The sequence below is a fragment of the Macaca mulatta genome, chromosome 11, assembly GCF_049350105.2.
Source record: "Macaca mulatta isolate MMU2019108-1 chromosome 11, T2T-MMU8v2.0, whole genome shotgun sequence".
In the NCBI taxonomy this organism is placed as follows: domain Eukaryota; kingdom Metazoa; phylum Chordata; class Mammalia; order Primates; family Cercopithecidae; genus Macaca; species Macaca mulatta.
Window position 1 is genome coordinate 63,905,555 of NC_133416.1, and position 144,179 is coordinate 64,049,733.

General features: G+C 43.1%; 3 protein-coding genes across 11 annotated transcripts in view; 1 reads left to right on the plus strand and 2 right to left on the minus strand.

The window, feature by feature from the left end:
- Positions 1-300: 300 nt before the first annotated feature.
- On the minus strand, positions 301-23,450 carry PRIM1 (DNA primase subunit 1). The gene is made up of 13 exons (XM_015152038.3): positions 23,273-23,450; positions 22,139-22,296; positions 17,333-17,439; positions 17,190-17,263; positions 16,504-16,640; positions 14,796-14,854; positions 13,416-13,525; positions 11,541-11,632; positions 10,981-11,122; positions 8,477-8,546; positions 7,617-7,708; positions 2,824-2,922; positions 301-426 (listed from the first exon to the last, which is right to left on the minus strand). Exons 1-13 carry the CDS (start codon positions 23,373-23,375, stop codon positions 407-409), a joined length of 1,263 nt encoding a protein of 420 aa, XP_015007524.1. The 5' UTR covers positions 23,376-23,450; the 3' UTR covers positions 301-406.
- Positions 23,451-23,565: 115 nt separating this feature from the next.
- On the plus strand, positions 23,566-61,304 carry HSD17B6 (hydroxysteroid 17-beta dehydrogenase 6). 9 transcript variants are annotated; one of them, XM_077952935.1, is made up of 6 exons: positions 23,566-23,695; positions 28,340-28,521; positions 45,652-45,983; positions 54,027-54,285; positions 58,335-58,498; positions 60,628-61,297. In XM_077952935.1, exons 3-6 carry the CDS (start codon positions 45,671-45,673, stop codon positions 60,843-60,845), a joined length of 954 nt encoding a protein of 317 aa, XP_077809061.1. In that variant the 5' UTR covers positions 23,566-23,695; positions 28,340-28,521; positions 45,652-45,670; the 3' UTR covers positions 60,846-61,297.
- Positions 61,305-141,356: 80,052 nt separating this feature from the next.
- SDR9C7 (short chain dehydrogenase/reductase family 9C member 7) overlaps positions 141,357-144,179 on the minus strand; it is an 11,314-nt gene continuing 8,491 nt past the window's right edge. The window contains exon 4 of the mRNA XM_015152157.3: positions 141,357-142,267. Within this exon, the coding sequence (XP_015007643.1) occupies positions 142,050-142,267 (218 nt within the window). The 3' untranslated portion in view covers positions 141,357-142,049. The remainder of the gene's footprint in view (positions 142,268-144,179) is intronic.

The window sequence follows — 144,179 nt, forward strand, 5'->3', positions numbered from 1 at the left end:
TTGGCTGCGATCTCGGCTCACTGCAACCTCTCCCTCCTGGGTTCAAGCAATTCTCCTGCCTCGGCCTCCCGAGTAGCTAGGATTACTGTATGCACCACCACACCCGACTAATTTTTGTAGTTTTTGTAGAGATGGGGGTTTCGCCATGTTGGCCAGGCTAGTCTTGAACTACTGACCTCAGGTGATCCGCCTGCCTCAGCCTCCCAAAGTGCTGGGATTACAGGTGTGAGCCACTGCGCCCGGCCAGGAAATCTTTTCAACATAAATTATTTCTCAAGTAAAGGAAAATGTACTTTGAGGTTTAAGACACATACATAGTTCTGCTGTATTTATTAAATGGCTTTTGAAGTATTTGATCTGTTGTTGAAGGCAGAAGATATCCACATTGGTTTGAGGAGCTCTGTCTTCAGAAATCTTTTTGTAAATCTAAAATAGAATAGATAATATATGGAAGAACAGCAAAGGAAAACAAAACAAAGCCCATTTATTTTTACATTCTTTTTTGCCTAATGCTTCTATTTAACTCACATCGTGCACAAAGATTTGCTTACACATTTGCTGAAGTCCACATTATAGGCTGAGCTAATACGGAATAGTGTGGATACAAAGGACTTAATACGGCCAGTTGCAATGGCAGTTTCAACCGGGCTTTCCAAGCTTAGAGTCGTTCATTCAATAATTACACATGTAAGTGTCTACTGAGTAGAGCATTATCTTAGGCACTACTGCTTAAACTATCACATACTGAAATAAAAAATGAAGTGGCAAGATAATTTGTATTGCTATAACATTGCCACAGTTTTCTAGAGTATCCTCTTGAATAATATTCAATCTGCTGGTTTTTTTCCTATTGGTTTATACATATACTCAGATGTCTCCCATTCAGAGTACTCTTCATTTGGCACTGCTATCCTCTTTGCGTTTCCTTCCAGCTATTACATGCAGCAAGATTTTATTAGTTTCCTACTGTACCTGACACTTGATAATCTTGCACTTTTCTTTTCCCTGGCTTCTATAACATTTTCCCTTCCATCTTTCATCTCTTCACTTCTAAATCATTAGCAAGTCTCAAGGATGGTTCCAGTATTTGCACCTTTTGGAGATCTTCAGTGCTAATGTTTTAGTGGCAATAGCTCAGTTGGCCTCTTGGGCTCTATTCTAGTCCCTGCCTTGCCCAGATTTATCTGTCTGGATAAAAACTACAAATCATGGCATTCCCTTCCTCAGAACCTTTAAAAGCTTCCTATTAAGCCCAAAACGAAGCCCAAACACCTAAGCTTGGAATTCAAGGCCATTCAGCTTGCTTCTTTGGATTTATAGCCCATCACTCCTGGACACACCGTTTACTAGATTAGCTGTACTACTTGATGGCTTCCAGAGTGACTGGATGCTTTCCTTTGCTCTTGCTGTTCCTTCAAGAATGAACAACCCTTGGCCTTTTTCCACCTCCATACCCTTATCTCATCAAATTTCTGCTTGTGGAAATCCTTCTCATACCTGATGGTACAGTATATTGGCATTAGGGATTAGATCTTTTTTTTTTTTTTGGGATGGAGTCTTGCTCTGTCACCCAGGCTGGAGTACAATAGTGTGATCTTGGTTCACTGCAACCTCCACCTCCCGGCTTCAAGCGATTCTCCTGCCTCAGCCTCCCAAGTAGCTGGGATTACAGGCACGCAATAACGCGCCTGGCTAATTTTTGTATTTTTAGTAGAGACGGGGTTTCACCATGTTGGCCAGGCTGGTCTTGAATTCCTGACCTCAAGTGATCTGCCCGCTTCGGTCTCCCAAAATGCTGGGATTATAGGTGTGAGCTGCCATGTCCGGCCTAGGGATTTTTTTTTTTTTTTTTTGAGACAGAGTTTTGCTCTTGTTGCCCAGGCTGGAGTGCAATGGCATGATCTCCGCTCACTGCAACCTCCACCTCCTGGGTTCAAGCGATTCTCCTGCCTCAGCTTCCCTAGTAGCTGGGATTATAGGTGCCCGCCACCACACCCAGCTAATTTTTTGTATTTTTAGTAGAGATGGGGTTTTACTATGTTGGCCAGGCTGGTTTTGAACTCCTGACCTCAGGCGATCCACCTGCCTCAGCATCCCAAAGTGCTGGGATTACAGGTGTGAGCCACTGCACCCGGCTAGGGATTAGAATTCTTACAGCAGCTCACTGAAAGGAGTTCAGATACCACTATTTTCATATGAAATCTCAGAGTCCGTCAGATAAAATCTCTTTCTTAGCATTTTGTACATTTTTGTTTTGTACTAAGTTAGTACTTCTTTTTTTTTTTGAGATGCAGTCTCGCTCTGTTGCCCATGCTGGAGTGCAATGGTGCGATTTCAGCTCATTGCAATCTCCGCCTCCCTGGTTCAAGCGATTCTCATGTCTCCACCTCCTGAATAGCTGGGATTACAGGTGGCTACCCCCACGCCCAGCTAATTTTTTGTATTTTTAGTAGAAAAGGGTTTCATCATGTTGGCCAGGCTGGTCTCAAACTCCTGACCTCAAGTGATCCAACTGCCTTGGTCTCCCAAAGTGCTGGGATTACAGGCGTGAGCCACCGTGCCCAGCCAAGTTAGTACTTCTTAAGGGCAAGGGGGCATGATATTAATTCATCTTTGTCTCCCTTGTAGACCTGATACTTAGAATGTGTTTAATAACTATGTGTTAAATTGAATTAAGGAACCTCAATTTCCAAAACATTAAGGATAGTAAGATAAATCAGTAAATTTTGGGAGGAGGGCAAAGAAATACTAGAACTCAAAAATTGCCCTTTTCTACTAATACTAAGATCTAACTAGATAGAAGGGAAAGGTATAGAGTCTTACCACTCTTCTTAAGAAGTTCTCCTTTTCGAGATTTATCCAGGTTTTCAAGAAAATGTTCAAAAACTTTTACATAAGGTGCTAGACTGGTCTTCTTATAATCTAAATTATGAAGAATGTACATTATAATTAGCATAGTGGCAGCAATAACATGAAAATGCAACTAAGTTTCTTTTCTTTTTTTTTTTTTTTTTTTGGAGATGGAGTCTCACTCTGTCCCCCAGGTTGAAGTGCAGTGGTGCGATCTCGGCTCACTGCAAGCTCCGTCTCCCCAGTTCATGCCATTCTCCTGCCTCAGCCTCCTGAGTAGCTGGGACTACAGGCGCCCGCTACCGCGCCTGGCTAATTTTTTGTATTTTTAGTAGAGATGGGGTTTCACCGTGGTCTCGATCTCCTGACCTTGTGATCTGCCCGCCTCAGCCTCCCAAAGTGCTGGGATTACAGGTGTGAGCCACCGCGCTTGGCACAACTAAGTTTCTTATAAGAATTCTCTAGAATAGTGCTGCCCAATGGAAATATGAGAGAAACATATATACTTTTTTTTTTGAGATGGAGCCTTGCTCTGTCACCAGGCTGGAGTGCTGTGGCGCGACCTCGGCTCACTGCAAGCTCCGCCTCCCGGGTTCCTGCCGTTCTGCCTCAGCCTCCCGAGTAGCTGGACTACAGGCGCCCACCACCACACCCGGCTAATTTTTTTTTTTTGTATTTTTAGTAGAGATGGGGTTTCACCATGTTAGCCAGGATGGTCTTGATCTCTTGACCTTGTGGTCCACCTGCCTTGGCCTCCCAAAGTGCTGGGATTACAGGCGTGAGCACCCACCACGCCCGGCCACATATATACTTTTGAATACTATATTAGTCACATTAAAAAAGTTGAAATTATTATTATTGAGATAAGATTTCACTCTGTCACACAGGGTGAAGTTCAGGGATGCCGTCTTGGCCCACGGCAGCCTCGACCTCCTGGGTTCAAGGGATCCTCCCATCTCTGCTTCCTGAGTAGCTGTAACTACAGGCATGTACCACCATGCCCAACTAATTTTTTTTTTTTTTTTTTTGAGAGGGGGTCTCGCTCTGTCGCCCAGGCTGGAGTGCAGTGGCCGGATCTCAGCTCACTGCAAGCTCCGCCTCCCAGGTTTACGCCATTCTCCTGCCTCAGCCTCCCGAGTAGCTGGGACTACAGACGCCCGCCACCTCGCCCGGCTAGTTTTTCGTATTTTTAGTAGAGACAGGGTTTCACCGTGTTAGCCAGGATGGTCTCGATCTCCTGACCTCGTGATCTGCCTGTCTCGGCCTCCCAAAGTGCTGGGATTACAGGGTTGAGCCACCACGCCCGGCCTTTTTGTTTTTGTTTTTTGTATCTGTAGAGACGAGGTCTCACTCTGTTGCCCGGGCTGGTCTCGAACTCCTGAGCTCAAGTGATCTCCCAGCCTTAGCCTCTGAAAGTGCTGAGATTACAGACACATGCCACCATGCCCAACTAAAATATTATTTTTGCATGTAATAAAAATTGAGATATATGACACTCTCTTTCATAAAAGTCTTTTAGTGAGAGAGAGAGATATATATATGTATATATTTTTTTTTTTTGGAGATAGAGTCTGACTCTGTTGCCCAGGCTGGAGTGCAGTGGCACGATCTTGGCTTACTGCAACTTCCGCCTCCCGGGTTCAAGTGATTCTCCTACCTCAGCCTCCCAGCTTATTGGGATTACAGGTGCCCGCCACCACGCCAAGCTAATCTTTTGTATTTTTAGTAGAGACGGGGTTTCACCATGTTGGTCAGGCTGGTTGCGAACTCCTGACCTCGTGATTTACCCGCTTCGGCCTCCCAAAGTGCTGGGATCACAGGTGTTAGCCATTGCACCCGGCCCATGCCTTAAATGATCCTCCACCTCAGCCTCCCAAGTGGCTGGGACCACAGGGGGTGCCACCACAGCTGGCTAATTTTTTATTTTTAGTAGAGACAAGGTCTCACTGTGTTGCTCAGGCTCGGGTCATGCCTTTTGGAGATTCAGAAGTTTTTACATTGAGTATGCTTTGTTTGTTTTTTTTTGAGATGGAGTCTTGCTCTGTCTCCCAGGCTGGAGTGCAGTGGGGCAATTGCGGCTCATTGCAACCTCTACCTCCCAGGTTCAAGCGATTCTTCTGCCTCAGCCTCCCGAGTAGCTGGGATTATAGGTGCCCACCATCACGCCCGGCTAATTTTTGTATTTTTAGTAAAGACAGGGTTTCACCATGTGGCCAGGCTGGTCTTGGAACTCCTGACCTCAGGTGACCCACCCGCCTCAGCCTCCCAAAGTGCTGGGATTACAGGCATGAGCCACTATGCCTGGCCTGCATTAAGTATTCTTTGATTTATAAAATAGTTTAAAAAATGTACATAACAAAAATTTGAATATAGGCAGGGTGCAGTGGCTCATGCCTGTAATCCCAAAACTTAGGGAGGCCGAGGCAGGTGGATTACCTGAGGTCGTGAGTTCGAGACCAGCCTGACCAACATGGAGAAACCCCATCTCTACTAAAAATACAAAAATTAGCTGGACGTGGTGGCAGGCACCTGTAACTCCACCTACTTGGGAGGCTGAGGCAGGAGAATCGCTTGAACTCAGGAGGCAGAGGTTGCAATGAGCCAAGATTGCACCACTGCACTCCAGCCTGGGTGACAGAGTAAGACTCTTTCTCTAAAAAAAAAAAAGGAAGAATGTACAATTTTATTCATCCATTTAATTACATAACCTATGATACCCAACGGGAAAATATGACTAAGAAAGGAGTTTCACGTAAAATTTGGATTTTAGTAGTATCCTATGTTTGCATGGAATTAAGAATCCTCATAATAGTTCTTTAAAAAGAGTAAGAAAGAAATTATACTTTTTTTTTTTGAGACGAAGTCTCACTCTGTTGCCCAGGATGGAGTGCAGTGGCGTGACCTCAGCTCACTGCAACCTCTGCCTCCTGGGCTCAAGTGATTCTTGTGCCTCAGCCTCCTGAATAGCTGGGATTACAGGTATGCGCCACCATGCCTGGCTAATTTTTGTATTTTTAGTAGAGATGGGGTTTAACCATGTTGGCCAGGCTGGTCTCGAACTCCTGACCTCAGGTGATCCACCCACCTTGACTTCCCAGAGTGCTGGGATTACAGGCGTGAGCCACCGTGCCCGGCCATATAATTTTTATTTTGAGACAAGGTCTCTCTCTGACACCCAGGCTGGAGTACAGTGGTGTGATCAAGGCTTACTGCAGCCTTAACCTCCTGGCTCGAACAGCCTCTTGAGTAGCTGAGACCACAGGTGTATGCCAGCATGTCTAGCTAATTTTTTTTTGGAGACAGGGTCTCTCTGTGTTGCCCAGGGTGGTCTCAAACCCCTGGGCTCAAGTCATCCTCTTGCCTCAGCCTCCCAAAGTGCTGGGATTACAGATGTGAGGTGAATGGTTAGCAAGCATTACTCTCTGAGCTCTGCCTTATGTTAGATCAGCAGAAGCACTAAATTCTCATAGGAGCATGAACCCTATTGTGAACTGCGCATGTGAGGGATCTAGGTTGTGCACTCCTTATCAGAATCTAATGCCTGATGATTTGAGGTAAAAAAGTTTCATCCTGGAACCATCCCCAACTCCTCCCCATCTCTTTGAAGTCCGTGCAAAAATTGTCTTCCACAAAACCAGTCCCTGATGCCAAAAAGGTTGGGAAGTGCTGCTATGCAGCATCTCTCTCTCTCTCTTTTTTTTTTTTTTGAGACGGAGTTTCACTCTTGTTGCCCAGGCTGGAATGCAATGGCGCGATCTTGGCTCACCACAACCTCCACCTCCCGGGTTCAAGCAATTCTCCTGCCTCTGCCTTCCAAGCAGCTGGGATTATAGGCATGTGCCACCACACCTGGCTAATTTTGTATTTTTTGGATAGACGGGGTTTCTCCATGTTGGTCAGGCTGGTCTTGAACTCATGACCTCAGGTGATCTGCCCACCTGGGCCTCCCAAAGTGCTGGGATTACAGGTGTGAGCCACCGTGCCTGGCCTGCAGTATCTCTTAGGTGTTAGATTTGCCTTCCATTAGCAAGAAGATATAGAAATTCCTTAGCTTCTTCAAATTCTTGTCTTTTTTTTTTTGAGACAGTCTCCCTCTGTTGCCCAGGATGGAGTGCAGTGGCACAATCTTGGCTCACTGCAACCTCTGCCTCCTGGGTTCAACCGATTCTTCTGCCTCAACTTCCTGGCTAGCTGGGATTACAGGCGCCTTCCACTACACCTGGTTAATTTTTGTATATTTAGCAGAGACGGGGTTTCACCATGTTGCCAGGCTGGTCTTGAACTCCTGAGCTCAAGTGATCCGCCTGCCTCGGCCTCCCAAAATGCTGGGATTATAGGCATGAACCACTGCGCCCAGCCAGCTTCTTCAAATTCTTGAATATACAACTCGGTAAACAGTTTAGACATGTTTACCATAAAACCCACCTATATGCATCAGAAACAAAGAGCAAAAGTACTGCATATATAATAGTTGTTAAATAAATAGGTGGTGAATCTCAGAGACTGATTATTCATACTTATTGATAGTTTAATCTTACAGTATAGATCCTAGCATTTAGAAGTTGTTTAGGAAATATGTGTTGAATCAGACTGGATTCAGTAACACCACTTGGGTAACTGCTGAAGAAAGGACACAAACATTGTATGCAGTTCCAGGACAAATGCTGATCCATTCTGGCTGAATCAGAGAATTAATTATTGGAGTGACAGATGGATATCTATATAAAAACCCTGTATTAAAGTGAAGCTTCAATATATTATCTTACCTCTGGTTCTATGTTTGACATCAGATTCAGCTTCATTCTCCTCTTTTTCCTCTTCATTAATGGAAATGGCATCCAATTCACGGCAGATGAAGCTGCAAGTAACAGAACAAGATAATTTTTTTTTTTTTTTTTTGAGATGGAATCTCGCTCTGTTGCCAGGCTGGACTGCAGTGGTGCAATCTTGGCTCACTGCAACCTCTGCCTCCCAGGTTCAAGCGATTCTCCTGCCTCAGCCTCCCGAGTAGCTGGGACTACAGGCATGTGCCACCAAGCCCAGATAATTTTTGTATTTTTAGTAGAGATGGGGTTTTACAATGTTGGCCAGGATGGTCTCGATCTCTTGACCTTGTGATCCGCCCACCCTGCCCTCCCAAAGTGTTGGGATTATAGGCATGAGCCACCGTGCCTGGCCACGAACAAGAGAAGTTTAATGTTGGTTTCTGGTCAGCATTATCCAGTGTATAATAGCATGTGAATCCCATAAAATTTACTGTAAAAAAATTATGTGGTCAACTTAAATTTGGGATATTCTAAACAGCATGATCTCTTCTTGGAGTTTTTCATGCATATTATCATATGAAAGACTGTGAAATACTGTAGTAAAAGATACTTTTAATCTGTTTAAGTCAGAATTTCCTAAATTTATTTGACCTTAAAATCTTTTTCTTATGTAACAGCAGGTGAAAAGCTTGTATTGTTCTATTAGGGCATCATCATCTAACCTTTGAACCTTATTTGGTTTCCCTAACCAAATATACCATTCCCATGCAACTAATTCTCTAAGAAGGAGGCTAATCCAATTTATTTAAAATTCAGAACAACAATTACAAACAAGGAGTGATCAATGATTTGAAACATACCTTATGGTTGGAACAGTAAATGGATCAAACTGGTCCACTTTCTGCAAATCAATAGGCACAGATATGCGACCTGTAAGAAGCAAAAGTTATAAACTGATGATTGTGGACTATAAATCATTATAGGCTCTCCTATAAGTTATTTTTCGTCAAATTTTTTTTTTTTTTTTTTTTTTTTTTTTTTTTTTTTGAGGCAGAGTTTCACTCTTGTTGCCCAGGCTGGAGTGCAATGGCAAGATCTCGGCTCACCACAACCTCCACCTCCCAGGTTCAAGCAATTCTTCTGCCTCAGCTTCCCTAGTAGCTGGGATTATAGGCATGTGCCACCAGGCCCAGCTAATTTTTTGTATTTTTAGTAGAGACGAGGTTTCTCCATGTTGGTCAGGCTGGTCTCGAACTCCCGACCTCAGGTGATCCACTCGCTTTGGCCTCCCAAAGTGCTGGGATTACAGGCGTGAGCCACTGTGCCCAGCCTAAAATTTTTTATCTAAGGCTTAGACAAAGGGTTAAACTTATCTGTTAAGAACCGTATTTAGAAATATAAATTAAAGTACTTTCACATTAGCTGTGCCCTTACTTTTTTTTAGAGTTAAGGTCTCACTTTGTCACCTATGCTGGAGTATAGTAGCATGGTCATAGCTCACTGCAGGCTTGAAGTCCTGGGCTCAAGTGATCCTCCCACCTCAGTTGTCTCCCAAAGTGCTGGAATTATAGATGTGAGCTACTGCACCTGGCCTGGCCAGTTTTTCAATTTTTGTTGAGTTGGGGTCTCACTGTGTTGCCCAGGCTGGCCTTGAACTTCTGGCCTCAAATAATCCTCTTGCCTCAGCCTCCTGAGTTGCTAGGATTACAGGTGTGAACCACCATGTCCAGCATGCCTTTTACTTCTCTTTAGAAAACAACTGGCCAGGTGCAGCGGCTCACACCTGTAATCCCAGCACTTTGGGAGGCCGAGGAGGGTGGATCACGAGGTCAGGAGGTCAGGACCAGCCTGGCCAAGATGGTGAAACCCCGTCTCTACTAAAAATACAAAAATTAGCCAGGCGTGATGGCGGGTGCCTATAATCCCAGCTACTTGGGAGGGAGAGGCAGAGAATTGCTTCAACCTGGGAGGCGGTGGTTGCAGTGAGCCAAGATCACGCCACTGCATTCCAGCCTGGGTGACAGAGCGAGACTCTGTCTCGAAAAAAAAAAAAACCAAAAACACCAAAAAGCAAATGTGAAGACTGTTTCAATAAGAGCTATTTCCCAGTTGCTCTTATCCCTACTTTTATTTCTATATTTAGAAATAAAGTATATTTAAATATTCCATATTTAAGTTCAGGACAATCTCAGATTTAATAAGTCCTGAAAATAGAACAAAATAGATGGAAATATTATATTTACATTAGCTTAGTTTTTTTTAATTGAGATCAATACAGATGCCCACATGTCAGATACCTTTAAAAAGCATTCTGGAAATAAAATAGAAATTATTCTACTCTTTTAACCCCTCCTAGGATACCATACAGAATTTAACATATCTCAAAAATGACATGAGGCTGGGTGCAGTGGCTCATGTCTGTAATCTCAGCACTTTGGGAGACTGGGGCAGGTGAATTGCTTGACCTCAAGAGTTCAAGACCATCCTGGGCAATATGGCAAAACCCTGTCTACAAAATATTAGCTGGCTGTGGTAGCATGTGCCTGTAGTACCAGCTACTCAGGAGGGTGAGGCAGAAGGATTGCTTGAGTTTGGGTGATTGAGCCTTCAGTGAGCCGAGACTGCATCAGTGTACTCCAGCCTGGGTGACAGAGTGAGATTCTGTCTCGAAAAAAAAATTTTTTGTTTTTGTCAGTGCTAGGGAGTAGAGTTCATTGCATTTCTTTCTTTTTTTCTTTTTTTTGTGAGACAAGGTCTCACTCTGTCGCCCAGACTGGAATGCAGTGGCACCATCACAGCTCACTGCAGCCTTAACTTTCCAGGCTCAAGTGATCCTCCTGCCTTAGCCTCTTGAGTAGCTGGAACTACAGGCATGCACCACCATGTCTAGCTACTTTGTGTATTTTTTGTAGAAAGGGGGTTTAGACATGTTGTCTATACTGGTGTCAGACTCTGGGGCACAAGTGATTTGCCCACCTTGCCCTCCTCAAGTGCTGGGATTACAGGAGCAAGCCACCACATATGGCCACACGCAATTTATTTTTTATGTCCTTGGATAAGTTACATCTTGGACCACCGTTTTCTCATCTGTACAATGAGAGTTGTTGTCCTAAGATTTTGACGGTCCTCTCCAAATCTAATATGGAGCCTCAGAAACCCAACTGAAAAACAGTTACATAGTAGAAACTAATCTGGTAGCTACTTAACTGACAATATAAAAAACTAATTTAGGTATTAGGTGACAGAGCAATTCTTCTACCTTTAAATCATAGACATTATATATATTCAGACCTAATGCCATGCTTACTAAAGCAAATAGTAACTCATTTTTCTTTTAGTTTCCCTTAGTTCCCTTGTGTAGTACCTGTTTTAGGATGAACACTAAAAGGGCTCTTCAGTAGATGATTGATTCCTTTGCTGACATTGATATCCAGCCGTGGAAAACAGTACTGGAGCATAATCTCCCACTCCAGCCAGGGTCCATATTTGTCATTTTTGATGTTATTCTAAAAGCAGATAGAAGGCCAACATGAGGATCAGCAGGAACTGTTGAGGATTTCTTTAAAGAAAGTTAAAAAAATGATCTTCAGGCCAGGCGCAGTGGCTCAAACCTGTAATCCCAGCACTTTGGGAGGCCGAGACGGGTGGATCATGAGGTCAGGAGATCGAGACCATCCTGGCTAACACGGTGAAACCCCGTCTCTACTAAAAAATACAAAAAACTAGCCGGGTGAGGTGGCGGGTGGAGGCAGAGCTTGCAGTGAGCTGAGATCCGGCCACTGCACTCTAGCCTGGGCGACAGAGTGACACTCCCTCTCAAAAAAAAAAAAGATCTTCAACCATCTTTAACTGACTAGGCAAAACAATCAATTTAATTAAGAATTGCATTATTATATCTGTAATACAGATTTCAGTGGAACATACCTGACATCTGCTGGCTACTTTCTTCAAGTGCTCCCAACGCTGAAGTGAATTGTGAGACTTTTGGAAGCCTTGTTGAAGTTCATCATGAATTAGTGATGGGTCATTAAGGAACAGACTCATTTAGGGGACATCAATGAATAACTTAGTTTTAAGTATGTATTACCACAAGGGTATCTTTTTTTTTTTTTTTTTTGAGACGGAGTCTCGCTCTGTCGCCCGGGCTGGAGTGCAGTGGCCGGACCTCAGCTCACTGCAAGCTCCGCCTCCCGGGTTCCCGCCATTCTCCTGCCTCAGCCTCCCGAGTATCTGGGACCACAGGCGCCCGCCACCTCGCCCGGCTAGTTTTTTGTATTTTTAGTAGAGACGGGGTTTCACCGTATTAGCCAGGATGGTCTCGATCTCCTGACCTCGTGATCCGCCCGTCTTGGCCTCCCAAAGTGCTGGGATTACAGGCTTGAGCCACCGCGCCCGGCCAACCACAAGGGTATCTTATAAATACTTAGAAAGCAGTTATTAATGTTCCTTAAAATGTAAATGTTGGCCGGGCATGGTGGCTCAAGCCTGTAATCCCAGCACTTTGGGAGGCTGAGGTGGGTGGATCACGTGAGGTCAGGAGTTTGAGACCAGCCTGGTGAACATGGTGAAACCCCATCTCTACTAAAAATAGAAAAATCAGCAGGGCATGATGGCTCACATCTGTAATCGTACCTACTCTGGAGGCTGAGGCAGGAAAATTGCTTAAACCCGCAAGGTGAAGGTTGCAGTGAGCGGAGATTGTGCCACTGCACTACAGCCTGGGTGACAGAGTGAGACTCCATCTCAACAAACAACCCACCCACCCCACAAATGTTAAACTCAATAGCTGTATTCGGCTGGGCACAGTGGCTCATGCCTGTATTCCCAACACTTTGGGAGGCCAAGGTGGGTGGATCATTTGAGGTCAGGAGTTTGAGACCAGCCTGGCCGACATGGTGAGACCCTGTCTCTACTAAAAATACAAAAATTAGCTGGGCATGGTGGCGCACGCCTGTAGTCCCAGTTACTTGGGAGGCTGAGGCAGGAGAATCGTTTGAACCTGGGAGGCAGAGGTTGCAGTAAGCCAAGATCTCACCACTGCACATTCCAGCCTGGGCAACAGAGTGAGACTCTGTCTCAACAAACAAACAAACAAACAAAAAACCCAAAAACAAACCAACACCAGTTGTATCACTGAAATCTTCCACGGTAAAAATACAGTGATGATATAACAAAAAGAATGCCAAAATAACTATAAGGTATGGTGTAAAGTTTTCCCTGGTCTGCATGTGTTTTGACTACGTGATTCACCATTCTTTTTTTTTTTTTTTTTTTTGAGACGGAGTCTGGCTCTGTTGCCCAGGCTGGAGTGCAGTGGCTGGATCTCAGCTCACTGCAAGCCCCGCCTCCCGGGTTCACGCCATTCTCCTGCCTCAGCCTCCCGAGTAGCTGGGAGTACAGGCGCCCGCCACCTCGCCCGGCTAATTTTTTTTGTATTTTAGTAGAGACGGGGTTTCACCGTGTTAGCCAGGATGGTCTCGATCTCCTGAACTCGTGATCCGCCCGTCTCGGCCTCCCAAAGTGCTGGGATTACAGGCTTGAGCCACCGCGCCCGGCCAATTCACCATTCTTTAGCCATTAATTCTAGGACCAACTTCCAAAATGAGAAAACTGATTTGCAACATGGCCCCATTTTTTATTGTGTTCCAATAATACTAAAATCCAGAAATACAAGAGATATTTTGTATAAAAAAGATTAAACTCATAAGTATATGAGAACTTACAAGCAGACATATCTAACATTTATAATATCACAGATCAAAACAACTAGCTCACAGAAATGATCACGGGAAAGGATATTTTCAGGAACAAGGGCTAAAATCTTATCCCAGCTTTCTTTATTTTTGAGAATATCTTGATTAACCAAGGCATATTCTTCAAAGTATTTTTTTATTATGTTAATAGATTTTCTGTAGGAACAACAATAACAACGGAGTCCCAACACTATTAGTAACACATATGCCACATAGGTATTGCTGCCATTGTAGGGAAGACTACTGCTTATTTTCATGACATTTTTAGAACTTAATTAGGTAAAATGGGAATACCAAACTTTGCAGGATTATAATTAAATGAGACACTTTAAGGGAAAATAACCTGGCATAGAACCTGGCACAGAATATGTATACAAGAAATGTTTACTTTTTAAACCTCACAACTTAGAAGGTTAATATATGCAATAAGGGTAGAAAGTAACCAACCCAGGACACCATAATACATCAATAGTAGAATGTGGGATGCAGCCTACACTTTCCACTGTGAATTGCTTGTATTAATATCTCAACAATCATATAATGTTTGCAGTTCACAAATATGCATCACATTTAACTCTTTCACTTAATCATTGATACAACTGCGAGACAGGTAGAGTGGATGTTGTTCTTCCCATCATAGAGATAAGGAAATGGAGGCAGCAATATTTTATCAAGATCATAGTACATGGCAGAATAGGAATTTTTACTCCTAATATAAGGTTTTTTCCACTATCCTAGAGAAGTAGTGAATTCACTGGAAAAAGCATGGGCTTTGGAGTCAGGCAGACCAGGGCATGAATCCTAAATTTAACAACTGACTTGTTAGGCTGGGCGTGGTGGCTCAAGCCTGTAATCCCAGCACTTTGGGAGGCCGAGATGGGCGGATCACGAGGGCAGGAGATCGAGACCATCCTGGCTAACACGGTGAAACCCCGTCTCTACTAAAAAATACAAAAAAAACTAACCGGGCGAGGTGGCGGGCGCCTGCAGTCCCAGCTACTCGGGAGGCTGAGGCAGGAGAATGGCGTAAACCCGGGAGGCAGAGCTTGCAGTGAGCTGAGATCCGGCCACTGCACTCCAGCCCGGGCCACAGAGCAAGACTCTGTCTCAAAAAAAAAAAAAAACAAAAAAAACAACTAACTTGTTGTGTGATGCCAAGCTTATTATAAAATCTCTCTAAAACTCACTTTCCTTATCTATAAATGGAGATACCATCAAGTCTCTTGTGGGGTTTTTGTGAAGAACAATGAGAACATCTGTAAAGCACCTATTAGGAATACTGCAGCATAAAATAGGCACTCAATTAACCATAGCTATTATTATTATAAAACGCTACCCAGCAGTGAAAATTGATAGCAAGTTAACTCTAAAGGCACATGCCAATAAATGAGACACCTTAAAGTGTATGGAGACTTTTCCAACAGACCTGATAAAAGGGTGAATTTTTTCACTTAGGTGAACTTTCTTTTTAACATCTTGACCACCCTGAAAAATAAATCATTAAAAAAGAACTTCATGTACACAATATAAATACAGTCATGTTCAGCATAATGACATTTTAGTCAATGATGGACAGCATATAAGATGGTGGGCGCAGTGGCTCACACCTGTAATCCCAGCACTTTGGGAGGCTGAGGTGGGTGGATCACCTGAGGTCAGGAGGTCCAGACCAGCCTGACCAATATGATGAAACCCTGTTTCCACTTGACACCACGCCTGGTTAAATATAAAAATTAGCCAGGCATGGTGACAAGTGCCTGTAATCCCAGCTACTTGGGAGGCTGAGACAGAAGAATTGCTTGAACCCGGGACACGGAGGTTGCAGTGAGCAGAGATCGCGCCACTGCACTCCAGCCTGGGCGACAGAGTGAGACTGTCTCAAAAAAAAAAAAAAGAATTTCGTAGGCTGGATGCGGTGGCTCACACCCATAATCTCAGCATTTTGGGAGGCAGAGGTGGGAGGATAGTTTGAATTTAGGAGTTCAAGAACACCCTGGACAATATAGTGAGATCTTGTTTTTGCAAAAAATTTAAAAATTAGCTGGGCATGGTGGCGCATCCTTTAGTCCCAGCTATTCAGGGGGCTGAGGTAGAAGGATCACTTGAGACCAGGAGGTCAAGACTGCAGTAAGCTGTGGTCACGTCACTGTACTCCAGCCTGGGTGACAGGGTGAGACTGTGTCTCAAAAACAACAACAACAACAACAACAACAACAAAACAAAATCAAAACCAAACTTTAACATGTTCTATTATTTTATATACGATAAATCTATTTTATCTATTATTATTATTATTATTTTTTAAGATGGAGTTTTGCTCTTGTTGCCTAGGCTGGAGTGCAATGGTGCAATCTTGGCTCACCACAACCTCTGCCTCCCAGGTTCAAGCGATTCTCCTGCCTCAGCCTCCTAGTAGCTGGGATTATAGGCATGTACAACCACGCCTGGCTAATTTTGTATTTTTAGTAGAGTCGGGGTTTCTCCATGTTGGTCAGCCTGGTCTCGAACTCCCGACCTCAGATGATCCGCCCGCCTTGGCCTCCCAAAGTGCTGGGATTACAGGCATGAGCCACTGTGTCCGGCCTTATCTATTATTTTATATATGCCACCAAAGGAAGATTTTTATAGCAAAATAAAATGAAATATCTTAATACACGTAGCTACTATGACTTTAAATGATCTGTTGGTAAGATCATCTTTAATGCAATGTGAATGCCATTAAAGATAGTTTCAAGTCAGCACGGTGGCTCATGCCTGTAATCCCAGCACTTTGGGAGGCTGAGGTGGGTGAATCACCAGAGGCCAGAAGTTCTAGACCAGCCTGGCCAACATGGTGAAACCCAGTCTTTACTAAAAATACAAAATTTAGCTGGGCATGGTGGCGGGTGCCTGTAGTGTCCCAGCTACTCTGGAGGCTGAGGTGGGAGAATTGCTTGGACCCAGGAGATGGAGCTGGCAGTGAGCCAAGATTGTGACATTACAGTCCAGCTTGGGCAAGAGAGTGAGACTCCATCTCAAAAAAAAAAAAAAAAAAGAAAAAAAAAGATAGTCTCATTTTTGTTGATAGTAAACATATCAGGCTTGGTAACATCTAGAAACTAAAGCAATGCAAATTAGAATTAAGAGGACCTTACCTTTACAAGGCTCAAATACTCAACTATCCCAGAACGTACTGCAGAAGACAATTTTCTAACTGATTCATCGCAGACCCAACAATGAACACCTCTCCTTCCAGAATATACCCAGAGACGATGCTTAAACCCAAAGTCCTCTGAGGAGGAGAGAAATAATAGGTTTTAAAACAAATCTATAAACTCCTTAATTAATATATATTAAATTACTTGTTGTTTCCTGTGCTCCCCATGTTCTTGCTTCATCTCTTTACCCATCCTAGTCTCTCTGCTAGGAATTTCTTTCTTTTTTAAAAAATTATTTTATTAGGCTGGGCGTGGTGGCTCACACCTGTAATCCCAGCACTTTGGGAGGCCAAGGCAGGCGGATCACGAGGTCAGGAGTTCGAGACCAGCCTGACCAACATGGTGAAATGCCACCTCTACTAAAAATACAAAAATTAGCTGGGCGTGGTGGCACACACCTGTAGTCCCAGCTACTCAGGGGGCTGAGACAGGAGAATCACTTGAACCCAAGGGGCGGAGGTTGCAGTGAGTCGAAATCTCACTTCGTCTGGCTGACAAAGTGAGACTCCGTCTCAAAAAAAAAAGAAATTAATGAGATTTGATCACATAATACAGAGAATAATAGTAGTCAGAGGAAAACCAGTTCTCACACTTGACCCCATTCAGAAACTGCTGATACTTGCCCTTCAATGCTCTGTCAATGATGCGTATGGCCATTGTCATGAGGGTCCAGCACTTAGGACATATGTCTGCAGAACTAGAGCAGAGTCATCATTACTCATTGTCAGTGGTATCACCCACCCTAATAGCAAGACACAGTGCTCACCTACAACATCTCCTCACATCGTCATAGTCTGTCATGTCAATGTCAAATACCAGTTCTTTTTCCTGAGCCTGGAAAGCTCCCAGCTTCACCGTATTGTGTTGATTGGGCTACAAATACAAAATATTGATCAGTTTCTATAAGAGCTGCCACATTGCTAAATCTGCTTATTTTCTACACATATGGAAAAAGATACCAAAGAGAAACAAAGAGACCGTATAATGCCAACTTTATGGCAGTGAAAGTTCATTATTTTGGATCTCACACATACACAATTGATGAGAACCTTAACTTTCTCCAACTTAAAGCAGGGTTTAATGAATACATATCCATCATAAATGTTTGTTGGATAATAATAAATTATCCAATTTTTATCCAATAAGGATAATAATAAAGCTGTTTTTAGATTTCTCACAAGGGAACGTATACAGATAATGGCCTATTGCAAGGTGTTTTAAGAACCTTTACTTGTATGTACTATACATACAAGTATTTAAAAATTTTCAGTAATTCAAAAAGATCTCCCCAATTAGTTTGAATTGAGACTTTATTATAAAGAGGCTATGAGAGGCTGGGCGTGGTGGCTCATGCCTGTAATCCCAGCACTTTGGGAGGCTGAGGCGGGCAGATCACTTGAGGTCAGGAGTTCGAAACCAGCCTGGCCAATATGGTGAAACTTTGTCTCCCTACCAAAGATATAAAAATTAGCCAGGTATGGTGGCATACGCCTGTAGTCCCAGCTATTTGGGAGGCTGAGGCAGGAGAATCATTTGAACCTAGGAGGCGGAAGTTGCTGTGGGCCAAGATCACGCCACTGCACTCCAGCCTGGGTGACTACAGTGAGACTCTGTCTCAAAAAAAAAAGAACCCGAGAGGGTAATGCCACCATAAGTTTTTATAACTGTAAGTCAAAAGGGAGTGACAACTGAGGAGATTCATAAGAACTAAATCTTAGCCTGTTGGTAAGGAAAGACAAGAGGCACAACCCAATTTATACCTCAGAACTCCCAAAAGGCTCAGGGATAGGTGATACCAGGTATTGCTGGAATGAGTAAGTACGTTTAGTGGTGAAGCTGAGATGAAAAACAGGAAGATTTTTCAAGGCCACCCTTGACTGAAGGAAAAAAAAAAGGAGGATTGGTTCAAAGCCTAGTTAAGAAAGTTAGCTCCCCAGATTGGTACACTTAGCTTGCAGAGCTAGGTGAGTGCTCTTTCATTTCCCTGGCAGAAGACACCTGAATTATTCTCCAGAGAGCATAAAACAGAAGGTCTCTGGACTTGGACAACAAGTACAATTGAAGAGTGTGTTGTACTGATACTATGAATTGATATTAGGGGAATAATTAGACATTTATATGTGGAATGTTAAGACCCAGCCCTTTCTACCCACTTCTGTACTCTTCCACTACCAACTCAGGCAGGAGGCTGGAAGATTCCTCTCTAAATAATCTGATCAGGGCTGGGCGCAGTGGCTCACACCTGTAATCCCAGCACTTTGGGAGGCCGAGGCGGGCGGGTCACGAGGTACGGAGATCGAGACTAACCTGGCTCACATGGTGAAACCCCATCTCTACTAAAAATACAAAAAATTAGCCGGGTGTGGTGGCACATGTCTGTAATCCCAGCTACTCGGGAGGCTGAGGCAGGAGAATTGCTTGAACCCGGGAGGTGGAGGTTGCAGTGAGCCAAGATCGCGCCACTGCACTCCAGCCTAGGCGACAGAATAAGACTCTGTCTCAAAAAAAAAAAAAAAAAAAAAAAAAAAAGACTTAGCTAAAAGAAAGTGGTTACTTCTGGGTCCGGGTGCGGTAGCTCATGCCTGTAATCCCAGCACTTTGGGAGGCCAAGGCGGGTCGGTCACTTGAGGTCAGGAATTCGCGACCAGCCTGGCCAACATGGCAAAACCCCATCTCCACTGAAAAATACAAAAATTAGACAAGTGTGGTGGTGTGCGCCTATAATCCCAGCTACCCGGGAAGCTGAGGTGGGAGAATCGCTTGAGAGGCGGAAATTGCAGTGAGTGGAGATGAGCCATTGCACTTCAGCCTGGGCAAGAGAGCTAGACTCCGTCTCAAAAAAAAGATTAAAAAAAAATAAAAAAATAAAAAAAAAAGAAAGTGGTTGCTTCTGGGTAGCCAAAAATGAGGGGGAAGGGTAGCAGAATTTTTTTTAGACAGGGTCTCACTCTGTCACCCAGGATGGAGTGCAGTGGCGTGATCTTGACCTACTGCAACCTCTGCCTACTGGGTTCAAGCAATTCTCCTGTCTCAGCCTCCTGAGTAGCTGGGACTATAGGTGTGTGCCACCAAGTCCGGCTGTTTTGTATTTTTTGGTAGAGTTGGGGTTTCACTATGTTGGCCAGGCTGATCTTGAACTCCTGACCTCAAGTTATCTGCCTGCCTCAGCCTCTCAAAGTGCTGGAGTTACAGGCATGAACCACCGGCCCAGCCTGGTAGATTTTTTTTAAAGCTGAATAGAAGTACCTGATTTTGTAAACCACGTGCATACATAACTGATAAAAATCACAAAACAAAACACAAAAAGTAAATAAAGGTCTATAGATGTTTCTGTCTTGGCCCAAGAAAAAAATGAGACGTTTTCTCCCTTTAGTAATTAAGGAGAAGGAAGTAGAGTGGCACCCTAACCCTTCTTAGAAGTTCATTTTCAGTTTTATTCTCAACCTATAAAGGGAAAGTAAAACAACTCCAAAGTATTTTTTCCACCTGCCTTTTATTACCTCTTCTCCCCTTACTTTGATGATGACAGACAGGTCTGGGATTTAGAGTCAGAAATCCTGGGTTTAAGTCCTAGCTCTATCATTTAGAAATTGTGTATGAGCTTGGGCAAACTATTCAAGTTCTCTGGACCTGTTTCCTCTTTTATAAAAAGAATGAGGATTGATACAAGAAACAAGTTATATAACATATGAAAAACTCCACATAAAAGCTATTATGCTATGTATGTATTCCCTCCACCCACTAGTGTGTATATTTGAGAAGGGGAAGAAGGGCAATTTTGGTTTGTTCATTCACTCAACAAATATTTATAGTGTACTCTCTCTTGCCAGACACTCTTCTAGGCACTTAGAATATACCAGTGGCAGGGGATGGAAGGAGTGGCAGGCTGTAGTAGACCTCACTGAGAAGGTGCTATTTGAGCAAAGATTTGAAGGAGGTGAGGGGATGAACAAAGTATAGAAATGGGTTTTAGGCAGTGGAAACAGCTTGAGCAAGGGTCAGTGTGGCAGGAATGAAGAAGGGGGAGAGAAGGACTTTTAGTCAGTGAAATGAGCAGCCACCAGATAATGTTTTGAGCAGAGGAATCACAGATTCTGAGTTGTTTTAAAAGGATCACTCTAGGTTCCGTATTGAGAATGGACTCTAGATTCTACAAGGGCAAACTGTTAGGAGGTTTTTACAGTAATTCAGATGAGATGATAATGTTGGTAGCACTGGTAGTAGTGGCTGGATTTTAGATATACTTATGGTAGAGCCAAAGGGATTTCCTAATAGAATGGGTATGGGAGTGTGAGAAAGAGAGGAATCCAGAATAACTCCAGGGGTATGAAGGAAAAATAATACAAATATTTATTATGACTGAACTGTACACTTAAACGTGGTAAAGATAATTTTATATGTATATTTTACCTCAATAAAAATAAACAATTAAAAGAAAAAAAGAGGCCGGGTGTGGTGGCTCACGCCTGTAATCCCAGTACTTTGGCAGGCCGAGATGGGTGGATCATGAGGTCAGGAGATCGAGACCATCCTGGCTAACACGGTTAAACCCAGTCTCTACTAAAAAATAGAAACAATTGGCCGGGTGTGGTGGCGGGCGCCTGTAGTCTCAGCTACTCGGGAGGCTGAGGCAGGAGAATGGCATGAACCTGGGAGGCGGAGCTTGCAGTGAGCAGAGATTGTGCCACTGCACTTCAGCTTGGGTGACAGAGCGAGGCTCAGTATCAAAAAAAAAAGAAAAAAAAGAAAAAAAAAAAAAAAAAAAAGGGAGTAACTTCCAAGGTGGGAGAGAATGTAATTCTCTTTTATTTCCCTCTTTTTTTTTTTCGTTGATGCCAAGTCTCGCTCTGTCCCCCAGACTGGAGTGCAATGGCGCGATCTCGGCTCACTGCGACCTCTGCTTCCCGGGTTCAAGCGATTCTCCTGCCTCAGCCTCCTGAGTTGCTGGGATTACAGGCGCGTACCACCACACCTGGCTAATTATTTCCCTTTCTTTTTTTTTTTTTTTTTGAGACGGAGTCTCGCTCTGTCGCCCAGGCTGGAGTGCAGTGGCCGGATCTCAGCTCACTGCAAGCTCCGCCTCCCGGGTTCATGCCATTCTCCTGCCTCAGCCTCCCGAGTAGCTGGGACTACAGGCGCCCGCCACCTCGCCCGGCTAATTTTTTGTATTTTTTTAGTAGAGACAGGGTTTCACCGTGTTAGCCAGCATGGTCTCCATCTCCTGACCTTGTGATCCGCCCATCTCGGCCTCCCAAAGTGCTGGGATTACAGGCTTGAGCCACCGCGCCCGGCCTATTTCCCTTTCTTAAATCATGTCGACTTCCTCTTCCTAGTAGCCAGTTACTCAATTTTTTTGTCCTAGTAAGAATGCAACCAATTCACTCCCAAATGATTTCATCAGTAATGTAGAATGTCAAAGAACAAAAAAGGATTAATCACTTGCCAAACAATTAAAAAGTGGCTTTTCATCTAGAATAAACTCTAAAACTTTAATCTCAAAACGCAAGCGGAATCAACCCATTCTTGGTATACAAAATACAACAACAAAATACATCAAAAAAAGATTTCTTACTCTGTGGGAATATACTGCGCCTATATCAATCTTGTATGGATTCATTTTCTGCATCTCCTTTTCCAGATCACTCTGGTTGTTGAAGGATTGGTAGCGAATATAAATATCATCTTTCAATGTGAATGAAAATTCACGGTGTTGAAAGTAATTCTTTATCACTGCAAAATAAATGTACATTTTAAAGTTAATTTGCTACTGTATTTGGCTCAAGACATTATAACTTTAGCCAATGAGAAGTTTTTTTTTTTCGGAAAGGGTATCTCGCTTCCTGCACTATCGCCCAGACTGGAGTGCAGGGGCTCGATATAGGCTCACTGCAACCTCCGCCTCCCGGGTTCAAGGGATCCTACCACCTCAGCCTCTGGAGGCTGTAGCTAGGACTACAGGCACGCGAGCCACCACGCCCAGATAATTTTTGTAGAGACCGGGTTTCACCATGTTGGCCAGGTTGGTCTCGAACTCCTGACCTCAGGTAATCCGTCCTCCTCGGCTTTCCAAAGTGCTGGATTACAGGCGTGAGCCGCGGCACTCGGCCCGAGAAGATGTTTTTAATGAGCCCCCTATGCTCAACACCATGGTAGATGTAAAAGAAAAACAAAACAAAATCCCCAAGAACTAGTCTCTAATTTGAAAGCAGTTACCATTCCATATTTGCTAGGAAAAGGTACAAAAGACGAAACAGATGCATAACTATTTTAAATATGTAACGCCACCCCTCCCTCCTGATTCGCACTAATAAATTCAGCTGCAAGGAAGAAAGTATTTCTCTTCTGCAGGAGGCTCTTCCGCTCCTGATGCAAACTATGTCTCTGCAGCTTCACGCTACACCCCAGTAACCCCCTGGGCACCGCGGCAGGTAAACGGGGCACCTAATGTGAGCTTGACCACGCAGAGGTAGGAGCGGTGGCTCTGTTTTTTTTTTTTTTTTTTTTACCGTGTGGCCGCAGGCTGGCTATTATATCCTCTTTCAGCCCATTTACACCTAGGAAGTGGTGGGGCGGGCTCCAGAGAGCAAATGAAGGCGCGCCGCACAAAGCCTGGCGCACAGAAGGCGCTTCATATTGTCATTCTAAGGACACCCCGCCTCAAACCTCCTCACACTCCGCTCCCGACCCCATTCCTCGCCTCCATCACCTCCGCCGTAGTTGAGCCAGCGATAGTACTGAGAGTAGGGAAAGAGCCTCCGGTAATAAAGTTTAAGCAGCTCGGGCAGCTCGGTGGGGTCAAACGTCTCCATTGAGCGCTGAACTCGACAGTCAGGACTACCACAGGAATTGGCGGGAACATCGCGGCCGTGCGGCTCCGCTACTGCGCAGGCGCTTAGGGCGGAGGCCAGCTGCCAGCCCGGGTTGCGGCCCGCCGTCTGCCGGGGCCGCCGGGAATTGTAGTTTCCACTTGGTGCGGGCGGGGACTGCGGGAGACGCAGCAGTTGACGCTCTGCACACGCGCTCGGGCACCAGGGCCATCGCTCTTGTGGGCAGAAGGCCGCGTCCATTCCAGGAAGAAGATCTTCTTCGGAAATGCGAGACCTATAGCATGCTGATTTAGGTTATTAAGGTGAAGTAAAAAGGATGTTCCACGCGAACTTTTTGGATGTTTTAGAAATAGCACCAGTATCTTTTAAAAACGTTTGGAGGCCGGCGCGGTGACTCATGCCTGTAACCTCAGCACTTTGGGAGGCCAAGGCAGGAGGATCGCTTGAGGCTAGGAGTTCGATACCGGTCGGGGCAACTTTGTGAGATCTGTCTCTACACACACACACACACACACACACACACACATACACACCCCTACACACACACACACACACACACACCCCTAGCCAGATGTAGTTGCGTGCGCCTGTAGTGCCAGCTGCCCCAGAGGCTGGGGCGGGCGGGCTGGGAGCGGCGGGGGGGCGGCGGGGCGGGGGGGCGGCGGGGCGGGGGGGCGGCGGGGCGGGGCGGGGCGGGGCGGGGGGCGATCAATCGCTTGAGCCTGGGAGGTCAAGGCTGTTGGGAGCCGTGATAGTGCCGCTGCACTCCAGTCTGGGCAACAGAGGGAGACCGTGTCTAAAAAAAAAAGTTTTGGAAATTAGTTCTGCATGGAATTTCGTGAATTACTAGATCCAATATGTGGAAATAAGCAAATATCAACCAAATGAGAAAAGCATAGGCTATTTATTCAGAGCTTACTATAGCAAGGGAGTCAGCCATCATCACTTGCATTTGGTAGGGACTCAAAGGCAGGCAGAGGAGTAGGAAAGCTTTATCAAAAAGGGAAGCCGTCAAGGTGTTCTTTGATTGGAGGGTGTTGGCATGGAGAAGCTGTACCTGGGCTAACGAGTAGTAGGATGCGGAATGTGATTGGTTTAGGGGTGGATGTTTGGCTTTCTTTGGTTGGACCTATGTTAGAAGCTGTGACAAAATTAAGGAAGCTGTAAGATACTAGTTAAGGCATTTGGGCCCATTGCTACAGGGGTTGTTGTTTGGCCTCCAGTATCATCATTAGAAATAGCAGTTCGATTTTCTACAAGTCTGACTTGTAGCAAGCTTGCTTCCTGTGCTGTTTATTATAGATAAGGGGGTTGGTTTCTGCTGTTCATATATTCAGTCTCTCAAATAGAGCGCCCAGGTATAAGAAAATATGAATTATAGGAGGCTTGCAGAATCATGGAGAGCTTTACAAGAATGAAGGGAACCCATTTGCTATTGATGTGCAGATCTGCCAATCACTCTTTTTTTTTTTTTTTTTTTTTTTTTTTGAGTCGAAGTCTCCTCTGTGGCCCAGGCTGGAGTGCAGTGGTGCCATCTCGGCTCACTGCAAGCTCCGCCTCCCAGGTACAGGCCATTCTCCTGCCTTAGCCTCCCGACTAGCTGGGACTACAGGCGCTGGCCACCATGCCCGGCTAATTTTTTGTATATTTAGTAGAGACGGGGTTTCACCGTGTTAGCCAGGATGGTCTCGATCTCCTGACCTCGTGATCTGCCCGCTTCGGCCTCCCAAAGTGCTGGGATTACAGGCATGAGCTACTGCGCCGGGCCAAGATCTGCCCATCACTCTTACTATGTAATGATACCTATGGCAATTGTGGGCTAGAGTGGGCAGTCACGTGAATTAACATGTCACATGAAAACCATAGTTTTATTTTATTTTACTTATTTTTTTGAGACGGAGTCTCGCTCTGTCGCCCAGGTTGGAATGCACTGGTGCAATCATGGCTCACTGCAACCTCGGTCACCCAGGCTCAAGCAATTCTCATGCCTCAGCCTCCCAAAGGGCTAGTATTACAGGTGTGTGCTGCCACGCCCAGCTAATTTTTGTATTTTTAGTAGAGACAGGGTTTCACTAGGTTGGGCAGGCTGGTCTGAAACTCCTGGCCTCAAGTGATCCACCTGCCTTGGCCTCCTAAAGTGTTGGGATTACTGGTGTGAGCCACTGCGTCTAGCTTTGCCTTGCACTTTTATCTTATGGAGATGGTTTTTCTCCTTAAACCTCATGAACCAACTTCTGCTGGCTTCAAACTTCTGCAGCTTTCTCACCTGTCTCAGCTTTCATATAATTAAAGAGGGTAGCCTTGCTGTGGGTGAGGCTTTGGCTTAAGGGAAGTTATGGCTGGTTTGATCTTCTATTCAGCCTACTAAAAGTTTCTCCGTATCAGCAATAAGGCTGTTTCACCTTCTTATCATTTGTGTGTTCCCTGAAGTAGCACTTTTAATTTTCTTCGGGAACTTTTCCAGGAAGGAACTTTTCCAGGCCAGGCCTGATACCTCACACCTGTAATCCCAGCTCTTTGGGAGGCCAAGGTGGGTGGATCGCTTGAGTCAGGGAGTTCAAGACCAGCTTGGGCAACATGGCAAAACCCTGTCTCTACCAACCAAACCAAAGAAACAAAAAAGTCCAGAAAAATTAACAGGGTGTGGTGGCATGCATCTGTGGCCTCAGCTGTTCAGCAGGCTGAGGTGGGAGGATCGCTTGAGTCAGACAGGCAGAGGTTGCAGTGAGCCAATATCGTGCCATTGCACTCCAGCCTGGGTGACAGAGTAAGACCCTGTCTCAAATTTAAGGCCGAGTGCAGTGGCTCACGCCTGTAATGCGTGAGGCCAAGGTGGGAGGACTGCCTGAGTCCAGGAGTTTGAGACCAGCCTGGGCAACATAGCGAGACTTCATCTCTATAAAAACTACAAAAATTAGGTGTGGTGGTGCAGGCCTGTGGTGCCAGCTACTTGGGAGGCTGGGGTGGGAGGATCACTTGAGCCCAGGAGGCGGAGGGTGCAGTGAGCCAGGATTGGGACACTGTACTCCAAGCTGGGCAACAGACTGAGACCCTGTCTCAAAAAAAGAGAACTTTTCCTTCATATTTACAACTTGGCTAACTGCTTGGTGTAAGGGGCCTAGGTTTTGGTCTGTCTCAGCTTTCAACATTGCTTTCTCACTAAGCTTAATCATGTCTACCTTTTGATTTAAAGAGGTGTGGGGCTCTTTTCTTCACTTGAGTACTTAGAGGTCATTGTAGGGTTGTTAATGGGCTTAGTTTCAATATTGTTGGGTCTCAGGGAATAGGGAGGCCTGAGGCGAGGGAGAGAGAGAGGAGAACAGCAGACTGGTGGAACGGTCAGAACACACACAACATTTATTGATTAAGTTTGTCTTCTTATATGGGCACAGTTCGTTGTACCCCCAAACAATTACAATAGTACATCAAAGATCACTGATCACGGATCACTGTAACAGGTACAATAATAATGAAAAAGTTTGAAATATTGCAAGGATTACCAAAATGTGACATAGAGACATGAAGCAAACACATGCTATTGGAAAAATTGCACTAATAGACTCACTCTATGTAGGGTTGCCACAAAGCTTCAATGTGTAAAAATGCAATATCTCTGGAGCATAATAAAGTGAAGCACAATAAAATGACGTATTCCTGTATATAGCTTTTACCATGATGTCAGGTACCATTTTATGAATTTATCCCTCATGAGAACTCTATGTGATAGGTGCCAACATTATCCCTATTTTCTTTTTCTTTTTTTTTTTGAGACAGAGTCTTGCTCTGTCGCCCAGGCTGGAGTGCAGTGACTCGATCTCTGCTCACTGCAAGCTCCATCTCCTGGGTTCACGCCTTTCTCCTACCTCAGCCTCCCGAGTAGCTGAGACTACAGGTGCCCGCCACCACGACTGGCTAATTTTTTTGTTTGTTTTTTTTAGTAGAGACGGAGTTTCACTATGTTAGCCAGGATGGTCTCAATCTCCTGACCTCGTGATCTGCCCACCTCAGCCTTCCAAAGTGCTGGGATTATAGGTGTGAGCCAGCGCACCCGCCCTCCTTTTTTTTTTTTTTTTTTTTTTAACCCTTTTCCTGTTTAGAAAAAAAAAGTGCAGCTCGCTGCCAGCACTCATTTAATTTTACATAAGCACACTCTTTGAGACTGAAACAAATCTGACTGATTTTCAATGTCAAAATAAAATATAAAAACTGTTCTTGGACTGACTTCCTTCCTTCCTTCTTTCTTTTTTTTGAGATAGAGTCCCACTCAGTCGTCCAGTCTGGAGTGCAGTGGTGCAATCTTGGCTCACTGCACCCTCTGCCTCCCGGGCTCAAGCCATTCTCCTGCCTCAGCCTCCTGAGTAGCTGGGATTACAGGTACTCGCCAACATGCCTGGCTAATTTTTGTATTTTTAGTAGAGATGGGGTTTCACCATGTTGGCCAGGCTGGTCTTGAACTCCTGCCCTCAGGCGATCTGCCTGCCTCAGCCTCCCAAAGTGCTGGGATTACAGGTAGGAGCCACCGCGCCTGGTCTCTTGGAGTTATTTCTAAACAGAACTAACATTAAAGTCATTGGAATAATTAGAATCATTGTTTTGGAAAAATCGGGTTCATCAAACAAATCTTCGGCCAACAATTGTTCAAGAATGATGTTAACATCATACATAGGAATTCAGCATTTTCTAGGATTTGACAGTTTTAGTGACCAGAATTACTGTATTTTGTTAAGTGGAAATACCACTACTGAAAAATAGAATGCTGTGTCTTTTGTTTCCAAACATTATACTAGAGCAATGTGAAAATAATAATAACAGTGAGATATTTCACAGCAAAGTTATCTCTGGATAAATGCTGCAGCTACAAGTGCTGCCGGCAAGTATTCTTGGGGCAAATGGGAAAAGGGAAAAGGGCTAAATTTAAAATTTATTGTTATTTTTATTTTTTGTAGAGATGGGATCTCACCATCTTGTCCAGGCTGGTCTCGAACTTCTGGGCTCAAGCAATCAGCCCACCTCGGTCTCCCAAAGTGCTGGGATCACAGGCATGAGCCACCATGCCCAGCCTTTTCCTATTTTAAAGAGGGGGGATATGCAGAGAACTTAAGTAAATTTGTCCAAAGTCACACAGCTGGTAATTGGCTAAGTGGGAGAGACATTAAGCAGAGAATCAGAAAAATTGGCTCTAGAGTTTGTGCGTTTAACCCCAAAACTATATGCTGTATCTCTACAGGGAGTCATTGGGAAGGTTAAATGAGATAAACTAAGGAATGTCTGGCACACACACTCAATAGTTCAGAACCACTCAATGTGAGAAAGCTATTATATCATTTTTTTTTCTTTTGTGAGACAGAGTTTCACTCTGTAGCCCAGGCTGAAGTGCAGTGGCACAATCCTGGCTCGCTGCAAGCTCCGCTTCCCTGGTTCATGCCATTCTCCTGTCTCAGCCTCTGAAGTAGCTGGGACTACAGGCGCCCACCACCACGCCCGGGTAATTTTTTGTATTTTTAGTGGAAACGGGGTTTCACCGTGTTAGTCAGGGTGGTCTCGATCTCCTGACCTCGTGATCCACCCACCTCAGCCTCCCAAAGTGCTGGGATTACAGGCATGAGCCACCGCGCCCGGCCGAAAGGTATTATATCTTAAAAGTGCCCTGGGCCGGGTGAGGTGGCTCACGGCTGTAATCCCAGCACTTTGGGAGGCTGAGGCGGGCGGATCACGAGGTCAGGAGAACAAGACCATCCTGGCCAACATAGTGAAACCCCATCTCTACTAAAAATACAAAAATTAGCTGGGTGTGGTGGCACGTGCCTATAGTCCCAGCTCCTCGGGAGGCTGAGGCAGGAGAATCACTTGAACCAGGGAGTCGGAGGTTGCAGTGAGCCGAGATGGTGCCACTACACTGCAGCCTGGCTGTGAGACTCCGTCTCAAACAAACAAACAAACAAACAAAAAAGTGCTCTGGCATAGAGGCCTTTATCTCAAATGCCACTGGGAGGCAGTATCATCATTCAGTTTGTTTCCCTTTGTGCTTTCATCCACGTAGGTGCAAACCCCTTTTCTCCTTCAATCCTTTCACTACCTGGCTCTCCCATCCTTTTAAGTCTTTTTTGGGAGGATATCTATCAGCCTCAAGTTTCTCTCATGTTGTTTGCAGACTTTGACACTTGCCTCACGGATTGCCTGTATAGTTTAAGTCCTATTGTTATTCTGGATGTTTTTGGCATTTAAAAGGATGATCTGTTCTGTAAAGGTATGGTTGATTCAGTCATTCATGAATTCATTCATTTATTCCACAAATAGTAATGAACGTATGTGTTGGGCACTGAGATAAACTGTGGGGAAAATAATTAATGACATGGTTTCTGCCTCTGAGAAAGTTATAGCATACTAGGGGCAACAGACACAAATAAAAAAGTGTAATGAATGAGCCGGGCATGGTGACTCATGTCTGTAATCCTAGCACTTTGGTAGGCTGACTCAGGTGGATCACTTGAGCTCAGAAATTTGACACCAGCCTGGCCAACATGGCAAAACCGCATCTCTACAAAAAATACAATAATTGGTGTGGCATGGTTGCTCATGCCTGTAGTCCCAGGTACTCGGGAGGCTGAGGTGGATTGCTTGAGCCCAGGAGGTCGAGACTGCAGTGAGCTGTGACTGCGCCACTGTACTCCAGCCTGGATGATAGAGCAAGACCCTGTCTCAAAAAAAAAAAAAAAAAAAAAAAAAAAAAGGTGTAATGAAGTGTTATAGGTGCATTTTTAACCCAATTGTCTATTTGTTTTGCCATGTTCTTAAGACATGGAAAAGATTGGTACAGGGAACACAGGCACAAAAGTGTAAATGGCACTTTTGGGAAGCTGCCAATAGTTTCATATGGACAGACCCCAGACTTCAAGGGAGGGCGTAGTGAGAGATAGGGTTAAGAGGTAAACCATGGTCAGAGCATTGCCTGCCAAGTTAAGGAGTGTGGAAGTAAAAATTATTCATCATCTACTTTATTTGGTTAAAATGAAAATAAACTATTGATCCTATCAATATTTGACGAGAAGCCTTGGGAGTTAAAATCCTGTTGAAGTAAGTTGCTTGAAAACTTGAAATAATCCTATGTTAGTTATTTTCCTTGTTAATAAAATAAAGAAGAGAAGTTTAGAAAATACGTTACAGGACCAACAGCTTTGTATGCCCACTGCACAGCAACAGACCAATACATTGAGACAGTAGGGTTTGCAGCAGAGAAAGAGTTTAATGATTGCAGGGTGGCTTAGCAAGGAGATGAGAGGAGATCTTCAAGTCCATCTCCCTGAGGAGTTCTGGGCTGGGTTTCTTAAGGGGATTGTGGAGAGTGAGGGGCTGGAAAATTGGGGTCATTGAGCGGTTGGGGTCAAGGGGATAAAGTCATCAGGATGTGGAAACTGCATTCTTTGGTGAGTCAGCTCCTCGTATGATCCTTCAGAACTGCTGATGTCAATGGGGTCCTTCAGATCCGCTGATGTCATTAGTTTCACTGGTGTGTAGGACCTGAAAGGATATCTCAAATGGAAAACAACATTTTATAATGTCCAAGTTGTCATCTATAATAGAGCAGTTAAGGGGAACTATACTATCCGATCTGTGTGATTCTAGGACAATATGCCCTAAACAACGATGAGAGAGCAGGTCAGAAAGCCAGCTGACATAATGACTAATGCTGAATGTGTTGCAAGCTTGGTTTATTTTCATTTCTTTCCCTCTCTTCTTTCCTGATTAATTTAAAAAGGTTTATAAGGACAGTTCCAAATATGTTCTATTGACACAGGAGCATAATAAACAAAAGGAGAATGGGGCCAAAGTCACATCTCAGTTTAAATATGATAAGCTCTGTTTCTTGTTATCATAAACTATTGAAAAGTAGCAGAGAGTACTGTCATATTTGTTTAAATGCCGGAGTTTTAGATTGATCTCACAGGAATGTTCCCTCTAACAGAGCACGTGATGATCACAAAGCCAATAAAACGTGTTCTGGGACATTGCAATCGCTCTTTAATCTATTTGATGCGTTTGGTATAGTAAACTGAGTTTTTAAAACCTAAACTATAAATTAACCTACCTGACTTTAGATAAGCAATCTGCCAATATAAATATTGTGTAGGTTCTTTTGTTAGCCATAAAGCTATACATCTTTTGGCTCTAGCTGTCTTCTTGTAGACTGCTTCAAATAAAGGATTCACAGATCCACATTAAAGCACAACATCGTCTTGTTCCTTCACAGGAATTTGGATTTGTCTGAAGACAATGGGAAGCCATGGAAGGTTTTATTTTTATTTTTTTTATTTTTTTGCGATGACTCTTGGGTTCAAGCAATTCTCATGCATCAACCTCCCGAGTAGCTGGAATTACAGGCGTGTGCCACCATTCCCAGCTAATTTTTTTGTATTGTTAGTAGAGGTGGGGTTTTGCCATGTTGGCCAGGCTGGTCTCGAACTCCTGACCTCAAGTGATTCACCTGCCTTGGCCTCCCAAAGTGCTGGGATTACAGGCGTGAGCCACTGTTTCTGGCCCATGGAAGGGTTTTAAGCACAGTAGAAACATAATCAGAGTTGTGTTTTATTTATTTATTTATTTGATAGCGTCTCACTCTGTCATCCAAGCTGGAGTGCAGTGGCATGATCATGGTTCACTGCAGCCTCCACCTTCCCAGGCTCAGGTGATCCTCCCACCTCAGCCTCCTAAATAGCTGGGATTATGGGGGTACGCCACCACACCCGGCTAATTTTTGTATTTTGTGTAGACACGGGGTTTTGCCATGTTGGCCAGGCTGGTGTCGAACTCCTGGGCTCAAGTGATCTTCCCACCTCAGCCTTCCAAAGTGCTGGGATTACAGGTGTGAGCCACCACCCCTGGCCTCAGAGTTGTGTTTTATAAATAAACTCTGGAGCCCTGTAGAGGGAAAATAGGAGGGGAGAGAGCAACCAGAGGTGGAGCAATCCTAGCAGACTGTTGCCGGAATCCAGGTGAGAAATACTCATGGCCTGAACTAAGGCAGTAAAGTGGAGACGGAAGGGATGGGATGGACATAATGACTTAAGGAGGTAGAATTAATACTGATTGGACATGGGGGATGAGGAAGGGGTCTAGGATGATTCCCAGGTTTCAGACTTGGGCAACTGGATGGAAGGGAGTTGTCTGGCATCTTTTAGGCACTTACTACATTTGTTGAATACATGTGCAGATAGGGAATAACATGAAAATAAAGAGGAGGATCAGATTACAGTGAATCATCATTATTTTAGTTTTGAATGTGTTGAGTCTGAGGTACTGCTATGATTCTCCCTAAGTACGATTTTACTATGGGGTCATGCTGTGACTCCTCACATTTAATATAAGATGAAAAATGAGGCCGGGCGCGGTGGCTCAAGCCTGTAATCCCAGCACTTTGGGAGGCCGAGGCGGGTGGATCACGAGGTCAGGAGATCGAGACTATCCTGCCTAACACGGTGAAACCCCGTCTCTACTAAAAATACAAAAAACTAGCCAGGCGTGGTGGCGGGCGCCTGTAGTCTCAGCTACTCGGGAGGCTGAGGCGGGAGAATGGCATGAACCCGGGAGGCGGAGCTTGCAGTGAGCCGAGATCACGCCACTGCACTCCAGCCTGGGAGACACAGCGAGACTCCGTCTCAAAAAAAAAAAAAAAAAAAAAAAAAAAAAAAAAAAGAAAAATGAGCAAAAGATTTGAATAGGCATTTCACCAAAGAAGACAAACAAATAGCCAATAAGCACATTAAAGGATGCTCAACATCATTAGTCATTAGGGAAATGCAAATCAAAATCACAATAAGCTATCAATCCATACCAACTAGGATGGCTAATATTAAAAAAGATAATATGGCCAGGTGCAGTGGCTCATGCCTGTAATCCCAGCACTTTGGGAGGCCAAGGTGAGTGGATCACTTGAGGTCAGGAGTTTGAGACCAGCCTGGTCAACATGGCGAAACCTCGTCTCTACTAAAAATACAAAAATTAGCTGGGAATGGTGGCATGCGCCTGTAATCCCAGCTACTCAGGAGGCTGAGGCGGGAGAATCACTTGAATCCAGCACGCAGAGGTTGCAGTGAGCTGAGATCGCGCCACTGCCCTCCAGCCTGGGTGACAGAGCGAGACTCCCTCTCAAAAAAAAAAAAAAAAGATAGTGTTGGTGAGCATGTGGAGAATTTGGAACCCTCATATGAAGCTGGTGAGATTGTAAAATGGTGCAGCCTCTTTGGAAAACAGTTTGGGACTTCCTCAAAATGTTAAAAATAGAGTTATCATTTGACCCAGCAACTTCACTCTTAGGGTATATATATTCAAGAGAATTGAAGGCATATGTCCACACAAAAAACCTGTATGTAAATATTCATTTCAGCATTATTCATAATAACACAAAAAAGCAGAAACAACCCAAATGTTTATCAACTGATGAATGCATAAACAAAATGTGGAATAGCCACACAATGGAATATGATTCAGACATTAAAATGAAGTACTGATAAATAGATGAACCTTGAAAACATTATGCTAAACAGAAGAAGCCAGTCACAAAGGCCACATATTGTGTGATTCCATTTATATGAAATGTACAGAATAGGCAAATCCACAAACATGGAAAGTAGATTACTGGTTGCCAGGAGTGGGGTGGGGGAGGAAAGAATGGGACGTGACTGCTAAGGAGTATGGGGTTCTTTTGGGGGTAATAAAAGTGTTCTGAAACTAGATAGTGACGATTGTTGCACAACCCTGTGAATATACTAAAACCCACTGAATTGTACACTTCAAAAGAGTGAGTTGTATGATATGTGAATTATGCCTCAATAAAGCTGTTATAAAATATATATATATATATATGTACAACCCAAGTCCAGGGCTCAAGCTACGAAACAGCTGCAGTTCTTTCAGAAAGGTGACTGAGCCAGCCGCAGTTTGCAGCAGCTGATCTCAGGTTGACAGTCTTCAGAAATGGGCTTTGCTAAAATCAACCTGCCCTCCGACCCCTTTCCAGCAGGGGATTTGCATTCCAGTATTCCAATTTAAATTAGAGGATGGGGCCAGGCACGGTGGCACGTGCCTGTAGTCCTAGCACTTTAGGAAGCTGAGGTAGGCAGATTGCTTGAGCCCAGGAGTTCGAGACCAGCCTGGGCAAGCTGGTGAAACCCCATCTCTACAAGAAAAAAAAAAGAAAACAAAAACAAAAACCCCAAAAATTAGGCATGGTGGCCTATGCCTTTAGTCCCAGCTACTCTGGAGGCTGAGGTGGGAAGATCACTTGAGCCTGGGAGGTCGAGGCTGCAGTGAGCCCAGATTGTGTTACTGCACTCCAGCCTGGGTGATAGAGGGAAATCCTGTCTCACTAAATAAATAGAGGGCTGGGTGCGGCGGCTCATGCCTGTAATCCCAGCACTTTGGGAGGCCAAGATGGGTGGATCACTTGAGACCAGGAGCTGGAGACCAGCCTGGCCAACTTGGTGAAACCCCATCTCTACTAAAAATACAAAAATTTCTACAGGCACCTATAATCCCAGCTACTCCAGAGGCTGAGGTAGGAGAATTGCTTGATCTAAGGAGGTGGAGGTTACAGTGAGCTGAGATCGTGCCACTACACTCCAGCCTGGGTGACAGAGCGAGACTCTGTCTCAAAAAAAAAAAAAAAAAAAAAATTAGAGGATGTGGGCTGAGGAGCATATAAGACTCTCTGTCTGGTCAGGGCAACTCTTTTCTTTCTTTCTGCTTTTCATTTTGGCAATAACAAATCTGATTCTGCAGCTGATCAAGGATGACACTGGTGAGAACCCTGTGAGGGAGTGGAGCAGCCTGGACGCTTACCACGAGAGGGAGGTGTTGTGAAAGCAGTGCAGAGGATGGGGTGGGCAGCAGTTGGGGCAGGAGAAAGCCGACTGCTGCCTGGTGTGCAAAGAAGTCCTTCCAAGTCTCCAGGACTGGACTCTTCCTGAGCAAGTCCGGTGTATAGGTGTGTAGGGGTGGGGGGTGTGTGTGTGTGTGTGTATGTGTAGGGGATACGGTCTGTTTGGAGACACGTTTTGATTATGATTTCTTATCATCTTAAAAGATCCTTCAACTTTGATTCCTGAAAGAAATTTTGTCACGATTGCTTGCTCTGCTTTTTTGATCTTTACTCCCATGAAGTTTGGGAGAGTACTGGTTACAAGTTGGGAGTGATTTCATACTTAAAAACAGGGACCCTGGGTATGCTCTGAAAATGGGATTCTTGGCGGTGGGGGAAACAAGCTCTTTCATGGTTAATGCTGATAGCTGTTGGGTAAGTTCGTGAAACTTTGGGTAAGCGGAAAGGAGCCTTCTGTGACTGGGCCAAGATCCCAGAACTCTGAGAGGTTGAGGAGCGAGGATCCCTTAAACTCAAGAGTTTGAGACCAACATGGTGATCAACATGGTGGTCAACATGGTGAAACCCCGTCTCTACAAAAAATACAAAAACTTAGCTAGGTGTGGTGGTGCACACCTGTGGTCCTAGCCACCTGGGAGGCTAGGACCTCGGTATAGTGTAGTGGTTAGATGCAAGGCTTCTGCAGGTGAATACTCTGGATTTGATCGTGTCTCTACTATTCACTCTGTTTCACCTTGGAAAAGTCACTTAATTTTTGCCTTAATCTGTGCTTCAGTTTCCTCATGTGAAAAATGGGCATAATAATTGCATATACCCTCTATTGTGTGTATATATATATTATATATACACACACACACACACACACACACACACGGTTTCAAACAGTGCCTGGCAAGGAAAGTTCTCTGTAACTGTTCACTATTATTATTATGTGTCAAGCTGAAGAGTTCTGACTTTATCCTGTTGGTGACAGGGAGTCACAGACAGAATCCAACGAGAGCATAGCACGATCTGAAAGCAATCTCCTTCTTCACCGAAGGTCAGGTTAGAATTTAAGAATCAGATAAAGTCATAAGAAAAAAGAAGGGAGGATCACCTGAGCCCAGGAGGTTGAGGCTACAGTGAGCTGTGATTGCACCACTGCACTCCAGCCTATGCGACAGACAGACCCTGCCTCAAAAAAAAAAAAAAAAAAAAAAAAAAAAAAAATCAAAAAGAAAAGAAAAAACAATTATTGACTTGAGGAATACTTAGTCTGTATGCCCAAGGTGGGAAGAAAAGAATGTCATGGTGGATCAGTTCAGGGAGCCATGTGCTGTTTACAGACTTGCTCTTAGGATCAGTGACTAAACTGATTGGAGTTTATAGACAAACCCAGGTCTGAAGATTTTAACCAAAGAAGGGAAAGAGGTCCTTTGCTTGAGACAGAAGAAAGTTAAGGTGCACGAGCTAGCCCAGAATAGTGGTAAAGAGCTGATAGAAATGATTAAAGATGTTGCAATATGTGGAATTATGCATACTATAGAAAAATGGTGGTGTAATGCACCAGATAACGCACATTCCCATGGCACAGTTTCCTTCTGCGAAAGCTCAGGGGAAGAGACAGGTTTTCATTTTGGCAATAACAAATCTGATTCTGCAGCTGATCAAGGACGATACTGGTGAGAACCCTGTGAGGGAGTGGAGCAGCCTGGACTCTTACCATGAGAGGTAAGGTCTAGTGGTAAGAGAGAGAGAAAGGAGAAAGGTCCTTTCTCCTTTCAGGGAGAAAGGTCTCAGATGGCAATAATAAGACAACAACGACCCAAAATAATACTAATATCTAACAATTATGTATTGCTTTACATGCATTAACTCATTTAACCCTCTCAGTAAATCACTGAGATTTCTTTTTCCCATTTTGAAGATGAGCACACAGGAACAAAAGCCAATTCATTTACCCAAGGCTGCAGAACAAGTAAATGTCAAAGCCTGATTTTGAACCCAGGCCATCTGGCCTCAGAGTCTATGCTCATGATTCTATTTTTAATTTTTTTCTTTTGAGACAGAGTCTCACTCTGTCTTCCAGACTAGAGTACAGTGGCGTGATCTCAGCTCATTGCAGGTTCAAGCTATTCTCCTGCCTCAGCCTCCTGAGTAGCTGGGAATACAGGTGCCCACCACCGCACCTGGCTAATTTTTGTATTTTTAGTAGAGTTGGGGTTTCGCTGTGTTGGCCAGGCTGGTCTTGAACTCCTGGCCTCAAGTAATCTGCCTGCCTCAGCCTCCCAAAGTTCTGGGATTAAAAGCATGAGCCACTGTGCCTGGCCTCATGATTCTATTTAAGAAAAATTTTTTTAGGCCAGGTGCGGTAACTCACGTCTGTAATCCCAGCACTTTGGGAGGCAGAGGCAGGTGGATCACGAGGTCAGGAGTTCGAGACCAGCCTGGACAACATGGTGAAACCTTGTCTCTACTAAAAAAATATAAAAATTAGCCAGGCATGTTAGTGCATGGCTGTAGTCCCAGCTACTTAGGAGGCTGAGGCAGGAGGATCGCTGGAACCCGGGAGGCGGAGGTTGCAGTGAGCCGAGATCATGCCACTGTACTCCAGCGACAGAGCGAGATTCCATCTCAAAACAAACAACAAAAAAACCCCAACAATCCTTTTTTTCTTTTTCTTTTTCTTTTTTTTTTTTTTTTTTTTTTTTTTTTTTTTTTTGAGACGGAGTCTCGCTCTGTCGCCCAGGCTGGAGTACAGTGGCCGGATCTCAGCTCACTGCAAGCTCCGCCTCCCGGGTTTAGGCCATTCTCCTGCCTCAGCCTCCCGAGTAGCTGGGACTACAGGCGCCCGCCACCACGCCCGGCTAATTTTTTGTATTTTTAGTAGAGACGGGGTTTCACCGTGTTAGCCCGGATGGTCTTGATCTCCTGACCTCGTGATCCGCCCGTCTCGGCCTCCCAAAGTGCTGGGATTACAGGCTTGAGCCACCGCGCCCGGCCTTCTTTTTCTTTTTTTTTTTTTGAGACGGAGTATCGCTCTGCCGCCCAGGCTGGAGTGCAGTGGCGGGATCTCAGCTCACTGCAAGCTCCGCCTCCCGGGTTCACGCCATTCTCCTGCCTCAGCTTCCCGAGTATTTGGGACTACAGGCGCCCGCCACCGTGCCCGGCTAGGTTTTTGTATTTTTTAGTAGAGACGGGGTTTCATTGTGTTAGCCAGGATGGCCTTTTTTTTTCTTATTATCTATCTATTGATTTTTCCAAACAGGGTCTTGCTCTGTTGCCCAGGGTAGAGTGCAGTAGTGCAATCATGGCTCACTGCAACCTCGACCTCCCAGGCTCAAGTGATTCCCCTTCCTGTCAGCCTCCAGAGTAGCTGGGTCTACAGGCAGTCTCCACCATGCCTGCCTAATTTTTGTATTTTTTGTAGAGATGGGATTTCACCATGTTGCTCAGGCTGGTCTCGAACTCCTCAAGGAATTCGCCTACCTCAGCCTTCCAAAGTATTGGGATTGCAAGTGTGAGCCACTGTGCCCAGCCTCATGATTCTGTACTATCCACAAAATCAGGGTTGGGGCGGGGAAGCTCATGCAGAGAGGTTACTTGGAAAGAAAGAAAAGGAAAGGTAGTCAGGGAATCATCCAGAGTAGTCTTGTTGATATCTCTGTTTATTAGTGCTCTGTACTTCCTCATTCCAGGTCTTTGCTCTCATTATTCCCTTTGCCTGAAATACCCTTGTTCCCAGTCTCTGCATGTCAAATACCATCTGTCCTCCAAGGCTCAGCAAACCATACTTCCTTCATTTCAAAGCTCTTTGGTTTCGATGGAACATAGGCAGTGTGAGAAAGAGGAGGGGGAGAAAAGGTCAAGATCCAATCATGGAGGGCCTTGTACAACTAAGGTTTTAGATTTAGATTTTCAGTAGGTTGAATGCTATTGAGGGAGTGACATCGACAGAGCTGCACTTTAGGGAAATTAACCAGACAGCCCTATGTGGATGAGAGGGGAAGTGAGAGTGACACTGTGGGGTTAGTGAGAAAGCTTCTGTGATAGGCCAATCAAGAGGCATTGAGGAGTCCTTGCATTTAGGGTGTAGAAGGGAGAGGAGGAGCTGGGAGGGGAGAAGGGAAAGGGACACTGTGACTGCTGTAGGAGAACGGGAGTAGAGCATCTCAGAAGTGAAGGGAGAAGCGTGTTCTTCATATTGCGTAGTCAGAAGGATTAAACCATGGTTTCTGACTGTGAGAGACAGGAGCTGAGGGGCAAATGTAGGCCACAGCCTGACCATGAAAAGTCAGCTAGTTTTTGTATTTTTAGTAGAGATGGGGCTTAGTTATGTTGCCCAGGCTGGTCTCGAAAGGGAAAGGCAGTGTAGTGTAGTGTTTAGATGCAAGGCTTCTGCAAGTGAACACTCTGGATTTGATCGTGTCTCTACTATTCACTCTGTTTCACCTTGGAAAAGTCACTTAATTTTTGCCTTAATCTGTGCTTCAGTTTCCTCATGTGAAAAAGGGCATAATAATTGCATATACCCTCTATTGTGTGTAAATATATTATATATACATACACACACACACACACACACACACACACACACGGTTTCAAACAGTGCCTGGCAAGGAAAGTTCTCTGTAACTGTTCACTATTATTATTATGTGTCAAGCTGAAGAGTTCTGACTTTATCCTGTTGGTGACAGGGAGTCACAGACAGAATCCAACGAGAGCACAGCACGATCTGAAAGCAATCTCCTTCTTCACCGAAGGTCAGGTTAGAATCTAAGAATCAGATAAAATCATAAGAAAAAAGAAGGTGCTAAATATTGCAGTGAGGTCTGAGGAGAAGAGAGAGAGGAAGCCTTGGGAATTATCTGCTAATAAGTCCTTGGTGAGCTGTGAGAGAGTTTCCAGAGAGTGATGGGAATGGAAGGTGAAGTGCAAGGAGCTCATGGGTGGCAAGAAAATAGAGGGCCTGTGCTTGCCCTTTGAATGTTTCGGCCATATGCGGAAGAGAGAGAATGGTTATTAAATGGGTGGCAGGTTAGGATGGTCTTAGGGAGGAAGAAAGGTAGAAGAAAGAGGATAGAGGACAATATAGAGACATTTAGAGCAGAGGTACCCTCACTGGGCCCTGGAACCCCTGAGATGACAGGCAAAATGTTGTGGGTATGAATTAGAGTGTCCAGGTTGAGCTGATCTGGATTTTGGCAGGGAGGCAACGTGTATGCTCATCTGTGGAAGGAGAGCTAGGTAAACATGAGGTTGGGAAATTTTGAAGGTTAGTAAAGATTTGGAGCAGGTGTTGTTGGGAAATAATAAGGGAAAGGTCAAATGGAGGCAAACAAGGTTTGCCTTGTATGGGGGGGCCAGTTGAAATAGGATAACATTGATTTGTTGTATAAAAGTTTGTTTTCTGGTCTTTCTCTAGCACCACTTGGCAGCTGGCAGCTAGAGAACATGGATGGTAAAGGCTTTGGGGTGATAGTGAAGCACCCCTAAAGTGGCCAGCTATGAGACCTATGCTGAATAAGAAGGCAAATGAAACTGTGAGAGGATTGCAGTAATAGACAGAGGCTGAGGAAAAGGAAGGCAGAGCGGGAAGAAAGAGGTAGAGGGGAGGGGGGGAGGGGAAGAGCCCCAAAGATAGGATGGGGCTGTGCAGAGAGGGCAATTTCAGCTTTTCAAGGTTTTTTTTTTTTTTTTTTTGGCAGTGTCTCACTCTGTCACTTAGGCTGGAGTGCAGTGGCGTGATCTTGGCTCACTGCAACCTCCACCTCCCAGGTTTAAGCGATCCTTATGCCTCCGCCTCCCAGTTAGCTGGGACTACAGGCACTGCCCCCACACCTAGCTAATTTTTGTATTTTTAGTAGAGACAGGGCTTGGTCATGTTGCCCAGGCTGGTCTTGAACTCCTGACCTCAGGTGATCCGCCTGTCTCAGCCTCCCAAAGTGCTGGGATTACAGGCGTGAGCCACTGTGCCTGGCCTAGCTTTTCAAGATCTTTGTGGGAGAGTAGCTTCAAGCAATGATGAAGCCCAAGATGGGGATCAGACATGAAATAAACAGTGGAAGTTCTTAACCTATGCATGTGTTAATCACATGCATGAAGGTGTTTTCTAGGCTTAACCTCAAAACTCATTAAAGAAAATTAACCAGATAGCATGGTGTATGAGAAAGGAAGAGACTGACAATATGATGTAAGAAAGCTGAATTCTCATTTACCATAGCAGGAAGTTAATTGAGAATGTAAAAAATTGGTAAATCAAGAAATAGCAGCTTAAGTACTGTGTATAAATAATTTGAGTCAAAGGCAAAAACGTAAAGTAATTGCACAGCTTTTGCAGATGAATGGTTTGTAAAAGCAAGCAGGCCACTTTGGACATTTGGATATTTGAAATATTCGAGGCACATTCAGGTTTGGCCCAGGGTTTGGGATTCCGCCAGGCGTATCTCTTCTGCAGGTCTTCCTGCTGTTAAGCATGCGATGGCTGAATAGTAATGCCCGGGGAGGCTGTGAGGGCCAAGCTTCTCCCTAACGGGGGAAATACGTTTTCATCTTTGACTGGCAACAGAAAATTACCTTTTAGTCAATACACAGTCAGGATGAAGCTCTCTCTGTTATTGTAGTGCACCAGGGAATGCCCGTTGGGCAGAACAGAGGCAGCTGGCTAGAGAACACAGAGGTCTCAGATTGGAGAGAAGCAAAGGGCTTCAGAGAAGGAAGGAGAGAGATGGGGGAAGAGGGGAAAAGGAGAGAAAGAGAAGATGGTGGGGGAGGGAGGAGCAATAGATGCCTCTCTCCACTGTTTTCTCCCCCTCACTGTCTCCTTCCATTTTACTTGCCTACACCCTAAGTTGCCCTCTCGCTACTGCCTTCTCTCCTATCCTTCCCAGACCAGGCTTTTGAAAGAGTCTCCACTTGGCTCCACTTCCTGCCCTCTAATTCATGCAGCAGTCCACTGAAGATTGGCTTCTGTGCCCTGCACTCTCTGAGTCTCCCCATTAAGAGCACCAGTGCCCTCCTATTACTCAGCAGACCTGCTGGTTGCATTGCTGATCCTCATTAAGCCCCCCTTCCCTTGGCTTCCATCAGCTTTCTTTTTCCTACTTCTCTGGCTCATTCTGCCTGCTTTTTTCTCTCAATTTTTTCTCAGGATATTTTTATTTAGAAAAACTTAATTTATCTAACATTTATTAAGTATCTGCTATGTGCCATTCACTGGGCCAAGTGCAGACTAATATGTAACCTGGGCTCTCAAGGGCCTTATAGTCTAAAAATGGGGAAAAGCAGTACAATGCAGTGCAGCAGGCATCATGATAAACCCAGGCCACAATGGGGACACTAAGGAGGGTATAGTCAATTCTGTTGGACCATGGGGCACGTTAAATGAAGGCAGGAAAAATCTCTTGCCTGGACCATTCTTGTCCTCTCTGTATGTAATCTCTCAGTGCTCACCTATGAAACAGTGTGGCAGCCATGGAGGTGCATTGCTCAGATCACTCAAGAGAATCTGCTGTGAGGAGCGAGGTTGACTTCCAGCCTCCAGTTGTTGCACTCTCCCATCTGCTGTGGTATTTATACTGAGGCACGCTCCTCTTGGGCACTGGTCAGCCAGTGACCAGCAGGATGGCAGTACTGGAGCTGGACCAGTTCAGCCCAATGTGGGACTTCTCCAGTGGCAGTCTTTGCTCAGGCTCATGGGCCTGGCTGAGACTTTCCTGGGGCTCTACTACAGTCTAAAGCTCTTCCTACCTTGTCCTCCTTCTGTTCCCCTCTCCTTCCAGAGGTGTCAGATCTGCATTACCACCTATTCCTGTGCTTTACCCCTTTGTTCTCTGAGGGTGTTTCCCCCATAATCTCTTGCATGTCCAATTTTGTCTTGGCATCTGAACTGACACGGAGGAACAATGATGGGACCTGTCTTGTAGGGTTCTTGTGAGAATTCAAAAAGTTAATATATGTGACATCTTAGAACAGAGCTGGATACACAGCAAGTGCTCAGCAAGGGTTAGCTTTTTTTTTTTTTTTTTTTTTTGAGATGGGCATGAGATGGGCAGAGTCTTGCTCTGTCACCCAGGCTGGAGTGCATGATCTCGGCTCAGTGCACCCTCTATCTCCTGGGTTCAAGCAATTCTCTTGCCTCAGCCTCCTGAGTAGCTGGGATTACAGACACCCACCATCATGCCTGACTAAGTTGTATTTTTGTAGAGATAGGGTTTTGCCATGTTGACCAGGCTGGTCTTGAACTCCTGACCTCAGATGATCTGCCTGCCTCAGCCTCCCAACATGCTGGGATTACAGGCATGAGCCACTGTGCCTGGCCTAGCTGTTATTTTTTAAATTATCCTTTTGATATGGTTTGGCTTTGTGTCCCTACCCAAATCATATCTTGAATTGTAATTCCCAGGTGTTTAGGGAGGAACCTGGTGGGAGGTGATTGGATCGTGGGGGTAGTTTCCCCCATGTTATTCTCATGATATGAGAGAGTTTTCATGAGAGCTGATGGTTTTATAAGTGTTTGGTAGTTCCTCTCTTGCTTGCTTTTGCTTTCCTGCCATCATGTGAAGGATGTGTTTGCTTCCCTTCCACCATGATTGTAATTTTTCTGAGACCTCCCCAGCCATGTGGAACTGTGAATCAGTTTTCTTTATAAATTACCCAGTGTCGGATAGTATCTTTATAGCTGTGTGAAAACGGACTAATACACCTGTAGATCTCAACTTAATGGTTTATTCTCTCTAGGAAGCTTCTCAGACCTCTCTAGACTGCCTTAGAAGCCTCTCCCGAGTGTTCCAGCAGCCTCCTGTTTTTACTTCTGTTATAATGCATTGTTGTCAGTCTTCACAATGAGACTGTGCATTCAATGAAGAATGGACTGTGTATCGTTCACTCTTGTATATCAGTGCCTAACACAGTGTCTGACTCAAGTAGTTGTTGAATTAATGTTTGCTGAATGAAAATGATGATTAGGCTGAGACTTAAAAGATAAGCATTATGGCCGGGCGCGGTGGCTCACGCCTGTAATCCCAGCACTTTGGGAGGCCAAGGTGGGTGGATCGCCTGAGGTCAGGAGTTCGAGACTAGCTGGCCAACACGGTAAAACAGTCTCTCCCTACTAAAAATACAAAATTAGCCCAATATGGTGGCATGCGCCTGTAATCCCAGCTACTTGGGAGGCTGAGGCAAGGAGAATCACTTGAACCCGGGAGATGGAGGTTGCAGTGAGCTGAGATTGCACCATTGCACTCCAGCCTGGGCAAAAAGAGTGAAACTCTGCTTCAAAAAAAAAAAAAAAAGAAAGTGTTATTTGCCAAGTAGATGAGGGCTACTTCTTTCCAGTAGAAAGAAGTGTGTGCAGAGGCATACAAAACCTGTGCTTTGCAGGGCACTGAAAGTTGTTTGTTATGGCTAAACAACTTAGGATGCAAGAGAGAAGCCTAAGTAGCCAGAGTGCTGGGGACATTCATGTCAAACTAAGGAGTTTGAATTGCATAGACTCACCTCATGCAGGTGTTGTGGTATAGGCCTTATGATGCTAGTGGGCCCATACCCATCTTTGACCTCTATCTATGTTGTTATGAATTATGTTAGTTCAGCCAACATGTATAGATTACCAAAAAATGGTGGACTTTGCTCCAGAATTTCATATAGAAACATAGGCATCTGTGAACACTCATTTCAACAATGCTTCTGATTGGTCTAGGTTTACAAATTGCTTTGGCTGCAATAACTCACCCAAACTATTGGATCTCCTAGTGGATCTCACTGCCTTCACCACACCTGTTTCATCTATCCTCCACTGCCACTGTGAGACAGATCTTCCTAAAACTTAATCTGGCCACCAGACTCTAGTAGCATACTCCGTTTAATGTCTTCTAGTAGCATACTCTGTCCACAGGATAACATCCAGATTCTGTAGTGTGGCTTCCAAGGTCCTTCATGATTTGGCCCTTCACTACCTCATCTCCAGTCTCTTCCCCTGTATGTTCTGCTCTGCATTCATGCAGAATTGTTTATAGGTCTCAAGAAGTTCTGTGCTGCTCACAACTCCCTTCATGTACACATTGTTACTGCCTGGAATGTCATAATCTTTATCCACTTTTTGAACTTACCTATCCTATTTGGTAGGAAGTAGTACCAAAATCATTGCTTCTGTGCTAGGCTATTGGTCATCTTCCTTTGTAGACTGTGTGTATACTTCTGTTATGGCACCTTTCACACCGCATTGGATTTGTTTGGTTACCTCACTGACTTCCCTCTCTAGACTGTGGCTCCTTGAGGGTAGGACGAGTATTAGTCAATAAAGAGTCCCTATCACCTACTGCAATACCTGGCACATGGCGAATATTGAATAGATATATTGGTTAAAGAAAAGGAAGGAATAAAATGTTTTCTTTCTATTGAAAGAGAAGGAAGCACCCTCACCATGTGGCTCTACCTGGTGGCCTTTGTGGGCCTGTACTACCTTCTGCGCTGGTACCGGGAGAGGCAGGTGGTGAGCCACCTCCAAGACAAGTATGTCTTTATCACGGGCTGTGACTCGGGCTTTGGGAACCTGCTGGCCAGACAGCTGGATGCACGAGGCCTGAGAGTGCTGGCTGCGTGTCTGACGGAGAAGGGGGCCGAGGAGCTGAGGGGCCAGACATCTGATAGGCTGGAGACGGTGACCCTTGATGTTACCAAGATGGAGAGCATCGCTGCAGCTACTCAGTGGGTGAAGGAGCATGTTGGGGACAGAGGTATGAAATATTTTCTCCTTTCATTTATTTAGGCATGAAGATACTAAGGTTATATATACAGTTGTTCCTTGGTGTCTACTGGGGATTGGTTCAAGGACTGCTTGTGGATACTAAAATCCGAGGATGCTCAAATCCCTTATATAAAATAGTGCAGTATTTGGTTATAACCTATGCACATCCTTTAAGTTATAGATAATTTAAATCATACCTGGGTTACATAAAATGCTAAATACTTTGTAAATGATATGTAAATAGTAGTTATACTGTATTATTTAGGGCAGCCGTCCCCAGTCTTTTTGGCACCAGGAACCAGTTTTGTGGAAGACAATTTTTCCATGGACAGGGAGTGGGGATGGTTTTGGGATGATTCAAGTGCGTTGCATTTATTGTGCGCTTCATCATATTATTACATTGTAACATGTAATGAAATAATTATACAACTCACCATGATGTAGAATCAGTGGGAGCTCTGAGCTTGTTTTCCTGTATCTAGACTGTGCCATCTGGGGGTGATAAGAGACACTGACAGATCATCAGGCATTAGATTCTCATCAGGAGTGCACAGGCTAGATCCCTATCAGGTGCAGTTCACAATAGGGTTAGTGCTCCTGTGAGAATCTGCTGCTGCCACTGATCTGACAGGAGGCGGAGCTCAGGCAGTAATGCCCATGATGGGGAGTGACTGTAAATACAGATGAAGCTTTGCTTGCTTGCCTGCCGCTCACCTCCTGCTGTGTGGGCTGGTACCAGTCTGTGGCCCAGGCACTGGAGACCCCTGGTTTAGGGAATAATGACAAGGAAAAAAGTCTATATATGTTCAGTACAGAGGCAAATTAAAAATTGTTTTTTCTATCCATAGTTGATTGAATCCATGGATATGAAGGGCTGTGTGTATCAAAAGCTGGGCTTAGAAGGCCGGCCTTCATTTGAAGGACTGTTGAGGTCTTTTGTGGCGTTTCATTTCCTTAACAATGTTTATTTTGAAAAACAAGCTCAATAGATTTGAAGCTATTATCTCATATTGCAAGTAGAGTATTTATAAACATAATTCTTTATATTTGAGGAGTTGGGGTACAGTGGCATATCATAGCTCACTGAAGCCTTGATCTCCTGGGCTCAAGCGATCTTCCTGCCTCACCCTCTCAATTAGCTGGGATTAGAGGCGGTTGCCACCATGCCTGGCTAATTTTTTTATTTTTTTTATTTTTAGTAGAAACACGGTCTTGGTATATTGCCCAGGCTAAGACGTTCTTAAGAATCTGATTACCTTCCCTTGGCTGCTACTTAAAATATTAAAATATAGGCATTTCTTTTTTTTTTTTTTTTTTTTTGAGACGGAGTCTCACGCTGTTGCCCAGGCTGGAGTGCAGTGGCGCGATCTCGGCTCACTGCAAGCTCCGCCTCCCGGGTTCACGCCATTCTCCTGCCTCAGCCTCCTGAGTAGCTAGGACTACAGGCGCCCGCCACCGCGCCCGGCTAATTTTTTGTATTTTTAGTAGAGACGGGGTTTCACTGTGGTCTCGATCTCCTGACCTTGTGATCCGCCCGCCTCGGCCTCCCAAAGTGCTGGGATTACAGGCTTGAGCCACCGCGCCCGGCCAAAATATAGGCATTTCTTGAAGTCAACCTTTGGTCTTCTTCAAAAAATGTTTTAAAATTTCATTTCATTTAAAAATCAACACACTATTTCTTTTTTTTTTTTTTTTTTTTTTTTTTTGAGACGGAGTCTGGCTGTGTCTCCCAGGCTGGAGTGCAGTGGCGTGATCTCGGCTCACTGCAAGCTCCGCCTCCCGGGTTCACGCCATTCTCCGGCCTCAGCCTCCCAAGTAGCTGAGACTACAGGCGCCCGCCACCACGCCCGGCTAGTTTTTTTTTTGTATTTTTAGTAGAGACGGCGTTTCACCATGTTAGCCAGGATAGTCTCGATATCCTGACCTCGTGATCCACCTGCCTCGGCCTCCCAAAGTGCTGGGATTACAGGCTTGAGCCACCGCGCCCGGCCCACACTATTTCTTAGAGAAATTTTAGGTTTATAGAAAATCGAACAGAAAGTACAGAGCTCCTATATACCCCCTCAACAATTTTCCCCTTTTTTTTTGAGACAGAGTTTTACTCTGTTGCCAAGACTGGAGTGCAGTGGCGAAATCTTGGCTCACTGCAACCTCTGCCTCCCAGGTTCAAGCAATTCTCATGACTCAGCCTCCCGAGTAGCTGGGACTAAAGGCACGCACCACCACGCCTGGCTAGTTTTTGTATATTTAGTAAAGACGGGGTTTCATCATGTTAGCCAGGCTGGTCTTGAACTCCCAACCTCAGGCGATCCTCTTGCCTTAGCCTCCCAAAGTGCTGGGATTACAGGCGTGAGCCACTGTGCCCACCCAGTTTCCCTATTATTAACATCTTTCACTGGTGTGGTATATTTGTTACAACTGAGCCAATGTTCATATGTTATCGTTAACTGAAGTCCATAGTTTTCATTAGGGTTCACTTTGTATTATATAGTTCTATGGGTTTGAACAAATGTGTAATTACAAGTAGCCACCATTATTGTATCACACAGAAAAGTTTCAGTTCCCTAAAAGTCCCCCATACTTTACATATTCATTGCTCCCCACATCCTGGCAACCACTGCTGTTTTTACTGTCTCCATAGTTTTTCCATTTCCAGATGTCATAGAGTTGGAATCATATTTTTTTTTGAGACAGAATTTCACTCTTGCAATGGCATGATCTCGGCTCACTGCAACTTTCACCTCCCGGCTTCAAGCGAGTCTCCTGCCTCAGCCTCCCAAGTAGCTGGGACTACGGGCACGCGCCACCACGCTGAGCTAATTTTTGTATTTTTAGTAGAGATGGGGTTTCACCATGTTGGACAGGCTTATCTTGAACTCCTGACCTCAGGTGATCTGTCCACCTCGGCCTCCCAAAGTGTTAGGATTACAGGCATGAGCCATCGCGCCTGGCTGGAATAATACTATATGTAGTCTTTTAGACTGGCTTCTTTCTTTTTTTTTTTCTTTTTTTTTTTTTTTTTTTTTTTGAGACGGAGTCTCGCTCTGTCGCCCGGGCTGGAGTGCAGTGGCCGGATCTCAGCTCACTGCAAGCTCCGCCTCCCGGGTTCACGCCATTCTCCTGCCTCAGCCTCCCGAGTAGCTGGGACTACAGGCGCCCGCCACCTCGCCCGGCTAATTTTGTAGTTTTAGTAGAGACGGGGTTTCTCCATGTTGGTCAGACTGGTCTCGAACTCCTGACCTCAGGTGATCCGCCTGTCTCGGCCTCCCAAAGTGCTGGGATTACAGGTATGAGGCACTGCACCCAGCCCAAAGTGTAAATTTTTTAAAAAACAATTTACTTTAAACTTGAAAATTTACTGATTTGGCTAAAAAGATTTTGAAAATCTAAAATGTACTTTAAAATATTACTTCTTTCCAGCACTTTGGGAGGCCGAGGTGGGAGAATTGCTTGAGCCCAGGAGTTCGAGACCAGCCTGGGCAACACAGTGAGATACCGTCTCAATTAAAAAAATAATAAAACATTACTTCTTGTCTGAGGATGTTCTTAACTCCCCAAGGCAGAGTCAGAAGTTATGGGTAATTATAGCCTCTGCTGTGCATACCCATTTATTTCTATTGTATTATTATTGTTTTCCCATCTGTTAGACTGTGAGCTCCTTGAAGATATGGGCTTCTCTTACTCATTTTTATATTTCCAACTTCTGGCATATTGCCTGGTACATGTTAAGGGCTCAACAAATGCTGAATGAATCTTCTATACTCATACTTTTGTCTATTACCCTTTTTATCTGTGCCCTTGGTTTCTTACTCCTCACACTTGAATTTCCAACTACCTGCCGCATTTCTCCATCTGGAAATTCTACTAGTGCCTGAAACTCACAAATTCTAAAGGAGTCTTTATTTTCCTCTCAGCTCTTCACCAATTCTTTTTTTTTTTTTTTTTTTTTTTGAGATAGAGTCTTGCTTTGTTGCCCAGGCTGGAGTGCAGTGGCGCGATCTTGGCTCACTGCAGCCTCTGCTTCCCAGTTCTCAGCGATTCTCCTGCCTCAGCCTCCTAGGTAGCTGGGATTACAGGCACACACCACCGTGCCCGTCTAATTTTTGTATTTTTAGTAGAGACCGGGCCAGGCTGGTCTCGAACTCTTGACCTCAGGTGATCCGACTGCCTCGGCCTTCCAAAGTTCTGGGATTATAGGCGTGAGCCACTGCGCTCAGCCTCTCTTTACCAATTCTACTTTTCTTTCTAGTCCTTTTCTCAGTTTATAATTTACTATCCATTCAGTTACAAAGACTTTTTACCTTGGAGTCTTTTTTAATCCTTATACTTTCAACCTTTCTGTATCTCTGTATTTTATGTGAGCCTCTTATAAGCAGCATATAGCTGATATAAAAACGAATCCAATCTGACAATTTTTATTTTTAAAGTGGAACATTTCTTTCATCTATACTGCTTTATTATTATTATTATTATTATTATTATTGTTATTGGCAAAGTCTCACTCTGTCATCCAGGTTGGAGTGTAGTGCCACGATCGGCTCACTGTAATGTCCAATTCCTGGACTCAAGCCATCCTCCCACCTCAGCCTCCTGAGTAGCTAGGATTGCAGGTGTGCACCACCACACTCAGCTAACTTAAAATAAAATATTTTTGTAGAGTGGGTCTCCCTACATTGCCCAGGCTGGTCTCAAACTCCTGGTCTCAAGTGATCCTAATGCCTCAGCTTCCCAAAGTGTTGGGATTACAGGCATGAGCCACTGAGCCTGGCCTTAATTATTATGTTTGGATTTATTTATTTCATCTTATTTTGTGCTTTTTCTTTTTTCCTGTTTCTTTTATCCTCTTTTGAATTGATTGTTTATTCCACTTTTTCCACTACTAAATTGAAAGTACTATAATATTTTCTATTTCTATTTCCCTAGTAGTTCCTGTAGAAATTTTAAATGCATATGTGGTTTACCAAATGTAAAATTAACATCTTTACCTTTCTCCTGAGTAATCCAAGGCCCTCAGAACACTCACATTTCAGTCATCCTTCCTGACATACATGCTATTGCTGCTGTGTATTTCAGTTCTGGTTTTTGGCTCTCCAATGTGTAATGTTTGTTTAGATTTATCCTCTTTTTACCTTTTTTTTTTTTTTTTTTTGCTCATTACTCCTTCTTGAATTTTCCATCTAAAATTTCTTTCTTCCTTACTGAATATATGCCTAAGAATTAGAATTTAGAAGGTGCTGGGGCAAAATCTTTTTTTTTTTTTAAAGAAAAATATTTATTAAAATGTCTGATTACCCTTATTCTTGAAAGATATTTTTGCAGATAGGCTAGTCTATGTTTATAATTACTTTCTCTTGGCACATTGGACACCATTCCAGTCTTCTGTCTCCTGTTGTTCATGTCCTTTTTTTTTTGAGAGGGAGTCTCGCTCTGTCGCCCAGGCTGGAGTGCAGTGGCGCGATTGGCTCACTGCAAGGTCCGCCTCCCGGGTTCAGGCCATTCTCCTGCCTCAGTCTCCACCCGGGACTACAGGCGCCTGCCACCATGCCCGGCTAATTTTGTGTGTGTGTGTGTGTGTGTGTGTGTGTGTGTGTGTGTGTGTGTGTGTATTTTTAGTAGAGACGGGGTTTCACCGTGTTAGCCAGGATGGTTTCCATCTCCTGACCTCGTGATCCAACCGCCTCGGCCTCCCAAAGTGCTGGAATTACAGGCGTAAGCCCCTGCTCCCAGCCTGTTGTTCATGCCTTGATAAGTCGGTTGTTAGCCTAATTGTTTTTCCTTTGAAAATAATCTGTCCTTTCTTTCTGGCTATTTAAGGATATTCTCTTTCTCTGATTTTATTATTATTATTATTTTTGATCTTTATTTTGGTGTGTTTAGGTATGGATTTCTCTGTTTATACTGCTTGGGATTTATTTTTTGGGGGGTGGAAAAAGTAAAGTAGAGGTTCCTTCTCAAAGACTTTCCTCCCCATCTAATTAGGAATAAATAGTGACTTTTTAAAAAACCAAAATTTATTCAAAGACCTGTACTAACATTCTTAAATATCTGCTAGCTGTAATAAAGAAATCAATGTACTTTATGTTCTTAGCTCCCACAATTTAACCTAAATATTTGCCTGACGTGCTTATACTGGTCCAAACAAGTATTAGGTCATAGCCTGTTCCTCTTCTTTATTTGAAGGTGTTTTTTTTTTTTTTTTTTTTTTTTTTTTTTTTTTTTTGAGACAGAGTCTCCCTCTGTCGTCCGGGCTGGAGTGCAGTGGCGCGATCTCGGCTCACTGCAAGCTCCGCCCCCTCGGGTTCACGCCATTCTCCTGCCCAGCCTCCCGAGTAGCTGGAACTACAGGCGCCGGCCACCACGCCCGGCTATTTTTTTTTTTTTTTTGTATTTTTAGTAGAGACGGGGTTTCACCGTGTTAGCCAGGATGGTCTTGATCTCCTGACCTCGTGATCCGCCCGTCTCGGCCTCCCGAAGTGCTGGGATTACAGGCCTGAGCCACCGCGCCCGGCCTTTGAAGGTGTTTTTACCTTTCTCAACATTCCACAAATTACTTCCTCCTTCCTTTGCTCTCCTCTGCCTTTGCCTCTTTTAAAAAGTTCTAAGTGAGGCCAGGTGTGGTGGCTTATGCCTGTAATCCCAGCACTTTGGGAGGCCGAGGAGGGCGGATCACGAGGTCAGCAGATCGAGACTATCCTGGCGAAGATGGCGAAACCCCGCCTATACTAAAAATACAAAAAAAAATTAGCTAGTCGTGGTGGCGGGCCCCTATGGTCCCAGCTACTCGGGAGGCTGAGGCAGGAGAATGGCACGAACCCGGGGGGCGGAGCTTGCAGTGAGTGGAGATACCGCCACTGCACTCCTGCTGGGCAAGACTCCATCTCAAAAAAAAAAAAAAAAAAAGAAGTTCTAAGTTGCTAGCCAATTAAGACAAATACAAAATGTGAGGTCCCGTTGCAGCCAATAAAAACCAGACACAACAATAAAACAGACAAGTCGGGTTATAAATGGCCCTGTCTCCTATGTTCCGTATACTCGCATGGCGAAACTGCTGGCGAGTATACCCTTTCTGCAAAAAGTAAAAAAAATAGCCTTACTAAAAAAATTAAATTTATGTTCAAGTGCTATTTCTTTACGACACCAAAAAACAAACACTTTAAATAGGGAGGGCTTCTTTAATCTGTTCATTATCACTTCTGGAAAATTCTTAGCCATCATTACTTCAAATACTGCCTTTATTCCATTTCCCTCCCTTATTTCTGGATCTGATTAGACATATGTTAAATGTTTTTACTTTGGTCTGACTTCCTTTTTCTTTCATGTTTTTCATCTCTTTATATTTGTGCCATAGTCTGTATAATTTTCTTTACTGTCTTCCAGTTTGCTATTTTCTTTCTTCCACTATGTCTATCTCCTATTAAACCAAATTTTAAAATTTAAAAATGTCTACCAAATTTTAAAATTTCAATAGTTGTATCTTTTATTTCTGAAAGTTTTATTTGGTTCTTTCTCAAATCTGCTTGATCAATTTTATAGTATTTTTATTAATATTTTCAATGCTTTTATTTAACAATTATATTTAGCAGGCTGGCTGCAGTGGCTCACGCCTGTAATCCCAGCATTTTGGGAGGCTGAGGCAGGTGGATCACGAGGTCAAGAGATCGAGACCATCCTGGCTAACATGGTGAAACCCCATCTCTACTAAAAATACAAACATTAGCTGGGTGTGGTGGCACGTGCCTGTAGTCCCAGCTACTTGGGAGGCTGAGGGCAGGAGAATCTCTTGAACCTGGGAGGCAGAGGTTGCGGTGAGCTGAGATCGTGCCACTGCACTCCAACCTGGCGACAGGGTGAGACTCCGTCTTAAAAATAAATTATATTTAGCAAACTTGTATGTTATATAATTTGGGCTGCAAACTCTCCTGGGGTGGTTAGTGGTTATGATTCCTCAAGAGTGATTCTTTCCCCACCAAAGTTCAAAATAGAGTATTTTTGCCTGAAATGAAACTTCTGATACGACTTTTAATTGTTTTAGGACTCTGGGGACTGGTGAACAATGCAGGCGTTACTAAACCAGTGATCTTATGTGAGTGGCTGAACATGGAGGACTCTATGAATATCCTCAAAGTGAACCTCATTGGTGTGATCCAGGTGACCTTGAGCATGCTTCCCTTGGTGAGGAGAGCACGGGGAAGGATTGTCAATGTCTCCAGCATTCTGGGAAGAGTTGCTTTTTTTGCAGGAGTCTACTGTATCTCCAAGTATGGAGTGGAAGCCTTTTCAGATATTCTGAGGTAACTCTCTTAAGTTAAAACAAAAACAACTATTGAGCACTGAAATATGTCCCAGGCATTGTACTAGTTGCTTTCACCTATCTTATTTCATCACTCCTCAAATCTTGATACACAGATATTACTACTAGTTTATTTTATATAGACAACAACCTCAAATTTACATATCTTTCCCAAAGTTCACCTATCATAGCCAGAATTTGGCAGAACTGTGTTTTGACCCAGGTCTTTATCTTCTACCATTATGTCACAGTTTAATTCTCAATATTTATTTTTTAGTTTTGAGACAGGGTCTCACTCTGTTGCCCAAGCTGGAGTGCAGTTGTGTGATCATCATGGTTCATTGCAGCCTCAACCTCCCGCACTCAAACGATCCTCCCACCTCAGCTTCCCTGGTAGCTGGGACTGTGGGTGCACACCACCATGCCCAGCTAATTTTTTGTAGTTTGCAGGGATGGAGTCTCATTATGTTGCCCAGGCTAGTCTCAAACGCCTGGGCTAAAGTGATCTTCCTGCCTCAGCCTCCGAACATGTTGGGATTACAGGCATGAGACACTGTGCCCGACCTGGCTTTTATTCATGCATTCTTTCAGTTCCATGTCCTTCCACCAGCTGCTTCATTCTTTTTATAGAACCTCCCCACCCCAGTATATATGTGTGTGTATCATATATATGTGTGTATGTGTATTTATTTATTTTCTGAGACAGAGTCTCACTCTGTCGCCCAGGCTGGAGTGCAGTGATGCAATCTTGGCTCACTGCAACCTCTGACTCTTGGGTTCAAGTGATTCTTGTGCCTCAGCCTCCCAAGTAGCTGGGACCACAGGTACATGCCACTACATCTGGCTAATTGTTTTAATTTTAGCAGAGATGGGGTTTCACCATGCTGGCTAGGATGGTCTCGAACTCCTGACCTCATGTGATCCACCCACCTTGGCCTCCCAAAGTGCTGAGATTACAGGTGTGAGCCACTGTGCCTGGCCTATTTATTTATTTTTAAGAGACAGAATTTCACTATATTGCATGGGCTGGAGTGCAGTGGCTATTCACAGGCATGATCATAGCTTACTACAACCTTGAACTCCTGGGCTCAAGCTGTCCTGCTGCCTTAGCCTGCTGAGTAGTTAGGACTACAGTCCTGTACCACTGCACTCAGCCTATTTTCCTTACAATTCTTGAGAGAGAATCCTATTGGCTGAGTTCGTTTTTTGTGTGTGCCAGGCGACACCACATTGTGTGACATTTTTGTGCATGGTTATGGGTAAGACACTGCTGGAAGTACTTTCCATCCATTAAATCATTTAACTTTCAGAGCAACCCAATGAAGAAGGCATTATTTTTATTCTTATTATCCATCTGAGGAAACTGAGGCACAGAGGTTTGGTAATTTGCTCGTGGTCATATTGGTAATCACAGGCAGAGCTACTGTTCAGCCTTGCAAGGGACTCTCCTCCTATCAAGTCCCCTTCCTGGTCCAATCAGCTGTGGACAAGAGGCTGTAGTAACATGGTCCAAAATATTGCTGTGCACACTCCTCTTTAGCAGGGGCTGACTTTTGGGCAGTTTCACTTGGAAATGCGCTGTGAATATTAAAGGCAACATGTATTGACTTTCTATGACCACTGTGATAAATTATCATAGGTAATTTATGGTATATGGTGTTTTAAAGCAACACTTTTTTTTTGTAATCAGTTTGTAATTGGTATCACTGGGTCAAAACTGAGGTGTTGACAGGGCCACATTCGTTCTGAAATTCTTTGGCTGTGGCTACATCACTCCAGTCTCTGCCTCAGTGATCACATCGCCTTTTCCTCTTTTGTCAGTCATCAAATCCACTTCTGCTTCTCTTATGAGGATCTTTGTGATTGCATTTAGGGCCAACGCAGATAATCTAGGATAACCCCCTATCTCAACAGCCTGAACTTAATCACACCTGCAAAGTCTTTGTCACATAAGGTAACATTTACAGGGATTAGGACCTGATCTCTTTGGGGGCCATGTACCATGACTGGTGTGTAAGTGTTGCAATGTGAGTGTTACATGCCTAGGGAGGAAACAGAGAAATAGCCAAGAAAGTACATGAGTTGTTACCATGTGGTAGGCACCTCACTTGGCTTCCTGCCTATCTAACGTTCTGTGTACTGCCACAGGGCTGCTGTGTGATTTACCACCACCTACGACTGGTCTCTCAGACTCCTTGACTCATTCCCAGACTAAGAGCAAAGATATATCCTTCCAACATTCCAATGACTATGTAATTCCTTTAGAAAATTCAAGTTCACCCTAGTTGTGCTCAGGATAAACAAGCAAAGGAAATTTTGTTCTATATTTGCATTGGAGTGTTAAAGGGGAATGGAGACAAGGGGTGGTAGAAATCAGAGTGAGAAAACTCCAAGGAGAAGTGAAATTTAGAGGAGGAGAGTCACCTCTGGCTGCAAAGCCCTTTCCTCTTCTCCGTTGCATATGGGCACCTGGAGACTCTTTTTGAAGCTCTAACATGGAAGGTTTTAGGTTTTGGTTTGGTAAGCGAGGCTTTTCCCTTAGAACAGTAATTCTTAAACTCTAGCATGCCTCAGAGTCACCTGGAAGGCTTGTTAAAACAGATTATTGAGTCTCACCCCCAGAGCCTAGACTGGGGCCCAATACGTTGCATTTCTAAAATGTTACCAGATGCTGATGATGCCATTGATCCAGGGTCCACACTTTGAGAACCACTGCTTAGAGGTCATAATGCTTTGTGGTCTGCCTCCTTATGGACCATTATTTCAAACGTTTCTCCTTTCTATCAGCTTCAGCTTCGTCTTCTCCAGCAAGGTTGCCTGAACTTGTAGTTTAGGGAACACTCCTCATCACTGTCCCTAGAGCTCCTAGAGTATGCCTCTGCCATGGTGCACAATGCCGTCTTACTTCTCTCGGTGTAGGTGGTACTTAGTGCAGTACTTAGCCTATAATCGGCCCTTGATAAGTATTTTTGGAACTGTTTGTTAAACTAACTTGAATATTCTGGAACTGGCAATTTTAATGCTCATATCTGTTTCATTAGTGATCTTTTAGTCAACACACTGTCATTTTCCACAAGCCCATGCTTTTGCATGTGGAATTCGCATTGCCTGGTTTGTTACTCTTCCCTTTTCTTCACTTGGAAATTTCCTTTTGTCTTTTAAGATAATAGTCCCCAACCTTTTTGGCACCAGGGACCTGTTTCGTGGAAGACAGTTTTTTCACTGCCCTGGGTGGGGGTGGTGGGAAGAAAGAGATGGTTTTGGGATGAAACTGTTCCACCTCAGGATTCTTATAGGGAGGGCACAACTTAGATCCCTCGCATGCACAGTTCACAATAGGATTCATGCTCCTATGAGACTCTAATATCTGGCTGATCTGACAGGAGGCTGAGCTCAGGCGGTAATAATGCTGGCTTGCCCACTGCTCACCTCCTGCTGTGTGGCCCAGTCCATAACAGACCGCGGACTTACCGGTCTGCACCCCAGGTTTGGGGATCCCTGCTTTAAGACTCAACTGAAATATTTTTCTCCTCACTGAAGACTTCCCTGACTCCCTCAGAAAATCTATCTGTACCTTCTTCTCTACTTTCATAGCCCCTTGAATGCCTCTCCTTTATCATTCTTTTGAGTTGTGTTGTAATTATTTGCCTACTTATTGGACTCACCCACTGTGAGCTTTCTGAGGTGAGGAACTGAGTCTTAATCTTCTGAGTTTGTGAGACACTTAGCACAGTGCCAGTCATAATAAATGCTAATTTTATTTATTGTCATTGGTATCCTTCATGCCTCTAGAGTCTAGCACACAGTAGGTACTTAATAACTCTTTATTAAATGAGTGATTCTAGAGTTGAATGGTTATGGTAGTTGGTGTAATAATTTCCTAATTGTTGGATCCAGGGATGTTTATATTAAAATTTTTTCCTCTCCATTTCTTTATTCTTTAAAATATTCAGTAAAGGTATTTTATAATCTTTTTTATTTTGCTTTTCCTTCCTGAAAGCATTGAAATGGTGGTGGTTTTTAATCATAACTTGTGGGGTTTTATTTCAGGCGTGAGCTTCAACATTTTGGGGTGAAAATCAGCATAGTTGAACCTGGCTACTTCAGAACGGGAATGACAAACCTGACACGGTCCTTAGAGGAAATGAAGCAAAGTTGGAAAGAAGCCCCCAAGCATATTAAGGAGACCTATGGACAGCAGTATTTTGATGCCTGTAAGCTTTTTTCTTTTGATAGGGATAATGGGTACCCTGTATTAGTCCATTCTCATGCTACTATGAAGAAATAACCGACACTGGGTAATTTATAAAGAAAAGAGGTTTAATTGACTCACAGTTCTGCATGGCTGGGGAGGCCTCAGGAAACTTACAATCATGGCAGAAGGCACCTCTTCACAGGATGGCAGGAGAGGGAATGAGTGCTAGCAGAGGAAAGCCCCATATAAAACCATCAGATCTTGTGAGAACTCACTATTGTAAGAGCAGCATGAGGGAACCACCCCCATGATTCAGTACCTCCCACCAGGTCCCTCCCACGACATGTGGGGATTATGGGACTATAATTCAAGATGAGATTTGGGTAGGGACACAAAGCCAAACCATATCAGTACCCTTGCATGAGAAAGGGAAAAGAGGGTTGGTGGACAATGATTGGCAGATCCCCTCAGAACAAAGTTCCTTAAATAAAACCTTCCCAAAACAGAAGGAAGTCAGGAAGGTCCCAGTGCTCTCATGGTTGGCTTGGTCTGATGACTATCACAGTTGAGGAAGGGGACATATAGGCGGCCTGGGGCCAGGCTCTTCCCTGCCCTGTCCTCTGTGGGCCGGGGCACCTAAGCACTAGGAGGTATTACATACTTAGAGGCATGGAAGCTTGAGAGGGTGTGCCCCTTGGTAGCATGGCAGGGCTGGTGTGAGATGTCTGCTCAAGTAAAGTGCAGTCTTCATCATTGTTTACCCTTTTGATAACAAAGGGCTTGTCCACAAACTATGTGTCTTAATGTGACAGGAGAAAGCATGTAGGTGGGAAGAGGTAAGTCAGTGAGGACAAGTCTTTGCAGGGCCTTATGGGCCATTCCCCGAGGCTATACTTCTCATGTTCAGGTGATAGGAGCCTTGTGGGAGTGGGACTGGTCAATTTCCTATACGAATATTATTCTGAAGACCTGGAGGAGGAGGTGGCAGTGAAAAATGGGAATGACTTCTAATAGGTATGGGGTTTCTTTTTGGGATGATGAAAATGTTCTAAATGTAGATTGTGATGATGATTGCACAACTCTGAATATACTAAAAATTATTGATTTGTATACTTTAAATGGCTGAATTTTATGATATATGAATTATATCTCAAGAATGTTAAAAAAAATTCCAGTTGAAAAAGTATATTCCCATATCTGTGTTGTTCTAAACATATTTTAAATTCCTCTAGTAACAGAATTGAGTTGTGTGTGTGTGTGGTTTTTTTTTTTTTTTTTTTTTTTTTTTTGAGACAGAGTCACACTCTGTCACCCAGGCTGTAATCTTGGCTCACTGCAACCTCTGCCTCCCGGGTTCAAGCAATTCTCCTGTCTCAGTCTCCTGAGTAACTGGGACTACAGGCATGCACCACCAAGCCTGGCTAATTTTTGTATTTTTAGTAGACATGGGGTTTCACCATGTTGACCATGCTGGTCTCAAACTCCTGACCTCAAATGATCCACCCGCCTTGGCCTCCCAAAGTGCTGGGATTACAGGCATGAGCCACTGTGCCCAGCCATCAGAATTGAATTTTGAGGCCAGGCATGGAGTCTCACACCTATAATTCCAGCACTTTGGGAGGCCGATGTGGGCGATGTGGGAGGATTGCTTGAGCCCAGGAATTCAAGACCATCCTGGGCAACATAGTGAGACCTTGTGTCTATAAAAAATAAACAAAATTAGCTGGGCATGGGGATGCATACCTGTAGTCCCAGCTATGTGGGAAGCTGGGGAGGGAGGATCACTTGAGCCTGGGAGGCAGAGGTTGCAGTGAGCTGAGATTGCACCACTGCACTCCAACCTGGGTGTCAGAGCAAGATCCTGTCTCAAAAAAACCCCCCCAAAAAACCAACCAAACAAAAAAAGAAAAAATGATTGAGTTTTAAAATTAAAATTAAATAAAATCCAGACTTTAGTTTTCATTCTAGTGCATTAGCTACTGTTTAAGTGCTCAATAGCTACATGTGGCTAGTGGCTATCATATTGGGACGCACATTCTAGATCATTCTATCTTGTAGAAATTAGATGTGCTTAGACTTCTGTGACTGCATGATCATAAAAATATAGGGAATAAGATTGTTGACCACCATTTCTTTTTTTGTTTACAGTTTACAATATCATCAAGGAAGGGCTGTTGGGTTGTAGCACAAACCTGAACCTGGTCACTGACTGCATGGAACATGCTCTGACATCAGTGTATCCACGAACTCGATATTCAGCTGGCTGGGATGCTAAATTTTTCTTCATCCCTGTATCTTATTTACCTACATCACTTGCAGACTACATTTTGACTAGATCTTGGCCCAAACCAGCCCAGGCAGTCTAAAGAAAACTGGGTTGGTGCTTCTTGGAATGAAGACAAAAATCTGAAATTAATTGTTAGTGTCTCAGTAATCCTGATTTAGAACCCAGGCTTTTTGTAAGAATGCATTTTCTTGCCTAAATTCATTTATCTGTCATCATCAGAGTACTAACATGTTTATATTTCAGATATCCAAAGCTTACCACTTTAGGTGATGAATCTTTACTATTTCACCCCTTTTTTGATGAGACTATTTTTCCAGAGTGAATCATTTGTTCTTGCCTTATTAAACACAGTAGATGGAAAACAATTTAACCTATTTTGAAGTCATTTCTTTACGAATATGAATAATTGTTCTATGCTTTAATAATCTATTGTGAAGAAACTACTAAGAAATATGTTAATGTGTTCATCCTTACTTGAAATGGGTCTGTATTATGGTACTTTTAATAAATATTTGATTTTTCTTTCTCTTCCCTTTTTGTCAGCAGTCTTTTTTCTCCAATACATTTCTTCCTTTTTTAAAAAGAAATTATTGGCCAGGCATGGTGGCTCACACCTGTAATCCCAGCACTTTGGGAGGCCAAGGAGGACAGATCACAAGGTCAGGAGATCGAGACCATCCTGGCTAACACGACGAAACCCTGTCACTACTAAAAATACAAAAAGTTAGCTGGGCGTGGTGGCGGGTGCCTGTAGTCCCAGCTACTTGGAAGGCTGAGGCAGGAGAATGGCATGAACCTGGGAGGCAGAGCTTGCAGTGAGCCAAGATCGCACCACTGCACTCCAGGCTGGGTGACAGAGCGAGACTCTGTCTCAAAAAAAAAAAAAAAAAAAAAAAAGGTCTTTGTTGGCCAGGCATGCTCTATTGGCCAGTCATGGTGGCTCACGCCTATAATCCCAGCACTTTGGGAGGCCAGGCTGGGTGGATCACCTGTGGTTAGGAGTTTGAGACCAGCCTGACCAACATGGTGAAACCCCATCTTACTAAAAATACAAAAGTTAGCTGGGCGTAGTGTTGGGCACCTGAAATCCCAGCTACTTGGGAGGCTGAGGCAGGAGAATTGCTTGAGCCTGGGAGGTGGAGGTTGCAGTGAGCCGAGATCACACCATTGCACTCCAGTGTGGGCGACAGGGTGAGAATCTGTCTCAAAAACAAAACAAAACAAAAAAAAGTCTCTGTTCTTATAATAGATTGGCTGAGTATGGACTTCTAGAGTTGGAAATAATTTTCTTTCAGGATTTTAAAGACATTGCTTCACTTTCTTGTTGTATCCAGTAAGAACTTTAATGCCATTCTGATTCTTGTTCCTTTGTTCCTTTTTGTCCCTATTCTATGGAAGGTTTTAGGCTCTTTATTTAGAAGATAAGTACATAAATGTTTATTTTATTTGGAATCTTTATCTTTTATTGCAGGCGTTCTAAAACTTCACAATGATGGACATGGGGTAGATCTTCTATTCAGTTATTGTACTGGGTACTTAGTACAAGTCATGATGTAGGAGAGAGATTGGAGAATTGCTGAAATGATGGCAAGAAGGTTGAGAGAGGATTGAGTTTGGTGCATAAGTGGGAGAACTGGCTTCAAATAGTAGCATGACTTAAGAAAGAGTTTGTTTTCTTAGGCCAGGCATGGTGGCTCACGCCTGAAATCCTAGCACTTTGGGAGGCTGAGGCAGGGGTGGATTACCTGTGGTCAGGAGTTCAAGACCTGCTTGGCCAACATGGCAAAACCCTGTCTCTACTAAAAATACAAAAATTGGCCCAGCGTGGTGGCTCACGCCTGTAATCCCAGCACTTTGGGACACCGAGGTAGGCGGATCACGAGGTCAGGAGTTCGAGAACAGTGTGGCCAACAAGGTGAAACCCTGTCTCTACTAAAACTACAAAAATTAATTAGGCGCGGTGGTGGGCGCCTGTAATCCCAGCTGTTCAGGAGGCTGAGGCAGGAGAATCACTTGAACCCGGGCAGCAGAGGTTGCAGTGAGCCGAGATCGTGCCACAGTTCTCCAGCCTGGGCGACAGAGTGAGACTTCGTCTCAAAAAAAAAAAAAAAAAAAAAAAAAAAATTAGCCAGGCGTGGTGGTATGCACCCATAAGCCCAGCTACTCTGGAAGCTGAGGCATGAAAATAGCTTGAACCTGGGAGATGGAGTTTGCAGTGAGCTGAGATCGCACCACTGCACTCCAGCCTGGGTGACAAAGCAAGACCCTGTCTCAAAAAAAAAAAAAAAGTTTGTTAATTAATAGTAAATTAGTAGATAGGAGGTCACTGGTATTGCTTCAGTGACTCATCTATGCCAGGATTAAAGTCTGTGCATCTTCTGGCCTTTTCTTCTAGCTTGTCACCTCAAGGTTGTAAGATGGTTGCTGCAGATCCAGACATCACTTAAGATTTCAAATGACACCATATAGTTCAACCTAAATAACAAACAAAGGGAGGCTCTCTAAAAGAAAAATACATTTATTTGGGAATAGAGTGCTGCAATGAGAATATACCTGTCATAGTAAGCTATGTGCATATTCAGGGAGGTAAAGGAAGACAAAGGTTAAGAAAAGAGGCAGATTGCACAATTGTTTTAAATAATTATATTTGGCTACAAAGGTAAATAACAAGGATGATGTCAGTCCTGGCTGGACAGGCAGTTCTGGGGCAGATGTTCTTGCGGTGTTTTTTATGGAAGTTTCAGATGGCTTCTGTGCAAGGATATGATTTTTCCAGAGTCTTTTTTTGTGAGACATACAAGCCTAAAGAACCTTCTCTTCGTGGCCTTCCCTGGCTCGATTTGTCAGGGCTCTTCTTTCTTTAAACATTCGTGACTCCATTTTGATTCTGGCAACTTTCACACAAAACACAATGATAGTATGAGGGAGAAGGGTGGTGATGTCTGCATCTGTCCTCTTCCGTGAGAACAAAAGATTTATCAGAAATCCCCACTGCAGACATTCCCTTATATGGGTGACCCCTATATGGGTTACTTTTGAGAGTAAAAGGAGGCACTTTTATTTATTTATTTTTTGAGTCAGAGTCTTGCTGTGTTACCCTGGCTGGAGTGCAGTGGCGCAATCTCGGCTCGCTGCAACCTCCGCCTCTTGGGTTCAAGTGATTCCCTTGCCTCAGCCTCCTGAGTATCTGGGATCACAGGTGTGTGCCACCATGCCTAGCTAATTTTTGTATTTTTAGTAGAGAGGGGGTTTCACTTGGCCAGGCTGGTCTCAAACTCCTGACCTCAAGTGATCCATCCGCCTCAGCCTCCCAAAGTGCTGGGATCACAGGTGTGAGCCACCGCGCCTGGCCAGGAGGAACTATTAATCATTTACACGGAACCCTGATTTCATCTTTACACATTATATGAATGTATCAAATTATCACATATATCCCCAAAATAAGTACATCGATTATGTATCAATACAAAAAATTTAAAAAAATTTACACAGGGATAACAAATATAAATGAATACTGTCCCAGGTAAATGGAGACATCTGGTCACCCTGCTTTGATGTAATACCATTATCTAATCTTTAGTTCTTATATACATTCTGCCAGTTGTTCAAAAAATGTTCTATATAGCAATTAAATTTTTTCCCCAGGCTCTAATACAGGATCTTACTTTGCATTCAATTGTCATGTTCCTGTTCTCACTAAATTTTGAATAGCTTAATTCTTTTTCACAATTCTGTCTTTCACAATTCTGACATTTTTAAAGAGTATGGGCCAGTTATTTTGTAAAGCGACCCCAAGTTGGATTGTTTTTTTGTTTGTTTGTTTGAGACGGAGTCTCGCTCTGTCGCCCAGGTTGGAGTGCAGTGGCGCCATCTCGGCTCACTGCAAGCTCCGCCTCCCCGGTTCAAGCCATTCTCTTGCCTCAGCCTCCGGAGTAGCTGAGACTACAGGCGCCCGCCACCACGCCCGGCTAATTTTTTTGTATTTTTAGTAGAGACGGGGTTTCACCGAGTTAGCCAGGATGGTCTCGATCTCCTGACCTTGTGATCCACCCGCCTCGGCCTTGCAAAGTGCTGGGATTACAGGCTTGAGCCACGGCGCCCGGCCCCCAAGTTGGATTGTATGCTGTGTCCTCATTTTTAGATCCAGGCTATTCATTTTGGCAGAAATGCCACAGAAGTGATATTGTGTTCCCCTCACTGCATCACATCAGTAGGCATAGATGTGTTTATCTCATTCTTGGTGTTAATTTTGAATCCTTGATTAGAGTCTGCCATGCTTCTCCACTGTAAAGTTAACATTTTTTCCTTTGTAATTAATAAGTAATTTGTGAGGATAGCTTGAGATTGTATAAATGTCCTGTTCCTCATCAAACTTTAACAAATAATTTTTAGAATTACTAATGATTCTTATCTAAATCAGTTATTACTATGATGGTTGCAAATAGTGATTTCTAACTTCATCATTCCATCTATGTTTAAAAGGTGACATGTCTATCTCCTTTATTTTTTATTTAAGAATGGACTAATTGGCTGGGTTAGGTGGCTCACGCCTGTAATCCCAGCACTTTGAGAGGCCGAGGTGGGGATGGATCACCTGAGGTCAGGAGTTCAAGACCAGCCTGGCCAACATGGCAAAACCCCACCTCTACTGAAAATACAAAAATTAACCTGCATCATGGTGTGCACCTGTGATCCCAGCTACTTGGTAGGCTGAGGCACAAGAATCGCTTGAACCTGGGAGGCAGATGTTGCAGTGAGCCGAGATTGTGCCACTGCACCCAGCAAAAAAGAATGGACTAATTCTTATTTTATTCAATTAGTTATAAACCATTTATATCATTATGTCTCGAAGCAAATCTCACACATAATATAGAAACTGTAATTTTAAAAATGTTATAATTTGCAATAGCAACAACAAAAATATAAGGTACCTAGGAATAAATCTAACAGACTTTGTATAATACCTTCACGTAGAAAAGTATAAAATTGGCTGGGCACAGTATCTCACGTCTGTAATTCCAGCACTTTAAGAGGCTGAGGAGGGCAGATCATTTGAGGACAGGAGTTCGAGACCAGTCTGGCCAACATGGTGAAACCCCGTCTCTACTAAAAATACAAAAGTTAGCCAGGCATGGTGGTGCATGCCTGTAATCCCAGCTACTTGGGAGGTGGAGACAGGAAAATTGCTTGAACCCGGGAGGTGGAGGTTGCAGTAAGCTGAGATTGCTCCATTGCATTCCAGCCTGGGTGACAGAGCAAGACTTGGTGTCAAACAAAAAAGAAAAGTATAAAATTTTATTGAAGACATTAAGGCCTAAATAAATGTAAACATATACAATACTCATGAATAAAGAGTCTTAATATCATAAAAAATATATCAAATAATTTATAAATTTAGTATGATTCCAGTTCAATTAATCAAAATTCCAATAGCTTTTTTTTTTTTTTTTCAATTTTAAAATCTGATTTTCAAATTTAATCGGGAGAGCAAACGGGCAAGCAGAGCCAAGACAATTTTGAAGAACAAGCTGAGGGAAACTTGCCTCCGTAAACATTAAGACTTACAGTAAAACTGTAGTAACATAAACAAATAGGTGCAAGGTAAAGATAGACAAATGGATGTAAGCAATAGAGTGGAAAGGCTGGGTGCAGTGGCTCATGCCTGTAATCCCAACACTTTGGGAGGCCAAGGTGGCTAGATCACCTGAGGCCGGGAGTTTGAGACCAGCCTGGCCAACATGGTGAAACCCCATCTCTACGAAAAATACAAAAATTAGCTGGATGTGGTGGCGCACGCCTGTAATCCCAGCTACTAGGGTGGCTGAGGCACGAGAATTGCTTGAACCTGTAAACCAAGATTGCGCTATTGCACTCCAGCCTGGGCGACAGAGTGAGATTCTGTCTCAAAAAAAAAAAAAAGAATAGAATGAACATATATGAAAACTTGATATGACAGTGGGAGGAAAATGAGGTGGTGGGGAAATGATCCAATAAGTGGTGAAAGGACAACTTTTAAAAAACAGAGAATAATACCTATCCCATACCAGGCACAAAAACAAATCCCAGTGTAATAAATACCTAAATGTGAAAAACAAAACTTTAAAAGATTTAAAAAAAATTGAGAATATATTTATGTCTTTAGGACAGGGAAGCCTCTTGAAACAAGGTACACAAAACTTAATTACAAAGGAAGATTGTTAAATTTGATCAAAATTAAGAACTTCTCTACATAAAAATACCCCTTAACTTAGAGCAAAAAGACAAGCCACCAACTGGGCAATATATTTACCCCATAGATAACCACAAGGTTTTACTGTTAAGAAATAGAATTTGGGCTGGGCACAGTGGTTCACACCTGTAATCCCAGCACTTTGGGGAGGCTGAGGTGGGTGGATCATGAGGTCAGGAGATCGAGACCATCCTGGCTAACACGGTGAAACCCTTTCTCTACTAAAAATACAAAAAATTAGCTGGGCGTGGTGGCAGGCGCCTGTAGTCCCAGCTACTAGGGAGGTTGAGGCAGGAGAATAGCGTGAACCTGGGAGGCGGAGCTTGCAGTGAGTTGAAATCACGCCACTGCACTCCAGCCTGGGTGACAGAGTAAGACTTCGTCTCAAAAAAAAAAAAAAAAAAAAAAAGAAATAGAAATTGTAGGCTGGGCGTGGTGGTGTACACCTGTAATTCCAGCACTTTGGGAGACTGAGGGAACTCCTGAAGTCAGGAGTTCAAGACCAGCCTGGCCAACATGGCAAAACCCCGTCTCTACTAAATACAAAAAATTAGCCAGATGTGGTGGCTCATGCTTGTAATCCCAGCTACTTGGGAGGGTGAGGCAGGAGAATTGCTTGAACCTGGGAGGCGGAGGTTGCAGTGAGCTGAGATCGCCCCATTGCACTCCAGCCTTGGCAACAAGAGAGAAACTCTTTCTCAAAAAGAATAAAGCTGGAGGCATAACACTACCTGACTTCAAACTATACTGCAAGGCTACAGTAACCAAAACAGCAAGGTACTGGTACCAAAACAGATATATAGATCAATGGAACAGAACAGAGACCTCAGAAATAACACCACATATCTACAACCATCTGATTTTTGACAAAGTGACAAAAACAAGCAATGGGGAAAGGATTCCCTGTTTAATAAATGGTGCTGGGAAAACTGGCTAGCCATAAGCAGAAACCTGAAACTGGACCCCTGGCTTACACCTTATACAAAAATTAACTCAAGATAAATAAAGACTTAAATATAAAACCTAAAACCATAAAAACCCTAGAAGAAAACCTAGGAAATACCGTTCAGGACATAGGCGTGGGTAAAGACTTCATGACTAAAACACCAAAGGCAATTGCAACAAAAGCCAAAATTGACAAATAGTATCTAATTAAATGAAAGAGCTTCTGCTCAGCAAAAGAAACTATCATCAGAGTGAACAGGCAGCCTACAGAATGGGAGAAAATTTTTGCAAACTATCAATTTGACAAAGGTCTAATATCCAGAATCTACAAGGAACTTAAACAAATTTACAAGAAAAAAGCAACTCAATCAAAAAGTGGGTGAAAGATACCAATAAACACTTCTCAAAAGAAGATATTTATGCGGCCAATAAACATATAAACAAAACCTCATCATCACTGGTCATTAGAGAAATGCAAATCAAAATCACAATGAGATATCATCTCACACCATTTAGAATGGCGGTCATTGAAAAGTCTGGAAACAAACAGATGCTGGAGAGGATGCAGAGAAATAGGAACGCTTTTACACTGTGATGGCAGTGTAAATTAGTTCAACCATTCTGGAAGTCAGTGTGGTGATTCCTCAAGGATCTAGAACCAGAAATACCACTGGACCCTGCAATTCCATTACTGGGTATATACCCAAAGGATTATAAATCATTCTACTATAAAGACATGCGTACAAATGTTTATTGCAGCACTATTTACAATAGTAAAGACTTGGAACCAACCCAAATGTCCACCAATGATAGACTGGATAAAGAAAATGTGGCACATATATACCATGGAATATTATGCAGCCATATGAGTTCATGTGCTTTGCAGGGACATGGATGAAGCTCGAAACCATCATCCTCAGCAAACTAACACTGGAACAGAAAGCCAAACACCACATGTTCTCATTCATAAGTGGGAGTTGAACGAGAGCACATAGACACAGGGAGGGGAACATCACACACTGGGGCCTGTTGGGTGTCGGGGGTAAGGGGAGGGAGAGCATTAGGACAAATACCTAATGCATGTGGGGCTTAAAACCTAGATGATGGGTTGATGGGTGCAGCGAAGCAGCATGGCACATGTATACCTATGTAACAAACCTGCACGTTCAGCGCATGTATCCCGGAACTTAAAGTAAAAAACAAAACAAAACCCCAAAAAACTACAGTAACAACATATAATTTTAAAAAAAGAAATAGAATTTGTATACATTTATTAGCAAAACAAATCTTCATAGAAAAGTGGACAGAGGAACAGAAAGAATGGCCAATAAATATAAAAATATGCTAATTTTCACTAGTAGTCAGGTAAATGCAAAGTAAAACCACAGTGAGATACAATTTTATATTATTCATAGTGGCAAAAAAAAAAAAAGTCAGCCAATACTATGAATAAAGCTGTAAACCAATGTGTAGCTTAAACACTTCTGGGGCAGTGTGAATTTGTACAACCACTTCCATAAGCAATTTGGAAAATATCTGTTAAACTTGAAACATGTTTGCCCTATGACCAAATAATTCCAATCTCAGATACAGGTGGTAGATATCATACACGCACACAAGAAGACTTGTACATGAATCTTCATTGCTTTATTTGAATCATAATAAATTGAAAACAATGTATATGCCCATTCACAGGAGAATGGGTAACTTGTAGTATGTTCATGCAATGGTTGGTCCTTTGGTCTGTTTACATCTATTATCTATCCATCATATTCATCCACGTATCCTTTTTATATGATGGTTAACATGAATGAAGTTGATTTGCATGTATCAATGTGAGTAAAATTTAATAACATAATGAATGAAAAAGTAAGTTGCAGAACATGTGAATAGTGGTATGACATTTTGTTTAAAATGTTAAAATTTGGCTAGGTGTGATGGCTCATCCCTGTAATCCCAGCACTTTTGGAGGCCTAGGCGGGTGGATCACTTGTGGTCAGGAGTTCGAGACCAGCCTGACGAACATGGTGAAACCTCATCTCTACTAAAAATACAAAAATTAGCTGGGCATGCTGGTGTGCCTGTAATACCAGCTATTTGGAAGGCTGAGGCAGGAGGATCCTTTGAACCTGGGACGGGGAGGTTGCAGTGAGCTGAGATCATGCCACTGCACTCACTCTAGCCTGGGTGACAGAGCAAGACACCATCTCAAAAAAAAACAAAAACAAAAAACAAGTTAAAACTTGCAGAAAGTGCTACATATTGTTTATGGATATATAGGTATATAGCAAAAGTATTAAAATATTTTTGAGAATGAGAGACTGATAAACATCAAATTGTTAACAGTAGTTACCTTTGGGGATTGAGGAGGGATATTGGAGATGTCAACTGAAGTGAGTAATGTATTTTTTTTTTTTTTTGAGACGGAGTCTCTCTCTGTCACCCAGGCTGGAGTGCAGTGGTGTGATCTTGGCTCACTGCAACCCCGCCTTCTGGGTTCAAGCGATCCTTCTGCCTCAGGCTCCTGAGGATCTGGGACTATAGGCATGCGCCATCACACCTGGCTAATTTTTGTATTTTTAACAGAGACGAAGTCTCAAACTCCTGACCTCCAGTGATCCTCCTGCCTTGGCCTCCCAAAGTGCTGGGATTACAGCGTGAGCCACCACGTTGGCCTTATTATTATTTTTTTCATGTCAGGGGATTTTGTTGTACAGCTTATTTCATCACCTTATGGGTTAGATGCATCAGTATAGGTGATAATCAATATTCTCTATAATATTTTGCATTCTTCAAATATTTACTAATAAAAATAAAATGTCATGGTCTGTGTAATCTCTATAGGAACCACTTTACACACATACTGCTATGCCTTGTGTAAAACAGTCAAAAAGCATTTGTTGAATTCAAAAACAAAAACTATATATTTTCAATAGGGACTAGTAATTTAAATCTGCTTTTCTATGTTCTCATTGTTACCTAGCAAGCAATGGCTTGCTGTCTGATATGCATAGAAGCCAATACTATTGCACCAGCTTTTGAGAAAACAAGGCTTTATTGCAAATTGACTGGCCAGGAGACAGGAGGCAATGCTCAAATTTGTCTTTCAAGCTGGAGTCTAAAGATGGTAACGAGGCATGATCTGATTGGATCATGCCATGGGGTGATGCCAGGGTTCAATCTGATTGGATCATGGATCATGCCATGAAGTGTCCCCTTCCGTTTTTTTTCTTTTTTTGTTGAGATATGGTCTTGCTTATGTTGCCTAGGTTGGTCTCAAATTCATGGCCTCAAGAAATCTTCACACCTCGGCCTCCCAAAGGACTGGCATTACAGGTGTGAGCTACTGTGCCTGGCCTGGTGTCTACTTCTTAATTCCATCCCCTTTCCTTGGTTCACACACTTAGGTTCTGCCCATGGTTGCATTCTTGGTTCACCTAGGCACACTCAGTTTACATAACTTGCAACCTGGGGTCAATGGCAATTGAAAAACAACACATTATTTTATTATACAAAGTGGAACTAGATTGTGCTGATTTTGTGGGTAATGGATATTGCTGGGAATTTTCTTGTGGCCAAACACTGTTTTAAATAACTTTTTTCAAGTTGATTATTAACAGGAAGACCTTTTAATCCTGGCAACTCATCTAAGTAAAGTATAGAATGTTTGGAGGGCATCGGCATTACAAAAGACCTTAGTCCTTGGGAAGAAAATGATTAAATGTGTCAATAAAATTTTAACCTAGTTACAAGATCTTGTACCTAGTAGTTATTCAGTAAATATTTGCTGAATGAAACAAACACAGAAAATATAAAATCATACGAAGTGTAAAGTCTGTTTTTCTGATGCTTTGTGAGGGAGAGATTATTTTTAAAATGTATTTATTTATTTTTAACTTTTTAAAAATTAAACTTTTTTTCTTTTTTCTTTTTTTTGAGACAGGGTCTCATTTCGTCACCCAGACTAGACTGCAGTGGTGTAGTCTCAGCTCACTGCTCACTGTAGCCTTAACCTCCCAGGTTCAGGCAATCCCCCTGCCTCAGCCCCCAAAATTGTTGGAACTACAGGCACACACCACTACACCTGGCAACTTTTTGTATTTTTTGTAGAGATGGGGTTTCGCCATGTTATCTAGGCTGATCCCAAACTCTTGGGCTCAAGCAATTAACCTGCCTTGGCCTCCCAAAATGCTAGGATTACAGGCATGAGCTGCCATGCCCAGCTTATTTTTAAATTTTATTTTAATTCAGGCAGGGGTACATGTGCAGGTTTGTTAATACAGGTAAATGTATGTCATGGGTATTTTGTGTACAGACCATTTTGTTACCCAGGTATTAAGCATAGTACCTGATAGCTATTTTTCCTGATTCTCTCTCTTGCTCCCTCTTGAGTCCCTCAAGCAGGCCCCAGTGTCTGTTGTTCCTGTCTTTGTGCCCATGTGTTCTCATTATTTAGCTCCCACTTATACGTGAGAACATGCAGTCTTTGGTTTTCTGTTCCTGTGTAGTTTGCTAAGGATAATGACCTCCAGCTTCATTCATGTTCCTGCAAAGGACATCATCTTGTTCTTTTTTACAGCTGCATAGAATTTCATGGTATATATGTACCACATTTTGTTTATCCAGTCCACTATTGACGGGTATTTAGGTCGGATCCATGTCTTTGCTGTTGTCAGTAGTGCTGCAGTGAACATTAGTGTGCATGTGTCTTTATGGTGGAATGATTTATATTCCTCTGGGTATATACCCAGTAATGAGATTGCTGGGTTGAATGGTAGTTCTGTATTCAGTTCTCTGAGGAATTGCCTTACTGTTTTCCACAATGGTTGAACTAATTTACACTCCAACCAGCAGCGTATAAGCATTCCTTTTTCTTGGCAACCTCACCAGCATCTAGTATTTTTTGACTTTTTGATAATAGTCATTCTGACTGGTGTGAGATGGTATCTCATTGTATTATGGGATCTTTGGGGTGTTGTTTTTCTAGCCAGGAACCTCTGTGGCTGGTGGCACCTGTGTCCGAGTTTTGCTTGGGCCCACTGGGCTTGTTTCGCCCACTCGGCCCGGCGGGCTGTGTTTGGCTCACCCTACTGGCCTGGGTCCCATGCCTGCCAAGGGTGAGTCAGGTATGGAACAGTGAGGAGTGTGTGAGTGAGTGTGGGATCTGGCCACTGTGCACAGTAAGACATACCAGCTGCTGCAGTGGGGCGGGCAGCTCCAGGTGCTGGCATGGGCTCTGGCTCTCTGTGAGGCTGCAGCTGGACCAGGCACACCACAAGCAGCTTCCACAGCTGGCACTGGGTGACTCGGTGGCACCCAGAATCTCAGAGATGCCAGGAATCACAGGGCCCCAAAGAGGGAATCACAGCCCTGGTGTGGGGAGCTCCCAGATCTGGGTTCCCTAAAGGGCTGCAGCTCTTCTTTCCTTCTCTTTGCCCACAATGAGGCAAGCAAGGGGCATGTCTCAGCCTTGTTTGTGTTATAGCTCTTTTATCCTTGCCATTCAGTGGGTCCTGAGTTCTTGTCCTGTGACCAGGAAGAATGAGGTAGGCAGAAAAGAGGAGAGGGAGCAAGATGAAGGGAAGCTTTATTGAGTGATAGAACAGCTCAGAGGAAACCAGCAGGGGGCAGCTCCTCTCTGCAGCCAGGGTGTCTTGATGCATGTTCAGCTCCTAGCAGAGAGGGTAGCTCCTCTCTGCTAGGTAAGTCATCCTGACAAGTGTTCGGGTATCAGCAGAGAGGGTAGCTCCTCTCTGCTAGGTAAGTCATTCTGACAAGTGTTCAGGTATCAGCAGAGAGGGTAGCTCCTCTGCTAGGTAAGTCATCCTGACAAGTGTTCGGGTATCAGCAGAGAGGGTAGCTCCTGTCTGCTGGCAGGTCATCCCAAAATCTGCTCGGCTCTGGCCGAACGCAGGGCTTTTATGGTCCTCAGAGGGGAGGAGGTGAGCACCGATTGTTCCATAGGCAGCCATGGGTGGGCCTGGAAAAGACACCACAGGTTTCCACTGCAATCTATGGGACTAGCAGCCCGGCCCCCAGCCTTCAGGCCCTCCCTGGCCTGAAGGTGGGGCCTCACTTGGGACCCACTCCCTTCCACCCAGGAACCTGTCTGCCTCCTGCTGCCATTCATGACACCCAGGCTGTAGGAGCCAAGGGGCACTTGCAGGACGGTTGCCAAACTGCCCTTAGCACCCCCTCAGCTTCCCTCCTGTGCTCTTCAGCACCCAAGGTCCAGAGGCGGGCTAAGGTGGCAGGGGGCTGGTGTGTCAACACTGCCCTGAGTGTGTCCATACCTGGCCGGGCTGTGACAGAGCTCAGGCTTGACCATGACTTTGCTCTTAGATTGGAGTGGGCACCAATAACAGGGAGAAGCCAGGCAGCAGGAGTAGGTACTTCCAAGCCTGTGAGGGAAGAGGGAGAGGACCTTCCTGGCCTCCAAGAGTGCAGGGATGCCTGGGTTCACAGCCACAGTTTTGGTGGCTGCAGCTGCATCTGGAGGATGGGGGTCCTGCCTGCTCTGTGGAGTGGGAGGTCCTGCTCTGCAGTCATGACTTGGGCAGTTCAAGCTGTGCCCCAGGGGGTGGGGCTTCTGCTTGCTCTGTGCTTTGGGAGGCCCAGTCTGCAGCCACAACCTGGGCAGACTTGTGTCTACACCTGGGGAGCTCCCACCCCAACAACTCGGAAGGGGCAGGACTCCCACTTGTCTGCAGCTCCCACCAGCTCCATGCAGTGTACAGCTCTGGCTGCACCTCCCTGCTGCAGCCTGTGTGATGGCAGTGGCCACTATAGATGGCCCACCACTGCCATCAATCACTCCTATGTAGAGGTACATCTAACTGCCATTAGGATAGGGACAGTGACCATTCTTAGCTGCTTCATGCTGACAGGGGGCATTGTTTTTGGGAAAATGGCAGTCAGATTTTCTCTTAGGGACCTATAGAAGGGTCCCCAGTAAAAGGGAGCTGTTGTCTGAGGTTCCATTTGCATGACCATTAGAGTTTGATGGCCCATCCTTTTTGTTTCTTCTGAGCTGCAGTCAGAGATCACTGGTTGGTTCACCCTCACAATTGTCAAAAGCTAAAAATATCTCAAAAGGAAAGCTTCCTTGATTCTGAAAAACAAAACAAAGGATCATCAATGGTTCAAGCAAAATGTCAAAAAAGTTTACTTCAGTCTTCCATTAGTGCTGTTCACCCAAAAAAACTCCTGTTCACAATCTCCAAAATTATCAGAAACCTTGGGACAAAAATGTGCCTCAAGAGGGTGTATGGACCCATTAAATTAGTCCCAGGTGGCCCTCACCTAATTGCAGCTAGCAACTGGCTGGGGTTGCTCCTCTGTTGCCTCCCTATCATGAGCAGGTGAAGCTGTGGAACCATTTCCTCTTCAAATAAGAGAGAGAAGGGAGTCCCAGGAATTGGGGACCTGGCCTAATAAGGTGCCTCCTGAAAGGAAAAAAAGCTAACCTGTTGCAAGAAAAAGCTTGCTGTATTCGCAGGACTATGACAGTGGCAGAAAGGAGACCCGAGATGCCCCTCACAGTTGTGCCAAGGGAGGAGGGGGGCCTAGATTGAAGAGGAGAACTGAAAGACCTGCTCCAGAGTCCAGGAGGCAGTCAACCCTCCTTCCCTTGATGCCCAGAATCACCTGGGGCTCCTGGGTGGCAATGGTAGTCTGAACCACCGGAGCTGGGGAGAGGAGCCCCAGAGCCTGTCAGTCCTGCTGCACCATATGGGAGGCCGGTCCTGGACTGGGTAACCCATGTCTCCAGGGATAGTCTGCCCTCTAATTGTCCTCATCACAAACTGGACAGGGTTGAGGTGGCCTCCCCACACTGTCCAGACAGTCCCTCCTAAAGTGCCCTGGCCTGCCACATTTGCAGCAGTCAACAGGTGCATCTCAGGGACTCTGAGGTCCATGAGCCCACAAAGCAGCTATTAGAGCCTCGGCCTTTTTCCTGTATCTCCCCTCTTTTCTGGACTTCCTCCCATTTCCCACTGCAAAAGACCAAGGTGGCCCCTACCAGGAAGCCCTCCAAAGTACCATCTGGTCCCACAGCCCGTTTCTGTAGCCACTTGCTGACATCAGGGGCCACCTGTGTGATAAACTTATTGCGTAGGACCAGCTATTCCGCTACTGAATCAGGAGATAGAGAGGTGTGTTTTACAAAGGCCCCTCCCTCTTAGCCTTTCCAGGAAGGCAGTGGGAGTCTCATCAAATCCCTATTCTACCATGAATAGGTTAGTGTAATTCAGGGCCTTAGTCCTTGTCCTTCATAAGCCCTCCAGTATACACACCTGAAAGTGTTTCCTCTTCCATTCTCCTATTTCATCATTGGGGTCCAATTTTCAACCTCCATGCTATTTTTCCAATCAGATAAGTCTCATCCCCTTTCCTGGTCCTATATAAGATATAAAGCTCGTTGGCCAGGTGTGGTGGCTCATGCCTGTAATCCCAGCACTTTGGGGGCTGAGGCAGGTGGATGATGAGGTCAGGAGATTGAGACCATCCTGGCTAACATAGTTAAACCCCGTCTGTACTAAAAATACAAAAAATTAGCCAGGCGTGGTGGCGGATGCCTGTAGTCCAGCTACTCAGGAGGCTGAGGTGGGAGAATGGCATGAATCTGGGAGGTGGAGCTTGCAGTGAGCCGAGATCATGCCACTGCACTCCAGCCTGGGTGACAGAGTGAGACTCCATCTTTTTTTTAAAAAAAAAGATACAAAACTCGTCCCCCAAATTCTCTGCAACTTGCAGGGTGGTCTGCTTTTCAGTGGTTGTCAGGGTTTGATTCAAAAGTAACATGAAGCTGGGGGCAGTGGCTCACACCTGTAACCTAGCACTTTTGGAAGCTGAGGAAGGCAGGTCACCTGAAGTCAAGAGTTTGAGACCAGCCTGGCCAACATGGTGAAACGCTGTCTCTACTAAAAACACAAAAATTAGCTGGTTATGATGGTGGACACCCATAATCCCAGCTACTCAGGAGGCTGAGGCATTGCCTGAATCTGGGAGGCAGAGGTTGCAGTGAGCTGAGATCCGGCCACTGCACTCCAGCCTGGGCGACAGAGCGAGACTCCGTCTCAAAAAAAAAAAACAAAAAACAAACAAACAAAAAAAAAATCAAAAACCAAAAACCAAAAAACAAGTAACATGACATCCTTCCAGTATTTAATCAAATACTTTGGTTAAGTTCTGGAAAGCTCCTATATGCCTGTCAGAGCCATCTAAAAACTTGCCAAGATCCCCCTTAATTTGCCTTAAGTCCTGTAGAGAAAAGGGAACCTGGACCTTAATGGGGCCATATTTACCAGACATCTGTTGTAGAGGCAGTTGTGACTGGGACCTGCCTAAAATGAGGATTTCTAGGCTGGGCCAACCTTGAGAGAGAACCTGGATAGGGAGGAGTGGAGGGGGTTGATTCCCCCACTGGAGGTACCTCTGGGGTTTGCTTCCCTATTTGCCTGGGACTGCCCCTTGCAGGCTCTCCTGAGAAGGCCGTGAGGTGAGCTGAATCAATTCTACAACATCCACAAAGGTTTGGATTGCCCTGCAAGGCAAAGAAGGCCTGCATGCATGGGACCTTGGACCATTTGCCCTTGCATTACAGAAAAGCTTCCTTCTTGAGGCCATACTTCTCTTCTGTGCCTCAAGGCTCTTGGCACTAAATTGGCAACCAAAGAAATGACAAGAACATTTTTACCACAAATTTATGTACAGACACCAAGGCTCACTTTGCTTCAGCTGTGCTACTCTTAACCTTCCATTTTATACTTTTGAAGACTAAGCCAAATGCTAATTCTACCCAGTAATATCTCTGGTTTGCAACAACATCTTTAACATTCGACATTGTATATAAAGACAGCTGTGAAAGAAGAAAGAATGATAGAAAAGATGGGAGGTCCTAGTGGTAACACCCTAATGGGCACTTGGGGACTGGAGTTAGTCCAGGATCCTTTGGATAACAATGAGGCGTAGCCTCAGCCAGATTCCCTGAGTTGCCCCACAACCTCCTTCGTGTTCCACTCAATGACTAGACCTCCATGAAAAGAAACCGGGTTGGAATAAAGCCAACATTCCCAACACCTGAGGGTGATGGGAGATTGACAGTGTCCTCTCCAGCAAGCCTGTCCTCTGTATCTTAAGTCCAGCAGCCACACTAGTTGCTTTTAACTGGCTGACAGAGGCTGGTATTTTTCTTTCATTTTAGCTATTGTGGAATTAAGGGGCTCCAAAAAAATGACAGAAAGAGCAGATCTGCTTTTACTTGCCCTTCCACAGATCCTGGATGAGCCCCCAAAATGTTACAGGCTCTTTGGGGTGTTGTTTTTCTTGCTGGAAACTTCTGTGGCCGGTGGTGCCTTTGCTTGAGTTTTGCTTGGGCCTGCTGGGCTCATTTTGTCCACTTGGCCTGGCAGTCTGTGTTCAGCTTACGTTACTGGCCTGGTTCCCATGTCTGCTAAGGGTGAGTCAGGTGCGGAATGGCATAGGGTGTACGAGCAAGCATGGGGTCTGACCACTGTGCACAGTCAGACATGCCAGCTGCTTCAGTGGGCCAGGCTGCTCTAGGTGCTGGCATGGTCGCTGGCTTTCTGCTAGGCTAAGGCTGGACCAGGTACACCGCAAGCAGCTTCCATGGCTGGCACCAGGGAATATGGTGGTGGCTGGAAGCTTGGAGATGCCAGGAACTGCAGGGCCCCAAAGAGGGAGTCATGGGCCAGGCTTGGGGAGCTCCCAGGTCTGGGCTCCCCAAAGGGCTGCAGCTCTTCTTTCCTTCTCTTTGCCTACAACGTGGAGAGCAAGGCGGAAGCATGTCTCAGCCCTGTTTGTGTTATAGCTCTTTTAGCATCACCATTCAGTGGGTCCCAAGTTCTTGTCCTGAGACCAGGAAGAATGAGGTACATAGACAAGTGGAGGGTGAACAAGACAAAGAGGAGCTTTACTGAGCAATATAACATCTCAGAGGAAACCTGCAAGGGGCAGCTCCTTTCTGCAGCCAGGTTGTCCTGATGGGTGTTCAGATCCTAGCAGAGAGGGTAGCTCCTCTCTGCAGCTGGTTGTCTCATCATCTATACAGCTCTCAGGAGAGAAGATACCCTAGAGTGGGTGGCTCCCCTCTGCAGGCAGTTCATCCTGTCATCTCCCTGTCATCTCTCCATCAACTCTGCAGCTCTCAGCAGAGAGGAGGCCCTAGAGTGGGTTGCTCCTCTCTGCAGTTGGTTGTCCCAACATCTGCTCAGCTCTGGCTGAGCCCAGGGCTTTAATGGGCCTCAGAGGGGAGGAAATGAACACCAGATGGTCCATGGGCAGCCATGGGCAGGCCTAGAAAAGACACCACAACTTCCCTCTGTGGTCCGTGGGACTGGCATGCTCAGCTCCCAGTCTTCAGGGTCTCCCTGGCCTCAAGGTGAGGCCTCACCAGGGACCCACTCCCTTCCTCCCAGGAACCTGTCTGCCTCCTGCTGCCATCATGGCACCCAGGCTATAGGTGCCAAGTGCACTTGCAGGCCAGTGCTGAGCTGCCCTCAGCCCCTTGTCAACTTCCCTCCTACGAGCATCAGTGACCAATGTCTGGAGGGGGCTGAGCTGGCAGGGGGCTGGCATGTCAGCACTGCACTGAGCATGTGTACACCTGACTGGGCTGTGGCAGAATCCAGGTTTGGCCCTGACTTTGTTCTGAGATCAAAGCAGGTGCCAACAGCAGGGAGAAAGCCAGGCAGCAGGAGCAGACACTTCTGAGCCTGTGAGGACAAGTGGGACCTTCCTGGGCCCCCAAGAGTGCAGGGTAGTCTGGGTCTGCAGCTGTAGTTTGGGTGGTTGCAGCTGTGCCTAGGCAGGCAGGGCTCCTGCCTAGTCCTGGCCCCGCTAAGAGCACAGAGAGGCCCAGGTCCACAGCATTTGGGGTGCTAGGGCTTTTGCCTCCTCCATGTAGCGGGAGGCCCAGGTTTGCAGCCATGACTTGGGTGGCTGTGGCTGCATCCAGGGAGCTCCTGACCCACCAACTCAGAAGTGGTGGAGCTCCTGCTTGTCTCTGGATCCTGCTGGCTCCATGAAGCATAGAGCCCCAGTCGTGCCTCCTTACTGCAGCATGATGGGGTTCTTGTTCTTAGGGAGTAGGAGAAATACATTTGGGACAGATGATAGGGTGGGTGCTAGGGAGAGCACAACCCAAAGCCTCTGTAATCATTTGAAGGCCAGGTTGATACACTTAGTCGAATGGGAAAAGTTATCTTGTCCCCCTTGCAGGGCGTGTGACAGGGGGAGCTGCTCGCTTCTTCAATGCCCCACTGCTCAAACCTCTAGGGGAGCATACAGATGGGCAGAATGTGATGCTCTGACCCTATAGCAGTGTCTAGGGGTGGATGCTTACAGCTCCTGAAGCCCCAGTGGGCGTGTGCGAAGGGGTGCTCTTTTAGTTTTGCTGTCTATAGGTGGTGTGTGTTAACCAGATCAATTAGACCCTCTACTTTGTTGCAAGGACAGAGGGCTTTCTGTATCCTGGGTTCTTGTCCTAGAGTACTGGAAGAATCGGATCACACCAGGGCTTGGAGAATGAGTGCAAGGTTTCATTGAGTGGAGGTAGCTCTCAATAGATGGGGGAAGCCAGAAAGGGGATGGAGTGGGAAGATTTTCCCCTGGAGTCAGGCTGCTCAGTGGCCTGGGCTCTCCTTCAACTGCCCCAGCCAAATTCTGAGTCATTCTGCTTCTGCTGGTCAGTGGTCTACTGGTGTACCAGTGCCTGTCGGTGCATTCTTCTTGACGTCCAGCTGCCCCTGTGTTCCTCTGCTGATATGCTCTACTTGACGTCCAGCTGCCTGTGTCTTCTTCCGCTGATCTCCTCTCAACATCCAGCAGCTTGTGTGTCTGCCTGCTAGGGTCTCAGGGGTTTTTATAGGCACAGAATAGGAGTGTGGCAGGCCAGGGGAGGTCTTGGGAAATGCAACATTTGGGCAGGAAATGCCTATCCTCACCTAGGTCCATGTGGATGGAGCCCTAGCCAGGGACCATGCCCTCCTCTACTCAGCACATCCCTTCCCCGCTTCTGTATCATTTAAAGGGACCACCCTCTTCCCGTCCCAGCACTTCCATATTATTGCCACCTGTAGAGCTTCTTATTGCAACCAAAGCCTCTGTAATCATTTGAGGGCCAGGTTGATACCACCTGCAGAGCTTCTTATTGCAGAAGTACCAAGTAAGTAGCTCTTGATGTCAGGCCTTTACTTCTTGTTAAAGGAAGTCAAGTCCCAGAATGGTTTTCAGGGTTTTTCTTGACTCGGACCTTTTAACTCTGTGCCAGCAGCAACTATCACTCTCCAAATGGGGACAGCAAGTCTGTAAGGAAGTCTGAAGTCCTGGCCCAGGGCACTTTCACCCACTGACTGTGGGACTATAAATTGATTCAACTCTGTTTGAGTCAGTTTGTATACATCATTTGAAGTTACAACATTAGAATACTTTTACATACAGAAATTTAATTTTAAGACTTTATTCTATGGAAATAAAGTACAGACCCAACAAAGACTAAATTACAAGGAATGTTCCTGGCTGCATTAAAAAATACAATAAGGAACAGGCCAGGGATGGTGATTCATGCCTGCAATCCCAGTACTTTTGGAGGTTGAGGTGGGAGGATCGCTCGAGCCTAGGTGTTAGAGACCAGGCTGGGCAATATGGTGAAACTTTTCTCTACCCCCCCCCCAAAAAAAAAAAATTAGCTGGGCATGGGGGTGCATGCCTGTAGTCCCAGCTACTCAGGAAGCTGAGGTGGGAGGATTGGTTGAGTCCAGGAGGCGGAGGTTATAGTGAGCTATAATTGCATAATTGCACTCCAGCCTGGGGGACAGAACGAGATCCTGTTTCAAAAAAACTCACCTATCTATCTATCATCTATCTATCTACCTACCTATCTATCCACATACACATATGCACACACACACGTATAATAAAGAACAAATGAGAAATAGCCTGAATTGTCAACAATAGGGGAAATGGTTTATGAAAAATGAAGCAGTCATATCACAGGAGAATATTTAATACATATATTCATAATATACTTCAAAAATGAAAAGGGACTACAAATCAGTCTGAATTGTATGATCCCACTTTGATTTTAAAATAGGATACATAATACATACATCCAACTAAGAAAAGCCTGGAAGGATACACAATGATTGTTCACAAGGTTTATATCTCGTGGGATTATTGTAATTCTTCCATCCTTTGTCTGCCTTCCTTTCTCCCTTTGTTCCTTCATTTCTTCTTCTTTTTTTTCTTGAGATGGTGTCTTGCTCTGTCACCCAGGCTGGCGTGCAATGGCGCCATTTCTGCTCACTGCAACCTCCGCCTCCTGGGTTCAAGCGATTCTCCTACCTCAGCCTCCTGAGTAGCTGAGATTACAGGTGCCCACCACCATGCCCGGCTAATTTTTTGTATTTTTAATAGAGACGGGGTTTCACCATGTTGGCCAGGTTGGTCTTGAACTCTTGACCTCGTGATCCTCCCTCCTCGGCCTCCCAAAGCTGGGATTACAGGCATGAGCCACTGTGCCCAACCCTTGTTCTTCACTTTTTCTTTCCTTTCTTCCTGTGTATCATATTTCCTAAATTTTCTTTCTTTTTTTGAGACAGAGTCTCGCTCTGTCACCCAGGCTAGAGTGCAGTGGTGTGATCTTGGCTCACTGCAACCTCTGCCTCCCGGGTTCAAGAGATTCTTCTGCCTCAGTCTCCCGAGTAGCTGGGATTACAGGCACCACCATCGTGCCCGGCTAATTTTTATAGTTTTTTAGAGATGGGGTTTCACCATGTTGGCCAGGTTGGTCTTGAACTCCTGACCTTAGGAGATCCACCTGCCTTGACCTACCAAAATGCTGGGATTAAAAGCGTGAGCCACTGCACCTGGCCCTAAATTTTCTACAATGAGGATTGGAATAAGAAAAAAAAGGAATAATAATACTTTTTAAAGTCTCAGGGCAGATTACATGATAATGTGAATGTAATTAATGCCACCGAACTGTACACTTAAAGTACTTAAAATGGTAAATTTAATGTTATGCATATTTTATTACTACAATAAAAAAGTCTCAGTTCGGGGATCACTTCTGAGAATACTTCCTCAACTGCTCTTCTATTCCTCTTAATTTGATGAATTGCTTCTCTTCTGGTCATAGCACAACATCAGGGTGTATGGCTGCCCTAACACTTATAACCACATTATAACCGCAGTGTTGAGTAACTTAGCTATTTCTTCCACTAGCCTGTAAAATTTTGAAGACTTCAGTTTCCCCTGAAGACTGCCAGTACTTGGTACATAGAGGTTTGTAGAGTGAAGGAATAAAAAATACAAAGAACATCTCTGGTTCAGTTGTCTCCCTACATGTATGTTAAATAAGGGTTTGGAGTTGGAGTATGGTTTTAAACAATAATCCAAATTTTGTACCTTAGTATTAGGTTGTATCTTAGTATAATACATGCTATTCCTACCCCCTCGAATGACCCGCCCAGGTGTCCTCTCCTTCCTAGGGATTCCTGTGCCACTTCATCAACTTTATTCCGGAGCTGCTTTCTGTTTTCTACCCACAGACTTCTCTGCCACTGTAGATTATAACATTCTGGAGAACAGTATACCCCTCTGAGTACCCAGCCCTAGGGTTAGCCAGATATAAACGCAGTAAATATTCTGTGGAACAAATGGATGTCAACAACTTTCCAGCACCAATATGTCAGATTGAAAAGAGCAAATCATAACATGGCAAAATATGTTAAATTCCTATCTTTGACTTTCAAGACAAGTGGTTTATTTTAAAGGAGGGATGGGGACAAGTGCAGAGAGACAGACATGCATATCCTAAGTAGAAAACTCAATGGGATATTCTGAAGATATTTGAACATGTTGAAGATGTAATGTTAATTGCAACAAACGACCAGGCCAGGTGTAGTGGCTTACACCTGTAACGCCAGCACTTTGGGAGGCTGAGGCAGGAGGAATGCTTGAAGCCAGGAGTTTGAGATCAGCCTGGGCAATGTAGTGAGACCCCATCTCTATTAAAAAAAAAAAAAAAAAAAAAACTTGGCCAGATGTGGTGGCATGTGCCTGTAGTCCCAGCTATTTGGGAGGCTGAGGATCATTTGAACCCAGGAGTTTGAGGCTGCAGTGAGCTATGATTGTGCCACTGCAATCCAGCCTGGACAATAGAGTGAGACCCTGACTCAAAAAAAAAAAAAAAGAAAAAAGAAAGAAAAAAAAAAACCCAGATGTAAAATAGTATATGATCACAAATATAGGGTGACTAAATAATTTATTGTCAGAACCAGGACAATTTTGGGAATGAAATTGGTGATAAAAAAAATAATCTTTGAAATACGTATTAACTGACAAATTCATTTTTGGTTTTTTTGAGACAGGGTGTGGCTTTGTTTACCAGGCTGGAGTGCAGTGGTGCAGTCATGGCTCACTACAACCTCTACCTCCCAGACTCATGTGATCCTCCCACCTCAGCCTCATGAGTAGCATGTGCACACCACTACACCCAGCTAATTTTTGTATTTTCTATAGAGATGGGGTTTCACCATGTTTGCCAGGCTGGTCTCAAACTCCTGAGCTCAAGTAATCCACATGCCTCAGCCTCCCAAAGTTCTGGGATTACAGGTGTGAACTACCATGCCTGGCTGACAAATTAGCTTTTATTTTTATTAGAATACATGTAATAATTCTACTAAAATCTATTTTAAAATATTTTTTTCTAAAATAACATATTTGTGAATATTAAAACATAAAATCTTTTGTTTTTCTTTCACACATTAAAAACAATTATCTTGTAGGCTGGGCATGGTGGCTCATGCCTATAGTCCCAGCACTTTGGGAGGCCGAGGCAGGCAGATCTGAGGAGTTCCAGACCATCCTGGCCAACATGGTGAAACCCTGTCTCTACGAAAAATACAAAAATTAGCTGGTGTGGTGGCCTGCACCTGTGGTTCCACCTACTTGGGAGGCTGAGGCATGAGAATCGCTTGAACCCAGGAGGCAGAGGTTGCAGTGAGCCGAGATCACGCCACTGCACTCCAGCCTAGGCCACAGAGCAAGACTCTGTCTCAAAAAAGAAAAAAGATTAAAAAAAAAAAAAAAAAAAGGCAGGGCACGGTGGCTCAGCACTTTGGGAGGCCAAGATGAGTGGATCACCTGAGGTCAGGAGTTTGAGACCAGCCTGGCCAACATGGTGAAACCCCCTCTCTACTGAAAATACAAAAATTAGCTGGGCATGGTGGTGTGTGCCTATAGTCCCAGCTACTCAAGAGGCTGAGGCAGGAGAATGGCTTGAACCTGGGAGGCAGAGGTTGCAATGAGCTGAGATCATGCCACTACACTCCATTTTGAAAAATCAAAATGTTTCTTTCTTTAATTTAGAGGACTGTTACCCTGAACATCTACCTCATGCATAATTTACAATATTCTTATAAGTCAGCCACAAAGGGCCTCTCTATTTAGATTTTCTTCATGCATCTTACATTTCAGTGTCCTTAATATTCAATGAAAAAGTATATAAATGATGTTCGCCTAATATAGAAGGGTCTCTCAAAGCTCTAATGCAGCAAGGATTGACCACATGCTTTCATATGCACACTGGAAATAAAGGTAAAACATTAAGTGGTTTGAGAGTGAAATTAGTTGATAATATTTACTTTTCAAAAAATCTCAGGAAGAAGGGGCCAACTTTCGAGCAATAGCGATGCATGACGGCAGCCACCAGGGGCTTGAAGAATTTATGAAAACTGAACATGCAGCCTTAAAGTAGAATGTGTAGGCTGGGCGTGGTGGCATGGTGGCAGGTCAGTGCAGTCTTCTTAAAATGATGACTAACTTTTGAAGTAGATGTAGATGCTTTTTCAGCTTTCATGGGGTTGGTCAGCAATACCGATATGGCCCTCATATGTCAACAAATACTTGGTGCAAGTTATATTCATCATTAACTTTCTAAAGAAATGGAGATTTATTATTTAATTTTAAAATTAAATATGCATTTTTAAGCTCATTGCTGACAAAGGCTTACTCAACTAAAAAAGTATCATAAAGCAATAAAATATGTAGTTGTAGGTTTGTACAAAATCACTCTAAGCAAGAGCATTCAAACCTCGGCAGTGTTATTCAGTCTGTTTCCTGTACACATTTCAAGTGTACTTAACCTATACTTTCTCTTGCAGGGTATGTGTATCTCACAGGCCACAGCATAGAATGTGGTTCAATTGGCTGTTTCTTTCACCAAGTGACCATTAGGGGCGGCAGTTAGCACTGACCATTTGAGACCAGAAAGCATTAGCTGTCCCTATCTGCTCATATCCGACCAAGCACACTTTTCATTTTGTTTTATCATTAAACACCTTAGAACAGGTTGGGAAAAGAGAAATGCATTAATGTTGTTTATCTTTTGGATGTAACTACCTGAGAACTAACTTTAGCGCTACCAGATAAGCATGATGGAAGGTAGAAATCTTCCAAATCCATTTTGGTTTAATAATTACTTTAAAAACTCCATTACAAAAGGAACAATTTAGAATAAATGCTAAACTATATGTAACACTGGAACAGCAGGCATAAACTGGCACTGCTCCAGGCAAACTAGAATGTGTAGTCCTCTTTCAGTTGTATTAGGGCTCTCAAGATGCACAAAAAGACACTTTATGGGGATAATTTTGGGGGTGGTGTATAGAATTGAAGGCTAAAGAGCTAGACATGGAGAAAGATTTTCAGTAGTAGAATCTTGTCAGGTTTGTCAGAGTACCACCCTGAAAATGTGTCCCAACCATCTTTCACTTTTATATTGTTCTGTACTGCTCAAAGTCCAAGAAGGGAGGAAGGAGGGGCAGGGAGAGAGAGACAGAGAGAGAGAGAGAGAGAGAGAGAGAGAGAGAGAGAGAGAGAGGATAGAGAGGTGTTGTGCCCATACCGTGGATAGGGGAGGACAAGGTGTTGGGATTTACATACCCACCTAGCCTGCAGACCACAGAGAGAGGTAATTCTCCAAAAGGAAATCAGGGTGCTACATTAGAAGGGGAAGAAATGGAAGGTGGGCCATCAAAAACCAAATGTCCATCATACCCATTATGTTCTTTCACCTGGCTTAGGACCTTCCTCTCCGTCACAGTCCTGCCATCATTTTGAGTGTCTTTGGTGCTCATGAAGACGATACAGTATCTTAGCTTCACCCTTGATCTCTCCGACTTTAGTGATCTTCATTTGTTTCAGGCAACCACAGATCATAATCTCAATCTGGACTTCAAGCACTTGGAGCCACTCCTTCTCTGAAATCTTAAGTTTCAGTACCTAATTCCTGATTTTGTAGTCCTGTCTTTCCAGGTCTCTCCCTTCTGTCCTCCCAAATCCTGTTGTTTGACCTCATGGAAACTGCAGGTCCCTTGACCATTGCCTCCATTTTCTTCAATCTATCAACTTGCTCCTGCCTTCACTTTCTTCCTAGGAGGAGGAAGAAGGGAGAGTGGCTTCTTCCTCTGTGTGTCCCCACGCTCACCATCCTTTCTTTCAGTTACCCACTTGCTAATACAATACTGAGCTTGCAGTCTAGCACTGAGCTTATTGCAGCGGCTATGTCGCTAACCAGCTGTCTCCAATTTTCCCAAGTGTTATTTTAAACACTCACCATTGTTTTCAATGCCCTGACACCACTGACTACTTGTCACACTGAGAGAAAATTGAGTCACTTGAGAAATCCCTTCATTTCCTGTTTTCCCCACTGACCAGTATAATTTCTTCCCCTGCAGTTTTATGGAAGAAGTGTCCCTCTCCTATGGAGGTCTAAGTCCTTCCCCTCTGTTCTGAATCCAATCTCCAGCCCCCCACCCCCGCCCTCATCATCAGCTTCTGTCTACTGGCTGTCTGCCCAGCCTAGATACACATTTGCATCTCCACTGTCTTTAAAAGGCCCCTCTTGGTACCCTGGGACCCCTTTCTAGATACTATCCTGTGTTAGTCTTCCTTTGAAATCAGATTCCTAAAAGAGTAGTTTACACTCTCCCCTCCACTTTGTCACTCTCATGCCTTCCTCAGTCCAATGCAATTCAGTCATTTTCATTGCCAGCACTGAAACTGTGCTTGGAACTGGTGAATTGCAAAATTAGTGGATGCCAGTCAGCCTTTACTTCAGTTGAGGTTGCTATAGTGTCTGCCCCTTGATTACCATTCTTTTTTATATTTCTTCCCCATAACACCACGTTTTCCTAAGTCTCCTCTGAGGAGGTCCCCTTCCTCTTTGTGTCTCAGATTTCCTCTACCTCACTCCAGCCCAGTTCTCAACACAGAATGAACTTTGTTAACTTCTTTATCGCATGAGAAACCGAACTTCTATTTCTGTGCAATTCAATGTTATGAGGAAAAGTGATGCATTTTGTTACAGGAGATAAGACCTTCAGTTCTGCCGGCGTGAGGACGCACTTTACTTTTCCCAATATTGTTACTTCTCATTAGGCATAGGAGTGATCATGAACAACAAAGTTTTTCTAAACTTAAATTGCCTTATTTTAAAAGCTGTTTCTAGATGGCTCGTATCATGTGGGCGCCTAAGTTATAAAGTTTAAAAGGCACAGGGAAAGCTAGGACAGGATGTACTGATTTTGAAAGCACAAGTTGCAGAGGTAAAGCTGGACGCATCCTCATCCGTCATTATTCAGTGTCTGGGTGTACATTTATAAGAATGCCCCTATTTACTTCTTGCGGTGGGTCTCAAGAGGGCTGCCCAAAGAGATTGTTCCTTGCACATAATAGTTGCTTACTGAATATTCATTGAATGAGAAAGCAGGGACAGGCACTTTAGATCTTTGCAGATATAAAGAATTGCTCATTGAGATGTACTGCAGGTTTTTGGCGTGGGTGGAAGTGGTAATAAAATGGCAGTTTAATGTGGAACACACAGGGCACCGAGACAACACGATGGCAAATAGTACTGTGAAAAACTTCTGATGTGATTGTATAACAAAGTTACCTAGAGCTGAGTTCTTTTCAGCCTCGACCCAAGGTAATCTGATGTCTCCTAAACCTTTCTTGTATTCCTTTTTCTTTTAGTTTTCAAACTGGCAACCATTTAACACAACTGAGCTCCCATGAGCCAGGCACTGGGACTGCTGAGGTCAGGAGGCAAGCATCCCTGTCTTGGGAGGGCACATAGCTTAAACTGCAGCAAAAGACTACCTCCCATGTGGGACAGCAGCAGCTGGTGCTGGGACAGTGGGGCTCAGAGAAAGGAGTCATTGCTTAGAGAGGGGAGGGAAAGGAAATAATTTGGGGAAGGTTTCTCAGAGAATGTACTAGGTGAGTAGGCCATGAAAGTAAAGCAGAAATTTGCTTCCAAATAAATAATGTGTGTGGTAGTGGTGGTGTGTGTGTGTTGAAGAGCTGACAAGGCATGAAGTGATTGGTGAAACAAATACGAACTTGCTGAAAGTCATTTTCAAGGATTTGAAGTCAGGTAAAAAATTATGCTGAGTCACCCTTGAGGGTGCTGGTGGGCCTTCAGGCTGGATCTTTCCTGAGGGAATTGGGAGAAAACAAGTGGGAGCTGAGTCCCCTCACAGAAAGGGGAGCAGGGAAGAGAACTGTCTCCTTTGGAAGAGTAGAAAATGGTGAATAACAGGTGATTGCAAGTCTGTTACAGGTGCAAGTCTGTTACAGGTGACCTCACTGGCCTCTGAATGGGCCTTTCACCTTTAGCTTCTGCCCATCCTGCTTTTCAGAGCGCCTTTTCATGACAACCTCAGTTCTCTTGCTCAAAAAACTTCAGGGTCCATCATCCATGTTACAGTAAAAAAAAAAAAAAAAAAAAAATAGCCATTAAAGGTCAAATTGTAGAAGGATGATGCTTAATGAATGAGGAAGTGTTCATGTTATATGGTTAAGTAAAATGTAGATTATGTTGGGTATGATCCAAATTCTGTTAAAAATACAGGTCAAAATGATATATAAATCAAGATGCTAACAGTGGTGAGATTTCAAATGATCCTTATTTTTATTTTTCTGTATTTTCCAATTACCTACAATAAATATATCTTACTTTTGTTTTCTTATTTATGGTGGCCAGGTGCAGTGGCTTACGCCTGTAATCCCAGCACTTTGGGAGGCCAGGGCGGGTGGATCACCTGAGGTCAGGAGTTTGAGACCAGCCTGACCAACACAGTGAAACACCGTCTCTACTAAAAATACAAAATTAACCAGGCTTGGTGGCAGGCACCTGTAATCCCAGCTACTCAGGAGGCTAAGGCAGGAGAACCTCTTGAACCCAGGAGGCAGAAGTTGTAGTGAACTAAGATCATGCCATTGCACTACAGCCTGGGTGACAGAGCAAGACTCTGTACCAAAAAAAAAAAACAAAAAACAAAAAACTCACATAATTTTTTTTTTTTTTAAGATGAAGTCTCGCTCTTGTTGCCTAGGCTGGAGTGCAATGGCACGATCTCGGCTCACTGCCATCTCCTTCTCCCGAGTTCAAGCCATTCTCTTGCCTCAGCCTCCTGCGTAGCTGGGATTAAAGGAGCCCGCCACCACACCAGGCTAATTTTTGTATTTTTAGTAGAGATGGGGTTTCACTGTGTTGGCCAGGCTGGTCTTAAACTCCTGAACTCAGGCGATCTGCCCTCCTCGGCCTTCCAAAGTGCTGGAATTACAGGCATAAGCCACTGTGCCTGGCCACCATAAACTTTTTTAAAAGACAAAAATTATGATATAGTTGTATGGTGGAAAATTATTCAGCAGTGAGAATGAATTAACTAACTATACAATATCGACATGGATTAATCTTAGTAATGTAAGGCTGAGTGACAAAAGGAGGTTCAGAAGACTGTAACATGAAAAGATTTTTATAAAGTTCAAAAGCAAGGAAAACTAACCTAACGTTGTTTAGGGAGAGAGACATATGTCTACATATCTATATCTATATTAACATACAGTAAATCTATAAAACAAGACAGGGAAAAAAATAGGTAGTGGGATAGTGGTTACCTTTGGGGGAAGCAAGAGCTTTTGGTGGAGAAGGACTCACCAGGAGCATCAATTATTTTGATAACTTTCCAATTCTCAGGTACATACATAGTTCTGTGCTCTTTAATTTAATGGGGTCTTGATGTTTTTGTCTACCAACATGTATGGACATTTTATATGACATAGCTATTAAGTATTTGCTTATCATGTTTGCTACACCTTCTATGTCCCAGAGAGAAGACACAATTGTGACCAAGATAGTTATGATCTTTAATGTCAAATTAGTGGGAATAAGGAGTAAGACTGGAGAAAGGGGAATCAGAAGGGTACGGGACCTAACTAAGAGGAGGTGATGACAATGATGACCTGGAGTAAGGAGAACATAGTGGAAATAACATCTCACATTTGTATGGTACTTTCTAGTTTACAGAAAACATTAAAAAACTGTTATCTTATTTTGAAATGGAGAGAAAGAACGGATCCTAGAGACCCTGCGAAGAAAGAATGAGTGGGACTTGGTGACTGATTATATAAAGTGATGGTGAGGAGAAATGCCGGATCTCAGCTCACTGCAAGCTCCGTCTCCCGGGTGTACGCCATTCTCCTGCCTCAGCCTCCCGAGTAGCCGGGACTACAGGCGCCGCCACCTCGCCCGGCTAGTTTTTTTGTATTTTTTAGTAGAGACGGGGTTTCACCATGTTAGCCAGGATGGTCTCGATCTCCTGACCTCATGATCCGCCTGTCTCGGCCTCCCAAAGTGCTGGGATTACAGGCTTGAGCCACCGCGCCCAGCCCACTGTTGGGCTTTCATGTTCATCATGGTTCACATTTGCTCAGGGCAGAGATTTACAAGGCATCATTTGAATGAAAGAGACTTCTTTAATGTCAAGATCTTTATCTTGGGTGGGTAGGTTAGTACCAGAGTTTATGTTTTTATGAAATATGAGATTAAGGTATTTAACGAACAAAAAAGGAATTGATTTGAGGAAAAAATATTCCAAAGCATCAATATGATTGAGAATAATATACCTGGTCATAAATTATCAATGAGTTTTCCAACCTTGCTTTTTCTTTTTTTCTTTTTTTTGAGTCAAGGTCTGGCTCTGTCACCCAGGCTGCAGTACAGTGGTTCAATCATTGCTCACTGCAGCCTTGAACTCCTGGACTCAAGTGATCCTCCTGCCTCAGCCTCCCAGGTTACTGGGACTTCAGGCACGTGCCACCATGCCTGACTAAAAAATATGTATATCTGTTTAAAAATATATGTCGTAGAGACAAGGGTCTTACTATATTGCCCAGGCTAATCTCAAACTCCTGGGCTGAAGCGATCCTCCCTCCTTGGCCTCCAAAAGTGCTGGGATTACAGTCATGAGCCACAGTGCCTGGTCTCTAATCTCACTTTAGCCAAGGTGGAGTTGTCTTAAAGAACCTCTCATGCTTGGGCTCTTTCTCTCTACCTTCCCCCGTTTGGTGAGGTCAAATTTTTATCCTGGATGTTCTGTTATTTCTGCCCAGGGTTTCTCAATTGAAAGTCCTTTTCGTCTTTAGTCCATGTACTTCTGAATCCACGTGGTAGTTGATTGGTTTTATTTGGCTAAATCTCACATACCATTTGAAGATTTGGAACCTAAACTGAAAGGGTCAGTGGAAGTCCTGGAGAATTAACGGTACTTCAGTATAGAACAATTCTCTTTTCTTCTTCTTTTTTTTTTTGTTTGAGATGGAGTCTCGCTCTGTCCCCAGGCTGGAGTGAAGTGGTGCGATCTTGGCTCATTGCAACCTCTGCCTCACATGTTCAAGTGATTCTCCTGCCTCAGCCTCCAGAGTAGCTGGGACTATAGGCGATCGCCACCACACCCAGCTAATTTTTGTGTTTTTAGTAGAGACGGGGTTTCACCATGTTGGCCAGGATGGTCTTGATTTCTTGACCTCATGATCCACCCACCTTGGCCTCCCAAAGTGCTGGGATTACAGGTGTGAGCCACCATGCCTGGCCAATTCCCTTCCCTTCCCTTCCCTTCCCCTCCCCTCCCCTCCCCTCCCCTCCCCTCCCCTCCCTTCCCTTCCCTTCCCTTCCCTTCCCTTCCTTTCCCTTCCCTTCCCTTCCCTTCCCCTCCCTTCCCCTCCCCTCCCTTCCCTTCCCCTCCCTTCCCTTCCCCTCCCTTCCCCTCCCCTCCCCTCCCCTCCCTCTCCCTCCCTTTCTTTCCTTTCTTTTCTTTCTTTTCTTCTTCTTTTCTTTTCTTTTCTATTTTTTGACGGAGTCTTGTTTTGTTGCCCAGGCTGGAGTGCAATGGCGCTATCTCGGCTCACTGCAAGCTCCACCTCCCAGATTCAAGCAATTCTCTTGCCTCAGCTTCCCGAGTATCTGGGATTACAGGAGTGTGCCGCCACGCCCAGCTAATTTTTGTAATATTAGTAGAGACGGGGTTTCACCATGTTGGCCAGGCTGTATGGAACTCCTGATCTCAGGTGATCCACCTGCCTCAGCCTCCCAAAGTTCTGGGATTACAGACATGAGCCACCATGCCCAGCCCAGAACAATTTTCATATAATCTATTGACTTGCCTGCCCTAAGACAAAGGCTATTCTTATGAGGTAGACTTTGTTCACTTCCCAAGTTCCATCTGCTTTTCCACTGGAGTTCAGAGGTCTTTCATGGCCAGCCCGTTCTGCCATCCATGACCTTTGGTGGAGCCTGTTCTCAGCTCAAGTCAATCTCCAGAAACTGAACAACATGACTTTTCTAAATGCAAGTAAGAATTAGTCAAAGAAACTTGTGCTGGTTAAACCTTAAGATAACTGGATAGCCAATAAATTCAGAGATAGAGGAATGACTACTTAGGACAGGCTTTTAAACTGTGATTACATTTCTTTGGCAAAATTAAAACTTGATGGAAACTAAGGGAACATTTTGTCTAACCTAGATAATAAAAACAAAGTCATATCTTTTCCTTGTTTAAATGACATGGGGGAGGCTGGGTTGGATAAGAGTGAACTGAGAGGACTCCAAGATCAGTACATGAGAAAATGTACTAGGCAATCTGAAACAATATTGATCATCACTCTTTCAGCTACATCTTGTAAGCTGATTACTTTTTACAGAAATAGAATTTTGTCTAGACTGTTGGATAAGTTCTAGAAAAAAAGATGATTTCCCACATGAATGCTTGGGATCATCAATTTTCATTTATGCTTTTGATCAAATACTATTTGGCTAATACATTCATAGGGTCCTCTAGTTTTCCCAACCTTTTTATCTGTCCCGACTAAGAAATACAGAGTGCCTTGACCACTCTGTGACCTGGCCAGTTGTGTGTTTTTTTGCAGGGTTAAGTCAGGTCCTTGAACATTCCCAGGCTCTGGTAAACGTGTTTAGGTTGTTATCCAGAACACTGAAAGAAACTAGCCCCAGCCCTTAACCAAACTTCTCAAACCCTCATATAAACTCCACAACACAACCCCCTTATTGCAGACATAGCTAGGTGGAACATCTCTTTTGCTTGCTGTTGAGAGGATTCCTGCAGCCTATTTTTGTAATTCAGTTCCCCCAATAAATACTTTAGACTAATTACCCTGGTGTTTAGTGCTTCTCTTTGGAATCCCAACTGGCCCCATCTCCAAATGGTTTGCAGATAATCCTTCTTGGGAATTTCCCTGCTACAGCCTTTGGGGCTCCAGTTTTGATTTTGGCCTGGACAAAACAACATTGCAGGAATAGTTTAAGGTATTTGCCTTTTGTTATAGTGTCAATTATAATATTATTTTCTTATTACTATTAATTTTTTTTTTTAGAGGCAGGGTCATCCAGGCTGGAGTGCAGTGGTGGCGATCACAGCTCACTCCAGCCTCGAACTCCTGGGCTTAGGTGATCTGCTCACCTCAGCCTCCTGAGTAGCTGGGATTACAGGTGTACTACCACATCTGGTTAATTTAAAATTTTTATTGTAGAGATGGTGTCTCCCTATGTTGCCCAGGCTGGTCTCAAACTTCAGGCCTCAAGGAATCCTCCTGCCTTGGCCTCTCAAAGTGTTGGGATTATAGGCAAATAAATTGATTATTAACAAGGGATTGGAACAATTGTTCATGGAATGTAAGCTGGCTAGTGAATACATGGAGTGAATACATGAAGGGTGTGAATGACAGTGAAGAGATGGTAGAATAAGTGTGAGTGCAGATCCTGGTGGGATGTAAGGATATTTACTACATTTACTACTATAAGTGTGTGAGCTGGAAAGATAGGAAAAGGTGGTCAAGGACGAAGATTCCTGGAACAAGACTGCAGAGACTTCCATAGCTGAGGAGGAAATGATTCCAGGGCACCTTTGTGTGCTGCCAAGAGTGAGGCAGTTCCTGTGAGAATCTTGCTGCACTCAGCTAATTGTAGGCATATTATAGGCATGTTCCCACACCTTATTCCACCCAAAAGCTTTATCGATTCAGAGTATGTTTGCATCATCTCCAGATAGAGATAAAACATTAGTTGAAATTTAAATAACTGCAATGCTGATAGATTGTTTGCTTTAGAAGTAGACATTGGAGGAAATGTTCCTGGGGCAATATGTGTCTTGGGTCTTAACTTTTCTCTCTCTAAAAGACTATGGTCAAATCATGTGAAAAAATCACTAGTGTTCTTTTTTAATTATTATTATTATTATTATTATTATTATTTTTTTTTATTATACTTTAAGTTCTAGGGTACATGTGCATAACGTGCAGGTTTGTTACATATGTATACTTGTGCCATGTTTGTGTGCTGCACCCATCAACTCGTCAGCACCCATCAACTCGTCATTTACATCAGGTATAACTCCCAATGCAATCCCTCCCCCCTCCCCCCTCCCCGTGATAGGCCCCGGTGTGTGATGTTCCCCTTCCCGAGTCCAAGTGATCTCATTGTTCAGTTCCCACCTATGAGTGAGAACATGCGGTGTTTGGTTTTCTGTTCTTGTGATAGTTTGCTGAGAATGATGGTTTCCAGCTGCATCCATGTCCCTACAAAGGACACAAACTCATCCTTTTTTATGGCTGCATAATATTCCATGGTGTATATGTGCCACATTTTCTTAATCCGGTCTGTCACTGATGGACATTTGGGTTGATTCCAAGTCTTTGCTATTGTGAATAGTGCTGCAATGAACATACGTGTGCATGTGTCTTTATAGCAGCATGATTTATAATCCTTTGGGTATATACCCAGTAATGGGATGGCTGGGTCATATGCTACTTCTAGTTCTAGATCCTTGAGGAATCGCCATACTATTTTCCATAATGGTTGAACTAGTTTACAATCCCACCAACAGTGTAAAAGTGTTCCTATTTCTCCACATCCTCTCCAGCACCTGTTGTTTCCTGACTTTTTAATGATTGCCATTCTAATACCATTCAGGACATAGGCATGGGCAAAGACTTCATGTCTAAAACACCAAAAGCAACGGCAACAAAAGCCAAAATTGACAAATGGGATCTCATTAAACTAAAGAGCTTCTGCACAGCAAAAGAAACTACCATCAGAGTGAACAGGCAATCTACAGAATGGGAGAAAATTTTTGCAATCTACTCATCAGACAAAGGGCTAATATCCAGAACCTACAAATAACTCAAACAAATTTACAAGAAAAAAACAAACAACCCTATCAAAAAGTGGGCAAAGGATATGAATAGACATTTCTCAAAAGAGGACATTCATACAGCCAACAGACACATGAAAAAATGCTCATCATCACTGGCCATCAGAGAAATGCAAATCAAAACCACAATGAGATACCATCTCACTAGTGTTCTTATAGACCACTAACAGTCAACCTGAGAGCCAAATCAGGAACTCAGTCTCATTCTCAATTGCCACAAAAAAGTAAAATACCTAGGAATACAAGTAACCAGGAAGGTGAAAGACCTCTACAAGGAGAACTACAAAACACTGCTGAAAGAAATTAGAGATGAAGACCGGGCATGGTGGCTCATGCTTGTAATCCTAGCACTTTGGGAGGCCAAGGGGGGTGGATCACCTGAGGTCAGAAGTTCAAGACCAGCCTAGCCAACATGGTGAAATCCCATCTCTACTAAAAATACAAAAAATTAGCTGGGCATGGTGGCACACTCCTGTAATCCAAGCTATTTGGGAGGCTGAGGCATGAGAACCACCTGAACCTGGTGGGTGGAGGTTGCAGTGAGCTGAGATCGGGCCATTGCACTCCAGTCTGGGCGACGAGAGTGAAACTCCATTTCGAAAAAAAAAAAAAAAATCAGAGATGACACAAATAAATGGAAAAATATTTCATGCTCATGGATAGGAAGAATCAACATCGTTAAAATGGCCATACTGCCCAAAGCCATTTATAGATTCAACGGTATTCCTATTAAACTACCATTAACATTCTTCACAGAACTAGAGAAAAAGATTTTAAAATTCATATGGAACCAAAAAGGAGCCAGAACAGCCAAGAGAATCTTAAGCAAAAAGAACAAAGCTGGAGGCATCACACTGTCCAACTTCAAACTACACTACAAGGGCTACAGTAATCAAAACAGCATGGTACTCATACAAAAACAGATACATAGACTAATGGAACAGAACAGAGAACCCAGAAATAAGGCTGCACACTTAAAACTATCTGATCTTTGACAGACCTGACAAAAACAAACAATGGGGGAAAGATTCCTTATTCAATAAATGGTTCTAGGATAACTGGCTACCCACATGCAGAATTGAAACTAGACCCCTTCCTTACGCCATATACGAAAATCAATTCAAGATGGGTCAAAGACTTAAATGTAAAACCCAAACTATATAAACCCTGGAAGGCAACCTAGGCAATACCATTCTGGACATAGGAATGGGGAAAGATTTCATAATGACGACAAAAAAAGCAATCACAACAAAAGCAAAAATTGACAAGTGGGATTTAACTAAACTAAAGAGCTGTGCAACAAAGGAAAGTATCAACAGAGTGACCAGCCTACAGGATGGGAGAAAATTTTTACAAACTATTCATGTGACAAAGGTCTAATATCCAGCATCTACAAGAACTTAAACAAATTTATAAGCAAAAAACAAACAAGTCCATTAAAAAGTGGTCAAAGGGGCTGGGCATGGTTGCTCATGTCAGCACTTTGGGAGGCTTGAGGTGGGCACATTGCTTGAGCCCAGGAGTTCGAGACCAACCTACAAATATGGCAAAACTCTGTCTCTACAAAAATACAAAAATTAGCTGGGAGTGATGGTACTTGCCAGCACCACTTTCTTTCTTTTCTATCTTTTTCTGTCCTTTCTCTCTCTTTCCCTCCCTTCCTCCCTCTTTCCCTCCCTTCCTCCCTCCTCTTTCTTTCTTTCTTTTTCTTTCTTTCTTCTTTCTTTCTCTTTTTCTTTCTTTCTTTCTTTTTCTTTCTTTCTTTCCTTTCTTTTTCTTTCTTTTTTCTTTCTTTTTCTTTCTTTCTTCTTTCTTTCTTTTCTCTCTCTCTTTCTTTCTTTCTTTTCTTTGTTTTTCTTTCTTTCTTCTTTCCTTCCCTCCCTCCCTCCCTTCCTTCCTTCCTTTTCTTTTTCTTTTTTTTTTCTTAGCAGGGTCTTGCTCTCTTGCCCAGGCTGGTCTCAAATTCCGGCACTCAAGCAGTCCTCTTGCCTTGGCCTCCCAAACTGCTGGGATTACAGATGTGAACCACTGCACCCAGCCTCCTTCCCTATTTTTATTTTTTAAGAGTTAATGATTTGTGAGCCTAGAGGGTGGCATCTTGCACAATACACGCCTTTGGCTCCGTGCTCCCTCTCACCCACTATCTATTACTGAGTTTTCTTCTCAGATGAGAAAGGACAAAGGATCTAGTCCTGGTGCTGTACTAGCACCAACTGGTGCAGGAGATATGTGCTGATTCTTCTGTGTCCAGCACCACCGAGAGCTCCTGAGAAAGACCTAAAGATTTTCTATACATACTAAACATGCACACATATAATTATGGCAACATCCTTTCTCTCAAAGAGTTTATAACTTGCTCTAGATAAAAGGCATATTAAACAAGTACATAAAGTGTTCATTGTTAGAGAGTAAATATGAAAGGATCTAGAGCGGGATTATAGGATAGAATTGTTACCGGCGGCAAATCCCTATGGGCCTGCAGCAACCTTAATTCTTGCCTCCTCAGAAGAAAGAATTAGACTGAGGGGCATAAGGCAGAAGGAAAGACCAAGGCAAGTGTTAGAGCAGGAGTGAAAGTTTATTACAAAGTTTTAGAGCAGGAATGAAAGAAAGTACACTTGGAAGAGGGCCAAGTGGGCGACTTGAGAGATCAAGCGCATGGTTTGACTGACTTAGGGTTTTATATGTTGGCATATTTCCGGGGTCTTCCATTTCTTCTCCCCTGATTCTTCCCTTGAGACTCCTAGCACTTGGGGCAGGGGCACATGTGCAGCGTGTTTACTGGAGTTATAGGCATGCTCACTTGAGGTGTTATTTATTTATTTATTTTTTTCAGATGGAGTCTCACTCTGTCGCCCAGGCTGGAGTGCAATGGTGCGATCTCGGCTCACTGCAACCTCCGCCTCCTGGGTTCAAGTGATTCTCCTGCCTCAGCCTGCCAAGTAGCTGGGACTACAGGAGCGTGCCACCACACCCAGCTAATTTTTGTCTTTTTAGTGGAGACAGGGTTTCACCATGTTGGCCAGGGTGGTCTCGATCTCCTGACCTCGTGATCCGCCCGCCTCGGCCTCCCAAAGTGCTGGGATTACAGGTGTGAGCCACTGCGCCTGGCCACTTGAGGTGTTTTTGCCTTACCAGTCCAGTGTTCCTAGAGGAAGGTCATCTGCTGTTTTGCCTCTTAGTGCTCATGTGTGAGCCCACTTGCCCAACTCCTGAGATCTAACTGGGAAGCTGCTGATCACCAGTTTTAGCTGTTTCTATCTATTGGAAGACTGCCTTTCCCTGGTGCTGGCTGTGACCAATTATTTTTCAGACAGACAGTCTGACAACTGCCTGACCATCACCTGATTGTTGTCTGACATTCCTGGTGGTAATGGGGAGTGGCCTTCTGTTGCCCTGCTCATGTCTGACTAGCTACCTAATGTATTTTCCCCCTCAAGAGTCCCAGACCCCAATTCTTTGGGGGAAAATGGACAAAGATCAGTCTTCTGTAACTGCTTCCTGCTGACAGAGGGGTGGGGGTGGCTGTTCTGTGGGTCTTGGCCTCTTGCTAGCTGTCAGGGCAGGTGGCTTTGTAGTTTGGTGAAAGCAGTATCCAGCCGGGTCCACAGGAGACAGGGGCAGGGTTTCACCTCTGTCGTGTCCCACTGATGAGCAGTCTAGGGGTCCCCTCTCGAAGGATGACTCTTGAATATTGAGAGGATGGTATCCTTCACTGAGGATCATCTGGAGTTGGATGGCCTATTCCTCTTGTTTTTTCTGAGCTGCAGCCAGAGACCACTGGTTGGTTCACAGAAATAAGCAGGGTCAATCTAAATTGCAGACAAAAACTGAAAAACAACTAATGAGAGTATAATCTAATAACAGCAGTACCATAGTTCTTGAATCATAATTTTTCTCTCTCCAGTCCTCATTTTTATTAAAAACAAATAATGATAGGACTAATTTGTTTGCAAAATAAGTTTTAGCTTTATTCTACTTGGCTTATTTGCATAAAGCACAGCAAGAATAATTATTTGCCATTTAGGCTCCTTTTTAAATTGGCTTTGATGGAACTTTGTTCTGTAACGAATCCCAGATAAGACTTTTTAAAACCCTTAAGCTTAGCTATGGGTTGATGACATCAAATACCTGTGTGAGTTGGGTAAATTCCTCTCCTCTTGAGGGTATCAAGATAACTTGGGACTCCTGGGCCTGTTAGAAAATGAGATTCTTTACTTACTACAGGTCAGGAACTCTGTACAGGGACTGTATAGACAAGGTATGAGGCCAGTTTTCCCAAGGGACTTTTATTGGCTCAGTAAGTCAAATTTTATTCCTTAAAGGAAAGCATGCCATTCTAGTCAAAGCCTTGATAAAATAACCAGTGTCTCCAATTGTGTCCTGATACGAAAGAAAACAGACGCTTATTGCACTTATGCAAATCACTATATTTACACAAGTTAAGAATACTCACAAATAGTTTTCAAATTTTGGGGAAAAATGGTAGAGAGAAATATGCTCCAAATTTTGTTTATAGGAGTACACTTTACTCAATTGTTAAAAGCTATAAATAGCTCATGAGAAAAGTTTTCTTGGCTTTGAAAAACAAAGGATTAGCAATATTTTGAGCAAAAAGTCATAAAATGGTTATTTTAGTCCTTTGTTAGTTTAGCTCATGCAGTTAACTCCTGTTCTGCTTAATATTCATGAACATTTCAGCTTTCCATGAGAGTCCTGAAACTTTTCCCTTTATTCTAATGTCACAATCTCGGAAGTTATCAGATTTTGATTATACTATCATTAATCCTTAGGGTTCTGGAATGAACAGGTCTCAGTGTGTACCTTTAACCTTGGTCCTGTCTCATCACAATTACCCACTTGAGAAAAGAGGAGACACTGGAGTGAATAAGTGGGCCCTCTGTTCATCCTTGGGGTTCTGAAATGAACCAATCTTACTCTTTACTCCTAAACTGGCCTTCATCTCTGTTCTAATGGTAATCTGTTAGCCTGGTGAGAGGTGACAGTGTGTTAGCAGCCCTCAGTCTCAGCGCCTCCTCAGCCTTGGCGTCCACTCTGAGGGTGCTTGAGGAGCCCGTCAGCCCGCCACCGCACTGTGAGAGCCCATCTCTGGGCTGGCCTAGGCCGGAGCCGGCTCCCTCTGCTCCAGGGGAGGTGTGGAGGGAGAAGCGTGGGCGGGAACCCGGGCTGCCTGCTGCACTCTCAGGCCAGCGTGAGTTCCGGCGGGAAAGGGGCTCGGTGGGCCCAGCACTCGGAGCCGCCGGCCGGCGCCACCGGCCCAGGGCAGTGAAGGCCAGCAGCTGCGGAGGTTGCCCGGGTCCCGCAGCAGTGCCGACTGCAGGCACTGAGCTCAAATTGTCGCAGGTCCTCAGCTGCCTCCCACGTGGGCAGGGCTCAGGCCCTGCAGCCTGCCATGCCCAAGCCCTCCCCCCGAGCCGTGGGCTCCTGCACTACCTGACCCTCCTCGACGGGCGCCGCCCCCTGCTCCGTGGTGCCCAGTCCTACCCACTGCCCAAGAGCTGAGGAGTGCAGGCACAGCTCGGGACTGGCGGGCAGCTCCGCCGGCAGCCCTGGTGCGGGATCCACTGGGTGAGGCCAGCTGGACTCCTGAGTCTGATGGGGACTTGGGGAACTTCTGTGTCTAGCTAAGGGATCCTAAACGCACCAATCAGCACTCTGTCTAGCTCAGGGTTTGTAAATACACCAATCAGTACTCTGTATCCAGCTAACCTAGTAGGGACTTGGAGAACTTTTATGTCTAGCACTCTGTGGCTAGCTAAAGGATTGTAAATGCACCAATCAGTACTCTGTCAAAATGGACCAGTCAGCTCTCTGTAAAATAGACCAATCAGCAGGATGTGGGAGGGGTCAGATAAGATTAATAAAAGCAGGCTGCCCAAGCCAGCCAGCAGCAACCCGCTGGGGTCCCTTTCCAGAGTGTGGGGGCTGTATTCGTTCCGTGTTTGCAATAAATCTTGCTGCTGCTCACTCTTTGGGTCCACGCTGCCTTTAAGAGCTGTAACACTCACTGCGAACGTCTGCAGCTTCACTCCTGAAGCCAGCAAGACCACGAACCCACCAGGAAGAATGAACAACTCCAGACGCGCTGCCTTTAAGAGCTGTAACACTCACTGCAAAGGTCTACAGCTTCACTCCTAACAGCGAGACCACGAACCCACCAGAAGGAAGAAGCTCCAGACACATCTGAACATCTGAAGGAACAAACTCCGGACACACCATCTTTAAGAACTGTAACACTCACCACTAGGGTATGCGGCTTCATTCTTTAAGTCAGTGAGACCAAGAACCCACCAATTCTGGACACACTGGGACCAACCTTCATCTTTGTCCTATGAGTCCCTTGTACCTGCAACCTTAGGCTGTCCTGTATCCTTATCTCTATGACCTTATAGTGACTCTCATTTGGAGCATTCTAGCAACAAAATGATAAACTTTCTCAGATTACCATTTCCCATATTTTTTAAGTAGATAAGAAGCCTATTTTTTTTAGCTAACTGCATCAAGGGGACTGGACTTTCCTCCCTTCTAATATGACCTTGAAGGTCTTGTTGCATATTGAGAAGGGCATGGAAGTAGAGAAATGGAGGCTACAGGAGGAAGTGGGAGGAAGTGAGAGGAATACTCATGGAAAGCCTTCGTATGTTTGTAAAAACAGCAACCCTTGAATTCCTGATGGCAACATTTATTTGCTCTCTTGACATAAAATAGTAACCTCCAGAGGACTTGTTACTTGGAGTAAGACCTCACAAATGGCAAAGAAAGAATTTCCCCTCCTCCCAAAAGGGTGCAAACTGAAAAAAAAAGCAAGTACTTGAGATCCTTAAAAGACCACAGAGTGAGGTCCTGTGCAGACAAACTGCTTCAAGAGCCACTGGAAAACTTGGCCCTGGGGCATAACAGGAATGAAAAGCATGTGGTAAGTCATAAGGAGCTAGCAGACCTGGGGTTCCAATTAGTGTCTGTCCTGGCAATGCACCAGCAGACAGGAGAACAGTTTGAGGTCATCCAAGCTGGTAGAGTAAAAACAAGTTAAATCTCAAGGGATATCCTCAAGGGAGCCTGTGTCTTTGTGGCCATGCAGATGCAGCAACAGCCGTGGGTGCACAAATAACAGGGATTGTGTGTTTAAGAAGTCAGATGGCATGTGAAGTGAAAGCAAAGAGGTGGACTTGCCCCTAAGGTGGACAGTCCAGTGGGTGCACAAGGCCATTTCAGAATATACGTGGAGAAAACAGAAAAGGCAGTGTGGGTTCTTGGGAAAGAGATTATTTTAGTTGAAAAAGTAGAGAAGACCCCAGACATTGCATGGTTTTAGGCTTTAGCCCTACCACTCTTGTGCACCTTCTGTCTGGGAGGACCGTTAGTGTCTCCTTCTACTCAATGTGGATCCCAAGGTGCTTCCCACCCCCATGAGCCACATCAGGTGAGCTGAGAGATCAACTAGGGAGAGCAGAGCCACTTGTCGCTGAGAGGAATTATTCTGGGGGTTTGTTAGTAAGCAGGAGAGTCAAAGGGAAAAAGGAAACCGCGTATGGGGATCGAATGCTTCAAGCCAAAGAAGGAGAGGCATAGAGGTGTCTTACCACCAGGAAATGATATGAGTCACATGGCACCAAAGTACGTTAGCAGCAGAGCATATCCGAGTCATGGCAACAAATTATGTTACTGGCAGTGAATCTATATGGGTCTGCAGCAACCTCAATTCTTGCCTCCTCAGAGGGAAGAAGTCTACTGAGGGGCATAAGGCAGAGGGAGAGACCGAGGCAAGTCTTAGAGCAGGAGTGAAAGTTTATTACAAAGCTTTAGAGCACGAATGAAAGGAAGTAAAGTACACTTGGAAGAGGGCCAACCATAGACTTGAGAGATCGAGCACATGGTTTGATTTGGGTTTTATGTGTTGGCATACCTCTGGGATCTTCCAGGCCTTCCCTCCTGATTCTTCCCTTAGGGTGGGCTCTCTGCATACACCGTGGACTGCTAGTACTTGGGAGAGGCCACATGTGTAGCATGTTTGCTGGAGTTGTAGCCATGCTTACTTGAGGTGTTTTTCCCTTACCAGTCCAGTGTTCCTAGAGGAAGGTTGCCTGCCATTTTACCTCTTAGGGTGCATGCTTGAGCCCACTTGCCCAACTCCTGAGATCTTATTAGGAAGCTGCTGATTACCAGTTTTAGGTGTTTCTATCTGTCGGGAGACTGCTTTCCCTGGTGCTGGCTGTGACTAATTATTTTTCAGAGAGACAATGCAACAACTGCCTGACCATCTCCTGATGATTGCCTGACGTTCCTGGTGGTGGGGGCTGGAGGGTGGCCCTCTCCTGCCCTGCTCATGTATGACTAGCTACCTACGTAACAGAATAATCATGGGGGTGTTCAAGGAGGAAGTGGCCTTTAAAAAGAGGGTTAGGTTCAGAGAGGAGGAAAAAGTAGGGGCAAGGTGAACCTAGGAAGCTGCTAGTACCAGCAAGTTGGAATTTAGGTCCTTAAGGTGTATTATTTTTTAAAACAAGGAGGGTTATGAGTTTGTGAAACTCTTCAATCTTTAATCAATTAGTCAGATTTATATCTGAGATAGCAGAGGTCCTTTTTTGTCTGAGTTTTATTCCTATAAAAGGGAGAGGAAAAGGAGAGAAAGAGGCATTTCTAGCATGGCCACTACTGTAGGTTCTGTGTCTAGGAAATTTTCAAGAATCCATAAAAGTTTCTTTTGGGTCTCAAACATTATTTTCTCCAGATTATAAGAACAATAGCAAAATAAAAAACACTGATTTGAGTGTAATTAGAATATATCAACTTCATTAGTTGATTAAATTTGCTCCTAAACATTATTGCATTTAAAAGTAAATTATAGATTAGTTGTTGTTACCTGAAACAAATTCCTGATCCTGCAAGATGAAAAGTGATAAGTAATTATGTTAAAACAAATTAATGGTAGCCAAGTAATTTTCAGTGAATTAGTGACAGCCACATTTTAAAAATATTTTGTTTTTGTTTATTAAAAACTATCACACAGTTTTATCTATAAGGCATTAGAATTTTCAGCTGTTTGAGCATGCGAGGAGTGTAATCCACGTGGGTAGAAAGCTAGCCAGGCAGGAGCAAAGACAGAAGGGATTCCATTTTCCTGGCCTTTTTTTGGCCTTAGTTTGTTGCCAAGTAAATCAGAAACCTAAGAAAAACAGATTAAGTGGTTTCCTTGTAACCACAAATCTATGCTGCTGTCAAGAGCTGTAAGAAGGCTTTGCTTGCTCAAATCTCAAAAGGAAGACATTTTACTTTCTCAAACAGAAATAGTCCCAGGGCTAAAATATTCACTTCTTTTGGTGGTGCCTGGACCAAAGGCCCCTGGGGATAGGAGGACTGCAGGGTCAGGGAGAGAATATTAATTCCCTATTTCCTTTTCAAAATTGGGAGCAGAAGGGATATGTGCAGGAGGGAAATGCAAGATAACTACAGATTGAATTATAAAGAAAGCAAGTCCTCGTGCTGCTCACCAACCTCCCTCTCCTGCACTCACCATCCTCAATGCCTGCCCTGATCCTTGAGAAAGTAAATATTAATTTGAACAGAGAAAGTACCTTTCTGCCTGGCCAAAGGGTTTTTTTGAAGGACATGCTGCAACTGTAAAGTGTCTTAATGACCTCTTTCTTTGAGTGACTACAGACTTTTTACTCACTGAGAAATCTTGTTCTCTAAAAGCAGAGACTATAAAAACTTCACTGTTTAAAATTCTACTGAAAGAGGCCAGGTGCGGTGGCTGACACCTGTAATCCCAGCACTTTGGGAGGCCGAGGTGGGAGGATGGCTTGAGGCAAGAAGTTTGAGACCAGTCTGGGGAACAAAGCAAAACCCATTTCTAAAAAAAATTATATCAGAAAAATGAATATCCCACTCTTGCCTGAGTCACTTTGACACAGAAGCAGCCTCATTATATAGCACAGGTGCAGAACTTTAGATAGGGGTTGCTGGAAACATTTCATATCTAAACTGTGCTTTCTAATGAAACAAGACCTTGGGTCCATTTTGTAATCCAGATCTGGAGTCAATCTTTTTTCACAGAGCTCTGCTTTGCTTGGAGCCTATCAAGATATCACTTCGTCTCTGTGTCCTATAATAATTCTCTTTTCCTTTGATCAGATGGCAGTAGGACTAAAGACCTAACTTTGTTGGACCTCAAGTTTATTCCTGGTGCCTCAGGCTGATTAGGAGACCTTTTGGCTTCAGCCTCTCCCTGTGGGGTTTTTTGTCCCTCACCCCTCAGAGGACTTGTATAGGATGCCAGCTGGCCCTGAGGCCTGTGCCACATTGATGCAAGGATGAGAGTCAAGATCTGCCATGATAAGTCAAGGGAATGTGTAAAATGGCATGTTGGAACTCAGCTGCAGCTGGTCCTGCTGTCCTGCTGGGTGTACCCCCCAGCCACCAGAGGGACCCAAATGGCCTGCTTTGGAGTTTCTCCAGCAATCATTGAAACTTGGCTCTTGTCTTACAGTCGGTCTTTGGTTAGGCTCACAGAGTTTCTGCCAATTCCCTGGGCTGCTTCAAAAACTCTAGCTTACAACTGATGGGAGGAAAACAACACCCAGAAAAACACAGACCATGCCTTAGTGATCAGAATATAGATGTGATTTGATTGCCTCATACTAAGACTCAGCTATGGGTACTTTTTGAATAATAAAACTTACTAAGAATCCCCCTGGATTAATCAGGTGTTTCTCATCTTATGATCAAGTAAGCTTGGAAAATACTGATTTACACAAGTGATCCACCCTCAAGAAAGCAAAATAAAATGTAGTCAGTGTAATTACCTCCTGCTTTAAAGGATGCAACTAAGTATCCTTTCATGAAGTAAATTTCTCAAAATAAGAGTGAAAAAGAATAAGCACCTTTTATTTACTAAGTTAGCATTTTTGTGCCCTGGATTTTTGAGGGCCACTGTTCTTGCAGTTTGCTTTCTATACCAGTTTCTATACCTTTACTATCTGTACCTCCGTATCTTTTAATCATTCCCTCCTACCCAGATATATACACATACCACACAACCTGAATATTTTAGAGCAATCTTGATTCCAAGCATTCATTCACTGTTCTCATAAAAATGCTTGTATTTGTCAGTCCTAAGAACTGTCATCGTACATAATGTATCTGTCAGCAATGAAAACACATCCCCAGTATATGCCTAAGCTAACCCCTAATATTTTGTACCTGAAACATTATCTGGCTAACCAAAGACATTGAGGACAAAGCAATTTGTCTGAAGGACAGACTCCCCCACCAGCCCCGCCATCCAACCCCTTCACCATACTTTGTCCCCCATGCATTCCTTCACTCCCTGGGTGGCTGCAGCGATATTCTCTGTCTTGGTGATGTTCAGGGTCACCGTCTCCAGCCTGTCTGAAGTCTGGCCCCCTAGCTGCTCGGCCTCATTCTCCATCAGACACATAGCCAGCACCCTCAAGCCTTGCGTATCCAGCTTTCTGGCCAGCAGGTTCCCGAAACCAGAGTCACAGCCCGTGATGAAGTAGTTATCTCAAGGGAGGCTCACCACCTGCCTCTCCCACTACCAGTGCAGAAGGTAGTGCAGGCCCACGAGGGCTGTCAGGGAGAGTCCCATGGCAGGGATCTCTCCTTCACCTTGGGAAAGAAGGAAAATCTTCTAAACCTTAAAAAGTATGTTCTCTGACCACGATGGAATTAAATTAGAAATAAATAACAGAAAGGTATCCGAAAAATCTCCTAGTAGTTGGAAAATTACAAAATATTAGGCTAAATGATACATGCATGGATTAAAAAAGAAATAAAAAGAAAAATTAGAAAATATTTTTACTGAGTGAAAATGAAAATGTGGTGCATTAAAGTTTGTGGCGTGGGCCTAAGCCATGCTTAGAGAAAGATGTATAACACTAAATGCCTATAGTAGAAAAGAAGAAAGGTTTCTTTTTTTTAACTTTTATTTTAAGATCAGGGTACACGTGCAGGGTTGTTACATAGGTAAACGTGTATCATGGGGGTTTCTTGTGTAGATTATTTCATCACCCAGGTATTAAGCCTAGTACCCATTAGTTATTTTTCTTGATCCTCTCCCTAACCCCACCGTCCACCCTCTGATAGACCCCAGTGTCCATTGTTCCCCTCTATATATCCATGTGTTCTCATCATTTAGCTCCCACTTATAAATGAGAACAAGTAGTATTTGGTTTTCTGTTCCTGCATTAGTCTGCTAAGGATAATGACCTCCAATTCCATCTGTGTCCCTGCAAAGGGACACAGAATTCCATTGTATTTATGTACAAGATTCCTTATGCAGTCTATCACTGATGGGCATTTAGGTTGATTCCATGTCTTTGCTATTGTGTTGCAGTGAATGTATGCATGTATGTGTCTTTATGATAGAATAACTTATATTCCTTTGGGTATATACCCAGTAATGGGATTGCTGGGTTGAATGGTAGTTCTGTCTTTAAGTCTTTGAGGAATTACCACACTGTTTTCTGTAATGGTTGAACTAATTTACACTCCCACCAACAATGTGTAAGTGTTTCTTTTTTTCTGCAACCTTCCCAGCATCAGTCATTTTTTGACTTTTTAGTAGTAGCCATTCAGACTGGTGTGAGATGGTTTTGATTTGCATTTCTTTAATGATCAGTGATGTTGAGCTTTTTTTTCCACATGCTTGTTGGCCACATGTTATGTCTTCTTTTGAAAAGTGTCTTTTCATGTCCTTTGCCCACTTTTTAATGTTTTTTTCCTTGTAAATTGGTTTATGTTTTTTATAGATGCTAGATATTAGACCTTTGCCAGATGCATAGTTTGCAAACTTTTCTCCCATTCTGTAGGTTGTCTGTTTACTCTGTTGATAGTTTATTTTTTTTCTTTCTTTTTTCTTTCTTTTCTTTTTTTTTCCTTTCTTTTCTTTTCTTTTTTTTTTTTTTTGAGACAGAGTCTCATGCTGTCACCCAGGCTGGAGTGCAGTGGCACAGTTTCAGCTCACTGCAACCTCTGTCTCCTGGGTTGAAGCAATTCTCATGCCTCAGCCTCCCAAGTAGCTGGAACTACAGGCATGCACCAGCATCCCTGGCTGATTTTTTTTTTTGAAATGGAGTCTTGCTCTGTTGCCCAGGCTGGTGTGCAGTGGCATGATCTCCACTCACTACAACCTTCACCTTCTGGATTCAAGCAATTCTCCTGCTTCAGCCTCTCTAGTAGCTGGGATTACAGTCGTGTGCCAACACACCTGGCTTATTTTTTATGTTTTTAGTAGGGACGGGGTTTTGCCGTGTTGGCCAGGCTGGTCTCAAACTCCAGACCTCAGGGGATCTGCCTGCCTCGGCCTCCCAAAGTGTTGGGATTACAGGTGTGAGCCAACACGCTTGGCCCAATTTACTCTTAATCTATATATGTTTTTACATAAAAAGTGGGTTTCTTGTAGACAGACTACTGGTTGGTTTTTTTTGATTCCCTCAGACAAACTCTGTTATTTAATTTGTCTATTTAGACTACTGACATTCAAAGTGATTATTGTTGTAATTGAATTAGTGTCTATCATGTTTTTTGCTGTTTTCTATTTGTTGCTCTTGTTCTTTGTTCCTATTTTTCTCTTCTACTTTTTTTTCTGTCTTTTGTGGTTTTAATTGAGCATTTTATATGACTCTTATTTTTTTCCTCCTTTTTAAGCTTATCAGCTGTACTTCTTTTTAAACTTCTTTTTTTTTTTTTTGAGATGGAGTCTTGCTCTGTTGCCCAGGCTGGAGTGCAGTGGCGTGATCTCAGCTCATTGCAAGCTCTGCCTCCTGGGTTCATGCCATTCTCCTGCCTCAACCTCCCTAGTAGCTGGGACTACAGGTGCCTGCACCACGCCCGGCTAATTTTTTGTATTTTTAGTAGAGACGGGGTTTCACCGTGTTAGCCAGGATAGTCTTGATCTCCTGACCTCGTGATCCACCCGCCTCAGCCTCCCAAAGTGCTGGGATTACAGGTGTGAGCCACCGCGCCTGGCCTCAAAATTTTTTAGTTTAGTGGTTGCCCTAGAGTTTGCGATATATATTTACAATTAATCCAAGTCCACTTTCCAGTAACACCATACCACTTCATGGGTAGTATGAGTAACAAAATAACAAAATAATAACAAAATAATTCTAATTTCTCTCTCCTGTCCTTTCTGAATCATTGCTGTCATTCATTTCACTTATACATATGTTCTGTATATATATATGTGTGTGTGTGTATATTTATGTGGACACACACACATGCACATGCCCCCCCCACACAATCATCCCTCAGTAACCACAGGAGATTGTTTCCAGGACCCTCTGGCCAGTACCAAAATCTGCAGATGCTCAAATTCCTTACACAAAATGGCATAGTTTTTGCATATAGCCTGTGTACATCCTCCTGTATTTTATCCTTCTGTAAATTATTATAATGTACTGTTTTAAAATCTGTATTATTTTTATTGTTGCATTGTTATTTTTAATTTTTTTTGAAAAACAATTTTTTGAGTCAAGGTCTTGCTCTGTCATCCAGGCTGGAGTGCAGTGGCATGATCATGGCTTACTGTAGTCTCAGACTCCTAAGCTTAGATGATCCTCCCACCTCAGCATTTCAAGTAGCTGGGACTACAGGGGTGCACCACCATACCTAGTTAACTTCTTAAATTTTTTTTTTGTAGAGGCTGGGTCTTGCTATGTTGCCCAGGGTGGTCTTGAACTCCTAGCCTCAAGTGATCCTCCCACACTGGCCTCCCAAAGCACTTGAGATTACAAGTGTAAGCCACTGTGCCTGGCCTTCTTTTTTGTGTGTGAATATTTTTGATCCACAGTTGGTTGAATCCACTAATGGGGAACCCACAGGTATGGGAGTATAATGTATGTGTGCCTATGTGTATATGTAAAATCAAATACATTGTTGCTATTATTATTTTGAACAAAGTGTTACATCAATTAAGAATAAAATTATTTTAGTTTCACTTATTCCTTTTCTGATGCTCTTCTCTTCTTTATGTACTTTCAGTTTTATTTTATTTTATTTTATTTTTTGCTTTTTCCATGTAAGCCTTCCTGCATGACCCTTTTTTATGTAGGTCTGAGTTCTGAACCAGAAGTTCTTGGTCTTCTATATTAATCTTCTTTTTCTGTGAGGACTGAATTCCTTATTTCTATACCTGTGGTTGAAAATGTCTACCCTATCTGAAGAATCAATATCATGAAAATGGCCATACTGCCCAAGGTAATTTATAGATTTAATGCTATTCCCATCAAGCTACCACTGACTTTCTTCACAGAATTGGAAAAAACTACTTTAAATTTCATATTGAACCGAAAAAGAACCTGCATAGCCAAGACAATCCTAAGCAAAAAGAACAAAGCTGGAGGCCTCACGCTACCTGACTTCAAACTATACTACAAGGCTGCAGTAACCAAAACAGCATGGTACTGGTACCAAAACAGATATATAGACCAATGGAACAGAACAGAGGCCTCAGAAGTAGCACCACACATCTACAAACATCTGATCTTTGACAAACCTGACAAAAACAAGCAATGGGGAAAGGATTCCCTATTTAATAAATGGTGCTGGGAAAACTAGCTAGCCATAAGTAGAAAGCTGAAACTGGATCCCTTCCTTACACCTTATACAAAAATTAACTCAAGGTGGATTAAAGACTTAAATGTTAGACCTAAAACCATAAAAACCCTACAAGAAAACCTAGGAAATACCATTCAGGACATAGGCATGGGCAAAGACTTCATGACTAAACACCAAAAGCAATGGCCACAAAAGCCAAAATTGACAAATGGGATCTAATTAAACTAAAGAGCTTCTGTGCAGCAAAAGAAACTACCATCAGAGTGAACAGGCAACCTACAGAATGGGAGAAAATTTTTACAATCTATCCATCTGACAAAGGGCTAATATCCAGAATCTACAAAGAACTTAAACAGATTTTCAAGAAAAAAACAACCCCATCAAAAAGTGAGCAAAGGATATGAACAGACACTTCTCAAAAGAAGACATTTATGCAGCCAACAGACATATGAATAAAAGCTCCTTATCACTGGTCATTAGAGAAATGAAAATCAAAACCGCAATGAGATACCATCTCACGCCAGTTAGAATGGTGATCATTAAAAAGTAGGGAAACAACAGATACTGAAGAGGATGTGGAGAAATAGGAATGCTTTCACACTGTTGGTGGGAGTGTAAATTAGTTCAACCATTGTGGAAGACAGTGTGGCACTTCCTCAACAATCTAGAACTAGAAATACCATTTGACCCAGCAATCCTATTCCTGGGTATATACCCAAAGAATTATAAATCATGCTGCTATAAAGGCACATGCACACGTATGTTTATTGTGGCACTATTCACAATAGCAAAGACCTGGAACCAATCCAAATGTCTGTCAATAATAGACTGGATAAAGAAAATGTGGCACATATACACCATGGAATACTATGCAGCCATAAAAAAGGATGAGTTCATGTGCTTTGCAGGGACATGGATGAAGCTGGAAACCATCATTCTCAGCAAAATATCACAAGGAGAGAAAACCAAACACCACATGTTCTCATAAGTGAGAGTTGAACAATGGGAACACATGGATACAGGGAGGGGAACATCACACACTGGGGCTTATTGGGAGGTGAGGGGCTGGGGAGGGATAGCATTAGGAGAAATACCTAATGTAAATGACAAGTTGATGGGTGCAGCAAGCCAACATGGCCTATGTATGCCTATGCAACAAACCTGCACGTTATGCACATGTACCCTAGAACTTAAAGTAAAATAATAATAATAATAAAAAAGAAAATGTATACCCTATCCCTACTTGGTCTCCAAGTTCAATAACTCAGCAGAGAATTAACAAGAGGCTCTGAGTCCCAATTCCAATTTCCAGATAATACGATAGGCTAACCAGGATCAATTCTACCTCTATCTGATAAACTGTGGTCAAAGGGATGGGAACATATGGTCCGCTATCCCCTCAGCAGACACAATGAGAGCACATCAAAGTAGGAGTGGGAAAATCTACTGAGAGGAGGTTATATGACACAAATATCTGGCACTTGGCATATTTTTTTCTAGAATAACATAAATCATGCATATTCTGGACTAATACCAAGTTGTTCTAAAATATGTTTATTTTTCTCTGATTATAAAAGCTAACTCATTGTAGAAATTGTGGAGACTGTAGATAATGTATTAGTCCATTTTCACACTGCTGTAAAGATAATACCTGAGACTGGGTAATTTATAAAGGAAAGAGGTTTAATTGACTCACAGTTCCACATGGCTAGGGAGGCTTCAGGAAACTTGCAATCATGGTGGAGTGAGAAGGGGGAAGCAAGCACAGGCAGCAGGAGAGCAAAGTGAGTGAGTGAGGAAATACCATACTTTTAAAACCATCAAATCTTGTGAGAATTCCCTCACTATCACGAGAACAGCGTGGGGGAAACTGTCCCCATGATCAAATCACCTCCCTTCCTCAACACATGGGGATTACAGAACCCTCCTTTGACATGTGGGGATTACAGTTAGAGATGAAGATTTGGGTGGGGACACAGCCAAACCACACCAGATAAGTATCAAAAAATAAAAGTTAAAGGAAATCCTGCAACCTAGTGATAACTACTGTTAAGATCGATTGCATATCCTAGATTTTCTTTCTTTCTTTTTTTTTTTTTTTAACATTTATTTTAAGTTCAGGGCTACATGTGCACATTTATCATATAGGTAAATTTGTGTCATGGGGGGTTTGTTGTATAGATTATTTTATCCCCCAGATATTAAACCTTGTCCTCATTAGTTATTTTTCCTGATCCTCTCCCTCCTCCTACCATCTACCCTCTCATAGGCCCTAGTGTCTGTTGTTCCCCTCTATGTGTCCATGTGTTTTCATCATTTAGCTCCCACTTGTAAGTGGGAACATGTGGTTTTTGGTTTTCTGTTCCTGCATTAGTTTGCTAAGGATAATGGCCTCCAGTTCCATTTATGTTCCTACAAAGGACATGATCTCACTCTTTTTTTATAGCTGCATAGTATTCCATGGTGTATATGTATCACGTTTTCTTTATCCAGTCTACCATTGATGGACATTTAGATTGATTCCATGTATTTGCTATTGTGGATAGTGCTGCAATGAACATGCATGTGCATGTGTCTAATATGCATGTGCATAACTCATATTCCTTTGGATATACACCCAGTAATGGGATTGCTGGGTTGAATGGTAGTTCTGTTTTTAGCTCTTTGAGGAATCACCACACTGCTTTCCACTCCTATTTTCCACTCCTACCAACAGTGGGTAAGTGGGTAAGTGTTCCTTTTTCTCTGCAACCTCGCCAGCACCTGTTGTGTTTTGACTTTTTCTTCATTTTATTTTTAAATTTTACATAATACATAGAGATGGGGGTCTCACTATGTTGACCAGGCTGGTCTTGAACTCCTGGTCTGAAGTGATCTTCCCATCTCAGCTTCCCAAAGTGAACCACCATGACTGGCCATTTTTTGACCTTTTAATACTAGCCATTCTGACTGGTGTGAGATGGTGTCTCTTTGGGGTTTTGATTGCATTTCTCTAATGATCAGGGATGTTGAGGTTTTTTTTTCACATGATTATTGGCTGTATGTATGTCTGTTTTTGAAAAGTGTCTGTTTATGTTCTTTGCCCACTTTTTAATGATTTTTTTCCTTGTAAATTTGTTTAAGGTCCTTAAAGATGCTGGATATTAGACCTTTTTTTGACGAAGTCTTGCTCTTTCGCCCAGGCTGGAGTGCAGAGGTGCGATCTCAGCTCACTGCAACCTCTGCCTCCTGGGTTTAAGCGACTCTCCTGCCTCAGTCTCCCGAGTAGCTGGGACTACAGGCATGTGCCACCACGCTTAACTAATTTTTGTATTTTTTAGTAGAGATGGGGTTTCACTGTGTCGGCCAGGATGATCTCAATCTCTTGACCTCGTGATCCACCTGCCTTGGCCTCCCAAAGTGCTGGGATTACAGGCATGAACCGCCACACCCGGCCTATAGTTTCAAGTTTTACACTTAAATCTTTAATCTGTCTTGAGTTGATTTATATATATGGCATAAGGAAGGGGTCCAGTTTCAATTCCGCATATGGCTAGACAGTTATCCCAGCACCATTTGTTGATTGCTTTTGTCAGGTTTGTCGAAGATCAGATAGTTGTAGGTATGTGACATTACTTCTGGACTCTGGACTCTCTATTCTGCTCCATTGGTCTATATGTCTGTTTTTTGTACCAGTATCATGCTGTTTTGATTACTGTAGCCCTGTAATATAGTTTGAAGTTGGATAATATGATGCATCCAGCTTCGTTTTTGTTTGTTTTTGTTTGTTTGTTTAGGATTGCCTTGGCTATTTGGGTTCTTTTTGGGTTTCATGTGAATTTTAAAATAGTTTTTTTCTCTAGTTATGTAAAGAATGTCATTTGTAATTTAATATGAATAATATTGAATCTGTAGATTGTTTTGGCTGGTATGGCCATTTTATTGAAATTGATTCATCTTATTCAAGATCATGGAGTGTTTTTCTATTTGTTTGTGTCATCTCTGATTTTCTCAGCTGTGTTTTATAATTCTCCTTGCAGAGATTTTTCACTTCCCTGGTTAGCTTATTTCTAGGTATTTTATTTTATTCTTTTTGTGGCAATTGTGAATGGGATTGTGTTCCTGATTTGGCTCTTGGGTTGACTATTGTTGGTGTATAGGAATGGTAGTGATTTTTTATTTATATATATGTTTTTTTTTTTTTTTTTTTGAGACAGAGTCTCACTCTGTCGCCCGGGCTGGAGTGCAGTGGCCGGATCTCAGCTCACTGCAAGCTCCGCCTCCCGGGTTTACGGGATTCTCCTGCCTCAGCCTCCCGAGTAGCTGGGATTACAGGCGCCCGCCAACTCACCCGGCTAGTTTTTTGTGTTTTTTAGTAGAGACGGTGTTTCACCGTGTTAGCCAGGATGGTCTCGATCTCCTGACCTCGTGATCCACCCGTCTTGGCCTCCCAAAGTGCTGGGATTACAGGCTTGAGCCACCGCGCCCGGCCATATATATGTTTTTTGATACAGGGTTTCACTCTGTCACCCAGGCTGGAGTGCAGTGGGGCGATCTCAGCTCACTGCAACCTCTGCCTCCTGAGTTCAAGTGATTCTCATGCCTCAGCCTCCCAAGTAGCTGGGATCACAGGTGTGTGCCACCACACCCAGCTAATTTTTGTATTTTCAGTAAAGACAGGGTTTCACCGTGTTGGCCAGGCTGGTCTTGAACTCCTTACCTCAGGTGACCTGCCCACCTCTGCCTCCCAAAGTGCTGGGATTACATGGATGAGCCACCGCACCTGGCCAGTAGTGATTTTTATATGTTGAATTTGTTTCTTGAGACTTTGCTGAAGTTGCTTATCGGCTGAAGGAGCTTTTGGGTTGAGACTATGGAGTTTTCTAGCTATAGAATTATGTCATCTGCAAACAGGGATAGTTTGATTTCTTCTCTTCCTATTTGGATACACTTTATTTCTCTCTCTTGCCTGATTGCTCTGGCCTGGATTTCTAATACTGTTGAGGAGGAGTGATGACAGAGGACATCCTTGTCTTGTGTCAGTGTTCAAGGGGAATATGCTTCCAGCTTTTGCTCATTCAGTATGATGTTGGCTGTGGGTTTATCATAGATAACTCTTATTATTTTTAGGTATGCTCCTTCAATACCTTGCTTATTGAGAGCTTTTAACATGAAGCGGTGTTGAATTTTTTTGAAAGCCTTTTCTGCATCTATTGAGATAATCATGTGGCTTTTGTCTTTAGTTCTGTTTATGTAATGAATCACATTTATTGATTAGCATATGTTGAACCAATCTTATATCCCAGGAATAAAGCCTACTTGATTGTGGTGGATTAACTTTTTGATGTGCTGCTTGATTTAGTTTGCCAGCGTCTTGTTGAGGATTTTAGCATTGATGTTCAGCAAGGATATTGGCCTCAAGTTTTCTTTTTTCTTTTTTTTTTGTCATATATCTGCCACGTCTTGACATCAGGATGATGCTGGAATTGGTTAGGGAGGAGTCCCTCCTCCTCAGTTTTTTGGAATAGTTTCAGTAGGAATGGTACCAGCTGTCCTGTGTACATCTGGTAGAATTCAGTTGTGAATCCATCTGGTCCTGGGCTTTTTTTGTTTTTTTTTGTTTTTTGGTTGGTAGGTTATTTATTATTGATTCAAATTCAGAGCTCATTATTGTTCTGTTCAGGGATTCAATTTCTTCCTGGTTTAGTTTTGGAAGGGTGTATGTGTCCAGGAATTTATCAATTTCTTCTATATTTTCTAGTTTGTGTGCACAGAGGTGTTTATTATATTCTCTGAAAGTTATTTTTATTTCTGTGAGGCCAGCAGTAATATCTCCTATGTTGTTTCTAATTGTGTTTACTTAGATATTCTCTCTTTTCTTTCTTAATAGCCTCGCTAGTGGTTATTTTATTAATTTTTTTCAAAAAATCAGGACCTGGATTTGTTGATCTTTTGGATTTTTTTTTTGTGTGTCTCAATCTCCTTCAGTTCAGATCTAATTTTGGTTGTTTCTTGTCTTCTGCTAGCTTTGGGGTTGGTTTGCTCTTGGTTCTCTAGTTCTTTTAGTTGTGATGTTAGGTGTTAAATTGAGATCTTTCTAAGGTTTTGATGTGGGCATTTAGTGCTATAAATTTCCTTCCTAACACTGCTTTAGTTGTGTCCCAGAGATTCTGGTATATTGTATCTTTGTTCTCATTAATTTCAAAGAATTTCATGATTTCTTCCTTAATTTTATTAAACAAAAGTCATTCAGAAGCAGTTTATTAAATTTTCATGTAATTGTATGATTTTGAGTGAATTTCTTAGTCTTGATTTCTTTTTTTTTTTTTTTTCTGAGACGGAGTCTCACTCTGTCACCCAGGCTAGAGTGCAGTGGCCGGATCTCAGCTCACTGCAAGCTCCACCTCTCGGATTTACACCATTCTCCTGCCTCAGCCTCCCGAGTAGCTGGGACTACAGGCACCTGCCACCTCGCCCGGCTAGTTTTTTGTATTTTTTAGTAGAGACGGGGTTTCACCGTGTTAGCCAGGATAGTCTCAATCTCCTGACCTTGTGATCTGCCCGTCTCGGACTCCCAAAGTGCTGGTATTACAGGCTTGAGCCACCGCACCCAGCCAGTGTTGATTTCTAATTTAATTGCTCTGTGGTCCAAGAAAGTGGTTGTTATGATTTCAGTTTTTGTTTTTTCTTTTTTTTGCATTTGCTGAGCAATGTTGGTGTCTGATTATGTGGTTGATTTTAGAATATGGGCCATGTGGCAATGAGATGAATGCATATCCCATTGTTTTTAGTGGGAGAGTTCTGTAGATGTCTATCAGGTCCATTCGATCCAGTGCTGAGTTCAGGTCCTGAATATCTTTGTTAATTTCCTGCTTCAATGATCTGTCTAATACTGTCAGCTGAGTGTTGAAGTCCCCCACTATTATTGTGTGGGAGTTTTAGTCTCTTTAAAGGACTCTAAGAACTTGCTTTATGAGTGCTTTAAAAAGATTATTCCCTTCCTTTCTATGGCTGAGTAATATTCCATTTTATGGATATACCACATTTTGTCCATTCATCAGCTGATGGACATTTAGCTTATTTCCACTTTTTGGCTATTATGACTAATGTTGTTATGAATATTCATATACAAGTTTTTTTTTATGTAAGTGGACATATATTTTAATTCATATACAAGTGAACATGTTTTAATTTCTTTTGAGTATATATGTAGGAGTGGGATTACTGGGTCATATACAACTCTATATTTAATTTTTTAGAGAAACTATCCAACTCTTCTCCAAAGTGGCTGAAACATTTTACAGTCCCATGAGCAATGTATGATGGTCCCAGTTTCTTTACATTTTTACCAACATTTGTTATTGTCTGTCGTCTTCATATTAGCCAACCTACTGGATATGAAGTGATATCTCATAGATGATTTGATTGGCATTTCTGTAATGACTAATGATGTTGAGCATTTTTTCATGTGATTATTGGTCATTTGTAGATCTTCTTTGGAGAAATGTCTATTCAAATCCTTTGCTCATTTTTAAATTGGGCTATTTGCCTTGTTATTATTGAGTTGTAAAAAATATATATTCTGGATATTAGATCCCTATAAGAGATACGACTTGCAATATTCTTCTTCATTCTGTGGGTTGTTGTTTCATTTTCTTGCTAGTGTCATTTGAAGCACAAGATTTTTAAATCTTAGTGAAGTCCAATTTATCTATTTTTTTCTCTGATGGCTTGTGCCAGAGTCATACCTAAGATACTACTGTCTAATCCAAAGTCACAAAGATCTACATCTACTTTTTCTTCTAAGGATTTTATTTTTATAGTGCTTATGTTTAGGACTTTCATTCTTTTTGGGTTAATATTTTATATGTGGTGTGATATTGGGAGTACAATTTCATTTTCATTTTTTTTACACATAGATATCCAATTATCTTATCACAATTTGGAAACAAATTCTTCCCCTATTGAACTATCTTTGCACTCTGTTGAATCATCTTTTAATTTCTTTAAAATGTTTTTTGGTAATAAAGAGGTTTTAAATTTTTATTCAAGTCTATAAATCATTACCTTTGTTTCATTTAGGTTTTTGTGTAATGCTTGAAAAGGCTTTCTGTGTTGCAGGAAGTCAGGGACCCTGAATGGAGGGACTGGCTGGAACCGTGGCAGAGGAACATAAATTGTGAAGATTTCATTTAAATATGGACATTTATCAGTTCCCAAATAATACCTTTATAATTTCTTATGCCTATCTTTACTTTAATCTCTTAATCCTGTTATCTTTGTAAGCTGAGGATGTACATCACCTCAGGACCACTGTGATAATTGTGCTAGCTGTACAAATTGGTTGTAAAACATGTGTTTGAACAATATGATATCAGTGCACCTTGAAAAAGAACAGAATAACAGCAATTTTTAGGGAACAAGGGAAGACAACCATAAGATCTGACTGCCTGCGGGGTCGGGCAAAAAAAGTCATATTTTTCTTCTTGCAGAGAGCCTATAAACAGATGTGCAAGTAGGAGAGATATTGCTAAATTCTTTTCCTAGCAGGGAATATTAATATTAATACCCTGGGAAAGGAATGCATTCCTGGGGGGAGGTCTATAAACGGCCGCTCTGGGAATGTTTGTCTCATGCGGTTGAGATAAGGACTGAGATACGCCCTGGTCTCCTGCAGTACCCTCAGGCTTACTAGGGTGGGGAAAAACTCTGTCCTGATAAATTTGTGGTCAGAGGGGTTCTCTGCTCTTGAACCCTGTTTTCTGTTGTTGAAGATGTTTATCAAGGCAATACGTGCACCGTCAAACATAGACCCTTATCAGTAGTTCTGCTTTTGCCCTTTGCCTTGTGATCTTTGTTGGACCCTTATCAGTAGTTCTGCTTTTGCCTTTTGTCCTGCTTCCTCAGAAGCATGTGATCTTTGTTAGACCCTTATTAGTAGTTCTGCTTTTTGCCCTTTGAAGCCATGTGATCTTTGTACCTACTCCCTGTTCTTACACCAACTCCCCTTTTGAAACCCTTAATAAAAACTTGCTGGTTTTGAGGCTCAGGTGGGCATCACAGTCCTACTGATATGTGATGTCACCCCCAGCAGCCCAGCTGTAAAATTCCTCTCTTTGTACTCTTTCTCTTTATTTCTTAGCTGGCCAACACTTGTGGAAAATAGAAAGAACCTACATTGAAATATTGGGGATGGGTTCCCCCAATATTTCTGTACTCCAAGGATAATAAAACTATTCTCCTATATGTTCTTTTAATACTCGTAAGAGTGTAAAACAATTCTAATCTACAAATAAATTATATTTGTTCACGATGTGAGATAGGAATCTAATTTGTTTTGCTTCCAATTGTATAGCCAATTCTATCAACACCATTTATTGAAAAGTCAGTATTTTCCTTACTGATTTAAAAGACCAGTTTTTAATAATATACCTATTCCATATAGCATATATTTGGTTATATTTTGGTGTTCTCTATTCTGTTTTCCAGAGAAATGTGGAAATTTCAGTGCCAGCACAGCACAGTTTTAGTACCTATAGCTTTACAGTTTTGATACTTGACAGGGCAAGCTCCTCTTATTCTTTTTCAGAATTTATTATTCTTGCCTTGTAGTTCTTTGTAAGTTCTGTAGGTGAATTTACAAAGAACAGTTTTGTGTAAAAATCTTCTCCACTTGTATTATTTCCTCACTATAAATTCCAAGAAGCAAAATTATAAATTCAAAGAGTAAAAGTTTTAAGACTTCTGGAGATTGTTGCCAAATTATCTTCTTAAGGAATTATGTTAATTGACACCTCTACAGTTTTCCTTGTCCTTTATCCCAACATGAAGTATTTTCATATCTCTCTCTCTCTCTCTATATATATATATATTCTATGTAGAGATATATATATATATATACACACTATGTAGATATATATATATATTCTATGTAGAGATATATATATGTATTCTATGTAGAGATATATATGTGTATTCTATGTAGAGAGATATATATGTATTCTATGTAGAGAGATATATATATACACATTCCACATTTCTCTGGAAAACAGAATATATATATATTCTGGGGGTGACATCACATATCAGTAGGACTGTGATGCCCACCTGAGGCTCAAAACCAGCAAGTTTTTATTAAGGGTTTCAAAAGGAGAGAGAGAGAGAGAGAGAGAGAGACAGAGGGAGAGAGAGAGAGAGAGAGAGAGAGACTGAGTCTTGCTCTGTCACCCAGGCTTGAGTACTATAGTGCAGTCTCGGCTCACTGCAACCTCTGCCTCCCAGGTTCAAGCGATTACCTTGCCTCAGCTTCCCAAAGTAGCTGGGATTACAGGCACACACAACCATGCCCAGCTAATTTTTGTATTTTTAGTAGAGATGGAGTTTCACTATGTTGGCCAGGCTGGTATCGAATTCCTGACCTCAAATGATCCACCCGCCTCGGCATCCCAAAGTGCTGAGATTACAGGCATGAGCTACTGCACCCCGCCCTATTTCAATATATTTTTGAGAGACAGGGTCTCACCCTGTCACCCAAACTGGAGTGCAGTGGCACGATCATGGTTCACTGTAGCCTAGACCTCTTGGGCTCAAGCAACTCTCTTGCCTCAGGATCCTGAGTAGCTTGGACTATAGGTGCACACCATCATGCCCAGCTAATTAAACTTTTTTTTTTTTGTAGAGTCTTTCTATGCTGGCTTGTCTCAAACTCTTGGCCTCAAACAATCCTCTTGCTTTGGTCTCCCAAAGTGTCGAGATGACAGGTGTGAGCCACTGCACGTTGCCTCTTAAAGATCTTGAATGTGAACTTGATTGGACCCATTGAGGTGACACAGAACTTTCATCCCCTGATCAGAAAGGCCAGGGGAAGAGTTATTAATGTTTCTAGCCCAGATGGGAGACTATCTGTGTTTGATGGTAGCTACTGCATTTCTAAGTGTGGTGTAGAAGCTTTTTCTGGCAGTCTGAGGCAAGAGCCTCACTGCTGAGGAAGACTTGACCATTGCTGAAGGAGTATACTCCTGAATGATTGGCCTGGGTTGCATTCTTACCGATGTCATCTGAAACGAGGGCCTTTGGAAGTGGAATGTCCAAATCTTGAAAATGTATAAGATAATTCATTAGGGAATGCAAAGGAGATATTAGGACTTAGAGATTTATTCTTATTGCTGTTCCTTTAAAATGTCTACCTGTTTCAAAACCAATGTAATATTACTATAAGACACATATGCACATGAATATATATTTTATATATACAAAATATATAAAATATACCCCATATGGGAATGATGGGAATAGGTCTGTTACTAAAGAATTAATTGCTTATTAATTAAGTACCTTAAGTCACTAAACCTGACTCATGGTTCCTATGAGGAAAGAGTGAACATCAGAGAGTTAATTTAAGGGCAATGCTGTGTCAAGTGCTCTATTTACTCCTTTCAGAAACTCTGAGTTAGACAAAATTCTCCACAGCCAAATGAGCCAGAATCTGAACCCAGTTCTGTGGGTGAAAAAATTCTGTAATGGCTATACAATAAATACAATAAATACAAATGCAGGTATATACCAGATGCTCAGGGGCACCAATGACAGGGTGACTTACCTTCTCTTGGTGCAGAGAGAAGACTTCACAAAGGAACTGAGTTCTAATCCATGCAGGTAGGTAAGAAGAGAAAAGGCATTCTGGGTGAAAGGAAGAGACAGGGATAGCAATGAGCTTGGATATTCAAGGAACTAAATGCCTATAAGCATGGCCGTTGCAGGGGGTGGGTCAGTGAGAGTGATATGAGACTGGGCTGGCAAGTGGCAGCACTAACACCTCTCTCCTTTTGAAGTTCTTTGGATCTGGTGAGGAAGCAGTCTGTATTTCTTGTCCCTTTGAGTTTGTACTTGGACATTGTCCCCAGATGCCTAGGCATACTCTTTCACGTCCTTTCCTGATTTATATGCCTTTCTTAAAATATTTTGCCTTGGACATTCTTTGTAAAGAAGGGATAGGATTGATTAAGTCACAGTGTCATCACCTGATGGGCTCTTCCTGCCCACTGCACAGACAAAACCAGTTCACTAAGACTGTGGTATTACAGTAAATAAATAGTTTAGCTGACATGAGGCCGGCCATGTAGAACTGGAATTGTCTCTCAAATCAGTCTTTCCAAAGGCTCAGAGGTGAGAGTTTTTTAAGGAGAGTTTGGTGGGCAGGAAACTAGGGAATAGGTGTCACTGATTGTCTAGGGATACAATGATGGGGGTGTGGAGAATGGTCCTCATGCGCTGAGTCTGCCTCTGGGGGTGGGGCCACAGGACCAGTTGAGTCATAAGCCATGAGTCCAGGTGGTGTCAGTCAGTTGCCTGAATCCAAAAATCTAAAAAGACAAGTCTTAGGTTTTGCTATAGTGATATTATCTATAGGAGCAATTGTGACTTGAGCAGTAAGGAATTACAGAAACTACACATATCTTCTACTCTTCTACAGTTGATTTTCTTCTCTCTTTTTTTTTTTTTTTTTTTGAGACTGAGTCTCACTCTGTTACCCAGGCTGGAGTGCAGTGGCATGATCTCAGCTCACTGCAACCTCTGTCCTGAGTTCAAGGGATTCTCAAGCCTCAGCCTCCTGAGTAGCTGGGATTACAGGCGTGAGCCACCACGCCTGGTGAATTTTTGTATTTTTAGTAGAGATAAGGTTTTACCATGTTGGCCAGGCTGGTCTCAAACTCCTGACCTCAGGTAATCTGCCCTCCTCAGCCTCCTGAAGTACTGGGATTACAAGCATGAGCCACTGCAACCTGGCCTGATTTTTTTTAACATAAATATATTATATTTTCATATTCTGCAGCATGCCCCTTTTATTCAAGATAGCTTATCAATCTATGCATATTCATACATGTAGATCTTGTCCTTTTTAGCTGCTGTATAATATTCTGTTAAATTTATGCCTTTTTTAGATTAATAAACCCTTGTTTTCCATTTTTCATTGCTAAGAACCACGCTACAATGAACATCCTCCTAAATGCCTCATTGCGCATATATACAAGTGATTCTCTAGTACATACCCAGAAATCAAATTTCTGGTCACATTAAAAATATGTATTTATTTATTTTAAAATATCAATTTAAAATTTTTAATTAAAAGTACATACATATGGTAAAAATACTTCAATAAAAGAGGTGTGCAATGAAATGTAAGTCTTGGCAGGGCCCAGTGACTCATGCCTGTAATCCCAGAACTTTGGGAGGTCAAGGTTGGTGAATGCTTGAGCTCAGGAGTTTGAGATCAGCCTGGGTGATATGGCAAAATCGTGTTTCTACAAAAAGTAAAAAAAAAAAATAGCCAGGCATGGCGGTGCACACCTATAGTCCCACCTACTCAGGAGACTGAGGTGGTAGGATTGCTTGAGCCCAGGAAGTTGAGACTGTAGTTAGCCATGTTCACGCCACTACACTCCACCCTGGGCAAGAAAGTGAGACTCTGTCTCAAAAAATAAAGAAATGTCAGTCTTTCCCTCTCCCTCAGGATTGTCTCCCAGTTTTCCTGTTCTCTCCCCTAGAGGAAAGCTAGTTTCTTGGGTATTTTTCTAGAGCTATTCAGTGTCCCATCTTAACATAAATATTGCTTTATGATACATTCTATTATGTACTTTGCTTTTTTATTTGAAGCAATCGCAAATATGCAGAAAAGTTGCAAATACAGTGTAAAAAACCTTTTGTTTTTGAATTGAGACCAAGTTGCTAACATGATGCCCTATCACATTTGAATACTTTAGTTGTATTTCCTATTAACAAGGACATTCTCCTACAGAGCCACAATATAGCCATCAACATCAGCAAACGGACATTGTTACATTTCTACCATCTAATCTTAGACCCTATTTATGTTTCAGCAATTGACCAGATATTGTTCTTTGTAGTAAAAGATTCAGTTCTGAGCCATATATGGCAGTTAGTTGTCATGTCTCTTAGCCTCTTTCAGTCTGGAACAATTCTTTAGTCTTTCCTTGCCTTTCATGCCTGTGATGGTTAATACTGAGTGTCAACTTCATTGGATTGAAGGATGCAAAGTATTGATCCTGGGGGTGTCTGTGAGAGTGTTGCCAATGGAAATTAGAGTCAGTGGACTGAGAAAGGCAGATCTGGGTGGGTACCATCTAATCAGGGTGGGTACCATCTAATCAGCTGCCAGGGTGGCTACAATACAAAGCAGGCAGAAAAACATGAAAAGATTAGACTGGCCTAGCTTCCCAGCCTATATCTTTCTTCAGTGAGGGATGCTTCCTGTCCTTGAACATCAGACTCCAAGTTCTTCAGTTTTGGGACTTGAATTGCCTCTCCTTTCTCCTCAGCTTGCAGATGGCCTATTGTGGAACTTTATGATCATGTGAGTTAATACTTAGTAAACTCCCCTTTATATATATATCTATCCTATTAGTTCTGTCCCTCTAGAGAACCTTAATACAATGTACAAGGTTTTGTACAAAACCTTTTTGTACAAAAACAATAGTACAAATTCATGGGGTTACTTGCATAGATTGCATATTGGTCAAGTCAAGGCTTTTAAGGTATCTATCACCCAAATAATGTGCCTTGTACCCATTAACTTTCTTTCATCATCTGCCTCCTCCCAACCCCTCTCCCTTTGAAGTCTCCATTGTCTGTCATTCTGCTTGCTATGTCCATGTGTACACATTTTTTAGCACCCATGTATGAGTGAGAACATGAGGTTTTTGACTTTCTGTGCCTGGCTTGTTTCAGTTAAGATAATGACCTCCAGTTCCATCCATGTTGCTGCAAAATACATGATTTTATTATTTATGGCTAAATAGTGTATATATATAATTTTGTTTATCCATACATCTATTGATGTACATTTAGATTGATTTCATATCTTTGGTTGTACTAATATACATTTCTACCGAGAGTGTATGAGTTCCCTTTTCTCCATGTCTTGTCAGCTCTTTGTTTTTTTCTAATAATAGCTGGGATAAGATGAAATCTCACTGTGGTTTTACTTTGCATTTCTGAGAAATTTTTCATATATCGGTTGCCCATATGTATGTCTTCTTTTGAAAAATATCTATTCATATCTTTTGGTCACTTTTTCTTTGAAGCAGAGTCTCACTCTGTCACCCAGGCTTTGAGTGCATTGGCATGATTTTGGCTCACTGCAACCTCTGCTTACCAGGCTCAAGAGATCCTCCCACCTCAGCCTTTTGAGTAGCTGAGACCACAGGCACATGCCACCGCATCTGGCTAATTTTTTTTTTTTTTTTTTTGTGAAGAAGAAGTTTTACGGTGTTGTCCAGGCTGGTCTTGAACTCCTGGGCTCAAGCAACCTACCTGCCTCGGCCTCCCAAAGTGCTGTGATTACAGGCATGAGCCACCATGCTCAGCTTTTGCCTACTTTTTAATGGGGTGACTTGTTTTTGTTTTGGTTGAGTTGTTTGAGTTCCTTATATATTTTGGACATTAGTTTACTGTCAGATAAATAGTTTGCAAATATTTTTCTCCCATTCTACAGTTTTTGTTTGTTTGTTTGTTTGTTTGTTTTTTGAGATGGAGTCTTGCTCTGTCGCCCAGGCTGGAGTGCAGGGGCGCAATCTCAGCTCACAGCAACCTCCGTCTCATAGGTTCAAGCAATTCTCTGGCCTCAGCCTCCCAAGTAACTGGGACTATAGGTCTGTGCCACCGTGCCCAGCTAATTTTTTATATTTTTTTTTAGTAGAGATGGGGTTTCACCATGTTAGCCAGGATGGTCTCGATCTCCTGGCCTTGTGATCTGCCTGCCTTGGCCTCCCAAAGTGTTGGGATTACAGGTGTGAGCCACCGCACCTGGCCCCCATTTTAGTTTTTTTCTCCACTCTGTCGATTGTTTCTTTTGCTGTACAGAAACTTTTTAGTTTAATGAAGTCCTACTTGTCTATTTTGTTTTTTGTTGCCTGTGTTTTAATGCATGACCTAAACACATTTAAAGATTACAAACTAACTTATGTTGTATAATGTCCCTCAGTTTGGCTTTATCTAATACTTTCTTGTTGTTAAATTCAGCAGGAATATCACACAAGTGAGGCTGTATTCCTCTTATAAGATACTCTCAGGTGGTGAATAATTTCAATTTGTCCCATTACTGACAATGGTCACTTTCCTCACTTGATTCAGGTGGTATCTTTTAGGCTTCTCTACTATAATTTCCTTTGGTAATTAGTAAGTATTTTGTAGGTAGGTAACTATGAAAATATGTAAATGTTGTATTGCCCATTAACTAATTAATTAATATCAATGTATTAGTCAGCTTAGGGGTACCATAAAAAACCCGTAGATCTTCCCGACCTGGTAGAGTAGCATCTGGTTGGTGGTGCCCATCTCTGGTCTGTGCCCATGCTTGGTTCATGTGTTGGACACACGGAAGAAGGAAAAAAATACCATAGAGTGGGTGGCTTAAACAACAAAAATTACGTTTCTCACAGTTCTGGAATCCGGAAAGTTCAAGATCAAAGTCCAGGCTAGTTTGGTTTCTGGTGAGGGCTCTCTTTCTTGCTTGTAGATGGCAGTCTTCTTGGTGTGTCCTCAGATGGCAGAGAGACAGAGGTCTCTTTCTTTTTTTAACTTTATAACTTCATTTAACCCCACCTTGATAACTTCATTTAACCTTAATTAATTCACAAAGGCCCTATTTTCAAATACATATCTACACAGACATTGGGAGTTAGGCTTTCAACATATGACTTATGGGAGAATACAATTCAGTCCATTAGTATGGACTCAAGGTTTTCTATCTTATTTAATTGGTTATTATCTATTGATTTCAATAATTATTTTGATGCTCAAATTGTTACTTGTTTAGCTGGTGGGACCACTTTCAAACCAGCTTGGCTCATCTTGTGTTTTCCCTGCATCAGCCCTGAAGTCAGCCATTTCTCCAAGCAGATTGTTTTCTTTCAATGGGGGAATGGTATTTAGAAGCCAAGATCTTAGTACTATGTGTTTGCATTATTATTGGGATCTTGCTGATCCCAGGCCCTCTCAGTGAGAAACGGAACATACATACACACACATACACAGACACACACAGACACACACATACACACACACACACACACACACACACAGATATTCCAGTTTAAGTATTGCTATCATTTGAATATATTCTCCCAAAAGTTTGTTAGAAACTTAATCCCCAATGCAACAGTGTTGGGAGGTGGTGCCTAATAAGAAGTAATTAAGTCATGAGGGTGAAGCCCTACATGTATGGATTAAGGCCATTTTTGAAGGAGTGGGTTGGTTATTGTGGGAGTGGGTTTCTGAAAAAAAAGACGAGTTTGGATGATTTTCTTTCTCTGCCTTGTGAGCTCAAGTCCATCTTCCACTCACGTTATGATGCAGAAAGAAGACCCTAGCCAGATGACAGTGCCATGCTCTTGCACTTTCCAGCCTCCAGAATCATGAGCCAAATAACCTCCTATTATTTGAAAATTACCAGTTTGTGGTATTCTGTTATAAGCAGCAGAAAATAGACTAAGACGAGTATCTATCCTATCTGTCTACCTAACGCTGCTATGTACTGAAAACCTTGACTTCACATTGTGAACAAAGGTTCTCTGAAAATGAGTTTGGAAGAAAGAGACTTTATTCCAGAGAACAAATTGCAAACTGGAGAGATGCAGCCTTCAGTGTAAAATGAAGGTGCATTCCAGAGAACAAAGAGAGGACTCAGGTATTATAGCAAAATTTCTCTGCTCGGGTTCCCAATCAAGTCTATTTATGCAAATGAAGTATGGAAAAACTGAGTTCTGATTGGCCAGTGTAGCTGAGTTCTGATTGGTCAATACCACTGATCCATGATTGGTTCATACAACTAAACCCTGAGTTGGAGGCAGGTGATCTCTGATTGCTTGGTTTCCAAGTCCCAACAGAAATTTCTGTCAGTTATTTCTTTCAGACTACCAAGGGGGGATATTTCTGGTTGCAGTTTATCCTGGCACCCACAAAAGGAACTGCTTTGGCTTGATCGTAGAAATAAAGTTTCTATGATAGTTTTTTTTTTTTGAACTGGAGTCTTGCTCTTGTCACCCAAGCTGTAGGCTGGAGTGCAGTGGTAGGATATTGGCTCACTGCAACTTCTGCCTCCTTTGTTCAAGCGGTTCTTCTGCCTCACCCTCCTGAGTAGCTGGGATTACAGGTGGGCACCACCACGCCTGGCTAACTTTTGTATTTTTTTAAGTAGAGATGGGGTTTTGTCGTGTTGGCCAGGCTGGTTTTGAGTTCCTGACCTCAATTGATCCACCAGCCTCGGCTTCCCAAAGTGTTGGGATTACAGGCATGAGCCACCGCACCTGGTGGATAGTTTTAAAATATCTTTCTGAGAACACAGAGTATGAGACTGTTCCTGATATGGTTTGGATCTGTGTCCCCACCCAAATCTCATGTCGAATTTTAATCCTCAATGTTGGAGGAAGGAACTGGTGGGAGGTGGTTGAATCACAGAGGCAGATTTCTCTCTCTTTGTTCTCATGATAGTGAGTTAGTTGAAACCAGGTAATGGGCAGCAGTTGGAACAATTTGGAGGGCTCAGAAGAAGACAGGAAAATGAAGGAAAGTTTGGAACTTCTGAGAGACTTGTTGAATGGTTGTGACCAAATGCTGGTAGTGATATGGACAGTGAAGTCCAGGCTGAGGAGGAATCAGATGGAAATGAGGAACTTAATGAAAATTGGAGCAAAGGTGACTTTTATTATACTTTAGCAAAGAAGTTGGAGGCATTGTGTCTCTGCTCTAGAGATCTGTGAAACTTTGAGCTTGGGAGTGATGATTTAGGGCATCTGGTGGAAGAAATTTCTGTGCAACAAAGCATTCAAGATGTGACCTGGCTGCTTCTAGCAGCCTATGCTTATATTCATGAGCAAAGAAATGACATAAAACTGGAACTTATATTTAAAAGGGAAGCAAAGCATAAAAGTGGAAAATTTGCAGCCTGGCCATGTGGTAGAAAAGAAAACCCCATTTTCAGGGAAAGAATTCAAGCCAGCTACAGAAATTTGCCTAAGAGGAGCCAAATATTAGTAATCAAGACAATGGGGAAAATGCCTTGAAGGCATGTCAGAGACCTTCGCAGCAGCCTCTCCCATCACAGACCCAGAGGCCTAGAAGGAAAAATGGTTTCTTGGGCCAGGCCCAGGGCTCTGCTGCCCTGCGCAACCTTGGGACACTGCTCCCTACACCCCAACTGCTCCAGCTCCAGCTATGGTTAAAAGGGCTCCAGATATATCTCAGGCCACTGCTCCAGAGGGTTGAAGTCATTAAGACTTGGCAGCTTCTTTATGGTGTTAAGCCTGTGGGTGTGCAGAGGGAAAAAGTTGAGGCTTGGAAGCTTCCACCTAGATTTCAGAGAATTTTTGGAAACACCCGGATATCCAGGCAGAAGTCTGATGCAAGGGTGGAGCCCTCATGGAGAACAGTGTGGAGGGGGAAAATGGGGTTGGAGTTCCCACATAGAGTCCCCACTGGGGTACTGCATAGTGGAGCTGTGAGAAGAGGACCACCATCCTCCAGACACCAGAATGGTAGATCCACTGGAAGCTTGTACCATATACCTGAAAAAGCTGTAGGTACTCAATGCCAGCCCTTGAGAGCAGCCATGGAAGCTGAACCCTGCAGGCTAGAGGAGCAATGCAGTCCAAGGCCTTGGGAGCCCACCCCTTGCATTAGTGTAGACTACATGTGAGACATGGAATCAAAGGAGATTATCTTGGGGCTTCAAGATTTAATGACTGCCCTGCTGGGTTTTGGACTTGCATGGGACCTGTAGCCCCTTTGTTTTGGTGATTTATCACTTTTGGAATGGGTGTATTTATTCAATGCTATGTCACCCCATTGTATCTTGGAAATAACTAACTTGTTTTTTATTTTACAGGCTCACGGGCAGAAGGGACTTGCCTTGCCTCAGATGAGACTTTGGACTGTGGACTTTTGAGTTAATGCTGAAATATGTTAAGATTTTGGGGGACTCTTGAGAAAGGATGATTGTATTTTGTAATGTGAAAAGAGCCTGAGATTTGGGAGAGGCCAAGGGCAGAATGATATGATTTGAACCTGTGTTCCTGCCCAATCTTACGTAGAATTGTAATTCATAATGTTGGAGGAGGGGGCCTGATGAGAGGTGATTTGATCATGGGGACAGATTTCCCCCTTGCTGTTCTCTTGATAGTGAGTGAGTTCTCATGAGATCTGGTGGTTTAAAGGTGTATAGCACCTCGCCCTTCACTCTCTTGTTCCTGCTCCTGCTTGTAAGATGTGCCTACTTCTCCTTTGCCTTCTGCCATGATTGTAGGTTTCCTGAGGCCTTCCCAGCCATGCTTCCTGTAACTTTGAGCACCTCAGTTAACCATGGGGAGTTCATTTTGTCTGTTGGCCAGGGTCATACTTTTGACATTTCCTTCCCTTTGGTTGAAACCTGCCACAGGCAGCATTGATGACCGGTGTTATGTCTTTGTCCCATATTATTGTTGAAGTGATGTGGCTACCTGCTCTGGATCCATCTAGTCCCTTGGTGGGACTTCTGTGACTGAGAGACTCATAGCCAATTTGAACAGCCTGGGCCAGGCAAGGTAGAAAGTCAGGTAGGCACCTGTTAATTGTCTAGGAATGTTCCTTGTTGGAGTTTGGCAGAGGCATCAGGAAATTAGGAGAACTCAGGGTGTAGTCCAGTCTACAGGTAGATAACAAGGATCTGAAAACAATGTACAGGTCTACAATCTAGTAACAGTTATATTATAGTTTTTCTTTGGAAACATAAGTTTTTCTTTTCACACTGATTTTATAGGAATCTTAAATTTAAAACCTTTTGAGTTGAGGAAGCCAAACCAAGGCAAACTTCAGATTTCATTTACAGTCTTAGTGTCCTTGGGCATGCCTGGGAGTAGCAATTTTGACTCACTTACTCTAAGCTTGGGAACTCTTGAAGCCAGGCATTTTATGTACATTCTTAAATATGACATTTCAGTCAAAACCTTGATATTGTAACTGAGAATTCCAGTTGAGTATCCTGCTTATAGGGAGCATGTAAATAAAATAAGAATACTCACAAATAGTTTCTAAATTTTGGAATTTCAAGTAGGGAGAAAAAGCAAATTCTCCCACCTTTGTTAACAAAAGGATATTTTACCAAATTATTACTAACTATAAATAGATTATGAAGTAAAATTTCCTTGAATCTGAAAAACAAAACATTTAAGAACAAGAATGCTCTAAATAAAAGTCATAAAACATTATCCTTATCAATTACTTAATTTCATGCAATCAATTTTGCCTTGCTTGATACTGATCTGCAGTTCCATGAAAAGAAATTTTGGACTATAGCTGATTGACAACACATATCACTATATCTCAGAATTTTATCACATACAATTTTGAAACACATTTTAATAACACATTTACACAAATGCAACTTAAAGAAAGTTAAAAATAATTTTTATTTGACAGTGCTTCCTAATAATATCTCTACAAGATGAAGTAAAAAAAATTTAATTTAGGCCGGGCGCGGTGGCTCACGCCTGTAATCCCAGCACTCTGGGAGGCCGAGGCGGGCGGATCACAAGGCAGGTGATCGAGACCATGGTGAAACCCCGTCTCTACTAAAAATACAAAAAATTAGCCGGGCGCGGTTGTGGGCACCTGTAGTCCCAGCTACTCGGGAGGCTGAGGCAGGAGAATGGCATGAACCCGGGAGGCGGAGCTTGCAGTGAGCCGAGATCGCGCCACTGCACTCCAGCCTGGGCGACAGAGCGAGACTCCGTCTAAAAAAAAAAAAAAAAAAAAAAATTTAATTTAGGGCTTTGATCCCAGGAAACCTTCCAAAGATGTCACAAGGTTTAAAGTCCAAAGTATCTGATTCAGTAGAATCAAAGTTTGCTGCAAAGTAATATTTATTTAGCCAGACTGACAATCAAAAAATGTCAAAAGCAATAGAAAAAGTTACATGAATGTAAAAACCTTAACCCTTTTAAAGGTCAGTTTTCTTAAGTAATAAAAAACCTAATAAAGATAACTTGAAGCACAGGAAATTATCTTGGTAAAGCAGAATCTTCATTTCCTAGGCCAATTGCCCAAAAGGCCTCCTGCAATGTGATTGCTTTTTCTTTTGGTAAGTTCATTTAGATAACCTGAAAGTTAACCCTGATTAAAAGTGAACTGGCAGAACCAGAAAAATGTTACAGGAGTCAACAAAAAGTTTGAAGGAGAATGTTATCATCCCAACCAAGCAAAAACCATCTTTTTAGGATCGAAAGAAGGAGAGCTGTATTTCCAACTTGAAACTAGGGAAAGAAGTTAGATAGATTCCAGGGAGAAATGTGGCAGAAATAGAAACTGTTTGTAATTGAGAGGGTGACTGTCAAAGAAACACATTTCAGAATTAATCAAAACCTCTTATAATTTTACTAAGAGCAAATCCACATTCTAAGAAAACCTTGCTATTCTAACACAGGGGACAAAATCTGCATCAGTGTGTTTTTCACATCAAAGTTCAATCCCTAGTAAGACCCATAAATAATTTCCCTCTAATTGTAGACAAAGTGATGACACAAAAAATTCCCTCTATAAATGCTCTTTTTATAAACCTTATCGTGACTTAGACCATTTACGATATGCTTGGACTTTCTGCTTTTTCTTACACTTTCTTAACTAACCAATCACTTTAGGAGAAAAATTTGCCACATAGCATTCTTTCTTATACAAAATAATCCTCTTTCTTTTCAACCTTCCTTACCAAAAATACATCAGATCCTTCTCATATACTTACATATGAAATGGTCTTTTTCATTTCTAGTAGTTAAATCACACATTAGTTATAATGTCAACTCTTAGAAACCCTAATTTTCAATGAAAACCCAGGAAGTTATCAATTTTTTTTTGAGACAGAGTCTTGCTCTGTTTCCCAGGCTGGAGTGCAGTGGTGTGATCTCAGCCCACTGCAGCTCCACCTTCCAGGTTCATGCCATTCTCCTGCCTCAGGCCTCCCGAGTAGCTGGGGCTACAGGTGCCTACCACCATGCCCAGCTAATTTTTTGTATTTTTAGTAGAGACAGGGTTTCACCATGTTATCCAGGATGGTCTTGATCTCCTGACTTCGTGATCCACCTGCCTCAGCCTCCCAAAGTGCTGGGATTACAGGCATGAGCCACCATGCCCGGCCTCAATTTTTCTTTTGAGACAGAGTCTCACTCTATCACCCAGGCTGGAGTGCAGTGGTGCAATTTTGGCTCACCTCAACCTCCGCCTCCCAGGTTCAAGCGATTCTCATGTCTCAGCCTCCCAAGTAGCTGGGACTACAGGCATGTACCACCACACCTGGCTAATTCTTATAATTTTAGTAGAGATGGGGTTTCACTGTGTTGGCCAGGGTAGTCTCAAACTCCTGACCTCAGGTGATCCACCTGCTTTGGCCTCCCAAAGTGCTTGGATTACAGACACGAGCCACCACACCCAGCTAGAAGTTATCAACTCTTAACCACCAATCACATATCAAAAATCCGTGAATACACATTTTACAATTTCCAGAGACACAGGCTTTCTAACAAAACAACTCTTTAATATGAAACAGGACATTTCTACTAACAGATTCAGATAACTTTTGTTTTCCTTGGAAATAAGAAGTCAGCAGTATATGAGCCTATATTTATATTCAGCAACCAATATCTCAGCATTATGTTTTATCTGGAAATGATCTAGACATTCAATGAACATCCATCATTTAATTTAGCTTAATGAATCTCTAGGGGTATTCTTACCAAGAGATTTTAAAAACCTTCCCAAGTAAACATATCACAAAACATAAACCAGTTTACAAAATTTATCCTGTCCAAATTCACCAAATCCATTCACTCTCAAAGAATTATGCTTGAAAAATTTAAAGAGACATCAAACAAATCTAGTCATTATCACATGCTGTTTCTGTCAACCAATTGTACATTATTGCATTCCAGGCAAATATTATAAAAGCAAGAACTCTAAAGTTAAATGCGTGCACATTTTGCTGATAACTCAGAATATGCAGCCATTTTCATCAAACCAACAATGTTAGTCTAGTCCCATCTGCCAAAAGATAACTAAATCACATTAACTTGAAAAGCATTTCAGCTTATTTGCTTAATCTATGAGTATTCTTTTATTTTTTTGTAAGAGATGGGCTCTCACTGTCACCTACGCTGGAGTGCAGTGGCCCAGTCATAGCTGACTGCAGCCTCAAAGTCCTGGGCTCAAGTGATCCTTCCACCTCAGTGTCCTGAGGAGCTTGGATTACAGGCACAAGCCATTGCACCTGGCAAGTACTCATTTATTTATAAAACAATTTGGAACTATAGACAATATATGAATAGATATGTAAACATATATGTACACAAAAATACAGACACAAATAAAGATCTTACAGCTTTCATTTTAAAACTTAGCCATGAGTTAAGTAAAACTCATTAGTTTCAAAAAACAATTTGATTCCAACTGCATTTCTGTAAATGGAACGGGCTGAAATTTATCTGTTCCACATGCCCGAAGCCTTTACTGAGCTTTAAAGAAAATAGGGTAGCAAATTTATACCTCAAGCACAGAAAGAATTTAAGCTTTTTCAAGAAGTCTGGGTGTGTCAGAAGAGGATTAAAATGGATATCAAGGTAACATACAGTCACAGGAATTTCTCACAGGATTTTACAAGAAAACACACAGACAAGTTCAGAAAAAATTTAGAAATGTTTCCAAAATAACCAGCTGAAAGAGTGAAAGAGGCAGGAGAAAGTGAAGGATAAAGGACAGGTGGCAAAAAGATTTTCTGAAAGAAAGACTGGAAGAAGACAGGAAGACAGGAAGAGTGCCAGAAAGGGGAATGAAGCCAGGAAGAGTGGCAGAAAGGGGAGTCTAGTGGAAGAAGTTTCTTCCAGAGGTTTTTTTCCAGCTTTAGTTTCAGGTTCACAAGCTCTAATCTCTCTTTCTATTTCATTAAGGCATTCACTCAATTTGGAATTATTTTCTCTCTCTCTCTCTCTCTGTGTCTCTCTCTCTTTTTTTTTTTTTTTTTTTTTTTGAGACAAGGTCTCACTTTGTCACCCAGGCTGGAGTGCAGTGGTGCGATCTCAGCTCATTGCAGTCTCCGCCTCCCTGGTTCAAGTGATTCTCATGCCTCAGCCTCACAAGTAGCTGGGACTAGAGGTGTGCACCACCATGCCCAGCTAAGTTTTGTATTTTTAGTAGAGATGGGATTTCACCATGTTTCCCAGGCTGGTCTCGAACTCCTGACCTCAAGTGATCCACTCACCTTGTCCTCCCAAAGTGCTGGGATTTTAGGCGTGAGCCATCACATCCAGCCTGGAATTATTTTCTCTTAAGGGAGGCTACAGTAGCCTTTTGATTCTGTTTAGAATTTTCTAAAGGACAAACTCAAATGCCCATCAATGATAGATAGATAAAGAAAATGTGATACATATTCACCATGGAATATTATGCAGCCATAAAAAGGAATGAGATCATGTCCTTTGCAGAGACATGGATGAAGCTGGAAACCATCATCCTCAGCTAACTAACCCAGGAATAGAAAACCAAACACCATATATTCTCATTCATAAGTGAGAGTTGATCAAAGAAAACACATGGACACAGGGAGGGGAACAACACACACTGGGGCCTGTTGGAAGGTAGGAGGCAAGGGGAGGGAGAGCATTAGGACAAATACCTAATGCATGCAGGGCTTAAAACCTAGATGATGGGTTGATAGGTGCAGCAAACCACCATGGCACATGTATACCTATATAACAAACCTGCATGTTCCACACGTGTATCACAGAACTTAAATAAAATAAAAAAAAAAAAAGAAAATTAGAGTGCTTAGAACAGTATCTGGCATGTAGTGAGCACTCTGGAAGTGCTTGCTCTTGTAACATGTGGCAAACCGCACTCTGACTCTGCCATTTATTGGTAGTGTAGTCTTGTGCAAATTACTTTACCTCTCTGAGCCTCAGTTTCCTCCTCTATAACATAGGAGTAACCCCACAGGACTTGTTGCAGAGGTTGAATAAAACTGAATGGATAATGTGTGGGAAATACTAAGCACAGTGCTTGGACTGAATAAATGTCCAATAAATACCAATTATTTTTATTTCTATTACTTTATTGTCACATTTCTCTTATCAGGTCTAGACTTGCACCTCTTCAATCCAGTTCATTCCTATTCATTCCTCAATGGCAGCAAAAGTGGTCTTTTTGAAAAGTAAGCAGCCTCAAAATGAATCTATAGTGACAGAAACACATCAGTGGTTGTCTGGAGCCAGGGTGGAGAGGAGGGATGATTAACTGCAAACAGGTACAAGGGAACTTTCTAGGATGAGAAAAACATTTTATATTTTGACTGGTGGTGGTTGTACAGGTGTATTCATATGACAAGACTCATCAGACTGTATACTTAGTTGGATGCATTTCTTTTAATACAAACTTTACCTCAATAATGTTGATTAGAAAAAACGGTAAGCAGCCTCCCTAGTCATCTATTACATTATTATATTTTCTTTTCTCCACAGCACTTATCAGTATATAAAATTATTTCATTCACTTTTTTATATGTCTATTGGCCAACCCCTCCCTCCATTAGAATATAAACTCTTTGAGGGCAAGGACTCTGTCTTATACCCCACTATAACTCTAGAATCTGGAACCACGTTTAGCACTTAGTAGGAGCCTGATAAACTCTTCTTGACAGACTGACTAATGATTAAAGTCCATTAATGGTTCTACCTCCAAATTATATATTGATTTTACCTATTATCATCATTCCTGCTAACACCATTTCAACTTAGGGCACTATCATCTCTTGCCTGGATTATGCAATGGCTTTCTTGCTTCCACCATTGCTCTTTCACTTCAGTCTCCACAGAGCCCCCCAGTGATCTTTTAAAATTATAAATCAGATCACATTACTCCCCTACTTTAAAAATGGAGATAAAAATGATTAAGAAGCTGAATAAATGAACAAGAAAAGGCAATTCAAAAGTTATGTAAGAAAGGTCATGGTCCTAATATGAAATCAACCAAAATGTAACTCTGGAGCATATATGAATCTCAGCTCATAAGTTCAAAAAATACCTCAGCAGGTGGCAGGCGCCTGTAGTCCCAGCTACTCGGGAGGCTGAGGCAGGAGAATGGCGTGAACCCGGGAGGCAGAGCTTGCAGTGAGCTGAGATCCGGCCACTGCACTCCAGCCTGGGTGACAGAGCGAGACTCCGTCTCAAAAAAAAAAAAAAAAAAAAAAAATACTTCAGCTATTAATGATGAGGTGGAGAGATGGCCCTCAGACCAAAAAATTAAGACTTTTATCTTCTAAAAGTTGCCACTTTAGTGTCTTCTGTTCCAGTCTACATGCCCTTTATATCTAGCAAATTTCTACTACCTTCCTGCCATGGTGGGACACATGAGTCTCCTGTGAGGTCATCTGGAGCCTCGGCTGCCTAAACCTACAATGTAGCTGTGACTCTTGAGTCTTGTCACCTCGCCATGGTGTGACCCCACGGTGCTTCCAGAAAGTGAGCCCTGGTCCCTCCTTTTCTGGGAACCCCAAACATCACCTTCTTCTCTAATCAGAGTGAATCTCTTTGTCATAGGGGAAAGTCTGTGTTTCTCTGAGTCATTTGATACACCCATAAGTCACATTCTGTTTTACTTCTTTCCTCAAACTCTATAATTTTTCTAAATATATAGGGTTGGGGGAGACTAAAGCTGGAGAAAGTGCAGGAAATTTGTATGTTTTATCCCATCAAACATCTCACCCTAGGTAAAGAAGTACCAAATTGGCTATCCATTTGAATGGAAGAAGGGGACATAGAAAAACAGGGAGGAATAAAAAAGTGTAAATTATCATCTCAAAATATTACCTAGCCAATTTCCCCTTAGTAAATTTTTGTGTCTTCAGAAAATTTATTTTTGACCTTTGTTCAACCCTCTCAAGAGCACAATGTCTGAGTTTTGCATTTTCCAAGGTGGTAGGCATTGTGACTGATTTCCCAACATCCCATCTATCCCGTGATTAATCTAAGCAATTCATGGCAATTTACCTCTTTGTCAGGGGTGGACAAGCTTAAACCAATTTGGGCCAATGAGATTCAAGGAGACGCGTGATGAGGGCTCTAGGAAAGAAACTTCTTCAATCTTGAATGCTGTGGAAAGGCAGGATCTTTCTTCTTCTTTAAGTTGTGAATGAGGAAATGTAGAGTTCCCTTTGCCTGGCAGTCACACCACAATAACAAAGGGTAAAGCTAAAACTGTGGGTAGCAGAGCAAAGAAGTAGAAAGAGCCTACAGCCTCAATGCCATCATTCAGCCACTGAGCCCTGCCCTCACTCTTCATTGTCTAAGCCAGTTGGTTTTTCTGTTACTTGTGAGTTGGCTTTTCTGTTACTTGTTGTTGAGTGCATTCTATCTGATTTAGAATTTGGTGCCAGGAATAGAAGTCCTAAAACTGTAGTGAGTTGCACGGTAGCTCCCCAGAGATATATCTATAAGCTAACCCCTGGAACCTGTGAGTGTTACCTTATTTGGAAAGAGTCTTTGCAGATATACCTGGATTATATTTTATTATTTTCAGATGTTGAAGAGACCCAAATTAAAGATATTTTAGTTAAAAAAATAACATTTGACCTTTATTACATGACCATTTATCAAGATCAAAAAAAGTCTTTTCAATAGAACTTCATATGACCCAGGAGTTTAAGTCTTTTTTTAAAAAATTAGTTCAATGACTTATTTGACAGTGTTACTAACTTCAGAAATGGATTTTCCTATAACTGAAAAAGAATCCTGGTCTGGGAGTCTGAACGCCTCATTTCTATCCTTGTCTTAGTTACTAAGCTAGGGGCTTAGGTAGGTCACTTCCCCCTCTGAGTGTTAAGTTACTTATTCTATGGAATAAGTGGCTCCCAATTGCTCAGGTGCATCAGAATCTTCTAGGTCCTTGTTACAAATACATACTTCTGGGTCTTGTCTCAGTCCTACTGAATCAGATTTTCTAATATTGGTGCAGGAGTCTGTATTTTTTAATTAACTGGGTGATTACAAGGTACAGCCAATTTTTTGAAGTATTGGATGAACACTTCCAGGGTCCTTCATAGTTCTAAAAATTTGTATTCTGATTTCTATTCCTTCTATCATTGTTTGTCCTAACTAAGCTACTAGATATTGTGCTAAAACAAAGCAAAGCAAAACACAAAATAAACAATAAATAACCAAGACCATGGTTTAATCATCTTTATATTCCCCCAGCACCTACAAAGTGCCTGGTAGGTAGTAGGTGCTCAATAAATATTTGAAAAATTACTCAATGGTGATTAAATAAATGAATGTTATTTCATGTGGATCCCAATCACCTATAGATAGAAGAATCTAAAAAGAGAGAAAATATTTTAAACTTTTGTCTGATGTAATCTTGCACTCCCTATCTGCCCTACTATGTACTTCAGTGATGGGTTATGTGAATGAAGTCATGCATATTGAGGGACCCAGTAGGAAGGTGGTTAGATTCTCCTGGAGGCAAGATTATCCCACAGTATTTCTCAGTGGCAGTGATAACTGAAAGGGGCTCATGATTCCTCAGGAGCTGGTTTTCTTCTCCATGACTTTTCCAAGACCAGAAAAAGCCATATCCTGACTGGGTGACAGATGTCCTTGGAGCCATTGCTGCAGATCGCTGAACTTGCAAACACCACCTCAGGTTTCTGTGTGGTCCCAGAGGGTGGGAAGAGGCATTCATCTTCTGTTAGAAGTTACTGGTAAATTCGACAGCAGTGGGTGTCAGCTGAGCCAAGCGTCCTTTGCAGCCAGTGTCCCCAGGATATCTGATACCACCTTTTGTGACCCCACAGTCCTTCCTTCCACCCCCACTTCTAGGCTCCACTGACCCATTGAGCCTCCCCAGTTTAGACACTGTCCGCTGGCCTTGGAAGGTACCGGCTCAGGATGAAATCTGTCACAGGGGTGGGCAATTTAGCCAGGGGGATGTAGAGGAGTTTGGCATCCAGGCCAGGGTTGTAGCGGATGCGAGGGCTCCGGGAAACAATAGCATGCTCCATGCTGTTGATGACATCTCTGACTCTGGGCTCTGCCACCTGCATTATGTTTTTTAACTTGTCAGTATCTGTTTGAGGGCAGAGAGTGGAAAAAGGCTCTGTTATTCTTCATAAAAGATGATTTCTTCTGAATTCTGTCCAACTACCCTTTCCACGAGATCCCTGATCTAACATTTCAGACAGGTCTGCCACACCCTCCAGGTGGTCCCTTATACAAACACACATTTATAAGACTATTATAAATAATCTTAGCCTGGCCAACATAGTGAAACCCCATCTCTACTAAAAATATGAAAATTAGCCGGGCATGGTGGCACATGCCTGTAATCCCAGCTACTCAGGAGGCTGAGATACTGAATCACTTGAACCCAGGAGGCAGAGGTTTTAGTGAGCCGAGATCACACCATTGCGCTCAAGCCTGGGCAACAGAATGATACGCTGTCTCAAAATAAATAAATAAATAAAGCATCAATCTTATTTATCTTCCTGAATTCAACAATTGTGCATTGATTTCCTACTATTGCATTAGACTGGTGATGAGAAGAACTGTGAGCATTCTTAAAACTGTGCCACTTATTAGTTATATTACCTTGAGCTTAAACTTTTATTATCTGTAAAATGGAGATAATACTATCTTTCCTGAAGGTTGGGCATAGTGGCTCGGGCCTGTAATCTCAGTACTTTGGGAGGCCAAGCCAGGTCAATCACCTGAGGGCAGGAGTTTGAGACCAGCCTGGCCAATGTGGTGACATCTCCTCTCTACTAAAAATACAAAAATTAGCCGGGCATGGTGACACGTGCCTGTAATCGCAGCTACTAGGGAGGCTGAGGCATGAGAATCACTTGAACTCAGGAGGAGGAGGTTGCAGTGACCAAGATCGCACCACTGCATTCCAGCCTGGGCAAGAGTGAGACTCCATCTCAGAAAAAAAAAAAAAAGTCTGTCCTGGAGAATACCAAAAGATGATTAATAGCAGGGTAGACACTGGGGGAGTACAGAATAGCAAACATGATGGGAAGACAGCCTTTTTTTTTTTTTCCTTCTATGTACTTCCTAGGGTTCCCACATTTAAACAAAAACATGCAGGAGAAAATATTATTTAAAAATAGTAATACTGCCCCTACCTCGGTCATAAGATCATTGGCCATTGTGGACTCAAACAATTTAAGGAATAGACAAGCACCTCGTGGGGCCCTCACAAATGTGAGGGGCTGTTCTGTTTGCATTGGCACCCAGGAGTGGAGATGGGGACAGAGACCCCAGGTGGTACAAGTCTGCCAAAGCTCATGACATAAATAGGAGAAGGGCCACACCACACACCCACCAGGCCCTCATGTGCATCCTCACCCCAGGACAGAGGGATTCATGCTTCACTGAGAGCCCTGAGGACTCCAGAGAAAATGGTGCTTCAAAGTCAGACTGCCCTGATGAGGGATGAAAACTTGAAAATGGAGAGGAAGCCAAAGCTGCCCTGACTTTGAGAATGGTCCAGGCAGGCAAGGAATTCACCCACTCGGGGCCAGGATCCTTGTGGGTGGTTGGTGAGAATGGGGCAGTGTCACTTCAGTCCCTTTTGCCCCAGACTCTGAGAAACTCCATTTTCTGTTTCCTGGAAAGAAAACTGATGCAGGGAAAAAGCCAAACTACATTTTGGGATCTCAACAAGAGCCACACTAACTTAAAGCCAGACTGTCCATAAGGCAGTAATGTCTTGGAAAACCACACCCTGACCTCTGACCATAGAGCTGGCACAGAGGCCACCAGCAGCAGGACTGAGGGCCGAAGGAATCGTTCAGGATGCCCAAGGGGCTGTCTCTGCCACCTCGGAGCCAGGGAAACCTTTGTGGGCTGAGGAGGTGGAGCAAGCTGACATGGTGAGATGGGCTGGGGACTGGGTTCTGAGAGGTGGAGAGGGCTTACATAGGCAGTGGGGTGGAAGAAGGTACCCCACACATGGGAAAGGGTATAAGGCACCTGCT

Bases quoted from the DNA above. Each gene is read 5' to 3' on its own strand.
- PRIM1 (XM_015152038.3), bottom strand. From the start codon at position 23,375: ATGGAGACGTTTGACCCCACCGAGCTGCCCGAGCTGCTTAAACTTTAT. The intron at 17,440-22,138 runs GTAAGAAATCTT...TTGTATTTGTAG, and splicing joins GCGCAGTATATTCCCACAGA to CCCAATCAACACAATACGGT. The intron at 8,547-10,980 runs GTACTACACAAG...TGCTTCTTACAG, and splicing joins TAGTGTTCATCCTAAAACAG to GTCGCATATCTGTGCCTATT.
- HSD17B6 (XM_028828983.2), top strand. From the start codon at position 36,809: ATGCACCAGATAACGCACATTCCCATGGCACAGTTTCCTTCTGCGAAA. The intron at 45,984-54,026 runs GTATGAAATATT...TAATTGTTTTAG, and splicing joins GGAGCATGTTGGGGACAGAG to GACTCTGGGGACTGGTGAAC. The intron at 54,286-58,334 runs GTAACTCTCTTA...GTTTTATTTCAG, and splicing joins GCCTTTTCAGATATTCTGAG to GCGTGAGCTTCAACATTTTG.